Below are 144,179 nucleotides of genomic sequence, written 5' to 3'. Positions count from 1 at the left end.
TTATTGGTGTAGGCTTGACGGGCCGAATGGCCTCCTTCTGCACTGTAGGGATTCTATGATTTTAAAAAAAACAAACAACATTCATTCTCCTGCCTCACTTAAGAAGAGTAGCTATACCATTGAGAATCAAATCTAAATCCCTGTTAGAGGGAGGAAGGATATTGGTGTTCTGGGATGGATGGTGATCCTGAAGGAAGACATATTGAATGGTAGTCACTACATTTAAAACTAAAATTCTTCTTCTTTCCCATGTTTTTCCAGTCAGGCTGAAGCTGCCCAAGTAGATGTTGGAGCTTTGATTCCCATTTGGATCTCCTGACTTTCTGAAGTGCTGAAATCTTCAAGCTTGGTTACCTCAGCCAAATATCTCCAAGAGTTGGTATGACTGATCTCTATACTTGGTGGGTCTATCTTGTGCGCTCTGCGCTCCCAGGTGCTGAGGTGATCTCCAACACCTCCAGCACAGAGAGCCAGCCTTGTGTTATTCTCCAGTCCCGTGGAACTGAATTCCTGAACCTCTCTTTCCTCTGCCTTCTCCAGAAATCCTTCCTCCATCTCTCTTGCATTGAACCGGGTCCTTGCTAACTCGAGGCATGACCATCACCTACACGGCCAGAGTTGCTAATGTCCGCTTTTGCAGTTTCTCCAAACTGCTGGTTCTGTGGAAGGGGAGCATCTACAAACTCCTCTACAAAGAGTTCCTCGTCTTCTCCTTCATGTACGCAGTCCTCAGCGTGGCTTACAGGTCAGTGAATGTGGAGTTATGTGAACCTGCCACGTACATAACAGTGCTTGCAACCACCCCATCATAATATTAACCTCAATGACTGTTCTAAGCATCAAGTTTGGATCTTGGCCTCAGATGAGTGAGCAACACTCCCTCCTCCTCAGCACGCGATTCCCCTTCCCCCATGCCTAACTAAGGGGTGTTTAAATTCACCTGAAACCCCAGTGTCAGAGAGGGAAAGCCCAGAGGCAAAATCTTGACACTCCGATGCTATCTAGTGATATTTGGAAGTGTGTGTCTGAGATTTGAGATTGTTTGGTGGTGATAACCCCCTCATGTTCAAAGAAGATGGCCGAGTAGTATTATCGCTAGAACCTTAATCCAGAAACTCAGCTAATGTCTTGGGAGGCCTGGGTTCGAATCCCACCACGGCAGATGGTAGAATTTGAATTCAATAAAAAATATCTGGAATTAAGAATCTACTGGTGGCCATGAAACCGTTGTTGGAAAAACCCATCTATTTCATTAATTTCCTTTAGGGAAGGAAATCTGCCATCCTGACCCAGTCTGGCTTACATGTGACTCCAGAGCCACAGCAATGTGGATGACTTTCAATTGCCCTGTGAAATGGCCAAGTGAGACACTCAGTTTGAGGGCAACTAGGGATGGATAACAAATGCTGGCCAGCCAGCAATTCCCATGCAATCTTATAGAGATGTATAAGATAATGAAGGGGATGGATAGGGTAGAGGTAGAGAGATTCTTCCCGCTTAGAAAGGATAGCAGGACTAGAGGGCACAGCCTCAAGATAAGGGGGGGGGGACAGTTTACATTGGAGTTGAGGAGGAACTTCTTCACTCAAAGGGTGGTGAATCTCTGGAATTCTCTGCCCATTGAAGTGGTGGAGGCTGCCTCGCTAAATATATTTAAGTCACGGGTAGATAGGTTTCTGATAGACAAGGGAATTAAGGATTATGGGGAGAAAGCGGGAAAGTGGAACTGATCCACTTTAGATCAGCCATGATCTTATTGAATGGCGGGGCAGGCTCGAAGGGCTGGATGGCCTACTCCTGCTCCTATTTCTTATGTTCTTACGTTCTTATGTCAATGACAATAATCCCACCCAGGCCCTATACGTGTAACCCCACATATTTACCCTGCTAGTCCCCCGACACTAAGGGGTAATTTAGCACAGCCAATTAGCCTAACCCTTTGGACTGTGGGGTGAAACTGGAGCACCCGGAGAAAATCCTTGCAGACACGGAGAGAACGTGCAAACTCCACACAGACGGTGATCCAAGGCGTGAATCGAACCAGGTCTGTGTGCCAACCACTGTGCCACATGCTGCCCTAATGCCATAGCACCACTCTAATAATAAAGGACCCCACGCACGCTGGACATACTTCCTTTCACCTTCTTCCGTCAGGAAAAAAGATACAAAAGTCTAACTCCACATATTTACCCCACTAATCCCTCTAACCTACGCATCCTGGGATACTAAGGGGCAATTTACCATGGCCAATCCACCTAACCCGCGCATCTTTGGATTGTGGGAGGAAACCGGAGCGCCTGGAGGAAACCCACGCAGACACGGGGAGAATGTGCAAATTTTGGAATTGAATCCGGGTCCCTGGTGCTGTGAGGCAGCAATGCTAACCACTGTGTGGGGCAATGGGATTATTTTTGGATTGTTCCAGCAATGACGGGGCTGAAAACCATCCTATAAATGCCAACGTTCAGAGCCTGGTAACACAGTAAAGGGATCACAAATGGTCCGTTTGATTTAAGAATGTTGTGATTTTCATTTCTGTCGAAGGTTTGTACTGATGGAGGAGCAGAAGAGATACTTTGAGAAGCTGGCCTTGTATTGCAACCACTATGCCAACTTAATTCCCATGGCGTTTGTACTTGGTAGGTTTGGTTGATTTTCAGTGTTTATATTTCTGTCTGTTATATTCCCTCCTCCCCACTCCCCTTTTCCTAAGATTTCGGGATCCACAGGATTCTTTTAGCTCACCCCCTGGTCTTGCTGGCCCTGTGATTAAGTAGATTGGAGAGGAATCATTTTTCGGATCCATCTCCACTAGGTAGTGGTTTGATACCAGATTTCACCTTTCACCACCCCCCACACCCTTTCTCTCTCTGTCCTGGCTGAGACCAGAGTCTCGGGCCCACTGTGATCAAGCCTCAGTGGTTTATCACTCTGTGTGGGCAGCATGGTTGCACAGTGCTGTCCACAGCACAGAAGGAGGCCATTTGGCCACCTGTCCCAGTGCTGTCTCTTTGAAAGAGCACTTGTGCTTTATCCCAAATGGAGGTTTTTTCTATCCCTGTTGAGTGGGTGCTGTATCATAAATGTCCCGCCTGCTTCCCTCTTCCCAGGATTTTACGTCACCCTGGTTGTGAACCGTTGGTGGAGCCAGTACACCAGCATCCCGCTTCCCGATCGGCTCATGTGCGTCATCTCGGGGAATGTGCACGGCACCGATGAGAGGGGGCGCATGCTTCGCCGCACGATGATGAGGTATGCCAGCCTCTCCGCCCTCCTCATCCTCCGTTCCGTCAGCACGGCTGTCATCAAACGCTTCCCTACAATGGACCACGTGGTTGAGGCAGGTGAGGCAACCTTTTGGAGCTCGTTGGAGTTGGACAGGGAAGGTGCAAATATCGCTCTTGTTTTTTAAAGAAGGGAGGGAGAGAGATATCTACAAACTAATTTGGCTGAAGATAATTGGCAAAAGAACGGGAGATGACCCGAAGGAAAGATAAGGGTGGGACTGGCCAATATTGTGCACAGTTTTGGTCCCCTTATTTGATGAAAGATGTAGTGACATTGGAGGCAGTTCAGAGGAGGTTCACTAGATTGATTCCAGAGATGAGGGGTTTGTCGTATGAAGAGAGATTGAACAGTTTAGGCCAATGCTCTCTGGAATTTAGAAGAATGAGGGGAGATCAATTTGAGGTTTACAAGATGATAAAAGGTGTGGATAAAGTAGACATGGAATGGATGCTTCCTCTTGTGGAACATTCTAGGACGAGAAGTCACAGTCTTAGGATAAGGGGCAGCAAACTTGAAACAGAGAAACTACTTCTCCCAAAGGGCTGTGAATCTGTGGAATTCCTACCCCAAATGCTGGAACAGTGAGTAAAGGATTTTAGATAGATTTTTAATTGGTAATGGGGTGAAGGGTTATGGGGAGAAGGCAGGAAAATGGGATGAGGAGCATATCAGCCATGATTGAATGGCGGAGCGGACTCGATGGGCTGAATGGCCTAATTCTGCTCCTTTTTCTTATGAATTTATATATCCTCTGACCTCTCCAGCAGCTGGAATTCTCCAGTCCCGCTGGAGATTTGGTTGAACACCAAATTCTTCATTCTCACTTATTGGGCATGAAAATTGGAGAATTTCTACCAAAATTGTACACAGTGAGTTGTTGTGATCTGGAGGGTGCTGCCTGAAGCAGATTTTGGCCTCCTAGTCTGAGGAAGGACATTCTTGCTATTGAGAGGGTCCAGCGAAGGTTCACCAGACTGATTCCTGGAATGGCAGCACTGACATTGAAGAGAGATTGGGCTTGTACTCACTGGAATTTAGAAGAATGAGAGCGGGGTCTCATGGAAACATATAAAGCTCTGATGGGACTGGACAGGCTAGATGCAGGAAGAATGTTCCCAATGTTGGGGAAGTCCAGAAATAGGCAGAAACACAGTCCAAGAGTAAGGGGTAAGCCATTCAGGACAGAGATGAGGAAGAACTTCTTCACTCAGAGAGTTGTGAACCTGTGGAATTCTCTACCACAGAAAGATGTTGGGGCCAGTTTGTTAGCTATGGACAAGAGGGAGCTGGTCAAGGGGAATGGAGAGTAGGAGTGGGATACTGAAAGTGCATGATCAACCATGATCATATTGAATGTGGGGCAGGCTCAAAGGGCTGAGTGGCCTATTCTTGCACCTACTTTCCATATTTCTACAAATGGATGGTGGGATAGAGACCCAATCATACATTTCAAAAGGGAATTGGATAAATTCTTGAAGGCAAAGAAAAAATCTACAAAGTCATTGGGTAAAGACCTGGATTGATTAGCTAGTTCTTTCATTGGGCTATCACAGGTACAATGGACCGAATAGCCTTCTCCTATGCTGTTTCATTCTAGTCTTAAATTCTGGATTTACTGGAATTTATCATCAGGACTGACTTGGAAAAGTATGCATTGATTAACGTTGTGTATTTCCTGTCTAAATAATCTAGCTGGTTTTTGATTTGAGGTGGTGGATGTCTATGAATAAGCAATCTTCCAAAGAGCATCTGATATGGTTCTATACAAAAAAGACCATTGTCAAATAATGGTAACTCCTCTATTGGTCACCCAACCTGTCTATCTTCATGTTAACCACTTTCCCACATCAATTACAAAGCAAATAATCTCTTTATCTACCCTGTGGATTGGTACCTGATGTGGAGATGTCGGCGTTGGACTGGGGTAAACACAGTAAGAAGTCTCACAACACCAGGTTAGAGTCCAACCACTTATTTGGAACTTCCACACACCTGACAAAGGGACACTGTTTCTGAAAGCTTGTGAGATTACTATCAAATAAACTGGTTGGACCCTAACCTAGTGTTGTGAGACTTCTTACTGTGATTGGTACCTGACCCAGGGGACAAAATTGTCCTGCTGTCCAGTAAATCGATGTTTCATTTCACATTCACAGCAGTATTGAAGTGATGTCTTACATGGAATCATTGAATCCCTACAGTGCAGAAGAGGCCATTCATTCCATCGTGTGTCCACCAACCGTCTGAAAGAGCGCCTCGCCGAGGCCCAATCCCTCACCACAACCTGTAACCCCAGGGATTGAGCATGGCCAATCCCACATAACCTGATTATCTTAACCAAGGGGCAATGTACCATGGCCCATCCATGTAATCTACACATCTTTGGACACTAAAGGGTAATTTAGCATTGCCAATCTCCCAAAGCTACACATCTTTGGACACTAAGAGGGTAGTTTTACTGGCACATCTGCCCAATGTTCATATGATCTCATTTGAGGCCAATGGAGAAGCCCTATTCCTGTAGCCCCACGTATTTACCCTGCTAATCCCCCCGAAACTCAGGCGCAATGTAACGTGGCCAACAAATCTAACTCACACATACTTAAAGGGTGGGAGGAAGTCCACACAGACATGGGGAGAACATGCAAACTCCACACAGACAGTGACCGGATGCTGGAATTGAACCCAGATCCCTGGCACTGTGAGGCAGAAATGCTAACTACTGTGCCACCGTGCTGCCCTTAGCATGCAGATCCTCTTCCTTCTTCTGACCTCACTCAGGCTCCTGGTCTAGCAACACCTGGATTTTAAAATTCCCATTCTTGTTTTCAAGTCCGTCTCTCACTATCTCTGTATTCCCCGCCGACCCTCCCAGGATCTCTACACCCTCTAATTCTGGCCCCCTTGTGCGTACCCAATTTCAATCGCTCCATCACTGGTGGCCATGCCTTCAGTTGACAAGGCCCCAAGTGGCAGAATCTCTTCCCCTATACCCCTCCTCCTCTCTTTTAACACACCCACATGAGAATCTGCCCTCCTTACCTGGTCTGGCCTACACGTGACTCCAGACCCACAGCAATAAATGCTGGCCCAGCCAGGGACACCCACATCCCATGAATGAATGAAAATCTACAGAATCCCCACAGTGCAGAAGGAGGCCATTCGGCCCATCAACATATTCACAAGGGCTTCTTAGCCAGGCTTACCCCCTCAACACATCCCTGTAAGCCTGCGAATATTACCATTAAAAACCTTCCTCTTGGACCAAGCTTCTGGTCACCTGTCCAGTCTAATGTCACCTTATGAACTTGGTGTCAAATCCTTTGATGCACCTTGGGAAATTTGAATGGTGTCAAAGGCGTTAGGTAAGTACAAGTTGTTGTTGTCAGGGCAACGGAATTCCCTCCTCACTGCCGAGCTGCACCTTGAGATGGTAGAGTGTCCATTTCAATCCTCTCAAGCTGACAGAGAAGTCCTTGTTTAAAGGCCTCAGGATATTGGCAGAGGAACTCCCCAATGTTTGCAAGCTAATGGCACTCGGCTTGTTAACAGTGAAGGAACCACTTGTTGTCTTTGCAGGGTTCATGACCAGGGACGAACGAAAGAAATATGAAAGTCTTCACTCGCCCTACAACAAGTACTGGATTCCGTGTGTCTGGTTCACAAACCTGGCTGCCAAGGGACGCAAAGAGGGTCGGATTAGGGATGACAACGCACTCAAACTGTTAATGGAGGTATTGACCTTTGAATGTCGCCAAATCTCGACCGAGGTTGGGTGAGGCCCCCTCATGGTTCAAACCCTTTCCTGCCAGGTCCCATCTTCTGTTCTATAGTTTTGACATCTAGCTTGGGGAGGAGGGGAGAGGGGTGGAGGGAGGGGGGAGAGGGGAAGGGGAGAAGAAGGGTGAGGGAAAGGGGGAGGGAAAAGGGGAGGGGGAGAGCGGAAGAAGGGAGAGTGGAAGAGATGGGTTGAATGGCCACCTACTATACCATATCATTCTATCCATGTGGGAAGGAATGTAGAAAATTGGAGGAGGAGCAGGCCATTCAGCCCCTTGTCCCTGCTCCACCATTCAGTTAGTTCACGGCTCATCTCCTATTTTAATGTTATTTACCTCATTATCCCCCTATCCCTTGATATCCTTAGTATTGTTACACTGCAGAGGTTAATCCCCTTTACCTCGCTTCATTATCTCGTAAAAGTGTTTGGGAAGATGTTAACTGTTCTACATTAATGGTTAGAGGTTCATCACACTCGCTTTAAATGAATAATTAACAAGGTATTTTATTCAACCAACCAGGAACTTTAACTTAGGCAGTAACATTTTAATTAAAAAGGATTGTTTGATTGAAGTGCTGTTCAAATAAAGACAAGGACCATTCAGTACTAACACAGTAATAGCAGAATCTTAAATAAAACTATACACAACCAGATCTGATGGCATGGAAAAGGTTTGGAATTCTTCTACAGGTGTCCGCTATCTGGAAGCACTGTCTGATTTGGTACTTTTCACTGTTTGAATGGTGAGTTCTCTTAAGACATACCTGAAGCTAGCAGGGTTAAGAACTAACTGTTTCAGTCGATCTGGCTCTGTCTCTAGAATCCCTACAGTGCAGAAGGAGGCCATTTGGCCCATAGAGACTGCACCGACCACAATTCCACCCAGGCCCTATCTACATAAACCCCATGCGTTTACCCTAACTAGTCTCCTTGACACTGAAGGGCAATTTAGCGTGGCCAATCAACCTAACCTGCACATCTTTGGACAGTGGGAGGCAACCGGAGCACCCGGAGGAAACCCACACAGACACGGGGAGAATGTGCAAACTCCCCACAGACAGTGACCCAAACCGGGAATTGAACCCGGGTCCCTGGCACTTTGAGGCAGCAGTGCTAACCACCGTGCCACCCCAGAGACGATGTTCTCAGATAGCAGTTGCTTTGGCCTTTATACTTGTGATGACCTCGCAATTTTCTGACACCACGATTGGTCTGAGGTCGTCAACAACAGCAAATTCGAATCTGATAGGCTCTTAATAGCTGATTGCCTTTTTTAAACTGATAGGCTAACAAAGTGCAAACCTGATGCTTGGTCCTCGAAACAAATGTTGCAACTCAGAGTTTGTGTGTACTCTGCACCAAGCACTGAACTCAGAACCAACTTTTAAAGGGACCACGCACTCTCCCGCCACATTTTTACAATTCTTTACAAGCATTCTTCACAACTCAACTTCACGACTGTATCTAGGAACCTATCGATCTCTGTCAATGTCTGAGCCTTCACAGCCCTTTGAGGTAGAGAATTTCAAAGACGCACCTCTGAGTGGAGAAACTCCTCTTTACCTCAGTCCTAAATTGCCCACCTCCAACTGAGTCATAGGGACTGGGTTTAATTTCAGTTGAAGTTTAGAGCACTATACTTCATAGAATCTCTACAGTGAAGAAGGAGGCCATTCGGCCCATCAGGTCTGCACTGACAACCAGCCTCCCATCCATTGACTCTGTCTACACTTCCCGCTGCCTCAGCAAAGCAGCCACATAATTAAGGACCCCACGCACCCCCAACATTCTCTCTTCCACCTTCTTCCTTCGGGAAAAAGATACAGAAGTCTGAGGTCACGTACCAAACGACTCAAGAACAGCTTTTTCCCTGCTGCTGTCAGACTTTTGAATGGACCTACCTTGCATCAAGTTGATCTTTCTCTACACCCTAGTTATGACTGTAACACTACATTCCGCACTTTCTCCTTTCCTTCTCTATGACCGGTATGCTTTATCTGCATAGCATGCAAGAAACAATACTTTTCACTGTGTGTTAATACATGTGACAATAATAAATCAAATACAATCCCACACAGGCCCTATCCCCGCAGCCCCTCATATTCACCCTGTTAATCCCCCTGACACTAAGGGACAATTTAGCACAGCCAATCCACCTAACCCCCACACTTTTAGACTGTGGAGGAGATCGGACCACCCAGAGGAAACCCATGCAGACACGGGGAGAATGTGCAAACTCCACACAAACAGTGACCCAAGCCGGGAATCAAATGCAGTCCCTGTGAGGCAGCAGCGCTAACCACTGTGCCACCGTGCCCCCCTCAGTGCATTCAAGGCAATGAAAAAGAAAATTTGGCCAATGTTCCAGCTCCTCATAGTTAATGGGTGACCCTCTAAATGTGCAGAGTTACAGATAAAAAGGTGGGGGAGTGAGTGGATTAACTAAACTGATCTTGTAGAGATCAATTAAAGCTAAAGTTTATTTATTAGTGAGACAAGTAGACTTACATTAACACTGCAATAAAGTTACTGTGAAAATCCCCTAGTCGCCACACTCCGGCACCTGTTCGGGTACACAGAGGGAGAATTTAGTGCAGCCAATGTACCCTAACCAGCATGTTTTTGGACTGTGGGAGGAAACCGGAGCACCCGGGGGAAACCCACACAGACAGGGGGGAATGTGCAGACTCTGCACAGACAGTGATGCAAGCCAGGAATCGAACCTGGGTCCCTGGCGCTGTGAAGCAGTTGTGCTAACCACTGTGCCACTGTGCCACCCCCAGGAAGGACATGTTGGGCCAAATGACCTTCTGATCTATAATCATTCAGTGAGACTGGGAATCATAGAATCCCTACAGTACAGAAGGAGGCCATTCAGCTCATCGAGTCTGTACCAACCACAATCCCATCCAGACCCAACTCCTGTAACCCCACATACATACCCTGCTAATCTCCCTGACACTAAGGGGCAATTTAGCATGGCCAATCAACCTAACCTGCACATCTTTGAACTGTAGGAGGAGACCGGAGCACCTGTAGGAAACCCACGCAGACATGGGGAGAATGTGCAAACTCCACACAGATAGTGACCCGAGGCTGGAATTGAACCCAGGTCCCAGGCACTGTGAGGGAGCAGTGCTAATCACTGTGCCAACATGCCATCCCATCTAATGTGGGGAGGGGAGGGGGAGGGGAGAGGGAGCTGGGACTGAACTGGGTGATGATGTCCCCCCTGGACAAGGAAGAGAATGTGCCCCCCCCACCTCCCCTCACCTCATGTAGGGCATGAGGGCAACAGGTACAGAGTCCCAGCAACTCGACAGGAGGGGGGAAATGGTGGTTAGAGAGAGAGGGAGAAGTTGTTTTTGTTTGTCTCCCTCTCTCTCTCTCTCTCTCTAAATTCACTGAAGCAGCAATGTGACCACATTACTAAAGTACCAATTATTACTTCCTGCACAGTGACTCAGCTCCTTTCCATAAAAATTGCCTAGGTCAAGGAGGGCTTTTGAAACATGATGTAATGTATTTGGGGAAGGCTGACAAGGCAAAGTGAGACACAACAAACAGTTGGGTACTGAGAGATGTGGCAGAACAGGGGCCTCTTGGATCCACAGATCCTTCTCTTAAAGTTTACTTATTAGTGTCACAAGTAGGATTACACACTCATTCCCATGGCGTTACATAGGAATTAGGAGCAGTAGTTGGCAAATTCAGCCCTTCCAGCCTGCTCCGCCATTCAATCAGGTCATGGCTGATCACTCCCTGGTCTCCAATCCACCTCCCCACCCGTTCCCCAGCTGTAACTGCAATGAAGTTACTGTGAAAATCCCCTAGTCGCCACACTCTGTTCGGGTTACACTGAGGGAGAATTTAGCACGGCCGATGCACCCCAACCAGCGCGCCTTTCAGACTGTGGGAGGAAACGGGAACACCCAGAGGAAACCCACGCAGATACGGGGAGAACGTGCAGACTCCACCCAGACTGTGACCCAAGCCAGGAATCGAACCCAGGTCCCTGGCGCTGTGAGGCAGCAGTGTTAACCACTGTGCCACTGTGCCGCCCTTGAAGGCAGAGGGGAGGATACTTGCAGCTAGAGGTTGAGAGGCGGTAGATTTAAGACTGAGATGAGGAGGAAGTACTTCTCGCAGAGGGTGGTGAATTTGTGGAACTCGCTGCCCCAGAGCGTGGTGGAGTCTGAATCATTGATCGGGTTCAAGAAGGAGATGGATATATTTCTGATCATGAACAGGATAAGGGGATATGGAGAACAGGTGAGGAGGTGGATTTAAGACGAGGGAGAGATCAGCCATAATCTGAAGGGCTGAATTTGCCTACTTCTGCTCCTAATTCCTATGTAATGTCACGGGACATCCACTAGCCACCAAAGATTAATGTCAGCCATGATAATAATGGTTTAAAAACCTGCTGCTGATCTTCTGATTACAAATTGATACCTCCACTACAATTCTGTTCCCTGGGAGTGAAGCCAGTTGCTGCTGGCGTGTTTGTGTCTCCCCGTATCTCTGTAACACACTTGTCACCCTTTATTCCTCTGTGTTACACACTTAATGTGGGCGGTAGGTGCAAAATGGTTAGCACTGCTACCTCACAGCTCCGGGGACCCAGGTTCAATTCCTGGTTTGGGTCACTGTGCAGAGTCTGCATGTTCTCCCCGTGTCTGTGTGGGTTTCCTCTGGGTGCTCCGATTTCCTCCCACGTCTTTCGCTGGGAAAGACGTGCTGGTTAGGGTGCATTGGCTGTGCTAAATTCTCCCTCAGTGTCCCTGAACAGGCACCGGAGGGTGGCAACAAGGGGATTTTCACTATAAATTCATTGCAGTGTTACTGTAAGCCTACTTGTGGCGCTAATAAAACAAACCTTCCTACTCTGTGAAATATTATTGGGGGTTCTCTTTTAATGTTGTACTTTTTTGTTTCCTGTGTATCTTTGTTTCTCCTTCAGGAACTGAATACTTTCCGAGCCAAGTGTAGTCTCCTGTTCCATTATGACTGGATCAGTATCCCATTGGTGTACACACAGGTACAGCTTTACCTTTATATTGTGTTGGACATTTAGACCATCGCCCATCTGCCTTTTCCTCCACCCTCACCATGGGCAGCTTGGCAACAAGTGGCTGATCCTCCTAAACCAAAGGGGGGGAGAGGTTGCAGATCTGGCCGCCTTTACCATCCACTGGTTCTGTTGACCTTCGCTAGGGTGGCAGCAAAGACGCTGGAGTCCGGCTTCTGGTTCATGAATGAGAAATGGGTCTTAATCCCCATCTAGTGGCTAATATTGGAAGTGCATGTGTGTGTGTGCATGCATGTGTATGTGTGTCCATGTGTATGTGCTTGCATCCATTTGTGTGTGCATGCACGTGCATGTGTATGTGCGTGCATTTGTGTGTGCATGCACATGCAAGTGTGTGCATGTATATGTGTGTGTATGTGCATGTGTGTATGCATGTGTGTGTGTGTGCGCATGCATGTATGTGGGCTTGTGTCTATGTTTGTGTGTGTGTGCGCTCATATATATGCTTATGACCGATTGGGACTGATTTAGGTTTGGGTATGATGTTCTCTTTGGGTCAGAGATAGGTGACTGGGCCAGTGAGTGGGCTGCAAGATTGAAATGGGGCTTGATCATTAACTGTGATCCCGTGAATCAGATTAAATACATTTAATACACGCCAAATATTTCGTAATGAGTTGTGGAAAATGCTTCATAATTTATATATTAATAGAACTCTCATCAACTTCAAATGGTTAAAATCAGAAGAAATATTAATGTTTTGGACACAGATGGAGTGCACAGCTCTCACAGTCAATGTTGTGAGCAATCAGCACACACGCGCCCTTGCTTTACATGCAAATCGCTTCAGTCACACCCTTAGGAAAAAAACTACACGGAGGGGAATCAGTGGAATGTGGTGACCCTGTGCCTGGGGCAACAAAATGTCTCGTGGGGGCCGAACTCATAACTGGGTGCTCCGGTTTCCTCCCACAGTCAAAGATGTGCAGGTTAGGTGGATTGGCCGTGCTAAGTGCACAGGGTTGGTGGGATAGCACGGTTTAGAGGGTAAGATACTCTGTCAGAGACTAGATGGACCAAATGGCCTCTTTCTGCACTGTAGGGATTCTATAGACATGGAAAGGATGTCTCCTCTTGTGGGCGAGTCCGGAACCAGGGCAGTGTTTTAAAATTAGACGTCACCATTTTAGGACCGAGATGAGGAGAGTATTTTTCTTTGAGGGTTGTGCGAACCTTCTGGAACTCTCTGTCTCAGGAGGCTGAGACACTGAATATCTTTCAGACGGAGATAGATAGGTTCTCATTGGGCAAGGGGATCAAAGGTTATTGGGAGTCCTTGGGAATTCCAAACACAAATCAATCAGCCATGATATCAGAGCAGGATTGAGGGGCCGAATGGCCTACTTCTGCTCCCATTTCATACATGTTCATATTATTTAAGGTCAGCATTGTTTTTAAACCTCCTGTTCAATCTTTCCAACAGTTCATTTACTCTTTGTCCCTGGTGTAATCCATCCCAAATTGTCAGTGTCTTGCTCCTTCTCTCAGATACATGGGGCCGATGATGGAAAGAATCTTTCTAACCCATCTCCAAACTCTGGGGGTTTAATCCAGGCCACAATCCAACTGAAACTACCTCCCCTTCTGCTTGTAGGAGAAGCCTTATTCTTGTGAACGGTGGGTGCTAGCTGCTTTCTTTAAGAACCGATTTCTATTAGTAATTACATGTGTGACAGCTAGATTCATCACACTCACCGACTGCTACATCAACAGTGCGACCCCATCTCCTTCGCGTCGCAATCCCCTGACTCACAGTTCCCTTTTTTTTGAAGCTAACCAACATCAAACTCTGGACAGCGCGGTGGCACAGTGGTCAGCACTGCTGCCTCACAGAGCCAGGGGCACGGGTTCAATTCACAGCTTGGATCACTGTCTGTGTGGAGTCTGCGCGTTCTCCCCGTGTCTGTGTGGATTTCCTCCAGTGCTCTGGTTTCCTCCCACAGTCCGAAAGACAGGCTGGTTAGGGTGCATTGGCCGTGCTAAATTCTCCCTCAGTGTACCTGAACAGGTGCCGGAGTGTGGCGACTAGGAGATTATAGTTAAGAAAGCCCACCAATGCCTCTACTTTCTCAGAAGACTAAGGAAATTTGGCATGACAGCTATGGCTCTCACCAACTTTTACAGGTGTACCATAGAAAGCATTATTTCTGGTTGTATCACAGCTTGGTATGGGCTCCTGCTTGGCCCAAGACTGCAAGGAATTACAAAAGGTCGTGAATGTAGCCCAGTCCATCAGGCAAACCAGCCTCCCATCCACTGACTCTGTCTACACTTCCCGCTGCCTCGGCAAAGCAGCCAGCATAATCAAGGACCCCACGCACCCCGGACATTCTCTCTTCCACCTTCCTCTGTCGGGGAAAAGGTACAAAAGTCTGAGGTCACGTACCAACCGACTCAGGAACAGCTTCTTCCCTGCTGCCATCAGACTTTTGAATGGACCTACCTCACATTAAGTTGATCTTTCTCTCCAGCCTAGCTACGACTGTAACACTGCATTCTGCACTCTCTCCTTTCCTTCTCTATGAACGGTATGCTTTGTCTGTATAGTGCGCAAGAAACAATACTTTTCACTGTATGCTAATACATGTGACAATAATAAATCAAATCAAATTCATAGTAATTTCATTGCGGTGTTAATGTGAGCCTGCTTATGACATTAATAAATAAACTTTCTAACTTTGAAAGCTAACCAACCTCAGCCTCCTCCTGTGCCTCAGATCACAAGATCCCAGAATCCACTCCAAGGAAGAGTTACATTGGATTTGAAATGTTAATTCTGTTTCTCTCTCCACAGACACTGCCAGACCTGCCGAGTTTCTTTTCCAGCACTTTCTGTTTGATTTTTGATTTCCAGCGGTGTTGTCCTTTTATTATCCTGGAATCAGCTAGTGGAATTTAAATTCGATTCATAAAATCTAGATTTTAAAAAAAGCTTGTCTCAGTAATGGTGACCATAATAACTATCATCGATTGTCATTAAAAGCCCATCTGGTTTACTAATGCCCTTTATAAAATCCCTACAGTGCAGAAGGAGGCCATTTGGCCCATCGAGTCTGCACCGACAATGATCCCACCTACCCCGTAATCCCACATATTTGCTCCACTCACCCACCATCCTGAGACACAAAAAGGCAATTTAGCACGGTCAATGCACCCTGACCCGCACATCTTTGGACTGTGGGAGGAAACCGGAGCACCTGGAGGAAACCCGTGCAGACACAGGGAGAATGTGCAAACTCCTCACAGACAGTGTCTCAAGCCTAGAACAGGTCCTTGGAGCTGTGAGGCAGCAGAGCTAACCACTGTGCCATCATGCCACCGCTTTAGGGAAGGAAATCTGCCACCCATATCCAGTCTGGCCTACATATGACGGATGACTATTAACTGCCCTCTGAATTAGTCAAGCAAGCCATTCCGTTCAATGGCAATTAGGGAAGGACAAGTTCAGGCCCAGCCAATGATGTCCACATCTAATGTAAGAAGATTAAAATGCTGGATAGGGTTTTGAATATTTTTCCTGAATTGTTGACTGGTTTTCAGGAGGTAATAGGTATATTTCTAATTAAAAAGAATACGGGGAACAGGTGGATTTGAGACCAGGGAGAGATCAGCCATGATCTGATTGAATGGTGGAGCAGGCTGAAAGGGCTGGACTTTTGCTCCCTATTCCTATATTCCTCCCTCCTCGATCTTCATGATGGCGCAGGAGCGAGACAACTTGCGAGCTGTCCCCAGCATTGCCTCTATCTTTTAATCTCATTCCATACTTTTAAAACTGTATTCTAACTCTTTTAAACTCTTTAATAATGCTCTCTCTACACCCGAGCTATGACTGTGACACTATATTCTACACCCTTTCCTTTTCTTCTATGAACAATATGCTTTGTCTGTATAGTGTGCAAGAAACAATAAATACTTCTCAATGTTTCCCAATATATGTGAAATCAAATCAAGTACACGGCTATGAGGTATTGAGCACTGGCAATGTGATTCCCTCTAAGATGGTCTTACCTTCAGCGAGGAAGAGATAGAGTCATAGAATTGCTACAGTGCAAAAGGAGGCCACTTGGCCCATCAAGCCAAACAGTCCCACATATTTACCCTAGTTATCCCCCTGACACCAAGGGGCAATTTAACATGGCCAATCCACCCAACCTACACATCTTTGGACACCAAGGGGCAATTTAGCATGGCCAATCCACCCAACCTACACATCTTTAGATACTAAGAGGCAATTTAGCATGGCCAATCCACCTAATCTGCACATTGTGGATTGTGGGAGGAAACCGGAGCATCTGGAGGAAACCCACGCAGACATGGGGAGAACGAGCAAACACCACACAGAGGTTGGAATCAAACCCGGGTCCCTGGCACTGTGAGGCAGTAGTGCTATAACCACCATGCCACTATGCTGTCCGGTGCCTCGGATAATACCTCTACCGGGTTTTGGAGCAGTGTTAATGTTGCTCTGCATCTGGTCATTTGCTGCTCAGATGTTCAGATATGACCTGCAGCTAAAGGACAGGAGGATGCTGTTGAAAGTTTCCTCCAGGTGCTCTGGTTTCCTCCTAAGATGTGCAGGTTAGGTGGATTGGCCATGCTAAATTGCCCCTTAGTGCCCCAAGATGTGTTGAAAGGTGGGAGAGTCTTTTTAAGTGAGCGTGCTAATGTTATATCCCTCTCTACCTCCCCCCGCACCCAACACCCTTCTCCCTCTGCAGGTGGTCACCATCGCAGTGTACAGTTTCTTCATGACCTGCCTGATTGGACGACAGTTCCTTGACCCTGCCCAAGGCTACGCGGGACATGACATCGACCTGTACGTCCCTGTGTTCACCCTGCTACAGTTCTTCTTCTACGCTGGCTGGCTGAAGGTAAGGCCAGCAATGTGAAAAAACCTGCTGCCATTTTGATCTTTCTCTACACCCTAGCTATGGCTGTAACACTACATTGTGCACTCTCTCCTTTCCTTCTCTATGAACTGTATGCTTTGTCTGTATAGTGCACAAGGAACAATACTTTTCACTAATACACGTGATAATAATAAATCAAATCAAATCAAAATAATGAGTTTAATGTTTGTAATAATGAAAGTAATGAGTAAAATTATTCCAAAGGGCAAGGATAAGCTCAGAACTCCACTCCTAGTATCTTACCTCAGCTTTGGAAATCTTGCCAGGGAAGGTGTTTCCAATACTAGTCACATTTGTGTCAAGTTGTAAGCTACGTTACTTCACAGCTCAGTGCAACACACAGCACAAGATTCAAAAGTCTATGTCGGGGGAAATAAGAACTGCACGCAACCTAGAGAAATGTTGCTTGTAATTCAATGAGCTTGGAGATTTGCAAAGGCAAACAGAGGTTTAAGAACTGCTAGCAAACAGCAGTGACCAATACTACAGGATAGCTGCAGTACGCCTTTATATAACTCTTCAAGATCTCTGTTTGCTCCTTGCACGCTCGCTGTGTTACTGGCACAGCCACTCGGGTCAGCTGGCTTTTACAGAATCCTGTTCTTGGAGTTAGGTGGTTGTGAGAGTCCCAGTATCACAATGATCGAGGGACTGAATGGCCTACTCCTGTCTGAATGTTCGTACGTATGGACTTATCTTGTTCTTGGACTCTGAATTCTGCTCCCTTACAATCTCTCCGCAGTCTGGTCGTTTGAGCAGTGGTATCCATTCAGCTAAGGTTACATTCTGGATTTAGATGAGAAGCGATCTTGTTGAAACATACAAGATTCTGAAGGGGTTTTATAGGCTGAGAAATTGCTTCTGCTGGTCAGGGAATCTAGAAAAACCCATCTGGTTCACTAATGCCCCTCTAGGGAAGAAAATCTGCCGTCTTTACCTGGTCTGGCCTATATGTGACTCCAGAGCCTCAGCAATGTGGTTGACTCTCAACTGCCCTCCAAGGGTAATTATGAATGAGCAATAAATGCCAGCCAGCCAGCGACACCCATGTCCCACAAATGAGTTAAAAAGAAATTCTAGATAAGGGGTTGGTCATTTAGGACTGAGATGAGGTGATATATTTCAACTCAGTGGATTGTCAATCCTTCAAATTTTCTACCCAAAAGGCTTTTTCATTTTATTCATTCAAGAGATGACTGGTTAGGCCAGCATTTGATGTCCACTCTTAAATCACTCTCAAGAAGGTGGTGGTGAGCTGCCTTCTTGAATCGTTGCAGTTCATGTGGTGTAGGTACACCCACAGTTCTGTTAGGGAGAGAGTTCCAGGATTTTGACCCAGTGACAGTAAAGGAACGGCCGATACATTTCCAACTCAGGATGGTGAGTGGCTTGGAGGGAAACTTGCAGGCGGCGGTGTTCCTATGTATCTGCTGTGCTACTTGGTGGTAGAGGTCACAGGTTTGGAAGGTGCTGTCTAAGGATCTTTGCTGAGTTGCTGCAGTACATCCAGATGGTACACAATGCTGCTACTGAGCATTGGTGGTGGCAGGATTGAATGTTTAAGGAGGTGGATGAGGTGCCAATCAAGTGGGGCTGCTTTGTCTTGGAAGATGTTGAGCTTCTTGAGTGTTGTTGGAGCTGTGCCCATCCAGGCAACTGGGGAGTATTCCATCACACTCCTGACTTGTGCCTTGTAGATAATTATGCGGGAACGCACTTTTCAAAAAGGTGGCACGGTGGTTAGCAGTGCTGCCTCACAGTGCTAGGGTCCTGGGTTCAATTCCGGCCTTGGGTGACTGTCTGTGTGGAGTTTGCACCTTCTCCCTGTGTCTGTGTCAGTTTCCTCCAGGTGCTCTGGTTTCCTCCTAAGATGTGCAGGTTAGGTGGATTGGCCATGCTAAATTGCCCCTTAGTGCCCCAAGATGTGTCGGTTAGGTGGATTGGTCATGCTAAATTGCCCCTTAGTGCCCCAAGATGTGTCAGTTAGGTGGATTGGCCAATGCTAAATTGCCCCTTACTGCCCCAAGATGTGTAGGTTAAGGGGTTTTGCAGGGTGAATACATGAGGTGATGGAGATAGAGCCTGGGTAAGATGTTACCTTAGAGAGTTGGTGTAGACTTGATGGGCTGAATGGACTCCACCTGGACTATTGGGATTCTATGATAAAAATGCTGATTTCACTTCTTGGGTTTGGTTCAATGAAAGCTACAAGTTGTGGGCCCAGAACCGACTGTACGATTTAAGTCACTGTGTCTGATTACAGGTAGCTGAGCAGCTAATAAATCCCTTTGGAGAAGACGATGATGATTTTGAAACAAACCGATTGATTGATCGAAACTTTCAGGTAATGACCACTGCACACAGAGGGCGTTGGGTGGCACGGTGACAAGTGTTGGTGCTCCAGCAGCTGTCCCCTCTTCCAAAGTGCCTTGACAAGATACCAGAGCTTACACACTCAAACTCACTCCATTACTGTTTCTTTGATCCTGTCCCAGGAGGTACACTGTGGACGGATGCACTGTCCAGTTTGGTAGCCAGCCACACACATTTGTTGAGAGTTTATATGGTTACTTGATCTCTGACCAATTCTGCTTAGATGGAATGGGGAAGGTAGAGTTGGTTTTGAGTGTCCGAGGATCAGTACAGCACAGGAACAGGCCCCTTGGCCCACCAAACCTGTGCCAACACATGATGCCTTTCCAAACTAAATATCTTTAGCTTCTACACGATCTGTATCCCTCTATTCCCGTCTTATTCATGTATCTGTCAAAATACCTCTTAAATATTTCTATTGTATCTGCTTCTACCACTTCCTCTGGTAGTGCATTCCAGGCACTTACCACCCTCTGTGTAAAAAACTTGCCTCTCACATCTCCTTTAAACTTTCCCTCTTTTACCTTAAACCCTAACCTCCTCAGTAATTAACATTTCTACCCTGGGAAAAAGACTCCATTCTAACCTCTCATAATTTTGTAAATTTTTATTAGGTCTCCCCTCACGATGTTCAAGTGAAAATATATCAAGTTTGTCCAATCTCTCCTCATCACTAATACCCTCCAAACCAGGCACCATCCTGGTGAACCTTTTCTGTACCCTCTCCAAAGTCCATGCTAAATTGCCCCTTAGTGTCCCAAGATGTATAGGTTAGGAGTATTAGCAGGGTAAATACATGGAGTTAATTGGATAGGGCCTGGGTAAGATGCCCTGACAGAGAACTGATGTGGATTTGATGGGCCGAATGGCCTCCTTCTGCACTGTTGGGCCATTTGGCCCATCAAATCTGCTCCGCCATTCAATCATGGCTGATAAGTTTCTCAACCCCATTCTCCCACTCTTCCCTGTAACCTTTGATCTCCTTACCAATCAAGAACCTATCTATCTCTGTCTTAAATATAGTCAATGACCTGGCCTCCTCTGTGGCAATGGATTCACCACCCTCTGGCTGAAGAAACTCCTCCTCATCGCGGTTCTATTCTGTGTAGTTTGTTTATTATTATTGTCACAAATAGACGTAACACTGCAATTAAGTGTGGCATTGTGGCACTGCTGCCTCACAGCGCCAAGGACCCAGGTTCGATTCCGACCTTGGATCACTGTCTGTGTGGAGTTTGCATGTTCTCCCCGTGTCTGCGTGAGTTTCCTCCAGGTTCCTCCCACAGTCCAAAGATGTGCGGGTTAGGTTGATTGGCCATGATAAATTGACCCTAGCGTGGGGTTACGGAAATAGGGCTTGGGTGGGGATTGTGGTTGGTACAGTCTTGATGGGCCGAATGGCCTCCTGTGCTACAGAGATTCTATGATATTATGAAAATCCCTTAGTTGCCACACTCGGGTGCCTGTTCGGGTACACTGAGGGGGAACTTAGCACGACCCATGCACCCCTAACCAGCCCGTCGTTCAGAGTGTAGGAGGAAACTGGAGGGATGCAGAGGAAACCCATGCAGACACGGGGAGAACGTGCAGCCTCCACAGTGCAGTTACTGAAAAATTGCAAGACGGTGTCAAATGCCAGCATGAGTTCAGCCAATCAGGAGAGTAACAAAGAGGGTGGAGGGGAGGGAGGAAGGAAGGAAGGAATGGGGGGGGGGGCGTTAACAAGCTATTTTTTGAATGTATCACCTCTTCTCCCCCCCCCCACCACTCCACCCTCCCCCAAACCCCTCCTAAACCTTCCTGGACTGAGTTACTCTTGTTGAGTTGGCTGTCCCTTTTTTGCAGGGTTGCATTGACTGTAGTTGTGACTGTTGCATTCAGGTGTCAATGATGGCGGTTGATGATATGTACCAGGACTTGCCCCTCATGGAAAAGGATCGGTACTGGAACGAGTCCAACCCACGCCCCCCCTACACGGCTGCCACCGTGTTTGTGTTGCAGAAACCGTCCTTCCAGGGTTCCACCTTCGACATGACGTGAGTCCTTAACAACTTGACAACGTTGCCCGGGGAGGGGCTGGCGTGATGGAGGAAGGGCAAAGCTGAGCTTTCAAGCTCATCGTTGTATCTCTGTCTTAAAGACACTCAAAGGTTCTCGATTAATAAAGGGATCAGGGGTTATGGGGAAAAGGCAGGACAAAGAACAAAAAAAATTACAGCACAGGAACAGGCCCTTCGGCCCTCCAAGCTTGTACTGACCACGCTGCCCGACTGAACTAAAACCCGCCTACCCTTCCAGGGACCATATCCCTCTAAAGGAGAACGGGGATGAGAAAAATATCAGCCATGATTGAATGGCGGAGCGGACTCGATGGGCCGAGTGGCCTAATTCTGCTCCTATATCTTATGGTCTTATCATACAGGAGGCAGTGGTGCTGTCAGTGCACTAGTAACCCAGAGACCAGGGTCTTGGATTAATAAATTCCTACAGTGCAGGCCACTTGGTCTATCGAGTCTGTACCAACTCTCCGACACAGCATCTTATCCCCCTCCACCCAATCCCTGTAAGAAGTCTCATAACACCAGGTTAAAGTCCAACAGGTTTATTTGGAATCACGTATATAGACAGAGACACAATTGCAAGATAATGGCCTCAAGCCTGCCTTGAGACAATTCACTCCTCTTTAAGCGTGATTACCCCTCTCTTCACTCACATCGTCTGTACCTGTAAAGACTTGATTACCTGAAAAGACTCGCATTTTAATCTTGCAATTGTGTCTCTGTCTATATATGCCGTATTTGTGAAACCCGACTCTCCACTCACCTGATGAAAGAGCAGCGCTCTGAAAACTCACCATTCCAAATAAACCAGTTGGACTTTAACCTGGTGATTTGGGACTACTGACTGTGTATCTTTAACCCAGAGATAGATAGGTTCTTGATTAATAAGGGGAGCTTTAACTATGAGGCTGAGAGCTGAACTCTATCGTCCTTTAGGTGATGGAGGTTAAAATAAAAGTCACACAAGCGCAGGAGGGACTGGCTTCCAAAATGGGTGAAGGTTTATCACCAGAGAAATAAGAGTGAGCTTTGACTTTGTGTTTGGCCCATTCAGAGTCTGAGATCACTTACCAACTGACTCAAGAACAGCTTCTTCCCTGCTGCCATCAGACTTTTGAATGGACCTACCTTGCATTAAGTTGATCTTTCTCTACATCCTAGCTATGACTGTAGCTCTACATTCTGCACCCTCTCCTTTCCTTCTCTATGAACGGTATGCTTTGTCTGTATAGCATGCAAGAAACAATACTTTTCATTGTATGTTAATACATGTGACAATAATAAATCAAATCAAATTCTGCTGTTGCTACTTTAAGCATGGAACGCAAAATGTGGGACGGTGACTTGTTCCAACATCAAGTGAGGGGTTCCCCACTCATGGATGTGTATAAGCTGCTGCTTGTTCCTTAGGCACTTGGGAGTCAGAAGCTTGCTGCTCTGGGACTCAAAAAAAACTAGGCTGATCTTGATGTGCACTGCTGTTGGAGATGCCATCTTTCAGATAGGTTACCCTGCCTGTCTGTCCCCATAGGTGTATGGGAGAGGTTCCCTGTTGTCATTGTGGAGAAGGGGAGGCATCCTAGCTGACATTTTAATCAGTAAAGCAACATACTGTCAAATTGTTGTCTGTGGGCTCTTGCTGTGCACAAAGCTGCCTTTCCGATAACATTACTGATTTACGTCTCCCTTTTGAAAGAACTTAATTGTTTGCAAATTACTTTGAAACAACCAGTGGTGTGAGGGAACTTTATGAATGCAAGCCTTCTATTCAAAGGGACTTTGCCCAGTGATAAATTCATCTCCCTATCACTAACTGTCACTAAGGTGGCACAGTGGGTAGCACAGGTATCTCATATCATCAAGGACCCAAGTTCGATTCCTGGCTTAGGTCACTATCTGCGTGGAGTCTGCACATTCTCCCCGTGTTTGTGTGGGCTTCCTCCGGGTGCTCCGGTTTCCTCCCACAGTTCGAAAGACGTGCTGGTTAGGGTGCATTGGCTGTGCTAAATTCTCCCTCAGTGTACCTGAACAGGCGCTGGAGTGTGGCAGCTGGGGGATTTTCACAGTAACTTCACTGCAGTGTTAATGTACGCTTATTTGTGACACTAATAAATAAACCAAACAAGGATTGGTGCTTGTTCATCTAGGGTGATTGGCTGAGTAATGTCACTCTGTACTTCATTCCTCTCACCAGGATTTCTTTTGCAACTTCCAAAAATAAATTTTGGGATACGTACAAAGATGCTGTTTATAGTTCAATTTGCTATTCCTTTGTTATCTTTGCAAACTGTGGCTCGTGTTTTGGTGTTAGTTGTCTGTCAACTGTAAAGCTACAAGCCATTGGACAATTTCCTTCAAGTCTACTTCCCAAAAATTAGGTACTTATTTGATTCGAACGTGCTATTGTAAAGTTTTTATACACAGAGGGTGGTGGGTGCCTGGAACTTGTTGCCAGGGCGGGGTAGTGGAAGTAGCTACGATAGTGACTTTTAAAGGAGCGTCTTGACAAATACATGAATAGGATGGGAATGGAGGGATATGGTGCCTGGAAGGGTAGGGGGTTTTAGTTCAGTTGGGCAGCGTGGTCGGTGCAGGCTTGGAGAGCCTGTTCCTGTGCTGCAATTTTCTTTGTTCCATTGTATGCCAAAATCAAGGGCTTGTTTAGTTGGGGGACTGGTCTGTTCAGGGAGCTCTGCAGCCAGCATTCTGCCAAAATCTGTTTGTGGGATCTTGATATGGTTGGGTGAGAGGTCGTGGTTAAAGAATAACCTTACTGTACGCAGAGTGATGTGAAATACCAGACTCTCGACATTAATTCTCTTTTTTTCAAATTCCAGGATTTCGAAAGATGACATGCATTTTCAACCCATGGAAGAGATCGAGGAAAATATTGAAGAAGGCAATCGGTACCACGTCCCACTCTTCAGCCGCCTCCTGCCCACCGGCCCGTCGCCGGCAAGCTTCCGCAGCAACATTGCCCGCACCGCCCGGCCTTTCCACTTGCTGAAGCGGAGGAACAGCGCCTCCTCCGACGCCTCCATGTACAGCTGCCTGTGCCAGGACACCCAGTCCACTGTCTGCTCCTGCGGCACGTACACCGACCACAAGCCCCTCGCCAAGATCCACTTCCTCTCCGAGAACACCGAGCCAGAAAGGAAAGGCACCGAGGCTGAAATGAACAGCTTGAACCTGAGCGAGGAGAAAGTGCCAGTTCTGGATGGCCACGGTTTTGGTCGGGAAGCGGGCGGCAGCAAGGACGGGCTTACGGATACCCCTGCGCGGGTTGGCGATGCCACTTTGGAAGTTGGCCCTCCCAGTTCACCAACCGTCACTGGGCAGGGCATCCCGCACGGAGGGGACCTGATATTTTCCTATGATCCACAGGCCAACCAGTTTGAGTCTTACGAAGACCAGGACTGCAGAATCCAGTCCCCTTTAGTGACTCAACCTGGGCAGAAACCCCCCGATCACAGCTACCCAGCGACGGAAACGATTCCAGGAACTTTCTTGGCCAGAAGCCCCGGCTCACCCCTTCTCTCCCACAATAGCAGCGCCCCGCTCTCGGTGGATACCAGCTTTGTGGAGACCCGCCCCTACCGAGGGACGTACAGTCTGCAGCATCCGGTGGTTGGGGTGAAGACCGAGCCTCCGCTACTGCCCCTCTCTCCAGCTGAGGAGGAGCCCGGCGAGAAGTCCGAGTGGCCCAGGACCACTAAGCGCTCTCTGCGCGCGGACGGGACGGAGGACGAGAACGCGCCCTTGCACATCTCTGAGCCGCTACACGTTAATGGGAGGGAGGCCCTCCATTCCAAACCCCCCTCCCAGCTGTGAAGGAGAAAGGAGCAATCCCCAGATTTCGACAGAACTATTTTTTTTTACAAATCAAAAACTGTGAATGAAAGCCTACCTTAGTGGACTTTTGTGTCTGTAACGTGTCATCGTATTCAGCACCTCACTCTTCCTTCATTTGTGATGGATTCAACTGGAGAATGGATTATATCGTTCACTTGATTGTGAAACCAAAGAAGGTTCAAACTCTTGGCGCTTTGGCACAAACCAAAGAAAGGTGATGGCCTAGTGGTATTATCACTAGACTATTAATCCAGAAACTCAGCTAATGCTCTGGGGACCTGGGTTCAAATCCCGCCACGGCAATTGGTGGAATTTGAATTCAATAAAAAAAAACCTGGAATTAAGAATCTACTGATGACCCTGAAACCATTGTTGGAAAAAAACCCATCTGGTTCACAAATGCCCTTTAGGGAAGGTGTTATTACTGGACTATTAATCCAGAAACTCATCTAATGTTCTGGGGACCCGGCTTCGAATCCCACCACGGCAGATGGTGGAATTTGAATTCAATTAAAAAAAAAACTGGAATTAAGGATCTACTGACGACCATGAAACCATTGTTGGAAAAAACCCATCTGGTTCACTAATGTCCCTTTAGGGAAGGAAATCTGCTGTCCTTTCTCAGTCTGGCTTACATGTGACTCCAGAGCCACAGCAATGTGGTTGACTCTCAACTGCCTTTGGTGAACTAGGGATGGGCAATAAATGCTGGCCCAGCCAGCGATGCCCATGTCCCACAAATGAATAGGAAAAAACAGGTTTGAAAATCCATTCCCATGATTAGGAAGAGAAGGGATTTGCTTACCTACAATATTTAGGTCCGACCTTCCTGATTCTTTCCCTTTTATGGTTGCCAAGGGGCTACACAGTCGCTATAAGCTTTGTTAGTGCTGCTTGAACCCTCATTCAAAGCATCACTGACCCTGTCTTCTCCTCTTGGTGTTGAAGCCCACTTACGCACGTGTGTCGTATACGTCCTGGATGGTACAGGGACGACACTAAGATGCTGCAATGGGTACACCGATGGGCTTAACCCACTAAAGACACACCCAAAGAAGGAACCGCAAAGTCAAAAGCAGCTTGGATTTTGATCGTGAAGCTCACCGACTGAAATGAAATCTTTTTGAAATGATTGTACTGGCCTCTGGCCATGTGTTGAATGCTTTTCCCCCCCCACCTCTCCTAGGAATATTTCACCATGAGTTCTCTCCCACATAGCTGCTGAAGTCACTGAATTCATGACACATCCACACGTGAGCTGTTAAAACTCGCTGGAGAACTCGAATCACACCAATCGCTGCACCAAAGTGACAATTTACATACATTTCAGGAAGAGCTCTCGGTTGTGGGCATTTGTTTAGGGGGTGGGTGGAAAAACTGGACTCTGGCATGTTCCAGCCACAGACTGTCTGAGCTGGTAATGGAGGAGGAACGATTTCACACTACAGCATGGTGGCACAGTGGTTAGCGCTGCTGCCTCACAGTGCCAGAGACCCAGGTTCGATTCCCAGCTCAGGTCACTGTCTGTGTGGAATTAGCACATTCTCTCCGTGTCCGTGTGGGTTTCCTCTAGGTGCTCCGGTTTCCTCCCACAGTCCCAGAGATGTGAGGGTTGATTGGCTGTGCTAAATTGACCCGTGTTGAGGGGATTAGCAGGGTAAATATGTGGGGTGTGGGAATAGAGCCAGGGTGGGATTGTGGTCAGTGCAGACTTGATGGGCCAAATCATAAAATCCCTACAGTGTAGAAGGAGGCCATTTGGCCCATCAAGTCTGCACCAATAACACTCCCATCCAGGATCTATCCTTGTAACCCCACTAATCCTTCTAACCTACACATCCCGGAATACTAAGGGTCAATTACCCTAACCTGCACATCTTTGGAGAGTGGGAAGAAACCGGAGCACCCGGAGGAAACCCATGCAGACACAGGGAGAACATGCAGACTCCATACAGAAAATGACCCAAGCTGGGAATTGAATCCAGGTCCCTGGAGCGGTGAGGCCACAGTGCTAACCAGTGTGCCACCCATAATGGCATCCTTCTGCACAATGACTCTATGCTACCGCTCAGAGGTATATTGCAGAATAGTACATGCACTGTTTATGCTTTAAAAGGGGAATCTAGATGAGCACAAGGTTTGAATGGATAGGTTACACAGATAAAGTTAGACGAAGAGGGTTGGGGAAGGCTGGTGTGGATATAAATCAATTCAATGCATGAAATGGGAGCAGGAATAGATCATATGGCCCATCGAGCTTGGGCTGCAACTCTACTCTCCCACTCAATTCGCATATTCCCCGATTCTCTGAGACACCAAAAATCTGTCTCTCCCAAACCTTTAATATTTGTAACAATGGAGCACCCACAACCCTCTTGGGTACAGAATTCCAAAGATTCACAACCCTCAGAGAAGAAATTTCTCCTTACTTCGTGGTTAGCACTGCTGCCTCACTATGTCAGGGACCTGGGTTCAATTCTTGGTGTGGGTCACTAACTGTGTGGAGTTTGCACATTCTCCCCATGTTTGCGTGGGTTTCCTCCCGCAGTCCAACGATGTGCTGGTTAGGTTGATTGGCCTTGCTAAATTGACTCTTAGTGTCAGGAGGACTAGCTAGTTAGTGGACTGTAGGTTTCTATGATTCCAAGTGATCAGCCCTTGGTTGCAAAATTCTAAGGAAACCTCTTCAGATCTTTCTGGAATGCAGTTGCATCTTAAATAGTGTAGGTCAGTAGATACAAGAGTCCATTGTCTTCCATTTTTAAAAGAAATAATTTATGGGATGTAGGTGTTTCTGGCTAGGCCAACATTTATTACTGATCCTCAAAAATAAGGTGGCTGCTTTACTCCCATATCACAGCTGGGACAAGGCTTTGACACAACTGCAATTGACAACTAAATGAATGCTGGTGTGAAACAGCCAGGTTATGACAATCTGGAGGATTGCCAGCAGTGATGTGAACTTTGCTGGACAGTGGGATTGCTTTCTCTGGTAAAGGGCTCTCTTCTTCCTTGAGAGCTGGTGAGGTCATGGCTGTAAGTATTCCCTTAGATCATAGAATCCCTACAGTGCAGAAGAGACCATTCGGGCCACGGAGTCCACATCAACACTCTGATATAGTATCATACCCGGGCCGTCTCCTCCAGCCGATCCCCATAACCCCACACATTTCCCATGGCTAATCCATCTAATCTGCACACCTTTGGACACTAAGGGGCAATTTAACATGGCCAATCCATGTAACCTACACAGCTTTGGACACTAAGGGGCAATTTAGCATGGCCAATCCACCTAACCTGCACGTCTTTGGACACTAAGGGGCAATTTAGCATGGCCAATCCACCTAACCTGTATATCTTTGGACATTAAGGGGCAATTTAGCATGGCCAATCCACCTAACCTGCATGTCCTTGGACTGTCGGAGGAAACCAGATCATCTGAAGAATGTGCAAGCAGACACGGGGAGAATGTGCAAACTCCGCACAGACAGATGTTCCATTCCATTACAAGAAATGCTTAAACTACCGCCCAACCAATAGTTTGACGCCGTGGATCCCTTTTTTGTCATCTTGCCCATTTTAAACAATGTTTCTTTGGTGGACCTCTTGGACATGTCAAAAGGTCCTGTTACAATTTCTCCACAGTCTGTCGGCTGCTCTAAATGTTACGCTTAGCCTATGAACTCTAGTGGAGGAGCATTGAATTATAAAGAATAAACAAAACAGTCGTTTTAAAACTAACCTTTACAATAACTTGATAAAGCCCACAAATCCAACTCACCTAGAACAAGGAGAACGGGCATAGGGTAGCATCACCACCTTCAAGTCACCCCAACCTGGAGACATATCACTATTGCGTCATTGCCATTGCAGTTCCCTACCCAACCGCTCTGCATCTGCATCTATACAGGGCAGCACAGTGGCATGGTGGTTAGCACTGCTGCCTCACAAAGCCAAGGACTTAGGTTCGGTTCCTGTTTGGAGTTTGCACATTCTCCCTGTGTCTGTGTGGGTTTCCTCTGGGTGCTCTGGTTTCCTCCTACGGTCTAAAGGTACACAGGTTAGGTTGACTGGCTATGCTAAATTGCCCCTTAATGTCTAAAGGTGTGCAGGTTAGGTGGACTAACCATGCTAAGTTGCCCCTTAGTGGACAAAGGTATGTGGGTTAGGTGAATTGGCCATGCTAAATTGCCCTTTAGTGTTAGGAGGACTAGCTAGGGTAAATGTATGTGGTTATGGGATGGGGCCTGGGTGGGACTGTGGTTGTTGCAGATTCAATGGGCTGAATGGCCTCCTGCACTGTATGATTATATGGTACTTCTATGATACCACAAGGACTGCAGGGATTCAGCTTTCTGCATAAACTGGTTGAAAAACCAGTCGCAATGAGGTTGGGTTGCATAATTCCAGGACTACAGTTTAAGAAATAATTTTAAGGTTTAAGGGCCTAATTTGTGTTTCTCCCCCAGTAAAGTGAAGCGGCAAAATTAGCCCGAGTCGGGTAATGTAGACAACACGTAAATGAGTTCAGGACAAGGCATAAGGATCTTGTTGCTTATGGTTCATTCTCTCTGTTTCCTTGTACCTGGCCCTGGGGAATAAGAATAGCTGAACAGATAATGAATGAGCTACTGCTAATCGTACACTCCAACTTCTAACACCAGGTGGGTTTTGTAGATATTGTCTTCCTGGTCTGATCCACTCTTCCTGACATTTTTTTTTCGAACATCGGGTAGACAGAAAGAATCATTTATGTGAAGCCCAGCATTAGGAAGAACGTTCAATACACCAAAGTTCACCCTTCAAATAGGGTGGAGGGAAAGTAAATGTGGAACACAAACTATTTGTACAACATATTTCTGCACCACCAGATGGGCTTTAAAAAAGACATCAAATGTTTTAATTTAACGTACCTTTTAAGCAGTTAAGAAATGCGGTTCTGGTGAAGTGAAGGGGTTTTGTGTGTATAAATGACAGAGTTGGATTTTTAATGTGATTAAACACTAAAATCACTGGAATGTGCTGATATTTGGATGTGTAAGATGTTCCATCACTTACTGCTTGTGTTGAACTTATCAGTAATGTTCTTGAATTTGCAATAAAGGTAGATTACAATGCTTGGCTTTCCTTGACCAATTTGATTCCAAATTTTATAGAGTCAGAGGTTTATAGCAGGGTAACAGGCCCTTCGGCCCAACTTGTCCATGCCGCCCTTTCTTTTAAATCACTTAGCTAGTTCCAATTGTCTGCATTTATCCCATATCCTTATATACCAAAGTAACTGTCTAAATGCTGGGATAGCTTGATCTTGTGTTTGGACATAGCTCGGCACAACATCGAGGGCCGAAGGGCCTGTACTATGCTGTACTGTTCTATGCTTTTTAAAAGACAAAATTGTACCTGCCTCTAGCAGCTTGTTCCAGATACTCTCACCCTCTGTGAAAACATTGCCCCTCTGGAGCCTTTAGATCTTTCCCTGCTCACCTTAAAGCTATGGCCTCTAGTTTTAGAGTCCCCTATCTTTGGGAAAAGATGTTGACCATCTAACCGATCCAGGCCCCTGTTTATTTTATAGACCTCTATAAGATCAGCCCTAAGTCTCCTACATTCCAAGGGGAAAAGGTCTCAGTCTATCCAGCCTCTCCTTATAACACAAACCATCCAAGTCCCAGCAGCATCCTAGTAATCTCTTCTGCACTCGTTCTAGTTTAATAATATCCTTTCTATAACAGGGTGACAAGGAACTGTGCACAGTATTTCAAGTGTGGCCTTACCAATGTCTCGTACAACTTCAACAAGGCGTCCCAACTCCTGTACTCAATGTTCTGACCAATGAAAGCAAGCATGCTGAATGCCTTCTTCATCACTCTGCCCACCTGTGACTCCACTTTCAAGGAGCTATAAACCTGTATCGCTAGATCTCTTCGTTTTATAACTCTCCCCAGTGCCCTACCATTAACTGAATAAGTCTTGCCCTGGTTAGGTCATCTTGCATTTATCTAAATTAAACTCCATCTGCCATTCATCAGCCCACTGGCCCAGTTGATCAAGATCCCGTTGCAATCCCAGGTAACCAATCCTAGATAGTCTAATTAGATCTGTGGAATTGATGTTAAATAATTATGAAATAAATCTCTGTGCCTGGAGATGGCTTGGGTTCCTATTTTCCTGTCAGGTTGCCTGGCTTATTCATTGCTCAAAAAAAGGACAAATGTTTCATTGGATTTACAGATATTAATGGGTCAAAATACTTAAATGTATTCATGGTTCTACCCCCTTCCCATCTCCTCAGGAGTCCCCACACCCAAAATCTCAGTTCCTCTGACTCTGGCATCTTGCCCATTCCACCTCCCCATATCCCACCCCACTTCCCCCTCTCCACTCCCAACTATGTGCCTTAAGTTGCATAACATAGAAAGCAGGAGCACGAGGAGGCCATTCGGTCCTTCAAGCCTGCTCCACCATTGATTATGATCATGGTTGATCATCCAACTCAATAGTTAAAACCCACTTCCTCCCATATCCTTTGATCCCCTTCTCCCCAAGTGTTATATCTAACTGCTTTTTGAAAACATTCAATGTTTTGGCCTCAACTACATTCTCTGGTAGTGAATTCCACATGCTCACCGCTTTCTCCTAATCTCTGTCCGAAACAGTCTACCCTGTATTCTCAGACTGTGACCCCTGGTTCTGGACACTCTCACCATTGGGAACATCCTTCTTGCATCTACCCTGTCTAGTCCTGTTAGAATTTTATTCATTAATGTCACAAGTAGGCTTACATTAACACTGCAATGAAGCTACTGCGAAAATTCCCGAGTCAACACAGTCTGATGCCTGTTTGGGTACACTGAGGGAGAATTTAGCATGGCCAATGCACTTATTATAAGTTTCTATGAGATTCCCCTTTATTTTTCTGAACACCAGCGAATACAATCCTAACCAACTCAATCGCTCCTCGTGTGCAAATTCTGCCATCCCAAGAATCAACCTTCGCTGCACTCCCCCTACACCAAGAACATCCTTCCTCAGATAAGAAGACCAAAATTGCACACAGTATTCCAGGTGTGGTCTCACCAAGTCGCTGTATAATTGCAGCAAGACATCCCTGATCCTGCACTCAAATCCTCTCACTATGAAAGCCAACATATCTTTTGCCCTTTCTTACTGCCTGTTGCGCCTGCATACCTGCAAGTCTAGTGCAGGCACGAAATTCTCTAAAACCTCTTCTTAAAACAGACTTACCTCTTTGAGCAAGCCTTCGGCTGCTCTCCTTCCAACATCACCTTCAGCCTGGTGGCCATTTTTATCATCTGATTCCAACTTGGGGCAGTTGGCTAAGTTGTTGATGGGGAATTTGGGTTGGGAGCACTGTTGACAGTCAGAGTAGTGCAAACCAGTTTGCCATGACCCATTTGTCAACTATCCGTTCATCCAATTCCAATTAAGTAGAAAGTTGTTTAGCTTTGGGAGAGAAGAAAATTAAATGGATTAACTTCCAGCCCAGTTAGCTTGTCTGATATTGAAAGACAACTTTTGTCCGTGATGGTGCTGGATATTCCGAGTGGAAGCAAGTCCAACTATTCTAGTCAAAGCTAGCATTGAACTTGTTTTGAGTGTTGCAGTGGTTAGCCTGGGGAGGCAATGGCCTTGTGGTATTATTGCTAGACTATTAATCCAGAAACTCAGCTAATGCTCTGGAATCTGGTTCGAATCCCGCCATGGCAGATGGTGGAACTTGAATTCAATAAAAAATATCTGGAATTAAGAATCTGATCACCGTGAAACTATTGTTGATTGTCCGAAAAATCCATCTGGGTCACTAATGCCCTCTGGGGAATGAAATTTGCTGTCTCTACCAGTGCCACCTTAGTGTCCAAAGATGTGCAGATTAGGTGGATTGGCCATGCTAATTGGCCCCTTATTGTCACAGGAACTAGCAACGTAAATATGTGAGGCTATGGGAAGTCCTTGGGTGGGATTGTTATCGGTGGGCTTGATGGGCTGAATGGCTTCCTTCTGCACCATAGGGATTTTATGGTATGATGTAGCTTTCCAAGATTTGAAGTTTTGTTTTTATGGCTAATTAGGAGTTGAACCTTTTCATTTCATTGAAACGCATTCTTTGGGCATTCCAACCCTTCATCTTAATTCTTGATCACACTTTCTGTTCAACATCAATATACGTACCAGCTAACAAAATTTACCTACCTGTGTGATCATTCATTCCTCACTGTGATTCCACAGTCTGGTATGATTTTCTTTTTGGACACTACTAAGACACTTTGTTCTTTCATTTTACAATTTACACTCAGTCTTTTCTCACTTTCACTCGCTACTTAACATTTGCAGTTTCTCTTCAGAGTCGGCAGTAAGAACGATGACATTGGACGTTACTGAAGTTGTAACCTCCAATGAATAGTCCAAGAAGGTCTTCAGTCTCTCCAAGAATATTTTCAGTGTGTTCACTGAATAAATCTGGGAATAAAACACTCCTCCCCAGTCTGATTCTTCTTTCTATATTCACAAAATCATTAAGATTCCCTCCCACAGTCCAAAGATGTGCAGGTTAGGTGGATTGGCTATGCCAAATTGGCCCTTAATGTCAGGGAGACTAGCAGGGTATCTAAGCGGGGATACGGGGAGAGTTACAAAAGGGTTCAGAGGGGCAATGTTTTCACACAGAGGGTGGTGAGTGTCTGGAATGAGTTGTCAGAGGTAGTAGTAGAGGCAAGTACAATTTTGTCTTTTGAAGAGCATTTAGACGGTTACATGGGTAAGATGGGTACAGAGGGATATGGGCCAAACGCAGACAATAAGGACTGGCTTAGGGGTTAAAAAAAGGATGGCATGGACAAGTTGAGCCGAGGGCCAGTTTCTACGCTGTAAACCACTTATGACTCTATGACAGGGGTAGGGGTTGGATGAGATTATGGTTGGTACAGACTTGATGGGTCGAATGGCCTCCCTCTGTAGGGTTCTGATTGTTCTCAACATTGATTCCTGCACTTTGTTCCCAATAAACAGTTGTGATCAGTTTCAGCTCTTGCCATTTAGGTCAAGAGACTAACAGCAGCCAGTCTAAAGACCCTGGACATTCTCTCTTCAACCATCTTCCACTGAGGAAAAAGATACAAAAGCCTGAAGTCACGTACCAACTGACTCAAGAACAGTTTCTTCCTTGCTGCCTTTATTATTTATTAGTCACAAGTAGGCTCACATTAACACTGCAATGAAGTAACTGTGAAAATCCGTTAGTCACCACATTCCGGAGCCTGTTCGGGCACACTGAGGGAGAATTTAGCACAGCCAATGCAACTAGCCAGCACGTCTTTTGGACTGTGGGATGAAACCGGAGCACCCGGAGGAAATCCACACAGACACGGGGAGACGCACAAACTCTGCACAGACAGTGACCCAAGCCGGGAATCGAACCTGGGTTCCTGGAGCTCTGAGGCAACAGTGCTAACCACTGTGCTGCCCCTAACATCAGACTTTTGAATGGACCTACCTTACATTAGGTTGATCTTTCTCTACACCCTAACTATGACTGTAACACTACATTCTGCACGCTCACCTTTCCTTCTTCCCTATGTACTCTATGCTTTGTCTGTATAGCGTGCAGAAATAATGCTTTTTGCTGTACCTCAGTACGTGACAATAACAAATCAAATCAAAACATGTTCATCAGCTTCCTCATCATCAAATGCCTTAAAACACATCAGTACATTTTTTTTTTCCATCTCTTATAGTTCTTCCTGATAGGAAACTTACCTTAAAGATAGCATTTCTCATTCCTCGTGTTCCAAATAAACCTTACTAAGGAGCTGAAATTTCTGCCTTTGTCTTGCTCCTGGCCTTATTTGCCAGTACCTGCAGAAGGATCTTAGTAAATGAGACTCACCAGACTGTTGGTGCAATGGAGTTCACATTAAAATGCTCTGGATTTTTTGGGAGAGCGATAAATAATGAGTTACTTAAGGCTGCTGAGATTTTTCCTGAGTTGTAAACTTCATTAAGAGAGTCTAAAATCTTATTAAAGATGTGATTAGTGTAGCAATAAAGATTTTTTTTACTGCAATTGTATAGGACACACCTGGAGTATTGAGTGCAATTTTGTTACCCTTACCTGAGGAAGGATGTCCCTTCTATAGAGCGAAGGTTTGCCAGACTGATTACTGGGATGGCAGGTCTTTATATGAGGAGAAACTAAGTCGGTTAGGATTATGTTCACCAGAGTTTAGAAGAGTGAGAGGGGATCTCATAGAAACTTATAAAATTCTAACAGGGTTAGACAGGGTAAATTCAGAAAGAAAGAATGTTCCCGATGGTGGGGGCATCCAGAACTTGGGGGTGGGGGGGGGGGTCATAGTTTGAGGATAAGAACTGAGGTAAGGAGAAATTTCTTCACCCAGAGGGTGGTGAATGTGTGGAATTCACTCCCACATAAAGTGGTTGAGGCCAAAACGTTGTGTGATTTCAAGAAGAAATTAAATATCACTCTTGGGGCTAAAGGGATCAAGGGATATGGCGGGGGGGGTGAGGATATTGAACTTGATGATCAGCCGTGATCAAAATGAATGACGGAGCAGGATTGAAGGGCCGAATGGCCACCTCCTGCTTCTAGTTTCTTTTAAAAGAAATTGCAAGCAGTCAGCTACATATACATATATAAAGGACACAATCTTTATTTAAGTTAACAAAATGTAGGACAACCTATAGCATCTAGACTCCATAATCTAGGTGCTGTGTTGAGTACAGCAATGATTCATTTTAAATACAAACTAAAGTATTTTCTTTTAAAAAAAATTCAGTTTAGCTAATGATTTCTGATCATTTCACAGCCTGACTCTCCAGAGTCCTTCCACACCAGCAAGAAAATCATAGAACTTAAATTAGCCACAAATCTAGCAAAATTCGGCTCACCTAAATCATCCAGAGATGGAGAGAATCAAACCTAAAAGAAAAGTTTCACTTCCTCAGAAATAGAAGAGATGCAGAAATCACGGCATCGTTCGGCGGGGGTGGGGGGAACCACATCCCACTGTCTTCACTGGGGTGGGCACAGTGAGGAATCTCGCAACAGCAGATCGAAGTCCCACAGGTTTATCTGGAATCACGAGCTTTCAGGTCTGCTCGTTCATCAGGTGACTGGAAAGGCAGGTTCACAAATACAGCATATGTAGGCAAAGACACCTCCCTCTACCTCTCCACTCACCTGATGAAAGAGCAGTGCTCCGAAAGCTCGTGATTCCAGATAATCCTGTTGGACTTTAACCTGGTGTTGTGAGACTTCTTACCGTGCCCACCCCAGTCCAATGCTGGCATCTCCACTTTGCTGGGATCCACCTGCCCCCACTTCGATGCAAGCTCTTGAGCTATTCAACTTAACCAGAATCAATTAGCTACCAGTTACTAGTAAAGTGCAAGTACCTTGGTTATAAACCATGTCAGTAATCTTCTGAAATAAAGCAGCCTGGCGTTGCCAGTCAGAACGACAACTGCTTCCGTAGAGTAACTGAATGGGAGTCGGACACTCAGATCTGAAGGACGGCTCTTAAAGAGGGAACAGCAACAGTGGAAGAAATTATTATCGTACTGTCGGTCATTAGTGTTATTGCAAGAGGAAGGTCCACGCAGGGCGACCCCCATCCAGAAGCAGGACCCCGACAGCTTCTGGTCAACCTCTGGGTATGCCTGGATTTGGGATAAAATAAGATCTAAGTTTGAACACTGAGTGCCGATTGGGCTGGGGGGAGGTGTACAAAGAGGGAGTGGTAAACAAAAGGGAGAGAGAGAGAACCAACCAGGAATATTGGAGAACGATGTGGGGGGGAAATAAATCAGCACAGCTTAGGGTCATGGGCAGCCCTGGATTTAATCCGATTTTCTTGTAGGGTCGAAGCCTGCGGCCCTTACTCGCTCTCCCCAGTGGGGTCTTTGACATTTGGTATCGCTCTAAAAAAAAGCTTTCGCTGGTGAACCAAAACCTTGTAACTGATTTTTTACAAGATGATTAGAGAAGGATGACGTTAGAAATCCTTCTGCAGGACAAGTTAAAAACCTCATGGTCGGAGGGAGGTGGTGGTGGGGGGGAAGGAAAGGAAATGGTGAATGCAGTAACCTTTTGGAAAGAATAGCAGTTGTGTGTGGGTTTTTTTTGGGGGTTTGCAGTTGCATTGAGGTACTTGAATTGGTCTTGACATTCCCGCGCTGGATTGAAAATTTATCTGGTCACGGACTGGTGCAGCCGGTTTGGATGTATGCGACGCGCGTTGGTGGCTTGCCTCTGTTGAGCCAGGAACGACTGGGCTTGACCATGTCCGTGGCCCCGGCCCCGGGACCTTTCTTCCGTGACCTTTTGGTGCAGAGCCATTCCCTGTGGGGAGAGCGAAGCAGAAATGATGCCAACCCAACACACTAATAAGTCAACATAGAACAGAATCGTAGTGTCACAGAAGGCCATCGGTCCATCAAGTTGACTCTCTGACAGAGTATCTTACCCAGGCCCTCTCCCCCAAATCCCACACATCCATATGGCCAATCCCCCTGATTTACACACCGTGGCAGTACAGGGCAATTTAATATGGCCAATCCACCTAACCTGCACATCTTAGGACACTTGGGGCAATTTAGAATGACCAATCCACCTAACTTGCACATCTTTAGGCACTAAGGGGCAATTTAGCAAGGCCTATTCCCCTAACCTGCACATCTCTGGACTGTGCGAGGAAACCAGAGCACCCGGAGGAAACCCACACAGACACAGAACATGCAAACTCCACACAGACAGTTACCCAAGCCAGGAATTGAACCCAGGTCTCTGGCACTGAGAGGCTGCAGTGCTAACCACTATGCCACTGTTTTGTGGCCTCGCCTCACCACCTCTCTAATCTTCTCCAGCCCTGCAAACCTCTGAAATGTGCAATCCTTGGAAATTCTGGATTGAGATAATATATTTCTTGTAACGATATCTGAGCCCAGGTAACTAAAGCGAAGGATCAGCCCTAGTTGCCAAATCTAACATCAGAAAATGTACCATCATCACCACCTAATGGCAGGTATGGGTAATGTGTAAGACTACTACACCTGATAGACTCAGTTGCAAATTCTGGACTGGGGATACTCAAAGTGTGGGAAAAAATGTTGTACTTACGTCCTCATATTTCTCTAGTTTCTTCTTGTCACCTATAGATCTGCCAGACTACCCTCATCCCCACAACTCAACTGCTGTGGTAAGGAGCTATATAAGCAAAAAAATATGATCTGGAGGAGGGAACCGAGTGTATGGTGTTGAAATTTGCTGATGACACCAAGATTGGTGGAACAGCAAATTGCGCGGAGGGTGTGGAGAGGTTGCAGAAGGATCTAGATAGGCTGGGCGAATGGGCCAGGAAATGGCAAATGGAATTCAAGGGGATGGGGATATGGCTAAGGTCTTGAATAACTTTTTTGTTTCTGTCTTCACGGAGGAGGACGTGAATAATTTGCCGGGTGTTAGAGATGGAAAGGTGGTAGGAATGGAGGGTCTTAATGACATTACTGTTACTAGAGAGGTGGTGCTCGACAGACTGGAGGGGCTGATTGTGGACAAGTCCCCAGGACCGGATGGAATGCATCCGAGGGTTCTGAAAGAAATGGCGGAGGTTATAGTGGATGCCTTGGTGGTTATTTTCCAGACGTCGCTGGATTCCGGGGAAGTGCCGGAAGATTGGAAAACGGCTAATGTTACGCCGTTGTTTAAGAAGGGTGCCAGGCAAAAGGCGGGGAATTATAGGCCGGTTAGTTTAACGTCTGTGGTAGGTAAAATGTTAGAATCCGTCATTAAGGAGGAAATTGCGAGGCATCTTGAAGGGAATTGCTTGATAGGGCGGACGCAACACGGTTTCATTAAAGGGAAGTCGTGTCTGACAAATTTACTGGAGTTCTATGAGGATGTGTCTAGGGCAGTGGATAGAGGAGAGCCGGTGGATGTGGTCTTTCTGGATTTTCAGAAGGCGTTTGACAAGGTACCTCACAAGAGGTTATTGCAGAAGGTCAGGGGACATGGAGTTGGGGGTAGGGTGTTAGCGTGGATAGAGGATTGGTTGTCAAATAGGAGGCAGAGAGTGGGGGTCAATGGGTGCTATTCGGATTGGCGGTTGGTGACTAGTGGGGTGCCCCAGGGGTCGGTGCTGGGGCCTCAGCTATTTACCATTTATATAGATGATCTGGAGGAGGGAACCGAGTGCAGGGTGTCGAAATTTGCTGATGACACCAAGATTGGGGGAAAGGCAAATTGTGCGGAGGGTGTGGAGAGTCTGCAGAAGGATCTAGATAGGCTGGGCGAATGGGCCAGGAAATGGCAAATGGAATTTAATGTTGGCAAGTGTGAGGTGGTCCACTTTGGTAGGAAGAATGGTAGGAAGGACTATTACTTACGTGGCGAAAAACTGCAGCAGGCGACGGTGCAGAGGGACCTCGGGGTCCTTGTGCATGAGTCGCAAAAACCCAGCTTGCAGGTGCAGCAGGTGGTCAGGAAGGCGAATGGGATGCTGGCCTTCATAGCGAGGGGGATTGAATATAAAAGTAGGGAGGTCTTGCTGCAGCTGTATAGGGCATTGGTGAGGCCGCAGCTGGAGTACTGTGTGCAGTTTTGGGCGCCGCACCTGCGCAAGGATATTTTGGCCCTGGAGGGAGTGCAGAGGAGGTTTACTAGGCTGATACCGGAGTTGAGGGGATTGAGCTATGAGGAGAGGCTGAATAAACTAGGCTTGTACTCGTTAGAGTTTAGAAGAATGAGGGGAGATCTCATTGAGACGTATAAGATGATGAATGGGATGGATAGGATAGAGGTGGAGAGACTCTTCCCGCTCAAAAAAGACAGTAGGACTAGGGGGCACAGCCTCAAGATAAAGGGGAGGCGGTTTAGAACGGAGTTGAGGAGGAACTTCTTCACTCAAAGGGTGGTGAATCTCTGGAATTCTCTGCCCGTTGAAGTGGTGGAGGCTGCCTCGCTAAATATTTTTAAGAAGCGGGTTGATGGGTTTTTGATAAGCGAGGGGATTAAGGGTTGTGGGGAGAGGGCGGGAATGTGGAACTGAGCCATGACAGATCAGCCATGATCTTAGTGAATGACGGGGCAGGCTCGAAGGGCTGGATGGCCTACTCCTGCTCCTATTTCTTATGTTCTTATGTCTAAAAAACATCTTAAAAAAAATGACCTTCCATGATTTTACTTGGAGGAAGATTAAAGCAGGCATTTATCTGGGTATATTTCTGGACTTACCATGTTGTACCAGGCACTGATGATCAATTTCTCTTCTTGGTCTCTTTGGGACTTGTTTTTTTCAAAGTCATTCTAACAAGGAACATAAAGTAATTTTTAAAAAAAATCATCTAACAGTGTCTGCAAGTCACTGGAATAAGCGTCTGGACCTCTCCCTGGGATTTATCCATTGTCAAACAATGGCCTTGTGTTTCATAGAATCCTTACAGTGCGGAAGGTGGCCATTTGGCCCATTGAGTCTACACCGACCACAATTCCACCCAGACCTTATTCCTGTAACCCTACATATTTCCCCTGCTAACCCCGCTGACGTTAGGGTAAATTTAGCATGGCCAATCTGCCTAACCTGCACAGTGTGGGAAGAAACCGGAGCACCCAGGGGAAACCTATGGAGACATGGGGAGAATGGGCAAACTCCATACAGAGAGTGACCTGAGGCCGGAATTGAACCTGGGTCCCTGGCACTGTGAGGCAGCAGCGATTACAGGCAGAATACAGACACAACCAATGACCGATACAGGGCATTCCACGTAGCCCAAGGAAAGGGAGGGGGAGCACTAACAACGAGGTGCCCTAACGTGTTCCCTTAATAAAAATCGTACTTGCTTGGTTACAAGGCATTCTACATTGAACCAGCAATTCCTGTAAAGTGGTATGTTATTACGGCTAAAGAATCAAATGCTAATCTCTATGCTTAGGGCTGCCTCGAGGGGCTGAATTTGCCTACTTCTGCTCCCAATTCCTATGTTCCTAAAAAAAAGGTCATTTGATGAGAACCAAGGCTCCCCCATATGATATGGTTACTTATAGAGCTTTCCTTTATTAAGATTCACTGACTTGTTCAGTCTCAAAGTTCTCCTCCCACCCAACCCAGTGCCCCATCAGTCCCCTATTTCTATGTGAGAAAAGTCATACCCATCACCTGTTCCTCTTAATTGTAACAGAGTAACTGACATGACATTAATAACAATGTCCTCGCCACTGCAGGATATCAACCGATAACTTATTTCGCTCCGTGAATTATTTTTTGATTCAAACTCCGAATTTTGGAGGGAAACGTTTCTGGGACATACAGAAATGCTATTACCACAAACTCTTCTGCATACCATCTATCAGATCATAATCAACTTAATAAGGAGAACATTAAAGTTTATTTATTAAGCACAAGTAGGCTTACATTAACACTGCAATGAACTTACTGTGAAAATCCCCTAGTTACCACACTTGGGCACCTGTTTGGGTACACTGAGGGAGAATTTAGCACAGCCAATGCACCCTAACCAGCACATCTTTCAGACTGTGGGAGGAAACTGGAGCACCCAGAGGAAACCCACACAGACATGGGGAGAGTGCGCAGACTCCACACCCAAGCTGGGAATTGAATCCGGGTCCCTAGCATTGTGAGGCAGCAGTGCTAACCACTGTGCCACCGATTAAAGTTAATGGGGTGGGGGGTGGTGGGACTGCTTAAAGCTTCGAAAGGTTTTTTGAGAACTTGGGAAGAAAAGGATGGCATAGTTTGTTCAGTTGGTAAAGATTTTTGTACAAAGCAAAATAAATCATTTGTATTCTCTCCTTCGCTCTGAACATCCCAACTGTGCAATCAGCTATCAATCAACTAGAAAATTAAAGGACCGCAAAGACAATCAAACCAAGAAATTACTGTTATTCTGAATACAAAGGCATCTTGCACACCCTACATAGCTTGGTATGGCTCTTGTTCTGACCAAGACTGCAAGAAGGTTGTGAATGTAGCCCAATCCATCACACAAACCAGCCTCCCATCCACTGACTCCAACTACACTTCGGAAAGGGAGCCAGCATGATCAAGGACCTCACGTACCCCGAACATCTTCTCTTCCACCTTCTTCCATCGGGAAGAAGACACAAGAGTCTAAGGTCACGTAGCAACCGAATCAAGAACAGCTTCTTTCCTGCTGCCAACAGACTTTTAAATGACCTACCATATATTAAGCTTCTCTAAACCCTAGCTATGACTGTAACACTACATTCTGCATTCTCTCCTTTCCTTCTCCTCATGTACTCTTTGAATGATATGTTCTGACTGTATAGCGTGCAACAAATACTTTTCACTGTATTTCAATATGTGTGACAATAATAAATCAAATGAAAGTGTTATTCTAGGGAACCTATGTATTGTTATATACATGGTTGTTCGTAAAATAGTTAGACAGTCGTAAATAAAAAACTAACTTTAAATGCCTGAGATTCTGTGAGAATTTCTATCAAACAAGGGTTATTTCAAAGAACATACGAAATAGGAGCAGGAGTAGGCCATCTAGCCCTTCGAGCCTGCCCCGCCATTCAATAAGATCATGGCTGATCTGAAGTGGATCAGTTCCACTTTCCCGCTTTCTCCCCATAACCCTTAATTCCCTTGTCTGTCAAAAACCTATCTACCCGTGACTTAAATATATTCAGCGAGGCAGCCTCCACCACTTCAACGGGCAGAGAATTCCAGAGATTCACCACCCTTTGAGTGAAGAAGTTCCTCCTCAACTCTGTTCTAAACTGCCCGCCCCTCATCTTGAGGCTGTGCCCTCTAGTCCTGCCGTCCTTTCTGAGCAGGAAGAATCTCTCTACCTCGATTGAGTAGTTTGTTCTTCTCTTCATGTCCAGGCAACAGGGGGAAATTGTACTGGCAGAAGGGTCGATCGTCAGAGGGCACATTTAAAAAAAAAGCAAGATGCTATAATGATTCAGGTGTGCTACATGAAAGAAGCACATTAGAATAACAGATTCCCTACAGTGCAGAAGGAGGCCATTCAGCCCGTCAAGTCTTGCCAACTCTCTGGAACAGCATCCTACCCAGACCCTCTCCCCTGCTCTATTCCTGTAACCCCACACATTTACCATGGATAATCCTAACCTACATACCTTTGGACATTAAGGGGAATTTAGCACGGCCGATCCACCTAATCTGCACATCTTTGGGCTGTGGGAGGAAACCGGAGTACCTGCAGTACAAGGAAAGAACGTGCGAACTCCACACAGACAGTGACCCAACCCGGGAATCAAACCTGGGTCCTTGGTGCTAACCACTGTGCTGCCCACTTTCAATTGCAATTTTATAAAGGGAATTTAATAAATACTTGAAGAGGAAAAAATCTGCAGGAAGGAAGAGAGTAAGCGACACTAATTAGATTGTTCATTTTAAATCAGCTCTTCAAGCCAGGTTAATCAAAGGCCTCACCTCCAACAGTTGAATCTTAGTCTCTTTTTCATGCAGTTGATTTTTCAGGGCTTGGACTTCAGGCGCTGTTGTTGGAATTTGTTTTGGGTCAAGTGTTCGGATCACCTAGGAAAGAGAAAGGGGATAAAAATATAAACACTCTGGATAAGTTGGGCAAACTATTTTGTGCTGGGGAAATGCTTGGTTCGTTTCACTTTTGAAATTTAAATGCCACCCTTACCCGGGATAATCTGAATCCGTCCAAAGTTAACTTGAAAAAATTTAGCAATGGAACAGATTCCCAAAATTCTTTTCAAATTAACTGCGTCCCAAAGTCTCTTAATCAGACCACACACGTTGCAGGGATGAAGAATTCTTAGTAGTTACCAGGGACTTTTTCCTTTTTAATTCTGGGTTTGATCTTAAAAATAATTCCTTTCTACTATGTATGGCATGTTGGCCTTTATTGCGAGAGGTTTCGAGTACAGGAGCAGGGATGTGTTGTTGCAATTATACAGGGCCATGGTGCGGCCACACCCAGAGTATTGTGTGCAGTTTTGGTCTTCTCTACTGAGGAAGGATGTTCTTGCTCCCGAGGGAGTGCAGCGAAGGTTTACCAGGCTGATTCCGGGGATGGTGGGACTGATGTATGAGGAGAGATTGATTAGGTTAGGATTGTTTTCACTGGAGTTCAGAGGAATGGTGGGGGAGGGATCTCATAAAATTCTAACAGGACTAGACAGAATAGATGCAGGGAGGATGTTCCCAATGGTGGGGGTGTCCAGAAACCAGGGTCACAGTCTGAGGATTCAAGGTAGACCATTTAGGACGGAAATGAGGAGACATTTCTTCACTCAAAGAGTGGTGAGCCTGTGACATTTTATTTCTGATGTGGGTATGCCGGCGTTGGACTGGCGTAAACACAGTAAAAAGTCTGACAACACCAGGTTTTAGTCCAACCTATTTATTTGATAATATACTCACAAGCTTTCGAGGGACACCCTCTTCGTCAGGTGAATGGAGAGTTCTGGCCTCAGACAGAGCATATAAAGCACAGACATCTCTAAACTGTCTGTGCTTTATATGCTCTGTCTGAGGCCAGAACTCTCCATTCACCTGACGAAGAGGGTGTCCCTCGAAAGCTTGTGAGTATATTATCAAATAAATAGGTTGGACTAAAACCTGGTGTTGTCAGACTTTTTACCACATTTTATTTCCACAGAATGCTAAAACATTGAATATGTTCAAGAGGCGGCTGGATATATCACTCGGAGCAAATGGGATCAAAGGTTATGGGGAGAAAGCAGGATTAGGCTATTGAGTTGGACAATCAGCCATGATCGTGATGAATGGCGGAGCAGGCTCGAAGGGCCGAATAGCCTCCTCCTATCTTCTACGTTATGCTTAAGCATATGATGCCACCCTGCAGTGACCAAAGGACGTACCGTCTGTGCTTTCTCCAGGTACTTCTTGTATCTTTCCTCCATTGCTCTCATGTCTTCATCTTTCTTCTTCAAAACCTCTTGCAGCTCATCAATCTTTCGGGCTGCTACAAATTTAGAAGACGTGAATTGCACAATGAGAGAGCTATGCTTACAATCTAAAGGTGCATTTCATTCAAACAACAATTCGCTGCCTTTAAAAAAGGGATCCCTGACTTTCCAAAGCAAGTAGTCTCACAACACCGGGTTGAAGTCCAACAGGTTCATTTGGTAGCTTACACTCCGAAAGCTCGTGCCACCAAATAAATCTTGTTGGACTTTAACCTGGCGTTGCGAGACTACTTGCTGTGCCAACCCTTGTCCAACGTTGGCAACTCCACATCATGACTTTCCAAACATTGCGGCAATCTGGTGGCAAGTCAGGCTTCGTATTTCAAAGAGGGTGAGTAAGCTACGCTTCTGCATCTTTTTTTTCTCCCTCTCCCAACGACATCCACTGAGCTGCTCTGGGTCAATTAGCTTAGTCAGCTGAACGGCTAGAGTGTGATGCAAAATGACACCAACGGCAAAGGACCAAAACCATTAGCAGTTGTCATAAAAACACTACAGTGCAGGAGGATGACATTTGGCCCATCAAGTCTGCACCGAACACAATCCCACCGAGGCCCTGTCCCCATATCCCTACATATTGACCCGCTAATCCTTCTAACCTATGCATCTCGGGACTCTAAGGGGCAATTTTTTTTTAGCGTGGCCAATTAACCTAACCTGCACATCTTTGGACCGTGGGAGGAAACCAGGGCACCAGAAGGAAACCCACACAGACATAAGGAGAATGTGTAAACTCCACACAGACAGCAACCCAAGCCGGGAATCGAACTCAGGTCCCTGGAGCTGTGAAGCAGCAGTGCTAACCACTGTGCTACCGTGCCGCCCTTTGCGGTAGTTCATGGAGACTTGCCCTCTTCACCTTGCTTCATGTCCGCTGAGTGCTGTTCCTCAAGCCAAACATAACTAATTGTCTCTCTCTCTCTCTCTAATGGACGAGGGGTGATAGCACAGTGGCACACTGATTAGCACTGCTGCCTCACAGCGCTGGGAATCCGGGTTTGATTCCCAGCTTGGGTCACTGTCTGTGCGGAGTTTGCATGTCCTCCCTGTGTCTGTGTGGGTTTCCTCTGGTTTCTTTCCATAGTTCAAAAAATGTTTGGATTAGCTATATTGGCTGTGCTAAATTCTCCCTCAGTGTACTGGAACAGGTGCTGGAGTGTGGCCACTAGGGGATTTTTCACAGTAACTTCATTGCAGTGTTAATGTAAGCCTACTTGTGACACTAATAAATAAACTTTAAAAAAGAGATGACTATGATCTTTTGCACTCTATGGCTACTTCGTGTCAGCCCTCATTCCAACAACTAACAAAAGCCATGACTTGAACTGCGGATTGTCTATTTAATTTCTGATCTGGCAACAGAGCCACAACAGAATATGGCTGCACTCAGTCCGATTCTGGCGCAGTGATGCACTGACAGAAGTGAACAAGAGGTTAAATTGAATTGCCACTGGATCCCATTTGAAAAAGAACAGAAAATACTCCCGTGTGTCCCAGCAAACAACGTGGCTCTCCCAATTAACACCACCAAACTGAACGGATTAACTGCTCATTCCTCTCGTTGCTGCATGTGGATCATTATTAGTGTAGAACGGCTGCTGTATTTGACCATAGGACAATCAGCATATTCCTAGCATCACAAAATCCTACAGTGCAGAAGGAGGCTATTCAGCCCATTGAGTCTGCACTGACCACAATGCCACTCAGACCCCATGCCCATAACCCCATGCATTTACCTTAGCTAGTCCCCTTCACACTAAGGGCAATCTAACATGTCCAATCCACCTAACCTGCACATCTTTGGACTGCAGGAGAAGGCCAGAGGAAACCCACGCAGACATGGGGAGAATGTGCAAACTCTACACAGACAGTGACCAAAGGCTGGGAATTGAACCCAGGTCTTTGGCCCTGTGAGGCAGCAATGCTATCCACTGTGCCAAGACTGAAGAGTGTGAAATGGGTCAAGATGCATTAGAGTACAGCTACAAACATTTTTTTTCTGACCAAAGGCCCTCCGGCTTCCACTACTTACTGTGGATGTCAACAGTTGGTTCTAGGTCATCAATGTACTCTCTTTTCTTCTGGAGCTCAGTGTGGGCCTCATGCAGCTTCTCTCTGCAACAAGATACAAGGACTCAATGTGGGCTGGCAGCACCTTCCTCGAGGAGTCGGACACATTACAAGCTGGGGGAAATTGGCAGCTGGCATATTCAAGAGGCAATTTTAACAAGACATTTGCCAAAATAAACTGAACTTCCAGCACAAATCCAATAAACATTACATTATTTCACTGAGGGTGAAAATCAGTTGTCAAATAATGCACCACTTTCTTTATAGTGATTAGAACAAGAGGGGCAAATGCTTTCATCACAGCTTAGATTTCAGGTGGACCCACTGCACTGAGGCAGCTAGAGGCAATTTAGACTTAAGCTGATGAACTAAACCCACAGTTTGAAAAACGGACAACCCTTATTTGTCCCCTCTCCAGTGTTCCCTGTCCTCTACCCTGGTATTAGTTGAGTCCCGTTCACACTGAGGGAACTGAACAGGAACTGGACCTGAAGCAGGTTTCCTCGTCCCCTGAACTTTGGATAGGGGATATACTTAAAACAAAACGCTATAATGGAACCAATGATTAAATCAGAAAATGTGCAGCGATGGGAATAACAAGCAGGCTGAGGAAAAGTCCCCATTCTATGACCACTTTATGCACTTTCAGCTAGTGACCTCATGGTGCCAGGGATCCGGGTTCGATTCCCAGCTTGGGCCACTGTCTGTGCAGAGTCTGCACGTTCTCCCCATGTCTGCATGGGTTTCCTCCGGGTGCTCCGGTTTCCTCCCACAATCCAAAAGATGTGCTGGTTAGGGGCACTGGCCATGCTAAATTCTCCCTCAGTGTACCGAACAGGCATCGGACTGTGACAATAAAGGGATTTTCACAGTAACTTCATTGCAGTGTTAACGTAAGCCAAATCGTGTCACTAATAAATGAACTTTTAAAAACTTTAAAACTATTTTGTCTGAGGTCCCTGAGCTGATTGCCTGCAATCCTTCTGGAAGGAAAGATCGGGTTTGTCATACGAGGAGTCTGGGTTGGCACTCGATGGAGTTTAGAAGGATGGGGGTGTGGATCTAATTGAAACTTACAGAATACTGAGAGGGCTAGACAGAGTGAATGTGGAGATCATGTGTGTGTGAGAGACTAGAACTTGAGGGCACAACTTCAGAATGAAGGGACATTCTTTTAAAACAGAGATGAGGAGAAATTTCTTTAGTTAAGGCAAAGTCAGAGCTTTACAGCATGGAAACAGGTCCTTGGGCCCAACTTGTCTATGCTGCCCTTTTTAAAAAATCCCTAAGTTAGTTCCAATTGCCTGCATTTGGCCCATATCCCTCTGCACCCGTTTTAACCATGTAACTGTCTAAATGTTTTTTAAAAGACAAAATTGTATCTGCCTCTACTACTAACTTAGGTGGAATCTGTGGAACTCATTGCCACAGAGGGCTGTGGAGGCCAGGTCATTGACTATCTTTAAGACAGGGATGGATAGGTTCTTGATGAATAAAGGGATCAAGTGTTACGAGGAGAAGATAGGAGAATGGGGATGAGAATCATATCAGCCATGATTGAATGGTGGAGCAGACTCAATGGGCTAAATGGCTCAATTCTTCTCCTATATCTTATGGTCCATAAAATATTATTTATCTTGAACTGTTAACTCATTATTAATCAGGGTTCACCTCATGATGGTGACAATGTTAAGGACTGACACGAGTCATTGAAGAAGCAGAATAAAGTCTCCCAAGATTGTGTTAACTACTAGCAACAACTCCAGCCAGTGGGATCTCTGCTCACGTCGGTGGGACTGGAAGATCCTGCTGACGTGAAGGGCAAAAAATTCCATTTTCAAATTTCACCGTGCAAGAGCAAACCCATGAGGGAGTTTCTTTTTTACTTACAAATGTTCATCCAACTTCCGTTTCAGCAGGTTAGACTGCAAGGAGAGAAAACAGAAAAGAAAGAGGGGTAGAGGAAGGTTCAGTTGAGTATAGAGCACACAGAAACACAACAATTGTTCTTTTCATCACAGGCCCACTGAAGTGATTCTGATTTTTCCATAAATGAATTAACACGGGGCAAGGGTGGGGGAAGGATTGAGCATGATTGAGCGCAAAGGACACAAATATAGCAGATAATCTGAAGGGGCTCCCTGTCCCAGGTCACAACCCTTTCACTTGACCATCAAGTTTATCGCATTCCTTACATCCTTCTTAGCAATCTCAAACCAGCAGGGCTCATTCCAAGGCCACTGTGGATCAATCAAATTGGAGTTGCAGCTGGTTTGCTGTTTCTAAAGTAGACATAATCCAATAAGAGGTAGACAAAAATGTTACTCCTCCTCCACCACCACCACTTCAACTCAACAGCCCCCACTACGTCATGCTTTACATCCACTCTAACTCCTTCCGAGGCCTCCAAAATGCTTTGCCCTTTTTGTTTTTAACTTCCTACAGATTCCTATATTTGCAACACAAGTTTAATTTCCCACACACACCATTTCTTCCAAGTGCTGTCGATATCCTGCCTTTCAGGCTTTGGGCCTTCACCTTGATTTTCAAATCAAACAGATGCAGAAAAGGCAGCGTTGACTGAACAGCAGTCACAGGGTACCTAATGTGGCACAGTGGTTAGCACTGCTGAATCTGTGGAACTCTTTGCCGCAAAAGATTGTGGAGGCCAGGTCATTAAGTGTCTTTAAGACGGAGATAGATAGGTTGTTGATTAATAAGGGGGTCAGGGGTTATGGGGAAAAGGCAGGAGAATGGGGGCAAGAAAAATATCAGCTATGATTGAATGGTGGAGCAGACTCGATGGGCCGAGTGGCTTAATTCTGCTCCTATTCTTATGATCTTATGGATTCGATCCCTGGCTTGGGTCACTGTCTGTGTGGAGTTTGCACATTCTCCTCGTGTCTGCGTGGGTTTCCTCCAGGTGCTCTGGTTTCCTCCAACAGTCCAAAGATGTGCAGGTTAGGTGGATTGGCCATGCTAAATTGTCACTTAGTGTCAATGGGATTAGGAGCGTAAATAAATGAGGGGGACTGACAGGATAAATACATGGGCTTACAGGGATAGGGTCTGGGTGGGATTATTATCGGTGCAGGCTTGACGGGCCGAAAGGCCTCATTTTGCACTGTAGGAATTATATGATTCAAAATGTTTGAGAGGCCCTGCCTAACTATGATTTCTGAAGACTCCTGAACAGGAATTACCACATTGAAAGGGGAGGCAATGGCCCAAGCAAAACAACTAGGCTTGCAATATTGGAAATAAAGGACCATCACTCGTGACATTTAGATGTTCATGTAATGTCATTAAACTCTTGAGATGGATTTAAGAATTCGAGGCTGGAATTTCCTGACCGTTCGCTCAGACAGGATCTTCTGGTGCCGCTGATGGCACACCCTCACTGTGGATTTCCTGACAGCGAGGGGTAAATTCAACGGGAAACCCCGTTGATAATGGTGGGGCCACAACATACCGTTGCCGGCCCACGACGGGCCTCCAGCCCAGGCCAATGGTGGGGTCTCTGGACGAGGCCTGGGACGGGCAGCAAGGGAAATTCGGCTCTTTGGTTTATATTTGCCTCAAGGATTGACTTGTTGCTAAACCTATCGTGTGTTATCAATGGTTAATTTTGTCTCGCATCTCAATTACACCCTTTCATATACTTTCTCATTCAAGTATTGGGTGGAAGTGTGGGCGAATTAAATTCTTGGCAATTTGAAAGAAAATTTGTAACGTTAACAAATAAAATCAGAGGATGCCAGAATTGCTCAGCAGCTCAGGCCGCGTCCATGGAGAGAGAAACAGAGTTAACGTGGGACTCTGAGTTTTCAAACTGTAACCTAAAAGGCTGTCGAGGAAGATCCGTAGATTTCTGCATTTTGTGACTTATTTTTATGGTACTTGGGCTGTCTTTATATCAATTAACCATTTGCTGGAATTCAAACATGTATTCTTAGGAGCAGCAAGCATTGCCTTTAGCAAGTTCGGGTTTGAATTTCCTGAGTGTGACAGGATTAGCACGTTGTCCTCATTCACACACATGCACACAAGCAAGCGCACACACAAGCACGCATACAAGCACTCCACTGAAATGGAGAAGCTCAAATAGTTTGACATACAGATGGAAGATTCTGTCTCAATGAAAAGATGTCTTCCATGTCTACATTACAACAGCGACGAAATTCAAGATTGGCTGTAATTCACTTTGGGATGTCCAGACCTTGAGACAGGCAATCTTACAAATTCAAGTTTTCATGAGGGACCTGAACTGATTTGATTTATCCACACGGGTAGAGGAAATCCCAGCTCCAGTCATGCAGTGAAGAGGAGGATATTATGGTCAAAATACTGCATTATGTCCACAGCAATCCAGCGAATTTAGAAATTCTAATTGATGCAAAGCAATCCAAACATTTGATCAAGATTTGATGGAACACAAAGGACCAGTGAAAGAGTTAGGTGACCATTTTATTTCCATGATAGTCAGCAATGAATTCTATCTACAGCAGTCAACCCTTTGAAAAGTCTCAGGTGTCACACATTTGCACTTCCAGAGTTATTCTCTATAAATTTCCAATTAGGTGCGAGTAAAGCTTTCCAGGAAGTGATAATTCTATCGTAACTGAGGGTGCTCAGTACAGAAGCGGCATGAACTTTTACCCAGTAATCAATAACAGGGAGACAGGATTGTATAGTGCTGGAAAAGACAGTGCTCCATCCTGCCAGTAACAACAAGCTTGGGATTTTAAAAGCCTGTAGACTGTAGGAGAAAGGCCTGGGAAACTCTTCTGCTTTAAGGTCTTGGTGAAGGATAGTTGGAAATAATAGTACAACAAAATGAGTGGCACAGTGGTTAGCACTGCTGTCTTACAGCACCAGGGACCAGAGTTCAATTCTGGCTTCGGGTGACTGCCTGCATGAAATTTGCACATTCTCCCTGTGTCTGCGTGGGTTTCTTCCAGGTGCTCCAGCTTCCTCCCACACTCCAAAGATGTGCGGGTTAGGTGCATTGGCCATGATAAATTGCCCCTTAGTGTCGGGGGAGGATTAGCTGGGTAAATATGTGGAGTTACGAGGATACAGCTTTGGTGGGATTGTTGTCAGTGCATGCTCAATGGGTCAAACTGCCTTCATCTGCATCGTAGGGGTTCTATTTCTATGATTCTATAAGACCGCTTTAACCAATCCATGAATTAACATAGGAGCTCAAGGGATATCTGTTTATTGATCTAGTGATATTATCAGGCCACCTCCAACAATCACTCATCTGTCATCTTCAAAGGGTTAAAACTACACCCAAACCATAAATCAAGAGAAAATAAGCACTTTAGATGTGAAAGCCGACCCTTGGAAGGTTTCAAAATTAAGCGGTGATTTAACAGTAGCCAGTAAAGCGGTGCACAAGGGCAACCAGTCTGTGCAATTTTTCCATTGATTTGTGCTTTTTCTGTACACTAATTCTGGATGAATTTCTAATGCTGATATACTTACAATGGCCTATTGCAGATGAGAACACACAAAAGGGAAAAGAAAGAAATACATTAGACATTTATAAAGCAAAGGTTATTGCATATTAGTCAGTGCCATGTTGTACATATTAACCTCTCCTCATTAACGAAGATGTGGTTCTGGTAATATTTTACACAAATGCCCAGTCAAGCAAGAACGCCAAAGACTTATCTGTACAAAAGTGATGTTTGCATTCCGAAAATTCTCTCTACACTTGATTGCGTGGATGATTCGGATTTTTTTCAAATTTATCCCTCCCACCCTATAACAACTCTGACATAATGCGGATCTACTGAGTGTCCCCAATTTAAATTGCTCCATCAGTGGAGCCTTTGGGTGCCTGAACCCCAAGATTTGGAATTGCCTCCTCAAATACCTCCATCTCTGTCTACTCTTTCCTTTAAGACGTTCCTTAAGGCCTCCGATTTTAATCAAGACTTTGGTCAACTGCCCTAATATTGCCGAATGTGTCTAACTTTGCTTCAGAACTGAGAGGCATCTTGAAACATGTGATTAGATTTTATTCCTTTGTCGGACATGGGCATCGCTGGCTGGCCAGCATTCATTGCCCATCCTGTGATGACTTCAGCCAGGCAAATGAGGTTGGCTTGCTAGAGTACATCCTAATTGTAGGCGTAATCAGGGAACCTTGTGTTCCATACTTAAAGCAGGTGTGTCAGTCTCTCTGCCTGCTGAAGTGGCGAGCACACACAGAGCACTCTGTTGTTTGGTATGTCTTGTAAAAAAAAAAGGAACTTTTGGTGACGGGACCATCGCCTCTGTGGATTTATTACACATCCATATTTGCCCCTGGAGGGCAGTTGAGAGTCAGCCATGTTGCTGTGGCTGTGGAGTTGCATGTAGGCCAGGCCGGGTTAGGACAGCAGATCTTGTTCTTTAAAGGACATTAAGTGAACTGGACTGGTTTTTTTGACAATGGTTTCATGGTCATCAGCAGATTCTTAATTCTAGATTTTTAAACAATTGAATTCAAATTCCACCATCTGCCGTGGCGGGATTCGAATCTGGGTCTCCAGAACATTAGCTGAGTTTCTGGATTAATAGTCTAGCAATAGTAACACGAGGCCATCACCTCCCCCATTACTGTGGGTTTGGAGTCATATGTAGGCCAGACTGGGTAAGGACAGCAGATTTCCTTCCCTAAAGGACATCAGTGAACCAGATAGCTCGTTAGATGAAAGGTGCAATATTAATACAAGCTGTTTGTCACAACGGATCTTTCTTTAAATGCCAGTAGAACGGAGGAGAAAAATGATATAATATGCAATAATTCTTGTTTGCGTCTGGACAAACATCAGCAAACCGCTCCAACAACATTCCTCAGCTACAGTCAATCACAGGGGGGCAAATCTGACTGCTTTCATCATCCGCGCGGGATATCAAATAACATCCAACTCTGCAGGCAAAATTACTGCAATGGATCCGGGCCCTTGAACTTACCTCAGGCTAAACTTCACTTAGGGTGTGGCGCAAACACAAAGAGGAGTGTTTATGGAGCAAGCAACAGCCAAACAGACATACACAGAGGGAAGGAGGGGTTGGGGGGCTACTTCAAGGAATTTAAGATGTCACTTAAATCGGCTTGTTTCCCTCCAGTATTTCAAAAGACCAAATATATTTTTACTTCCTTCCTTAAAGATCCACTTTCTACAAGCCCAGGCCAGACAATTACCCACCACTCGTACTCACATCTTCAGCCTTGCTTCCCTGCTCCTGTAGAGCCCTTTGGAGTTGTTCCACTTGCAGGCGTAACTCAGTGATCTGTTGCCGGTTTAACCTGTTGGTTGCCAGGGTTAAAAATGCAGGCATTAACATTAAGCTTCCCAAAAAAAATGCTGATGTGGTTTCGGTGACTCCTGCTTTTAAGGAAAGGTTATAGCATTGACAACAAAAAGGTCACGAGCTTTACTTTGGAACATAGGAACAAGATGAAGGCAATAAACACACAAAGCTTGTTCTGCCAGTTAGATGACCATTGTCTCAACTTTATTTACGTGACACGGTCCTGCTCTCCAATATCCTCACTCAACTAATCAATCTTAGATCTTACATTTTTAATTAAAGCCTCACAGCTTTTTGGGGGGCAGAGTTCCGGATTTCCATTAATCTTTGTGTGGGAAGTGCTTCTGACATTGGCCCCAAATGGCCTCATTCTAATTTTATTACGCTCCTTGCTCCGGACTTCCTATTAGAGGAAACTGTTTCGCTGCCTACCCTGTTCCTACTACAAGTAGATCAACCCTTAAGCTTCTGTATTCATTAGAATAAATAAAATGTTCATGGGATGTGGTGTCACTGGCTAGGCCAGCATTTGTTGCCCATCTATAAGCACCTCTTGGGAAGGTGGCACTGTCCCTGTGGTGTAGGTACACCCACAGTGTTGTTAGGGAGTGAGTTCCAGGATTTTATCCAGCGACAGTAAAGAAACAGCAATTTCCAAGTCAGGATGGTAAGTGGATTTGAAGGTGAACTTGCAGGTGGGGTTGTGCCCATGTGGCACAGAGGTTAGCATTGCTGGCTCACAGAGCAAGGGATCCGGGTTTGATTCCCGGCTTGGGTCACCGTCTGTGCGGAGTTTGCGCATTCTCGCTGTGTCTGCGTAGGTTTCCTCCGGGTGCTCCGATTTCCTCCCACGGCCCAAAGGTGTTCTTGCTACACTTGTGCAAAGCCTGAATTGCAGACACTTTCCATTTGGCAAGTACTAATGTGTTGTAATGTATGTTTATATTCTGCACACATATATATTATACGTTCACAGACACAAAACATTATTTGCTCCAGTGAGGCTTACAGAACCTATACAGATCTCTTCATGTAATGGAGCAAATCCACTCCTGTAACAGTAAATCACAGGGCTTAATTCTATACAGCCAGCCTCATAGAAAATAGAAGCAGGAGTAGGCCATTTGGCCCTTCCAGTCTGCATTTCGATCATGGCATATCATCAAATTCAATTTCCTGATCCCATCTTTTACCCCATATCCCTCAGCCCTGAGAGCCATATCTACAGAAGCAGGGTTCAACCATGTGCTTGTGTAACTCGAACATAAACAGGGAAGAGTACTGGTACGGTCTTATTGGGTGTAACCGCTCCGTCCAACCCCCTCAGGCAGGAACACAGTTCCACCTCACTGCTGACCTGTTCTCATTCTCCAGTTTCTGTTTGTTCCTGTTGGCATCATCCAGCACACTCTGGAACTCTGTTATCCGATTGTTGTATGCCTCCTCTTGTTGGACACGCAGCATTTGGTTCTCATGTTGAAGCTGAATGATCTTCTCCCTGAAAGCATTACAAAGTACAAGTCAGCATCAATACCAAGGTACTTTGAATGGTACTTTTTTTAAGAAGATACCAACGGTCTGAACTCTTCAGAAAAAAGAAACATTCATTCATGTAGCGTTCTTCACGATACCAAGATCCCCCAAACAACGGACTGGAGTCATAGACTCAGACTGAAACGTGGAAAATAGGAGTGGAAGTAGGCCATTCAGCCCCTCAAGTCTGCTCTGCCATTCATTCTGATCACTGTTGATCATCCAATTCAGTAACCTGATCCCACCTCCCCCCTTCCCCACCCCCAATAAATTTGATCCCATTAGTCCCAAGCGCTATATCTAATTCCTTCTTGAAAACATACAATGTTTTGGCCTCAACTGCTTTCTGTGGTAGAGAATTCCACAAGCTCATCACTCACTAAGTGCAAAATTTCTCCTTATCTCAGTTCTAAATGGTTTACCCCTTAAACCGTGACTTCTGGTTTCAGGGAGGAGAAAGCTAAGACACAGGTGCAGGATGCCATCCAAACTTTGACAGGCTTTGAAACCAGCAACAATATATACTCCTGCAGTAGCTAATATTAACTTCTGGATCACTTTTAACAGCCTAGTAATATCCTCTTTTGCCAGGACTGAGTCATAAGGAGAGGGTGGTGCAGATATGGAATGAGCTGCCAGAGAAAGTGGTTGAGGCAGGTTCAATAGTAACATTTAAAGAGCATTTGGATAAGTACATGGATGGGAAAGGATTAGAGGGATTTGGGCCAAACATGGGGAATTGGGACCAGCTGGGAGGGCATCATGGTTGGCATGGACCAGTTGGGCCGAAGGGCCTGTTTCCGTGATGTATTGCTCTATGACTCTTGTGGTAGAAATGGAAACTTCACTTCCCATTTTCACACAAAATACATTACATCGCTATGTTGCCTTAAAGCGCGAACTGAGAATATTATTTGTATTTCTTCAAGTTGAGTGGGGCAATTTTTCGCAAAAAAAACTAAAATGTCCAACGGACGGGAAAGCCCTATTTTTCGGTGAAGGTAGGGTTGGTCTTATGAGGAAAGGTTGAGGGAGCTGGGGTTTTTCTCTTCAGAGCGGAGGAGGATGAGAGGCGACTTAATAGAAATTTATAAGACGATGAGGGAGATAGATAGAGTGGGCGTGCAGAGACTATTTCCTCAGGTGGATGTAGATGTTACCAGGGGGCATAACTATAAGGCTTATGGTGGGAGATATAGGAGGGATGTCCAAGGTAGGTTCTTTACTCAGAGGGTGGTTGGGGTGTGGAATTCACTGCCTGCTGTGATAGTGCAGTCGGACACTTGAGGAACTGTCAAGTGGTTATTGGATAGGCACATGGAGCACACCAGAATGATAGAGAGCGGGATAGTTTGACCCTTGGGTTCGGACATAGCTCAGCACAACATCGAGGGCCGAAGGGTCTGTACTGTTCTATGTTCTATTCCAACATCTGCAGTAATTCGCCTTTAACTCAGTGGGGGAAAGAAGTCAAACATAGAAATGTTAGGGGCGAGTATGGAACACTTGAACATCAACAGTGCCAACTAAAGCAGCTCAGACAAGATTAGCAGAATATTCTAGTTTTTTTTCACGTTTTTGTTTAAGTTTAACCCATATAGCATCATACAGCTCAGAGGGAGTCCATTTGGGCCATCGAGTCAGTACTGACCACATTTGTTATCTTACCCAGGCCTGTAAACCCACTAAACCCCCTAATCTGCACATCTTTGGACACTAAGGGCAATTTAACATTGCCAATCCACCTAACCTGCACACCTTTGGTCACTGAAGGACAATTTAGCATGGCGCATCCATCTAACCTACATATCTTTGAATTGTGTGGAGAAACTGGAGCACCCGCAGGAAACCCACGCAGACAGTGACCCAAACTGGGAATCAAACTGGGTCCCTTGTGTTGTGAGGCAGCAGTATTAATCACCTTGCTGCTCATGCAGTCACAATATTTTTACTTGCAGCGTTTGAGGCAATGTTTTGTTACTTTGGTAGTTATACGATTCCTATTGTTTTCAATGCTCCATAGCTTTCAGTTCCCAGGCCTGCCCATTGCCACCATATAACTGTGCTGCTCAGCTGGAACATTGGTGAGAGGTGCACTGTGACATTTATAAGGGGAGCTCCATCAACTGATGGAATCTGCACACTGACAAGGCAACAACTAATTAACACAAGCTAGTACAAACATGAACACTGGCAAGAGGAACTGGGCAAGGACACTTGAACATTAAGGGGCTGAGGGAGGAAATGTTTGATAGGAGGTAGGTGTCTCTGGCAAGGCCAGCAATTGCTCGCTCGCAGGGTAGTGAAGAGTCAACTACTTTGGTGTGGGTTTGCAGTCACGTGGGGCAACATGGTGGCACAGTGGTTAGCACTGCTGCCTCACAGCGCCAGGGACCTGGGCTTGATTTCCAGCTTGGGTCACTGTGTGTATGGAGTCTGCACGTTCTCCCTGTGTCTATGTGGGTTTCCTCCAGATGCTCCAGTTTCTCCCACAGTCCAAAGATGTGCAGGCTATGTGAATTGGCCATGTTAAATTGCCCCTTAGTGTCAGGGGAAACAGTAGGGTAAATTCATGAGATTATGGGGACAGGGCTTGGGTGGGATTGTGGTCGGTACAGACTCGATGGGCCAAATGGCCTCCTTCTGCACTGTAGGATTCTATATAGGCTAGACTGGGTAAGGATAGCAAATTTCCTTCTGTAAAGTATGTTACTGAAGAAGATGGGCAATGATTTTATATTCCAGAATTATTAATTGAATTTAAATTCCACCAGCTGCCATGGTGGGATCTGAACTCACGTCCCAGATTATTAGCCTGGGCCTCTGGATTAATAGTCCCGTGACATTGCCGTCTCCCCACCATACAGTCAAACACAAACTTACTGGAGTTCCGCAGGCACCATCTCGGCTGCAAGGTTGCCTACTGATAAATCTTCGTCAAACGCTGTATCTGAGTATAAAACACAGACCGACAAAGTTACATGCACTGGATGTGTATTGTGAGGTAAGCTACTGATGTTTCTCTACATTTGCAGGGTGCAGAGTCAGCGATACTAAAATCATAGATTTCCTACAGTGCAGAAGGAGGCCATTCAGCCCATCTGGTCTGCACCAACCACAATCCCACCCAGCTCCTATCCACGTAACCCCACATATTTACCCTGCTAATCCCCCGACACAAGGGGCAATTTAGCATGGCCAATCAACCTAACCCGCACATCTTTGGACTGTGGGTGGAAACTGGAGGAAATCCACGCAGATACAGAGAGAACATGCAAACTCCACACAGACAGTGACCCAAGTTGGGAATCGAACCCAGGTCCCTGGTGCTGTGAAGCAGCAGTGCTAACCACTGTGCCATCGTGCTGAGCAGTATGCATGCTCTTGGCGGTTTAAAGAGTCCAAAGGTAAAAGCTTCCTGAAACAGGATCAATATACACAAGTGGTATTTTAATTAAATCGTTGGTTTGAGAGACACTGAAAGCTACACTACAGAAAACAGCAAAGTTGAAAAGTAGTATTGTGAACTGAATGGATAAGTTCCACGTACATATGCAATGCACGTGGGAAACAACACAGAAAATGGGATGAAACCTAGTCATTGATACCAGCAGGACAACAATAATTACTGTAAAATGCAAGGTGTGTACATAATTCTTCTTCCAGTTAGTGTACTTGCAAAAAAAAGGACATTCATAATATTTGTTTTTACAAGAAATGTGAATATGCAGTGATATCCAAGCTTCCAGTTTTAATGGCAGCGCCCTATGGTGGACTATTTTAAAGATTAATTAAGAACCTCTCACATTGCCATTGGTATGGAGCCAGATCAGGTCACAACAGCAGGTGTTCTCCCTTAAAAGGAGACAACTGAACCAGTCAGTTTCTTACGAACAATTCAGTACTAAGTGTTCACTATTACTGGTTTTAATTCCAGATTAATTTAATTGAATTGAAATTATCCAGCAGCCATCATGGGATTTGAACTCACACCTCATGATCATTAGTCCAGGCCTCCGGATTAGTAGTCCAGCAACAGAACCACTAGGCTTCCAAATGCCACCACCACCACCACTGCCACCAACCACATGCTCCACCCCCCCCACCCCTCCACCCACAGACACAGACACAGACACCTGGTGTACCTGGTTTGTTCAGGAATTTCTGTTGCATTTGCGCACATCTAAGTTCTTCATTGGTCTCCCGGAGGGCATCTCGTTCCATTATTAGCCGCTGCAAAACACAAATGTATTTGCGTGGAATCAGCTTCTGTTTTGTGGTTACAATTAAATGTGCAATTTAACTGCTTGAAGTGTGGAACACTGCACTGCATTGCATTACAGCAGGAATTTTCCAGGGTATCCTTTGTTTCATGGCTGCAGCAGCTCCCGGGTGTATCCCATGATATGACAAGGTGGCAATTTGGTTAACAAAATTCCTCGCCTTGAAAGACTGATAAAATTCCCTGCTCCTATTTCAGGCACTGCTCCTCCTCCTCCTATATAAAAAGTGGTTCCACCAACCTTTGTTCAGTCCTCTCCCTCATTGGCGGATGAAACCTAAAACAAAAACTGACGACGAGAGCAGAACTCACTGATCTGCCCTCATTCCAAATTCAAGCAGGCACATAAGCGTAAAAGGAAATCCTGGAACGTCAAATAAGACATGTGGGAAAACACATTCTTCCCCGCAGTCTCACTTCTAGTCCACCTGAACTAGTGTTCTTGCTGGAGGGTCGGTGCAGCCTTAGACCATAAGATATAGGAGCAGAATTAGGCATCTTGGCCCATCAAGTCTGCTCCACCATTCAATCACGGCTGATGTTTTTCACATCCCCATTCTCCTGCCTTTTCCCCATAACCCCGATCCCCTTATTAATCAAGAAACCTATCTATTTTGATGGGCTGAATGGCCATCTTCTACAATGCAGGGAGACTACGATCTGATTGTAGAGGAAGTTACTGTATTAGTCACTGCTTGGCATAATCGCATCAAATTTATTATGCGATCAGTTCAAGTCCTTCATACCCAAGGTACATTGAACTCTTGGCCCCTTACCCACAAAAACAAACCCCCTCTCAAGATCCTACTACACAAACAAAATGCTGCAGAGGAAGGACGTCTGAAATGATCACAGTATGTGCTGGAATTATCAGGTCAGGCAGCATCTGCAGAGTTCAAAGTTTCAGGTCAAGATCATCCTGCACAGTTAACAGAAACTACCTGACCTGCTGAGCATGGAGCTGGCACAGGCATGATGGGCTGAATGGCCTCTTTCTGTGCTGTCAGGATTTTCTGTTTCTGAACATCCTGATGTGATCGCTCGAAACACTGGTCTTTCGCACGCTGATTCTGTACATTTCTGAGTGTATCTTGTTATCCTGCGCTTACCTCTTTCTCTTTCATCAGTGCGTCGTGCTTCTCCTGTAGGTGCTTGAACTCAAACTGCCACTTTTCTGTTTTCATCGACTCCTCTGACTGTTTGTTGTGAAGCTCGTGAACCTTCAGATTTAAAAACAAAGGGGGAAATGAACAAAAACAGTCAGTGTATTTAAGTTTTTTTTAATGAGTGTCACAAGTAGAATCACATTAACATTGCAATGAAGTTACAGTGAAAATCCCCGAGTCGCCACACTCCGGTGCCAGTTCGGGCACATAGAGGGAGAATTTAGCATGGCCAATGCACCTTAACCAGCACGTCTTTGGACTGCGGGAGGAAACCGGAGCACCTGGAGGAAACCATGCAGACACGGGGAGAACGTGCAGGCTCCACACAGACAGTGACCCCAAGCCAGGAACCAGCTCCAGCTCGACAGGGAAATTCGCCCAAATTAGTGTCCAACAAGCTCAAAGTGATGGCCTAGTGGTATTATCACTAGATTATTAATCCAGAAACTCAGCTTATGTCCTGGGGACCCAGGTTCGAGTCCTGTCATGCAGGTGGTGGAATCTGAATTCAATAAAAAATATCTGGAATTAAGAATCTACTGATGACCATGAAACCATTGTCGATTGTTGAAAAAACCCATTCACTAACGTCCTTTAGGGAAGGAAATCTGCCAACCTTACCCGGTCTGGCCAACATGCGATTCCAGAGCCACAGCAACGTGGCTGATTCTCAACTGTTCTCTCAAATGGGCAAGCGAGAGGCTCAGTTCAAGGTTAACAAGGGATGGGCAAGAAATGCTGGCCAGCCAGTGATGCTCATGTCCCGCGAATGAATAAACAGATCCTTTGTGAAATTACCTTAGATTGTCACAATATAATAAGGATGGGCCAACATGTGACGTAACATCTAGTTACGCAACAACGAGAGGGTTAATGTGAAAATGGAAATGGAAATACCACCTGTCAGGCGAATGAAGTGCTGCTGAGTGGGGTGTTGGGGAAGAATATTGTGGTGCCTGTGGGGTTGGTTCAAAATCAGAAGCAATGAGCCCAGGTTAATCAGCTCGTTTCACATTACCTGCCTCTTGTAAGCCTCCAGCTGACTGCGCACTGAGTTGGCTTTCTTCAACTCCTCCTCCAGGTCAAAGGTCTTCTGCATGTACACGGTGTTCCTCTCCTCCAGGAGCTTGACTTGTCTACGCAGGTCCCCCAAGTCCTCAAGTTTCCTCTTGTAAGCCTCCACAGTAGCCTCCAGCTTATTGACTTTGTCGGAAGAGTGCCTGTCAACAACGTCCGCAAAATCTTTATTAGTCTGACTCCTTTAGTACTTAAAAAAAAATCACCTGCTGCTACAACAACTTGTGTGCTCAGAGGGTAACAACTCCTTGTATTGACTGGGAAGGAGAAAGTATATGCTTATTGCAGCAGTTCTTTTTTTTATTCATTTGTGGGACATGGGCATCGCTGGCTGGCCAGCTTTTATTGTCTATGCCTAGTTACGCAAGGACAGTTGAGAATCAACCACATTGCTGTGGTTTTGTAGTCACATGTAGGCCAGACCACGTAAGGAAGGCAGATTTCCTTCTCTAAAGGACTTTTGTGAACCAGATGGGTTTTTCCGACAATGGTTTCATGGTCATCAATAGATTCTTAATTTCAGATTTTTAAAAATTGAATTCAAATGATGGCATACATAGGGGCGGCATGGTGACATTGAATATATTTATATGAAACACTGAATATATTTAACAGGTGGCTGGATATAGCACTTTGGGCAAAAGGGATCAAAGGTAATGGGGGGAAAGCAGGATTAGGCTATTGAGTTGGATGATCAGTCATGATTGTGATGAATGGTGGAGCAGGCTCGATGGACCAAATGGCCTCCTCCTGCTCCTATCTTCTATGTTTCTATGTAACAGGAATGCCAAAAGCAACCCTCTATTCAGGCACCATTTGCGAATTGGCTGAGGTGAATGGAAGGCCCCTCAGCTAGGGGTGTTTCTGTTAATGCTGGTTGGGGTTCAGTTCTTTTGTTACTTGTGCTACAACACACTTAAACCAAGCCTACGTACAAGATTTTGCGACCATGTAACTTACGTTGGCGAATTAATGAGCAGGGGCTGTAACCGTACCTCAAAATGTCCATTTCGTCTTTGAGAGACTGGGACTCCTCTGCCAGGCTGGTGAGCTCATCATTCCTGTGTTGTAAATCATACACCTCCTTTTCCATCACCTCACACCGGATACGGAAATCATCCTTGATTCCTTCCAACCTGGAGGAGGGGGGACAAAACACGGAAGGGTTTCACTTACGAAGGAGGAAGGTGGGGCATTATAGTTTTATAGCTCATTTATTTATTAGTCACAAGTAGGCTCACATTAACACTGCAATGAAGTTACTGTGAAAATCCCCTAGTCACCACACTTCGGCGCCTGTTCGGGTACACTGAGGGAGAATTTAACATTGCCAATGCACTTAACCAGCACACCTTTGGACCGAGAGAGGAAGCTGGAGCACTCGCAGGAAACCCATGCAGACACAGGAAGAATGTGCAGACTCCACACAGACAGTGACCTAAGCCGGGAATCGAACCAGGGTCCCTGGAGCTGTGAGGCAGCAGTGCTGATCACTGTGCCGCCGTGCCGGAACATCGGCTGTCTCTTTGCACCCAGAATTTTCCAAACAACAAGTCTGTTGTCCTGCTGTCCTTGAGAGATGGCATTGTTGGATTTCTGTGTCCACCTGGACCGGTGCACACGCACATTCGGGTAGCTGCGACCATTGTGCGTTGGCAGGAGACACAAGGTGGGATTCTACTCAATCTGAGACTGAAAAATCCTACCCGAAAGGTCAACGGACCTTCCCATTGTCCGCCCCCTCGCTCGCTCTGACTCCCGGGTGGGTGGTAGAATTCCGGCCATAATGTTTAAGATAATCAGTAGAGATTGTAAGGTGGCTCATTATACACTCGCTAGAAGCAATATTCATTCATTTGTAAAAACCCATCCTCTGCAAACAAAAGGGATATGGCCAAGCTTTGCAGCTTTTTGAAATTACTCAGGAGCTTGGGGATCCTCACTGCTTTCTCCATAGCAATGCTTCAGCCAGTCAGTGTCGACTTGTCAACCAATCAGCACTTAATACTGTATTATATATATTGTGACTGTTTGAAAATTTTGGCACTTTTGTTTTTGTCCATTAAGTACAAGGTGAAAAACTCTGGCAACATATTTTCAGCAATATTTCAATAACTTTCTGTGGCACAACAGTTAACACTGCTGCCTCACAGCACCATGGATCAATTCCAGCCTTGGATCTGTGTGGAGTTGCACATTCTCCCAGCGTCGGTGTGGGTTTCCTCCTATTTCCTTCCACGGTCCAAAGATGTGCAGGTTGATTGGCAATGGTAAATTTCCCCTTAGTGTCAGGGGGATTAGGAGGATAAATACGTGGGGTAATGGGGATAGGGCCTGGGTGGAATTGTCATTGGTGCAGCTTGATGGGCTGAATGGCCTCCTTCTGCACTGCAGGGATTCTGTGATTGCTGCATTTGAAATGCAAATTTGTCCAAGCATGTTCAAAAATTTAATAAAAAAAACTTCAATAAATTTAAGAAAAGTAGGCAAGCTACCTGAAGTTCTCCTCCTGTAACTGCTCCAGTTGGCTCTGCAGTAGAAGGAGCTTCTTGTTGGTGATCGTGGTCGATTCCTCGAAGGAGTCTGAACGGTTCATCTTTTCACGCAGCACTTTGTTCTCAGCTATCAAACTGCTCTTTTCATCCAGCAGACTTGCAACCTGTTGGGATAAATCTAAGAGTCAAAGCCTTGGGTGGAGTGGAGAGGAAAGTCCTTGGCACCAGAAGGAGTTGGTTGTTTGGTGCGTTTTGTCTCCTGTGCTCTAAACCTTTTTGTTAAAACCCATCATATGGTGACCATCTCCTGGAGGAGAAATAAAAATACTTTCTTCCCACTAGGTTTACTTCCAGAGTGAAGAGAAAATGAGACAATGTGCCTGGTCTTAAGGATGAAGAATCAGCTACGGCTCTCACCAACATTTACAGATGCACCACAGAAAGGATTCTTTCTGGTTGTATCACAGCTTGGTCTGGCTCCTGCTTTGCCCAAGGCCACAAGGAAATACAAAAGGTTGTGAATGTAGCCCAGTCCATCACGCAAACCAGCCTCCCATCTACTGACTCTCTCTACACTTCCTGCTGCCTCGGCAAAGCAGCTAGCATAATTAAGGATCCCAATGCACCCCGGACATTCTCCCTTCCATCGGGAGAAAGTTAAAAAAATCTGAGGTCATGTACCAACCGACTCAAGAACACCTTCTCTCCTGTTCCGTCAGACTTTTGAATGGACCAACTTCGCATTAAGTTGATCCTTCTCTATGCCCTAGCTATGACTGTAACACTATGTTCTGCACTCTCTCCTTTCCTCTTCTATGTACAGTATGTTTTGTCTGTACAGCATGCAAGAAACAATACTTTTCACTGTATGCTAATACATGTGACAATAATAAATCAAATCAAACGTGGATGTATATGATGGATTAATGCACTCATTTAAACAGACTGTGGTGCTGTTAAAAAGGACCTGTATCTGGGCAGGATTTTGGTCATCATCCAGACACATTATAATAAAGACTGTTCTTGCATCTGCTTTCCAATCCCCAGGTTCACCTTGATGCAGGACAGCACAACATAGGTGTCAGGTATCTCCACAATGTAACTGCAGCAGCAGAAAACCTCCCTTTCCTTCACTCGCCTCCTTCTATGCCAAGGTCTCGCTTGGCACGGACGGTGAGGCTCCAAATTGAAATGTCACTTGTCCAATGCTCTGAATAAATGAGACAACTGCAGGCAATAGCGTACACAGCACATGACAGGGAACAGAAACATGCTGTGATGGTATTTCATGACTTATAAATATTAACAAAACAATATGCATGCTTGAGAAGCAGCAATTAGGGCAAATAATCATGCACAGCCATTCTAATACAAACTAAAAGCTGAAGTCAACTTTGATTCCTTGCCGATCAGTTGGTTCCTCTTTAGCCAAGATGGGCACAGACTGCCCTGCAGCATTAGCCTGGGCCTCTGGATTACCAGTCGAGTGACATTACCATTATATCCCTGTCTCCCCTCGCCAAGGGTTGAATAGAGCCACCTTAATGCCCTGCATTTCTATTAGAGGGGCAGTGAGGGCAGGACAATTGCTGAGCTTGAGGATGACGAGCTGGGAAGGGAGAAAAGAGAAGAAACTGAGGTGCTTGGTCCTGAAGTGAACCAAGCACGAAAATGTCATTCTCAGTCTTTTGGTTAAGATCAAGTGTTGGATCAAGCACAAGATGGCCTTATCTTGTCAGCTTGGATCTTGTTTGTCTGTCTTGTGGGGAACACGAATTGGGTGCAATTGGAATTTGATTTCTGGAGCAAGCAAGGAATGGGTTTGGGTTTGCCTGGTCCATTCTGAGCATTGGCCTTGTAATGTTAAGGATGGAGTAAAGAAAAAGGTGCACCTGTAATACCGCAGTATGCGAACAGGCATTGGGCAGCATGGTGGCACAGTGGTTAGCACTGCTGCCTCACAGCACCAGGGATCCGGGTTCAATTCCGGCCTCGGGTCACAGTCTGTGTGGAGTTTGCATGTTCTCCCCATGTCTACGTGGGTTTCCTCCAAGGGCTTCGCTTTCCTCCCAAACTCCAAAGAGTTTGGTTAAGTTGACTGGCCATGCTAAATGGACCTAGTATCGGGGGTTTGGCAAGGTAAATTTGTGGGGTTACAGGAAGAGGGCCAAGGTGGGATTGTGGTCAGTGAAGACTTGATGGGCCAAATGGCCTCCTTCTGTAGTGTAGGGATTCTATAATTGCAACAAATTGGATCGGGGGCGGGGGAGGGAGGGAGGGAGGGATATCTTACCAGAATTTGGAAGTGTGTGGGTTTGAGGAAGAAAAACAGCACAGGTAGGTTTTCTCTCCAGAACTGGCCAGGCCATCACTAGCATTGTCAGCTCCCACATCTGCCCCTAGCTACTGCCACATACAACTGAATCCTCCCCCTCCCATTATGCTCCCACCAACATCCTCTTCAACACAGGTTGGCACTGCTGGTTGGCATGATGCCACTGCCTGACCATGCTCGTCTCCCACAGGAGCTATACTGATCTTTATGCCCCTGGGGTGGGGGGGGGGTGGGGGGGGGGGGGGTCCCCAAAACTGGTTCACATCTAGGTCAGAATGTAACCAGTAACAAATTTGTATTGGATGTAATGTGACCAATAGGAGCAAGATGTAAGGGTCAGCTGACCCAGTAATCACAGAGTGATGTAATAGTCAGCTGACCAACTGATTCACTATAAATAAGGAACTACGTAGAATTGTGGAGAGCTTGGAGTGGCCTAGGGCGAGGCCTCAAGTTTGGAGTAATGAAGTTTCTTTATTAAACACTTTCTTTGATTTAAGTTGGAGTAAGTTTTGTTGTTTCATTAGCTGCATTTTGAAGAGTTCATTCTGAAGAAACACTGACATGATATCACTTCAGTGCACTGGGAATATATAGTGGGGAGTCAATGTCTGGCTGGAGGTTGGGGTGGTTAATGATATTAAGATTTATTAAAGTGTATTTAAATCAGGTTCACGCCATCGTGGGCCTGAACCTAATTACATCACAGGTGAGATCCACGATCTCCAGGTTTCACACCTTGAGCCCATGTCAGCAATCTTGGGGACAGCAAATTTGGGTACAAGGTCCCACTCCAAATTATAACATATTCTGCAGATAACTGATATCATTGCAAAAAGAAAATTTAAGTCACTATCACAAAAGCCATGCTCAGGTAACATTTGGGTTACAATGTTAATAAGAGGTATGCTCATGCAGAACTCTGACTCCAATCCACATAGGTTAATATACTTGTACAGCAGTGTAAGGTACCGTTGTTAAAACTTTATATTTTTAAAAAGTACTCTACTGTTTTTAAAACCTTACCTTAACCTGGCTCCCTTAGTGAGTTTTTTTTGCCATTTATTCTTTTGCCTTTATGAAGCAAATGTATTAGACAAATTACTGAACTGAATAATGTAACTTTCCTTTGAATGGTACATCATAGAATCCCATAGAAATCAGAATCCCAACAGTGCAGGAAGAGGGCATTTGCCCATTGAGTCTGCACCGACAACAATCCCACCCAGACCTGATCCCCATCAACTCTTTACCTCACTAATTCCTCTAATTTAACACATCTTGGAAGACTAAGGGGCAACTTAGCATGGCCAATCCACCTAACCCGCACATCTTTGGAGTGTGGGAGGAAACTGGAGCACCCAGAAGAAACCTATGCAGACACAAGGAGAATGTGCAAACTCTGCACAGGCAGTGACCCAAGCTGGGAATTGAACCCAGGTCCCTGGAGTTGTGAGGCAGCACTGTGCCATCCATCTGTGACGTATTCACAAATATTCAAAATCCAGATATGTCGATCTCTCTCTTGACTACCCAGCGAGTGGCTCTGGGCAATTCTGAAACAAATTTAGCATGGCCAATGGGGCGGGGGGAAGAAATCATGCAGACATGAGGAGAAGGTGAAAAGTCCGCACAGGCAGTGACCTAAGTCAGGAATCGAACCCAGGTCCTTGGCGCTGTGAGGCAGCAGTGCCGCTGTGCCGCCCTGTAGTGTGGTGACAGAATGATTATCTCTTTCTAGAATCATTAACCTTTCACATGGATGGTTCAAATTCAGGATTGGATTTTTTTTTAAAAGTGATCGTTCGATATGGTTTGATTTGATTTGTTGTCTCATGTTGTCTCATACAGTGAAAAGTGGGCACTTCTGGCCAGGCCGGCATTTGTTACCCATCCCTCCCTAACTAACCTCAAGGTGGTGGTGGTGAGTTACCCAGTGAACCGCTGCAGTCCACGTGATGTATCGGAACACTTGGTCCATTTTGTATACTTAGTCTGATGAGTTCTGTACTTTGCCCCTAAGGTTCTGCACTAAGAGCCAAATAGATGTTGCACAAACAAATCCTCAAGGGCATTTAGAACAATAAACACTGGTTTCTTTGGCTTTTAGAGCGCATCACTAAAAAGCTTCACGGTGCGAATCTCTCATCCTTTTATGGAAGACAAGTGCTGTGTAAACAGTTGAAATCTTGACAGAGGTCATGTATGTGTTATCATGTCTTACAATATTGACTAGGGAAAATAATAACCCTGTCCCTTGTAGGAATCTAACCTGCTGCCCGATCTCTACAACCTTGATTTAAACGAACGTCATTTTTTCAATGTTGTAAAGGAATTTCCGTCATGTCTGTGCTATATTCCTTGCACGAGCAAGTCTGCCCATGTTACAGCATGAACTAATCACTATCATTGTGTATGCTCTGTCAGAAGGCAGATCATAGTCTTCTCCATGTTGGTTTGAGCTGTGCCAATCTTTTCTTTATTGAATAAAATAAAAGTTTATTTATTTATTAGTCACAAGTAGGCTTACATTAACACTGCAACGAAGTTACTGTGACAATTCTCCAGCCACCACACTCAAGATGCCTGTTCGGGTACACTGAGGGATAATTTAACATGGCCAATGCACCCTAACCAACACGTCTTTCGAACTGTGGGAGGAAACTGGAGTGCCCAGAGGAAATCCACGCAGACATGGGGAGAACATGCAGATTCTGCACAGACAGTGACCCAAGCCGGGAATCGAACCCGGATCCCAGGCGCTGTGAGGCAGCAGGGCTAACCACTGTGCCACAAATAAAGAGCTAGGGACATGGAGTTTATAACTGGAATAAACACAAATTACCTGCGCTTGTTTTATCAATGCAAGTCTACTTGTAAGTGGACACTGATTTAGGCTTCTGCTGTTTTATTCTCTCCACCCCAATGTCTTATCTTGATAAGAGCAAATTACTGTGGATGCTAGAATCTGAAACCAAAAGAGAAAACACAGGAAAATCTCAGCAGGTCTGGACTCAAAATGTCAGCTCTTTTCTCTCCTTACAGATACTGCCAGACTCGCTGAGATTTTCCAGCATTTTCCCTTTTGGTCTTTTTAATCTTACTTCTTTTCTTAAAGGGTGCTGCCATTTCACCTCGGAAAGTGATTCCTTTAGTGATTTTAACTAACTTCCTAGCATTCAAAGACAAAGGCCATTTGGCGACATGAGTATCATGGGAGCCTGTAGTTTTAAAATCAGCAGAATGGCCACATTAGAAGCTTCAGAATAAAGACAGCTAAAAATGTCCCTGCTTTTAAATAGTTAAGTAAAAGGTCAGACTTTGGAATAGCATCAACAGAGCTGGCAGAGTTTAGTTCTAATATTATTAGACGTCCGGTGGCAACAGTGCATTTGCAAAGGAGCCAAGCTTTCCACATGGCGTGCCTTCCCAGCTCCCCAAATTAATAAAACAAGCCATTTCCGCAGGAACAATAATTAGATTCGTCAATCAGAAAATCAGTTCACAATTACCAGAGGCGTACCAGCAATCGTATTATTCTGCTAGTTGAAGGAATGCAATGTCATTGTACGCATGGCTTCACAGGTTAAATAAATCACTGATGCAGCCACTACAACTACAAGCTGAATAAAGTTTCTCAGAGACGTTACTTTGTACAGGCTTACCGATGCCATGCCACATTCATGTTCCAGTAAAACATTTTTTTTTCAGCAAGTTCTTCTTTGCTTCAAATGATATTATATATAAACCTCAGTCATATGAGGAACGGTTGAGGACACTTGGGTCTGTACTTGTTGGAGATTAGAAGGATGAGGAGGGATCTTATTGAAACTTACAGGATATTGCGAGGCCTGGTTAGAGTGGACGTGGAGAGGATGTTTCCACTGGTGGGAAAAACTAGAACCAGAGGGCACAACCTCAGGCTAAAGGGACAATCCTTTAAAACAGAGATTAGGAGGAATTTCTTCCGTCAGAGAGTGGTGAATCTGTGGACTCTTTGCCACAGAAGACTGTGGAGGCCAGGTCATTGAGCGTCTTTAAGACAGAGATAGATAGGTTCCTGATTAATAAGGGGATCAGGGGTTATGGGGAAAAGGCAGGAGAATGGGGATGAGAAAAACATCAGCCATGATCGAATGGCAGAGCAGTTTCAATGGGCCGAGTGGCCTAATTCTGCTCCTATGCCTTATGGTCTTAGTCTCAAGTAAGACATGGTCAGAACTGCAGTTGTTTGCAAAATACCAGAGAAACCAGAGTCACTATGTAGGTGTACATCAATACTTTTGGTGGGACAATCCTCCATTTAAAAGAGGACCCTTTCAACTACTTACTATTTTGGAAAAAGGACTGCAAGCCTAATGTAAGTGTTTACCAATTTCATTTTTCAAGTGGGCAGTGGAGAGGAGAGCAAAAACCTTTTCAAATTATTCGTTCGTGGGACATGGGTGTCACTGGTTGGGCATCTGAGTTGCCCAAGGGCAGTTGACAGTCAGCCACATTGCTGTGGCTCTGGAGTCACATGTAGGCCAGGCAAGGATGGCAGATTTCCTTCCCTAAAGGACAAAGGTTTTTCTGACAATTGACAATGGTTTCATGATCATCAGCAGATTCGTAATTCCAGATTATTCTTCTATTGAATTCAAATTCCAACATCTGCCGTGGTGGGATTCGAACCTGCATTCACAGAACATTAGCTGAGTTTCTGGATTAATAATCTAGTGATAATACTGCGAGGTCATTGCCTTCCCAAAACTGAACATAAACTTGGCTTTTATCCTGCGAGATAGGGGATAAGTAACTTGATGTGATTACGTCGGCTGTTGTTGAACCAAAACCGCTGGCTGCAGAATTTATTCCAACCCAGGAAGCCCAGCTTGGGATCTAATTTGCAACCAGGGCAGTGCTGTGCAACAGGCTTCACAAGCTCTGCAGGGCACTCTTCCTCCAGCTAATTCTCTATGGTTCTGTACGGGTTACAGCATTGTGAAAACATAACAATGTACAAGTCTATGTGTGCAGAGAGTTTTCCAAGGGACACCATCTACCCACCCCCACCAGAGCGTATTTAAAATCTGATTTAGTTTTAAGAAGTTAGTATTCTCTAAGGACATCACTGGCTTTCATTAAAAATAACAATTCAAGTTTGTGCGCAAAGGTTCAACAGGAGTGTTGCAACATCAGGCAGACTGACAGCACACGCAACGTCAGATCTTTGCAGACCCCAGAAAAGACGACAGTAGGGGTTGGGTCCGGAACAAAAAAGAAAATCGGTATTAGTATTGCAATCTTATATTGGAAGAAGGAACTTCTGAGACATTGTATACAAGGTGAAATGTTTTGTTAACAAGGAAATAATGTCTAGAGGAGTATTTTGTCGCTTACTCTCAAATAACACGCATTTACATATCATCTTTAATAGAGTAGAACGTTCAATGTATTTCGGGAAAAGGGATTGAAGCTCAATCTCCCTCCACACAAGGCTGCCACTGATAGTGTAGCTAGTTTCTTAAAGTTTATTTATTAATGCCACAAGTAGGCTTACATTAATGCTCAATGGGCAGCACAGTGGTTGGCATTGCTACCTCATAGCACCAGGATTTGGGTTCCATTCCCAGCTTGGGTCACTCGCTGTCTGTGTGGATTTTGCACATTTTCCCCATGTCTGCATGGGTTTCCTCCAGACACTCTGGTTTCTTCCACACTCCAAAGATTGGCCACGCTAAATTCTCTGTATATCCGAACAGGGACCAGATTGTGGCAACTATGGGATCTTCACAGTAACTTAATAGCAGTATTATTGTAAGCCTACTTGTGATTAATAAATAAATATTAAGTTACCGTGAAAATCTCCTAGCCACCACACTCAACGCCTTTTCAGGTACGCTGAGGGAGAATTTAGCAAGGCCAATCTTTGGGCCGTGGTAGGAAACCGGAGCACCCGGAGGAAACCCACGCAGACACGGGGAGAATGCACAGGCTCTGTACAAGACAGTGACCTGAGCCAGGAATGGAATCTGGGTCGGTGGCGCTGAGAGGCAACAGTACTAACCACTGTGCCGCCCAGGGTGAGTGTGGTGGGTGGTTGAGAGAGAAAAAAAAACCAGCTAGTCATAAAGCTAAACAAATCAGGGTTAGATCAGTTATTGGCCCCTTTCAAATATCTCAAGTTCTACTGAGACACGTTAAAAATCCAACTCATTTTTAAGCACACACCTGCAGATCCAGATCACGACAACGCTGAGAGAGCTCGTCCTTCGGTTCCACCTCGTCACACAAACTGAATTTCTTCAACTGGAAGGAAAAGATTACTTCAATTTGCTAATCTCAACATATCACCTTATTCACTTTTCAGTATACAGAGTGGCTGTGTAGCAAACCTGACAGCTACGTTGGGATCTGTGAAGTAAATGGTCCACTGACCTCCACTGTAAATGCCAACCAGTATTTGCTGTTTCATACACGAAACAATTCCCAAATGTGGAGTCGCACGAGACAGGGGCATCTGCTTTCGTAGCTGGAACAAGTCACCAGCCTGTCATTAGAAGGTAGACACTCTAATCGGGAGACACTCCTGCCATAGATGCACCAAAAGGATGAACAGGCTGATAAAAGCAACCACTTTATGGACGCAGCTTCTGTGGTCATCAAGTTGACTTGAATCAGGAACTTCTGGTTCAGAGGTAGGACGCTACCCACTGTGCCACAAGGCCTCCAATGCATAACACTGCCAACTTCTAACGGATTAGTATGAATCACAGAATCCGTACAGTGCAGAAAGAGGCCATTTGGCCCATTGAGCCTGCACCAACAACAGTCCTACTCACGTCCTATTCCCATAACCCCACGTATTTACCCTGCTAATCTCTCTAACACTAAAGGGCAATTGAGCATGGCCGATCAACCTGACCAACACATCATTGGACTGTGGGAGGAAACCGGAGCACCTGGAGGAAACCCGCACATACACGGGGAGAACACGCAAACTCCATTTCCTGAGGCTGGAATCGAACCCAGATCCCTGGTGCGGTGAGGCAGCAGTGTTAACCACTGTGCCGAGCAACAGCTAAATTCAAAAGTTGGTTACCTGGCAATCCACATCACTATAGCTGTCGCTATGCATTGATTCACATGGGTCCCTGGTCAAAAGCTGGAACAAAAAGAAAAGTTATTAATAACAGTGAAGTAATGAATGCCAGTGGATAGTAGCGGAAATGGGTGGTAACCAGAGAGATGGACTGATCAAGAGATTTATAATCTGTAGTAGAGCTTCAAAAGATAAAATTGGATATTTTTAATTGAATTATTTTGCCTTTAGAAAATATCCCATTTTCAGTTCCACAACTGCACAATGAATTCAACAGAGAGGCACCACCATAAAACAGGACAGTGGGTATAAAGAGCCCTGGTGCACAGGAAGATTACTAGAATCTCACAAGTAATGTAAATGTCCTCTGTTCATCACTGAGCTTCTATCAAATGTAGGGTTCCTAATTAGAAAGCATAAATGCTACTAGTCGAACTAAGAATCAACTCGCCTCAAAGTCTAAAGGTCTCTTATTTCCACCCTGAACATGCAGACTTGGTTCCCGTTTTACTTCAAAGAAAGCCTTGACCAGGGCAGCACGATGACACAGTGGTGAACCCCACTGGGATCTGAACCCCACTCAAGATTGAACACACAAAATGGTTGACACTCAGATTTCGTGCTACACTTTTGGTCGGTTAAAGTTAATTTATCAGCTTCACAAGTTGGCTTACATTAACACTGCAAAGAAGTTACTGTGAAAATCCCCTAGTAGCCACACTCTGGCGCTTGTTCGGGTAACACTGAGGAAGCATTTAGCATGGACAATGCACCTGACCAGCACATCTTTTGGGCTGTGGGAGGAAACCCGCAGAGACATGGGGAGACCGTGCAGATTCTACGCAGACAGTGACCCAAGCCAGGAATCGAATCCAGGTCCCTGGCACTGTGAGGCAGCAGTGCCAAGGTGTGACCGTGCTGCCCTAGTCAGGCTTTCTTTTGGAGTAAGTCACTAAAACGGGAATCAAGTCTGCGTGTTCAGGATGGAAATAAGAGGCTTGGTGGCATTATTCGCCACTGGGCACTTCAAGCAACCCAAAAAGAAACGGAATAACTGACCATTCACTCATTCTTTACCATACCCTGCTGAGTACATTGCTTGTTGCACTTCTGTACAAAACAACTGTGAGTATGCTTAAAAAAAAGGTGTTGATTGTAAAACACATTTGGGATATCCCAAGAACAACAATGCTTTTTAAATTCCATTTCTTTCTTTCATGACTGCCCCCATCTTATTTTTATCCCCGTTGGTTTATTTTTATCTAAAAGTGGGGTTTAAACATGCATTTCAGCAGAAACATTTTAAAAAGGGCTTGAAATTAAACAAGCCTTTGAAGTGAAACTTGTCCAAATTCTAGAGATTATAATTGAATTATTCATCTTTAACACTTTAGTAATTTTACTAATTTCATTTCTAATTATCAATTCATTAAAGATACCAGACAGAAGACAAGAAAATATTTATTCAGAGCACATTCTTTTTCTAGTTAATGGAAGCAGCAGTGTCTATTGTCTCCGGTGTTAATTCATTATAATGTTAGAAAATTATTAACGTTTTATAAATGCCCACAGCTACATCGTGCTTACCTCCTGGATGGCCGTCATGACAACATGTTGAACGGACTCCTCCAGCGTCATGATACGCTGGATGTATTCTGAAAGGGAAAAGTGCTTCAGCCATCGAACGGTATCACATTTGCCGCGTTAAAAAAAAAATGCATTGTATAAATGGCTCTGAAGTAATCGCCGGGACCTGAACCCCGGTTAAGCGGAGAACTTACAGAAGAAACCCGAGCTAACAAGTGCTGCGTTAGAGCCTAAAAGTCCCCCTCCTCAAGGGCAGAGTTCTAATTCTAGCCTGCAGTGCCATTTGAACTCGGCACTCTCCCCGTGCTGGATTTTGCCACTGAGCAGCTGGGTAGTTTCATGGAATGCCACATGCCAACGCAGCATTCCATTTGTGGGCCGGGTTAGAGGCAGAAAAAGAAAGGACTTTGCAAATGAAAAAAACAACTGGCTTAATAGCAGATACAGAGCGATCCACGCCCCGGAAAGTGGCACAGCTCTTTGGGGAAAGAGGGCAGCAATGAACAATTTATATGTGAGATTTGTTGCCTTTTCTGAGCTTTCCTGGGGCAGCTTGGTCTTGGCCCCCCCTCATTCCTCGCCCTACTGCCCAAAATTGAGTTTCAAATTCCCTAGAAGTATCAAATTTCAAATCCGATTAATTACATTTTTGTGCATTTTTTTTAAGGTCTTCAGCAAATAGCTGCTGCTTAATGCAGAAACAATTTCTATTATCGGAACCTGTTGTGACCGCATCAAGCATTCTCAGATCACGTAAAGTGCGACTCGATGCAGAGTAAACGGCTGTGTTACTCTGCTCCCTATTTACATGTGAATGTTCTTGAAGTTGGTGATACTTTCGGCTGATTGTCACTGTGTGTTATTATTGGTGCCCAACGAAGAGCAGTTTTGCACCGAGAACTTGCTCACAATCGCACAGTCCAATTCATCTTATGGGGAGTTGGTGGCATAGTGGTAACGTCACTGGATTAGTAATACAGGGCAGCATGGTGGCACAGTGGTTAGTGCTGTTGCTTCATAGTACCAGGGACCTGGGTTCTATTCCCAGCTTGGGTCATCGACTGTGTGTACCTGCACCTTCTCCCCGTGTGGGTTTCTCCAGGTGCTTCGGTTTCCTCCCACAGTCTGAAAGACGGGCCGGTTAGGTGGATTGGCCATGCTAAATTATCCCTCAGTGTCCAAAGATTTGCAGGTTAGGTGGAGCATCCCTGTTCCTCAGTTTGTAATGTTATGGTAATTGCACAGCAGCAAGTTAGGAGGTACTGCATGGCCCACTATACCAGCTGGCACCTTACCCTGTTTCTTCTCACAGCTGACGGCGCAGCCAAGCACAAGCTGCAGCATTCGGCCGAGCTCTGCTGCATCTGAGTGTTCTCCTATTAGATTAACCTCTGGCAGACTGTACTCGGAAATCTGGTGACCGAGAACCTGAAGAGTAAAACAATTGAAATAAAGTTAACGTGAAGCACTCATCAATAATTCCCTACTTTCAGGGCAACAGACTGCGTGTCAAAATCCAAAATTTAACATTTGGAGAACACATTAACATGTAGGTTTTGTTTCAAAGGTGTGTTTTAGAAGTTGCACTGTTCAGTATCAATATACACAGCTAATGGGGATTGCTAGGTCTAGTGTTACAGGATATGTGAGAACTGATGCTTCTAGTCTTTAGTTTTGAAGGTTTACTGCTGCCTTTTTTGACCATTTTCCTCACCTAATCTATCCAGCCAATGCAGAGAGCGCAGGTCAGTCTATTACAATTTTCTTTCAGTATTTTTTTTTCCTTTTCCTTTCCAAAAGATCCGATGGGTGCAATTCTACACAGGCTTGGGTTCACCTTTGCATAAGTGGCTTTTTAAGACCTCATAGCAAGAATTGTTAAGTTGTTTAATATAGTAACCAAAAGGCTACACATTTGTACATTTTCCAGTAGCCACCAGGCAGTAAATCAGGAACTCCGGATGGTTCACCTTTCCTGGCTTGGGGATAACGCAGTGGTCCAGTTGGGACCCTATATACAGACAGTCAACCCAAGATAAAGCAGACTCCGAACTGCAGAGCTTCGCCCAGTGATCAGTACTGCTGCCTCACAGCACCAGGGACCTGGGTTCGATTCTCAACTTGGGTCACTGCTCGCAGAACTTCTCAGTGACCCAAGCCAGGAATTGAACACGGGTCCCTGGCACCATGAGGCAGCAATGCTCACCACTGTGCCACCCTGCTGCCTCACAGCACCAGGGACCCGGGCTCAATTCCAGCCTCAGGTGACTGTGCGTGTGGAGTTTGCACATACTTCCTGTGTCTGCGTGGGTTTCTTCCTGGCACTCTGGTTTCCTCCCACAGCCCAAAGTTGTGAGTGTTAGGTGGATTAGCCATGCTAAATTGTCCCTTAGTGTCAGAGGGATTGGCAGGGTAAATACATGGAATTATGGGGATAGGGGCTGGGTGGGATTGCTGTTAGTGCAGGTGATGGGCTGAATGGCCTCTTTCTGCACTGTAGGGATTCTGTAATTCTTCATGGCTAAGTAACTACAAGTGATGCTCTCAGTCAAAGAAGATGCAGCTTTCAATATAATGAAAAGTAAATATCCAGACTTGCACACACTGAAGGATAGCATTTTGTAATTTGCGGTACAGGCATCCATGAAAACGTAAGTCTAATGAAGATGGGAAAAATGTTACCACAAAAGCCACAAGGATATTAATGCCATCCAAGTCAGAAGCTGTGATTACACCAAACTTTACAACAAGTGTCTTTTTGTATCCTCTTGCCCATTAAAAACTTTGAATATTAACAGTTGGTGTTGAAATAACTTTGACACTTATTGAAGACATGAAAGATGCACCAACGATGGCTTTTTTTTTAATAGAACACATGCACCTTTAGAATACAAGAGGAGGGATGTAATTCTGAGGCTGTATAAGGCTCTGGTCAGATCCTATTTGGAGCACTGTGAGCAGTTTTGGGGCCCGTATCTAAGGAAGGATGTGCTGGCCTTGGAAATGGGTCCAGAGGAGGTTCACAAGAATGATCCCTGGAATGAAGAGTTTGTCATATGAGCAACGGTTGAGTACTGTGGGTCTGTACTCGTTGGAGTTTAGAAGGGTGAGGGGGGATCTTATTGAAACTTACTGGATACTGCGAGTCCTGGATAGAGTGGACATGGAGAGGGGGATGTTTCCACTAGTAGGAAAAATTAGAACCAGAGGGCACAACCTCAGGCTAAAGGGGCGATCCTTTAAAACAGAGATGAGGAGGAATTTCTTCAGCCAGAGAATGGTGAATCTATTGAACTCTTTGCTGCAGAAGGCTGTGGAGGCCAGATCATCGAGTGTCTTTAAGACAGAAATTGATAGGTTCTTGATTAATAAGGGGATAAGGGGTTATGGGGAAAAGGTAGGAGAATGGGGATGAGAAAAATATCAGTCATGATTGAATGGCAGAGTGCCTAATTCTGCTGCAATGTCTTGTGGTCTCATGGAGACAAACCACACTGCAGAACATTACACCGTTCGCTGTACTTGACCCAGAGTCTTTCTGAATGAAAAATGGCATATTCAAGTTCCCAAAATATAGTCAGCATTGTCCCACTCCTAGGGTGGAATTTCCCTTCCTGCAGGCGGGACAGGTACCATGCAAAGGTCCGTTGACCTCAGGCTTGATTTTCCGGTCTTGGGGCGAATTCATTCAGAAAATCCTGCCCTTAGTGTTTCGAACAGGCTCACAACTATGGTTTATTGCCACGTATGGCGACTTTTGCAAATTTCCCATGGCTGACATACTCTGAAAACAATCCAGTGTGCTGCTGATTTATGAATACTTACATCATGATAATACTCCAACATTCTCTGAAGGATTTTCTTCAGGTTGCTTACCTGTATTACAAGAAATTTAAACAGTCAGAATCTATCAGGCAAACGCAGGGGAAGACAATAGTCAGGATTTTGGTTCATCCCAAGATCACGATTTGCAAACTCAAAATATCAGTACAGTTCAAACTTTTTTTTAATATTCATTTAACGGGAAGTGGGCTTCTCTGGCTGGGCTCAGCATTTCTTGCCCATCCCTAATCTCCCTTCAATTCAGAGGGCATTTGAGAGTCAACCATGTTGCTGAGGGTCTGGAGTCACACATAGGCCAGACCAGGTAAGGGTGGCAGATTTCCTTCCCTAAAGAACATTAGTGACCCAGATGGCTTTTTACAACAATTGACAATGGTTTCACGGTCACCATTAGGCTTCTAATTCCAGATTTTTACTGAATTCAGATTTCACCATCTGCCATGGTGGGATTTGAAACCAGGTCTCCAGAGCATTACCCTGGATCTCCGGATTCTAGTCTAGTGACACTAACACTACACCACCACCTTCCCTATGACCACATTTCAACGACAGTATGGAAAAATCATTTGATATTGCACTGTCATATGTAATTTAAAGTTTGCTCACATACCCCCGTAATAGTGTGATTTCAAACTTTTAGCACATCAGTGGGACATTTCAAGTTATTAACAACCGCATGCCACCATTTTACCAGCAGTTAACATTACTGCCTCAGTGCCAGGGACCTGGGTTCGATTCCCGGCTTAGGTAACTGTCTGTGTGGAGTCTGCACATTCTTCCCATGTCTGAGTGGGTTTCCTCTAGGTGCTCCAGTTTCCTCCCACAGTCCGAAATACATGCTAGTTAGGCGCATTGGCCATGCTAAATTCTCCCTCAGTGTAACCAAACAGGTGCTAGAGTGTGGCAACTAGGGGATTTTCACAGCAACTTCATTGCAGTGTTAATATAAGCCTTACTTGTGACCACTAAATAAATTTTACTTAATCCTCTTGCCATAGCAAGAAAGTTATTTTTGAGTACAAAATACACTATTAACACGGATTTGTTTTTCTCTTTTGGATGTTATTAATGGAGGAAACATTTATTCAAATATTATACAGAGTTTAGGTTTATTTTGTTAGTAACTGATATTTTTAAAAACCAAGGTTTCATTTCAACAGAAGGTTAAAGGTCATTCATACTTGTCCCTGCTGATAATCAACAGGATTAGTCTCAATTCTCGACTTCTTTTTATAGCCACAGGCACAAATGTGGAGGACATCCTGTAGATTACCACTTGCAGTATCTAAGTCTATTGGATAATTCAGGTTTATGTTTAATGATGGATTCAAAAGACATCTTTAGCAGGCACAATCCAACAAGTACACTTCAAGATACCGTACGAAATAGTATATTGATTCAGCTTCTCCAAATTCAATTTTACTGTAATACTTGCAGCTGTTCATTTAATGTACATGATGTGGGTATGCCGGCGTTGGACTGGCGTAAACACTGTCAGACTTTTTACTGCATTTAATGTACCACAGGGCAGCACAGTGGTTAGAACTGCTATGTCACAGCACCAGGGACCTGGGTTCAATTCCTGGCTTGGCTCACTGTCCATGTGGAATTATAGAAACCCTACAGCACAAAAGGAGGCCATTTGGCCCATTAAATCTGTATTGACTACAATCCCGCCCAGGCCCTATTCCCGTAACTCCATACATATACCCTACTAATCCCCCCTGACACTAGGGTCAATTTACAATGGCCAATCCACCTAACCTGTACATCTTTGGACTGAGAGAGGAAACTGGAGCACCCGGAGGAAACCCACGCAGATACGGGAAGAACGTGCAAACTCCATACAGACAATGACCTGAGGCTGGAATTGAATCTGGGTCCCTGGCACTGTGAGGCAGCAGTGCCAACCACTGTGCCACCATGCTGCCCAAGTTTGCACATTCTCGCTGTGTTTGCGTGGGTTTCCTCTCAGTCCAAAGACTTGTGGGTTAGATGGATTGGCCACGCTAAATTGCCCCATAGTGTCAGGGGGACCAGCTAGTGTAAATGCATAAGGTTATGTAGATAGGTAAGAATGTGGTTGGTGCAGATGCGATGGGCTGAATGTCCTCCTTCTGCTCTGCATGATTCTACAGATGTCAGTCTCAAAAATTTCTCCAAAATGGGGGTTGACTTTTGCACCGAGATTAGCAGCCGTGGCTTGGTTTGTAACAACGTTGCCTCAAGTCCGAAGATTGTGGGTTCAAGAATCTGAGCTCCAAAATCAAGGTTCACACTCAATTGCTGTCCTGAGGGAGAGCTGCAATGTTGGAAGTGCTGTCTTTTAAATTATTTCACTCAAAGGGTAGTGAATCTGTGGAATTCTCTAGCCCAGGGTACTGTGGATGTCAGAACAGTAAACAAATTTGAGGAGGTAGATTTTTTATATCAGTAGTGGGAAGAAGGGTTATTGGGAACGGGTAGAGAAGTGGAGGGGAGGCTGAGATGAGATCAGCCACGATCGTACTGAATGGTAGAGCAGGCTCGAGGGGCTGAACAGCCTATCCTGTTGCTTCTCCTTACGAGTACAATTTAAAAATAACTGAAAAACTTGAGGTTGAGCATTGTCAGGCTGCATTACAAGGTCAAGGTTTTATAAGACACATTAACCTCTCCGTGTCTGCGTGGGTTTCCTCCAGGTGCTCTAGTTTCCTCCCACAGTCTGAAAGATGGTGCTAGTTACGCGCTAGATTGGCCATGCTAAATTCTCCCTCAGTGTACCCGAACAGAAGTCAGAGTGTGGCAACGAGGGGATTTTCACAGTAACTTCATTGCAGTGTTGATGTGAGCCTACTTGTGACACTAATAAATAAATTTTAATGCAAGAAGATCGTACCTAAAAAGGGGGTGTCAACTTGTATTCCAAATATATGCAAAAACATGATCTTTGGGGCTGGAAAAAATGCAGTCGCCTGATAGCCCTGATTTACAATAGCCAAGGATGAAACTCTTCCCCTTTTCTCCTTGGAGTTTTAGGTTCCTGCTAGGATCTGGGCTGACAAATATGGTTGGGTCTCCTCGATGTCGCCCACTCTTCATGCTTGGGGACAAAGAGTGAATATTAGTCGATCATCTGATTGTGTGAGGCACAGGTCATGAGAAATAAATAGAAAGGAGAAAAACAAAATATCAACTAGATTTCCAGACACTGAAGGTAGGCATGGAATGCGAGTCAGATGAATTGCATTGTTTGTAATTAGAAAATAGTTGCCTGTGTTACAAATTTCTTGAGAGAGAAAAAAAATCTATTGGTAAACCGTGGTTGAACAGATGGTTGGATTCTAAAGGCTGGGAAAGAAAACCTTGGCCATGTTATAACAAGTCCTTATTTCAAAGGACTGCACTTTGTTGAGACCTGTCCAACAAAAAGAGCATTATGCCTATTATTTGAACACTATGAGATTAAAGTGATGTGGAGATGGTGCAGGAAGCGGAATTGAGATAGAAGTTCAGCCTTAATCCAAACGGCCACTGATACAGTTCACAGAATCCTTACAGTGCAGAAGGAGGCCATTTGGCCCTTCGAAGTTGCACTAACCACAATCCCACCCAGGGATCTATCCCCATAACCCCACATATTTACCCTAGCTAGCTGAATTGACACTAGGGTCAATTTAGCATGGCCAATCAACCTAACCCGCACATCTTTAGACTATGGGTGGAAACCCATGCAGACATGGGGAGAATGTGCAAACTCCACACAGACAGTGAGGCTGGAATCGAACCCGGGTCCCTAGCGCTGTGAGGCAGCAGCACTAACCACTGTGTTACTATGCCACCCCGATTAAAGACATAACATGAGTAAGAACATAACATTGTACATCTTTAATTGGGGTGGCACGGTAACACAGTGGTTAGCACTGCTGCCTCACAGCTCCAGGGACCTGGGTTCGATTCCCAGCTTGGGTCACTATCTGCGTGGAGTTTGCACATTCTCCCCGTGTCTGCGTGGGTTTCCTCCAGGTGCTCTGGTTTCCTCCCACAGTCTGAAAGAGGTGCTGGTTAGGTGCATTGACCTGAACAACCACCGGAGTGTAGCAACTAGAGGAATTTCACAGCAACTTCATTGTAGTGTTAATGTAAGCCTTATTTGTGACTAATAAATAAACTTTAGACTTTAATTTTGCTTTGCTCCAAGTTCTTATCTACTGAATCTACTTTCACTGTGACACCGCATGTACAAACTTCCAATAAAAGTCAATGAATGATGATTAGGTGTTGGACCCCTTTCTCTACCAGAAACTGTAAGTAGGTATTGTTGACTCAATTGAGATCAACTAACTCACTTCATTCTTAGTTGGTGCGTTCATCCAGTGAACTAATAAGTTTCTTGTTAAAGGTTTCGAGGCTTCATGCCTGGCAACATCAGTACAAAGCGATCGTCGTGTACTGCAGTCCCTCAGGGTGTACAATGCCATCTCTCACTTAAATCTCAGCAGATGTACAGAACAAACCCATCAATCAATCAATCCTTTGTCGCCAGTTTACTTTTATCTTTCAGCAACTTTATGAATCACTGATACAAATCACAGTCCATCACATTATGTAACTTTATACCAAAACGGATTTTCTTGAGAATTGACCTGTTGCACAGCTGTGGTACTGGGAAGACAGCTGGGATCAAAAGTGCTTCTAGTGATAGCTGAGAGGGAAAACAAGATCCAAACAAGCTTCACAGTGGGCGAACACATTCACAGTACAAAAAAAACACACTACTTCTTTGACACTCTTATCAGATAGGTTACAGGCTGCCAAGTCATTGCGGGTAGCAGAGTGGTTAGCATTGCTGCCTCACAGTGCCAGGGACCCAGGTTCGAATTCTGGTTTGGGTTTCCGTCTGTGTGGAGTTTGCACATTCTCCTTGTATCTGCATGTGTTTCCTCCAGGTGCTCCAATTTCCTCCCACAGTTCGAAAGACGTGCTGGGTTAGGTGCAATGACCATGCTAAATTCTCCCTCAGTGTACCCGAATAGGCGCCGGAGTGTGGTGACAAGGGGATTTTCACAGTAATTTCATTGCAGTGATAATGCAAGCTTACTTGTCACACTAAATAAAATAAAATGCTGGCAAGGCATAAAATTTCAAGGAGGACTCTTTTGCTGCTGCCACCTCAGTTACTGTTCTACGATCACCACACCTCAGGTGAGGTTGAGAAGGCAGGGTCTTCATGAATGACCTCAGCTGGTACAGGAATTGACCCTGCACTTTGGAGTCGTTCTGCAACACTAACCAGCCATCCCGCCAACTGAGCTTTACCTACTTTACCAGTGCACTTTCCAAATAGCTGCCTTCCTAGACAAACTTTGAATGGGTATTACAGCCAAGCGGGACCCTCTGTGATGTGAGCACCTTACAGCAGGTGACTGCAGATAATGATCTAATGTGGAACCATAGACAGCTGTTTCCCTCGCTTGCTGAAAGGATATTGTGACCTAGTGCCCCCATTTCAGCAGTAATTAAAGCTGCTATCTACATCAGTGGAGAGTACTAGAATTATACATTATATTGAATATTTTGGTCATTCTGTACAATTCAGGGTCCAGCAACAGACTAGGCTTTAACACTAATCAGAGTACAAAACCTATGCTTGTTTAAGTTGACCTTTTTTGAAGCAAGTAAAAATAGTCATAATCTATCACCGTACCTTCAGCCTCCAATCACTGATATCTTCCCGAATGCGCCCTAACCAGGCCTCATCAAACCAGGAAGGATCACTGTTCAAAAATAAAGAAACAGAGGATAACGGAAACTCGTTCCAGGAAACAATACAGAAAAGCGTATGAGTCTTTCAACACAATTGAGAGCAACAGATGACGTGACCCCGGAAAATGGAGAGCGAGTTGTGTTTTGGGTACTCTGAAAGACTTAACTTGGCATATTCCATACAGGGAACTGTAATGGCGAGGTCCACGAGGTTGGCCTCTTAAGAGTACAAGCTCCCTGATTTCTGATAGGCAAGGGAATTAAGGGTTATGGGGAGAAAGCAGGAAAGTGGAACTGATCCACTTCACATCAGCCATGATCTTATTGAATGGCGGGCAGGCTTGAAGGGCTAGATGGCCTACTCCTGCTCCTATTTCTTATGTTCTTATGATTGATCCATTATTGACGCTCAATCAGGGAGTGAAAAGGAAATGTTTTTAATTGGTTAATAAGGTACATAAGGGAATATGTTTAGACAAAAGCAAATTACTGTGGATGCTGGAATCTGAAACCAAAAGAGAAAATGCTGGAAAAGTACTGGGGTGTTCGCTTTGCTGAGCAGCTTCGGTCTGTGTGCAATCGGGACCCTGACCTACTGGTTGCTTGCCATTTTAACACATAATTTTGCTCCCATGCCCTTTTGTCCTTGGCCTGCTGCAATGTTCCAGTGAAGCTCAATGCAAACTCCAGGAATAGCATCTCATCTTTCAGCCAGGCACATTACAGCACTGAATTCAACAACTTCAGATGATTTGCTCTACCTCACCTACAACCCTTCGCTTTCATTCTATTTTATTTAATTTTTTTTTTACTGTTCTCTACTTTTTATTTATTTATTGTCTTTCTTCAATTTTCTTCCCACTCTTTTCCCCTACTTTATGCCCCTTCCCTCAACTTTTCTTCCCCTTTGCTTCTCCTTTTCTAAATCTTACCTCTGTCCCATCCATATTCCTCCCCCCCACCACCTCCCCCAACATCTTCATTTTAGCTTCTCTGCCGTTTGGCAATTCACACCTTTTATTTTCTCTGTGGACTGCCATTAGCAGCCTTTTCCCCTGGTTTCTGTGCCTAGGGCTCATCTTTCATTCCTTCACTCTGCATAAAAATATTTCCCACTTCTCTATGCCTTTTAGCTTTGACAAAGAGTTGTCTGGACTTGAAACGTCAGTTCTTTTCTCTCTTTACAGAAGCTGCCAGACCTGCTGAGATTTTCCAGCATTTTTTCTTTTGGTTTCAAAATACATTTAAACATTGAAAAGATTAGCAATAAAGTTAAATGATCCTTGAAACAAACTTAGTAAGCCAATGAGACTTACAGTTTATATATATGTGAATGCAGTAAGAAAATTGAACAAATCATTATGACTTTAAAGCATATATATTGATATTTTTAAATGAATGAATCATTGCTCAGCTGAAAGCCGGTTACCGTAAGGGGTGATGGTAAAGGCGAAGAGTTTGCAGCTAAAGGCATAGGAACCCTGTAGTTAGCGAAATACATATCAAAGTTTCTGGTGAGGGAACATATCTTACAAAATTATGAATAGGGATTTTCATTGTCTAGACATTGAGTAAATATGTACCTGGACGCAGGATCACATGTCCATCCAATTTGCCAATGAACCAAGGGGAATGTTCACTCTGACCTCTATGATGTGCGTCAGAAGTGACTTTAGTCAAGATGGGAGTTAGTATCTGGATTAAATGGACGAATGAGACATGATTATGCTGGATGCTGAAATGCAATTGGATGAGGTGCATGTCAGGAATTATTACTGATATATGTTTATTGAATGGAACTGATTTTAAACTAATATGAGGCAAGCATAATTGATAAGAAAATGTATAATTGATCTGTTTATGATTGTAAACTAGGCTTGTACTCGTTAGAGTTTAGAAGAATGAGAGGAGATCTCATTGAGACATATAAGATGATGAATGGGATGGATAGGATAAAGGCGGAGAGACTCTTCCCGCTCAGAAAGGACAGTAGGACTAGGGGGCACAGCCTCAAGATAAAGGGGGGGGCGGATTAGAACGGAGTTGAGGAGGAACTTCTTCACTCAAAGGGTGGTGAATCTCTGGAATTCTCTGCCCGTTGAGGTGGTGGAGGCTGCCTCGCTAAGTATTTTTAAGACGCGGGTTGATGGGTTTTTGATAAGCGAGGGGATTAAGGGTTATGGGGAGAGGATGGGAACGTGGAACTGAGCCACGACAGATCAGCCATGATCTTATTGAATGGCGGGGCAGGCTCAAAGGGCTAGATGGCCTACTCCTGCTCCTATTTCTTATGTTCTTATGTAAAGGACAGATTCATCGAAGAGGCTCTGTTGCCCTATCACAGGGCTGCTTAATTGTTTTCATGATCTCCGAGCAGTTGCTTGTTGTGTTTTTGTTAAATAGTTGTTACATTTTTATACAGAGATATCTGCTTCTTGGGTTTGTATTGTCTGTAGTTAAAGACAGGACCAGCCATCTCAATTTATTCCACAAAAGGGACTCTCTCCTCTATATAAATATGGGAGCGTCAGGTCTACTGGCACTCCGGATTCTGACTTTGTGCCTGAAGCACACTTGGAAGTGGAATTGAGTTTGTAAATAAATGAAATCTGGTGAAGGGACGCCAGCCTCTGAAGAGTTACTGCAGGAACAATAGCACAGTGGTTATATTACGGGTTTTGTAATCAAGAGGCCTGGATCAGTGCTCCAGAGACAGAATTTCAAATGGCAGCTGGGGAGTTTAAAATCAATTGAGAAAAAATAAAGTGAATAAAAATGTCAGTGACAGTACTCACAAAACTATCAATTGTCATTTCAAATCCACCTTGTTCATTAATGCCGTTTAGGGGAGTCTAAAACTAGAGGGCATAGGGTTAAAGTGAGAGGGGAGAGATGCAAAAGGGTCTAGGGGGGCAATTTTTTTCACACAGACTGTGGTGAGCATCTGGAATGAGCTGCCAGAGGTGTAGTAGAGCTGGATACACTTTTGTGTTTTAAAAAGCATTTAGACAGTTACATGGGTAAAATGGGTATAGAGTGATATGGGCCAAATGCTTGCAATTGGGTCTAGCTTAATGGTTAAAAACTGGGCGTCATGGACAAGTTGGGCTGAAGAGCCCATTCCATGCTATAAACACCTTGGCCGGAATTTTACCGCCTTGTCTGCACCGGAATCAGGGTGGGCGAGGCTCGCAGAATGGAATTCTCTGTAGACCTCGGGCAGGATTTTATGAGCCTCGCCCAAGCAAGGTCGTAAAATCCCATCCAATGACTCATGCGGCTCACTCACTAGCCTAAGTTGCCCATTACTGCTCTACAGCATCAATTAAACAGGCCATTTGACCCAACTAGTTCATGTTCGTATTTATGCTCCACAAGATCTTCATCCATCCCTATCAGTATCACCTCATTCCTCCCTCATGCGTTTATTCAGTCCCCCCCCCCCCCCACCCCAATACCTCTACGCAGCTCACATCAGCAGCTCCATGTGGTAGCACATCCCACATGTGTAGGATGTGCCTCACAGTGCCAGGGACCCGGGTTTGATTCCCAGCTTGGTCACTGTCTGTGTGGAGTTTGCGCATTCTCTCCAGGTGAGTGAGGGTGGTAAATGTCTGGAACAAGCTGCCAGAGGTAGCAGTAGAGGAGGGTACAATTTTGTCTTTTAAAAAGCATTTAAACAGCTAAGTTTAAGTTCATTTATTAGTGTCACAAATAGGCTTACATTCACACTGCAATGAAGTTACCAAGAAAATCCCCCAGTGGCCACATTCCAGTGCCTGTTCAGGTACACTGAGGGAGAATTTAGCATGGCCAATTCACCTAACTTGCAGGAAACCGGAGCACCCGGAAGAAACCCATGCAGACATGGGAAGAACGTGCAAACTCCACACAGACAGTGACCCAAGCCGGGAATCAAACCCCGGTCCCTGGCACTGTGAGTCAGCAGTGCTAACCACTGTACCACCATGTTGACCTACGCATGTGGGATGTGAGGCAGAAGTGCTAACCGCTGTGCCACCAGACCGCCCTACACAGTAAGATGGGTATAGAGGTATATGGGCCAAACTTGGGTAATTGGGACTAGCTTAATGGTTAATAAAAGGACGGCATGGACAAGTTGGGCTGAACAGCCTATTTCCATGTTGTAAACCTCAATGGCTCTATTTGCCATTTTTACCCAGTCTGGCCTACACATGACTTCAGACCCACAGAAAAGTGCTGTCTTAACTGCCCTTCTGAATGGTATTCAAGAAGACTGTCACCCCAATCTTCCCAAAGGCAATTAAAAATGGTCAATAAATACCAGTGACAATTTTATCCCATGAATGGAGAGATTGAAGAAAACTTTCAGATAGTGCAATGAAAAACATTAATCCACTTATTGCAATGCAAAGGAATACCAACCCCCCATTTTCACATTATAAACAGATAAAACATTTATTTTTAGGATGTTAGCATCACTGGTTAGGGCTGCATTTACGGCCCATCCCTAATTGCCCTTCAACTGAAGGGCTTTCTGGGCCAATTTAGAGGACATTTAAGAATCAACGACATTGCTGGAGTCACACATAGGCCAGACCAGGTAAGGACAGCAGATTTCCTTCCCTAAAGGACATTGGTGAACCAGACGAGTTTTTACAACAATCGACAATGGGTTCACGGTTACTGAGGCGGGCTTTAAATTCCAGATTTTGATTGAATTTAAATTCCACCAGCTGCCTTAGTGGAATTTGACTCCAGTCCCCAGTGCATTGCTCTAAGTCTCTGGATTACTAGTCCAGTGATAATATCACTAAGCCACTGCCTCCCCCAAATTTAAAATCAGCACTTTTCAAACTTCCACCTGCGGCACCACAGACTGCAAATACAGTTTCACATGATCCAAATTCAGTTTATATTATGGAGTAAACTCGGGATAGAAAATAACTGAATATGCTGGAGATAATGTTGCTCATTTGTTTGAGGTGGCTTAGGACATTCACTCTGTCAGACGGAAGAGGGAGAGTTTTAGACTAATGCTCCTTAGAATAATGTGCTCTTGGATAAGTGCGCTTAAGAGTTTAACCTATACCCACTCCTTCCAGAACAGGTGATAGCTTCAAATGGGAGGGACCACTGGCAATTGGAATACCACCACTTGCAAGTTCCCTCCAAGCGATACACACTATCCTGGCTTGGAACGATATTGCTATTCATTCATAGGTCAAAATCCTGGAACTCCCTCCCTAGCATGGGTTTCCTCCCACACGTCAGCTGTGATTAGCAGGTGAATACAAAGGGATCTTGGGGATAGGGTGAGATTGTTGGTGTGAGCTCAAAGGGCCAAATGGCCTCCTTCTGCACTGTAGGTGTATCATGGACTGCAGAGGTTCAAGATGACAGCTTGCTTAACCAACCAGCCCACCCCCCTTAAGGGCAATTGGGGTTGGGCAATAAGAATGCTGACCTACCCAATGGCACCCACGTGTCGTGAAATAATAAACTTGCTTTTCCCACTGGCAGCAATCCGAGGCCAGAACTCTCCATTCACCTGACGAAGGGGCAAACCCTGAAAGCTTGTGAGTTTACTATCAAATAAATTGGTTGGACGTTAACCTGGTGTTGTGAGACTTCTTACAGCAATCTGCCCTCCAGAGACAGGTGAGAAACAATTCCATGATGTGGTAATGTGTCTTGGAAATAATGAAGAGGATCCTGTTTCGATTATATTACTGCCTCCTAAAAACCTTAAGTGCACATTTCCTGTCAACAGCTTCCATCATCAATTCCTGTGTGCATATTTAATACGGACTGTGTAAAATTGCAACTACACTTGCCTGGCAGTGGAAATACTGCAGTATGACAAGTTTACATTGGATAGTTGTATTTAAAACGTAGGGTGAAGAATTTATAACGGAAGTAATATGAAGTATAAGGATACTAAGGTGACACAGTAGTCAGCCCTACTGCCTCACAGCACCAGGGACTCAGGTTCAATCCTAGTCTCGGGTGACTGTCTGTGTGGGTTTCTTCCGTGGCTGTGTGGGTTTCTTCCGGATGCTCCTGTTTCTTCCACAGTCTGAAGAGGTGCGGGTTAGGCTGATTAGCCGTGCTAAATTGCCCCTTAGTCAGAGGACACATAGAACAGTACAGTGCAGTACAGGCCCTTCAGCCCTTGATGTTGCGCCCACCTGTGAAACCAATCTAAAGCCTATCTAACCTACACTATTCCAAGATCATCCAAATTGTGCGGAGGGTGTGGAGAGTCTGCAGAAGGATCTAGATAGGCTGGGCGAATGGGCCAGGAAATGGCAAATGGAATTTAATGTTGGCAAGTGTGAGGTGGTCCACTTTGGTAGGAAGAATGGTAGGAAGGACTATTACTTACGGGGCGAAAAACTGCAGCAGGCGACGGTGCAGAGGGACCTCGGGGTCCTTGTGCATGAGTCGCAAAAACCCAGCTTGCAGGTGCAGCAGGTGGTCAGGAAGGCGAATGGGATGCTGGCCTTCATAGCGAAGGGGATTGAATATAAAAGTAGGGAGGTCTTGCTGCAGCTGTATAGGGCATTGGTGAGGCCGCAGCTGGAGTACTGTGTGCAGTTTTGGGCGCCGCACCTGCGCAAAGATATTTTGGCCTTGGAGGGAGTGCAGAGGAGGTTTACTAGGCTGATACCGAAGTTGAGGGGGTTGAGCTATGAGGAGAGGCTGAATAAACTGGGCTTGTACTCGTTAGAGTTTAGAAGAATGAGAGGAGATCTCACTGAGACGTATAAGATGATGAATGGGATGGATAGGATAGAGGTGGAAAGACTCTTTCCGCTCAAAAAAGACAATAGGACTAGGGGGCACAGCCTCAAGATAAAAGGGGGGCGGTTTAGAACGGAGTTGAGGAGGAACTTCTTCACTCAAAGGGTGGTGAATCTCTGGAATTCTCTGCCCGTTGAAGTGGTGGAGGCTGCCTCGCTAAATATTTTTAAGACGCGGGTTGATGGGTTTTTGATAGGAGAGGGGATTAAGGGTTATGGGGAGAGGGCGGGAAAGTGGAACTGAGCAGCGACAGATCAGCCATGATCTTATTGAATGGCGGGGCAGGCTCGAAGGGCTGGATGGCCTACTCCTGCTCCTATTTCTTATGTTCTTAAGTTCTTATATGTTTATCAAATGACCATTTAAATGCCCTTATTGTTGGCGAGTTCACTACTATTGCAGGCAGGGCATTGTTACGGGGATAGTGCCTGGGTGAGATTGTTGTTGGTGTAGGCTCGACGGACTGAAAGGCCTCCTTCTGCACTATAGGCTTCTATGATCTCTATATTTTATTTCAAATTAATCATTCTCTAACTCTACATTACCTAAACACTGCATAAATTTTATTGCATATAGTTAGAATCCCACAACCAGAAGACCTCTTATTGTGCCCACCTCAGTCCAATGCCAGCATCCGCACATCCTTACTGCCTATGTGCAAGGTGCGCAAGATCCAATTGAACAAAGAACAGTACAACGCATGTACAGGTCCTTCGGCCCATCATGCCTGTATCGATCACGTTGTCCTATCTTGACCAACCATCTATATTCCTGTATACCCTGCCTGTTCATGTGTCTATCCAGATAAGTCTTAAATGTCACCAACATGTCTGCCTCAACCACCGCACTTGGCAGTGCATTCAAGGCCCCCACCACCCTCTGTGTAAAAACACTCCCCTCCACACATCTCCATTGAACCTTTCCCCCCTTATCTTGAACGCACGCTCCCCTTGTAATTGTCATTTCTGCCCTGGGAATAAGCTTCCAGCTGTTCACCCTATCCAAACCTCTCATAATTTTATAAACTTCTATCAGGTCGCCCCCTCAGCCTCCGTCTTTCCAGGGAGAGCAAGCCCAGTTTATCCAATTTCTCCTCACAGCTAATACTCTCCATACCAGGCAACATGCTGCAAACCTTTTCCGTACTCTCTCCAAAGTCTCCACATCCTTCTGGTAGTGTGGTGACCAGAATGGGACACAGCATTCCAAATGTGGCCTAACCAATGTTTTATATAACTGTAACATAATTTGCCAATTTTTATACTCAATGCCCCGGCCGATGAAGGCAAACGTGCAATATGCTTTCTTCCCCACCTGTGCTGCCACTTTTAAGGATCTGTGGACCTGTACTCCCAGATCACTATGTCTATGCTCCTGACGGTTCTGTCATTTATTTTATAGCTCCCACCTGAATTGGATCTACCAAAATGCATCACCTCGCATTTGTCTGGATTAAATTCCAATTGCCATTTCTCTGCCCAATTTTCCAGCCTATCTATATCCTGCTATATGCTCTGACAATCTTCATCACTATGTGCAACTCCAGCAAGCTTAGTATCACTCGTAAACGTGCTAATCACATGCTAATCCTTTTCACATTTATTTATTACAAATAACAGAGATCCCAGCACAGATCCCTGTGGAACACCACAAGTTACAGACCTCCATTTAGAAAAACACTCTTCCACCACAACTGTCTGTGTTCTATGGCCAAGCGAGCTCTGAATCCATCCAGCAAGTTCACCCTTGATCATGTGTGATTTAACCTTTTGCACCAACTTGCCATGAGCACCTTGTCAAGTGCTTTACTAAAGTCCATACAGACAACATCCATGGCTCTTCCCTCGTCAATCATTTTTGCCACCTCCTCAAAAAATTCAATCAAATTAGTGAGACACGTCCTCGTTCGTACAAAACCATACCGTCTGTCACTAATGAGGCCAATCAGTTTCAAATGTGCAAAGATACTATTCCCAGGTATCTTCTCCAACCATTTCACTATCACTGACGTCAAACTCACTGGTCTATCATTCCCCGAGTTATGGTACCCTTTTTGCTACCCTTCTTAAGTAACAGGACAACATTGGCTATCCGCCAATCCTCTGGGACCTCAGCTGTGGCCAATGAGGAAATAAATATTTCTATTAAAGGCCCAGCAGTTTCACCTCTTGTCTTCCTCAGTATCTGGGATAGATGTCATCTGGCCCTGGGGATTTGTCTACTTTGATGCTTTTTAAATACACTTATCACTTCCTCCCTCGTAATGATGACTCGCTCTAGAGGGTTTACATATCCCTCCAAGACACCAATCAACACGCCCCTCTCCTTTGTGAATACAAAGTGTTTATTAAGGATCTCACCCACTTCTTTTGATTCTATGCATAATCTCCCTCCTTTGTCCTTTGTGTGGACCAACTCTTTCTTAAGCTTTCCTCTTGCTCCTAATGGCTTGGGATTCTCCTTAATCCTGCCTGCCAAGGACATTTTGTGACCCTTTTTGCCCTCCTGTTTGAGCTATTTTCTACTTCCCCTATACTCTTCAAGTGCTTCATCTGTTTTTAGTTGCAAAAACCTTATGTTTATATCCTTTTCCTTTTTAACTAGACTCTCAATTTCCCTGGTCATCCATGGTTCCTGAATCCTGCCTTTCCTGCCCTTCCTTTTCACAAGCACTTGCCTGTCCTGCACTCCAATCAGCTACTCTTAAAAAAACTCCCATGTGCCAGATGTGGGTTAATCCTCAAACAGCCTCTCCCAAACAATAACCTCCAAATCCTGCGTAATCTGGTTGTAGTTATCCTTTCCCCAAATTAGCACCTTAATCCTAGGACAACACTTATCCTTTTCCATGAGTATTCAAAAAGTTACAGAACTATGGTCACTGTTTGCCACATGTTCCTCCACTGCAATTCTGATGACCTGGCTGGGTTCATTCCCTAGTACCAGGTCCAGTAATAGCATGCTTTCTAGTCAGACTATCTACATATTGTCCCAAAAAACCTTCCTGGACACACTTAAATTCCAGACCCCTAGCCCCAAAGGATTTCCAGTCAATAAGAGGAAAATTAAAGTCTCACACTATAACAGCCCTATTACTTCTACACGTGTCCAGAATCTGCTTACATATCCGCTCCTCAACTTCCTGTGGGCTGTTAGAAGGCCTGTGGTATACCCTTATCATAGTGACTGCTTCTTTCCTGTTTCTGAGCTCTACCCACTGTGTCTATTACATGATTCTTCCAAGGTGTCCTTCCTCTGAACAGCTGTAATATGGTCCCTAACCAGTATTACAACTCCCCCACTTCTTTCGCCTTTCCCTCTGTCTCATCTAGAACATAGAACACTACAGCACAAACAGGCCCTTCGGCCCACAAGTTGCACTGATCACATCTATACCTACTAAGCCATAGACCTATCTATAACCCCCAATCCCATTAGATCCCATATACTCATCCAGATGTCTTTTAAAAGACCCCAGCGAGTTTGCCTCCACCACCACCGACAGCAGCCAATTCCATTCACTCACCACCCTCTGAGTGAAAAACTTACCCCTAACATCTCCTCTGTACTTGCTTCCCTGCACCTTAAATCTGTGTCCTCTGGTAAATGCACACGTCCCCAACCAGAAAATTTAGCTGCCAGTTCTGTCCCTCTTTTAGCCAAGTCTCTGTTACCGCAACCACATCCAAGTTCCGCGCAGGAATCAAAGCTCTAAGTTCATCTGTCTTAGCAATGCACTCCAGGCCCACTGAGTTTGACCTGCCCCAGCCTGCTCTTCCTATGAGCTAGCCTGGCCTTGGTCCCATACTCATTCCCAGTCTCTACACTTGCTGACCCATTGTTCTGATTCCCACCCTCCTGCCTAGTTTAAATTGCTTCAAAGTCGATAGTCCTGTTCGGATCCCACTATCTAAACTTGGCTTACAACCATTTTCAAATAATTATATAACATTACATATTAGCATTCTTTCCTTTTACTCTTTCATGGGATGTGGGCATCGTTGTTAGGTCAGTGTTTTCTGCCTATCCCAAATTGCCCTCAAGAAGATGGTGGTGAAAGACTTTCTTGAACTGCTGCAGTCCATAATTTGTAAGTTCCCCGTCAATAATATGTTTAGGAAGGGAGTTCCAGGATTTTGACTCGGCCACACTGAAGGAACAGCAATATATTTCCCAAGTCAGGATGATGAGTGGCTTGGAATGGAACCTGCAGGCGGTGGCATTCCCATGTATCTGCTGCTCTAGTCCTAGGTGTAGAGGTTGCCAGTTTGGAAGGTGCTGTCAACAAAGGCTTGGTGAGTCACTGAAGTGCAACTTGTAGATGGTTCACACTGGGCATTGATGGTGGAGAAAGTGGATGTTGAAGATGGTGGACGAGGTGCCAATCAAGCGGGGCTGGTTGGTCCTGGATAGTGTTAAGCTTCTTGAGTATTATCGGGGCTGTACTCACCTAGGCAAGTGGAGAGTATTCCACCACATTCCTAAGGCGTGTCTTTGAGATGCTGGGCAGGCTTTGGGGAGTCAGGGGCGAGTTACCCTTTTCCCTAGTCTTGTAGCCACAGTATTTGTATGGCTGGTCCTGTTCAGTTTTGGGGCAATTGTAACCCCCAGGACATTGATAGTGGGGAAAATTGAAGAACATTTCACACCAGCAACTCTCACTTCCAAAATGTTAACTTTGAAATATGACCAAAACATCTTTTACAACTTACATGTGATTAAGGACCTGAGCGATTGCAACTCCACTGGTCAGCTGCTGTTTGGTAGTGCAGGGTGATGGCACATGGAATGTCTGGAGCTAAGAAGTGAAAGGTACAAATGTTAAACCAAAGGCAAGACAACAGTAGGAAACCTTTCTTAACACTGTTATTGAGGCACTTGCATTAAAACTTAAAACTAGGATAGAGTCATACAATCTACAGTGCAGAAGGAGGCCGTTTAGCCTATCGACCTGATAACAATTACACTCAGGTCCTATCCCCCTAACCCACATATTTACCTTCTTTATCCTCCTGATGCTAACGGTCAGCTTAGCACGGCCAATCGCCCTAACCATCTTTCGGACTGAGAGGGGAAACTGGAGCACCTGGAGGAAACCCACAGACACGGGGAGAACGTGCAAACTCCCCACAGACAGTGACCCAAGCCAGGAATAGAACGTCAGTCCCTGGCACTGTGAGGCAGCACCCTAACCACTGTGCCACCATGCCGTCCCATGGCATATACCCGAGTATAAAAATGGAGGCTGACATTCAAGTGCAGTAGTGCTGGCTGCAAGTGCTGCCCTTTTGACAGGGTGCCATCCAACAGTTCCTTCTGTAAGTTTTCTGGTTTGAACAGTGATGTCAATGATTGTACAACATTATCCAAATTTCAGCAGGCAGTTCTCCTGGTGTAGGTTAAAATGTAGCCAGGGCCCCATCAGTAGACTTCTCCCGCAGACTGAGTAGCAAAGCAAATAGATGAGGGGATTCAAATTAAAAGTTGCCAGTACAAACATTCAGTGGGCACAGGCCAAAGTTAAAGAAATAAACAACAACAGAAGACAGGAAAGAATAATCATTTTAAGTGTTCGGTGTGGATATATATGTGTTCATTTCATAGAATCCTACAGTGCAGAAGAAGGCCATTCGGCCCATCAAATCTGCACCAACCGCAATCCCAGCAGGCCCTATCCCCACAACCCCATGCGTTTACCCTGGCTAGTCCCCCTGACACTAAGGGGTAATTTAGCACGGCCAATCCACCTAACCCACACATCTTTGGGTTGTGGGAGGAAACCGGAGCACCCGGAGGAAACCTATGCAGACATTGACCCAAGCTAGGAATCGAACCCGGATAACTGGCGCTATGAGGCAGCAGTGGTAACCACTGTGCCAGCCTAACAATGGTGATTTTTATAAAACTATTTCTGAATTTGATGGTTAAATCATTCAATCGTCACTGCTTAAAAAGGTAAAATGCAGCAGCTGTATCGCAGCTCAGCACACCCTGAATGCATCATAACCAATCACTGAAGTGAAGTAACTGCTACCTGGGCTAGTATGACAGACAAATTGCAAATGTTAATAGCCCATAGGAGCTACTTGTAGGAGGAGGATGTTGGCCAGAATATCTGAAGAACTCCATGCTCTGATCCTACAAATAGTGATAGGATCTTAAACGTTCTCAGAACAAGCACAGTGGTTAGCATTGCTGCCTCACAGTGCCGGGGACCCAGATTTGATTCCTGGCTTGGGTCACTGTCTGTGTGGAGTCTGCACGTTCTCCTCATGTCTGTGTGGGTTTCCTCCAGGTGTTCTGGTTTCCTCTCACAAGAGACATGCTGGTTAGGTGCACTGGCCATGTTAAATTCTTCCTCAGTGTACCCGAACAGGCGCCAGAATGTGGCAATAGGGGATCTTCACAGTAACTTCATTGCAGTGTTAATGTAAGCCTATTTTTGGCACGAAAACAGCACTCCTCCCTCAATGCTGAAGTCACTTGTCAGCATAGACCATGAGCTCAGGTTCTGTTCCCTGCTGCCATCAGGCTTTTGAATGGCCCTACTTTATATTAAGTTGATCTTTCTCTACACCCTGGCTATGACTGTAACACTACATTCTGCATCCTCTCCTTTCCTTCTCTATGAACAGTATGCGTTGTTTGTATAGCAGGAAAGAAACAGTACTTTTCACTGTATCCCAATACGTGTGATAATAATAAGTTTATTAATCACAAGTAAGGCTTACATTAACACTGCAATGAAGTTACTCTGAAATTCCCCTAGTCACCACACTCAGGTGCCCGTTCAGGTCATTGCACCTAACCAGCACATCTTTCGCACTGTGGGAGGAAGCCGGAGCACCCGGTGGAAACCCACACAGACATGGGGAGAATGTGCAGTCTCCACATACACACTCAGTGACCCTAGCTGGGAATCGAACCCGGGTCCCTGGTGCTGTGAGGCAGCAGGGCTAACCACAGTGCCGCCCTCCCTAAATCAAATAATAAAACTGAAATCATACGAGGCATGAATCAGCGGCTGATTCAGAGGTAAAAGTGCAAACAGCACCAGGCTGACACTTCAAAAGATTAGATAGCCACGTCGTTCAAGCCCAACAGATCTGTAACCGTGTTGGTGCTCCTCATATCTTACTTTAAAACCCCTTCTATTCCTTACGCTCTCTTGTACTTGCCTAATTTTCTATCTGCCTCAACTACTCAGATTGAGAGCATTTAAGTTAACCAAGTTTAACATTCTTTATCAGTGTTTCCCATGGAGGCACAATGCTCTGCAGTGCTGTTTCCCCACAAGACAAAGAATCATTTGTTCTTCCCTTGTGGACATTATTTAAAGGAATGAACACTGGCTAAAAGGCTGGGAGAGCGCACTTCCCCCTCTTCACAGAGTACAATGCGCAGCCATAACGCACAGTTAACCCAGGACAGGCAGTTAAAGCCCTGGTTTAAGCATTTCAGCTGAAGGTTTGCAACTGCGATGATGCAGCAGCAGAGCAGCAGCACCCTGACGTGTCAGCTCAGATTATACTCATGAACGCCTGGGCTCCTCAGTAACTTTTGCCACATCACTGGTTTCCAGTTTTACATCAGGAACCTCAACAATGCTCAACACCAGAATTTGTTTAAATTGAAGACTTGCTTCTAAGTTGTAAATTCTGTGGGTAAAATTTAACTTGAATTGATTGACCCCTCTCAAAATCGCACGCTTAGATCATAAAATATTTATACTGTTCTCTTCAAACAAATGCTTGTGTTGTAGAATCAGTGAACATCACAGTCAGGAATCAGGTTTGGTACATAAAAACATGCATAAATCATAGAATCACAAAATCCCCATAGTGCAGAAAGAAGCCATTCAACCCATCGAGTTTGCACCGACCACAATCCCACCCAGCCCTGTAACCTACACATTTACCCTGTTAATCTCAATGACACTAAGGGGCAATTTAGCAAGGCCAATTAACCTAACCCACACATCTCTGGACTGTGGGAGGAAACCAGAGTAGCTGGAGGAAACCCACGCAGACACGGGCAGCAAAGGCAAACTCCACACAGACAGTGACCCAAGCTGGGAATCAAACCCAGGTCCCTGGCACTGTGATGCAGCAGTGCTAAACACTGTGCTACTGTTTCTCTATGCTGCACACTAATGATAGAACTGGAGTTAAGTTACAGTTCAGGAGAGACCATTCAGCCCATCAGGTCTGCACCAGCCAAAAGAGAGAAAAAATGAAATCAGTGTTCATTTTAATCCTAATTTTCAGCCCTAGGATCCATAAGTGCAGAAAGAGGCCATCTGGCCCATCAAATCTGCATCAATTCTCAAACAGAACATTCTATCTAGGCCCACCAGATTAGACACAAAAGATCCCATGGCCACTATTTTGAAAATCAGGAATTTTATCCGCAGTCTCCTGTCCAATATTTATCAGAATGTGTGAACAGCAGGACAGAGATGCAGGCTGTTAAGGGACTGCAGGTGCAGCAGGTGGTCAGGAAGGCTAATGGGATGCTGGCCTTCATAGCGAGGGGGATTGAATATAAAAGTAGGGAGGTCTTGCTGCAGCTGTATAGGGCATTGGTGAGGCCGCAGCTGGAGTACTGTGTGCAGTTTTGGTCGCCGCACTTACGCAAGGATATTTTGACCTTGGAGGGAGTGCAGAGGAGGTTTACTAGGCTGATACCGGAGTTGAGGGGGTTGAGCTATGAGGGGCAGCTGAATAAACTAGGCTTGTACTCGTTAGAGTTTAGAAGAATGAGGGGAGATCTCATTGAGACGTATAAGATGGTGAATGGGATGGATAGGATAGAGGTGGAGAGGCTCTTCCCGCTCAGAAAGGACAGTAGGACTAGGGGGCACAGCCTCAAGATAAAGGGGGGGCGGTTTAGAACGGAGTTGAGGAGGAACTTCTTCACTCAAAGGGTGGTGAATCTCTGGAATTCTCTGCCCGTTGAAGTGGGGGAGGCTGCCTTGCTAAATATTTTTAAGACGCAGGTTGATGGGTTTTTGATAAGCGAGGGGATTAAGGGTTATGGGGAGAGGGCGGGAATGTGGAACTGAGCCACGACAGATCAGCCATGATCTTATTGAATGGCAGGGCAGGCTCGAAGGGCTAGATGGCCTACTCCTGCTTCTATTTCTTATGTTCTTACGTTCTTACCTGAGGAAAATGGCAGTTGTCCTGAAGATGGACAACTCCACCAACTCCATCATGATGCCATGACTCAGCACATCTTCCCTTACCCCAGTCAGCATTCCACAGGGACTGTTCTCTCCAGAATACCCTGGTCCATTCCTCCATCACACCCAACACCTCACCCCCACCCATGGCATCTTCCCATGCAGTAAAAAGTCTGACAACACCAGGTTTTAGTCCAACCTATTTATTTGATAATATACTCACAAGCTTTCGGGGTTAGTCCCTTCGTCAGGTGAATGGAGAGTTCTGGCCTCAGACAGAGCATATAGAGCACAGACAGTTTAGAGATTACTGATTAGTAATCTCTAATCAGTAATCTCTAAACTGTCTGTGCTTTATATGCTCTGTCTGAGGCCAGAACTCTCCATTCACCTGACGAAGGGACTAACCCCGAAAGCTTGTGAGTATATTATCAAATAAATAGATTGGACTAAAACCTGGTGTTGTCAGACTTTTTACTGTGTTTACGCCAGTCCAACGCCGGCATACCCACATCTTCCCATGCAACAGAAGGTGCAACACCTGCCCCTTTACCTCCTCCCTGCTTACCATCCTAGGGCCCAAAGCTACTGGTCTATTGCTCCCAATGCAGTCTACTCTATATCGGAGAGTCCAAATGCAGACTGGGTGACACTCCGCAAACAGGACCTAGACCTTCCTGTTGCCTGCCATCTCAACACAGCACTTTGCTCTCCTGTCCACATGCATTTCCTTGGCCTTTTGCAATGTTCTACCAAACCCCGTTGAAAACTGGAAGAACAGCACCTCATCTTCCAATCGGGCACTTTACAGCCTTCCAGAGTGAGTTCAACAACTTCAGAGTATGAACCCTCCCCTCCACCTTCATCCCATTTCCATTTATTTTGTTTCATTTCTTCTTTGCATCTCATTCATCCATTTTTATCACCCTTCATTTTTCCACTTCTCCATTCTTGCTCTCCAACTTGTCTCTGCCCTCCCCCTGCCTCCTTTGGGACAACTGCCACATTCCTCAGGTAGTTCCCTAACAACCTGTACCTTTGTTCTGCCATTCACAGATTTTGATTACTTAATGGATCCTTTTAGCAACTTTCTCAGTCTTCTTCATCATCACCGCAAGAAACCAAAAGAAAAGTTGTGAGTGTAGCCCAATCCATCACTCAATCCAGCCTCCCAGCCTCCCATCCACTGACTCTGCCTCGGTAAAGCAGGCAACATAAGTAAGCACCCAACGCATTCCTAAACATTCTCTCTTCCACCTTTTTTTGCCAGGAAAAAAATACAGAAGTCTGAGGTCACGTACCAACCAACTCAAGAACAGCTTCTTCCCTGCTGCCATCAGACTTTTGAATGGATTTACCTCACACTAAGCTGATCTTTTGCTACACCCTAGCTATGACTGTAACACTACATTCTGCACTCTCTCATTTCCTTCTCTATGAACAGTATGCTTTGTCCGTATAGGACGCAAGAAATAATACTTTTTACTGCATGCTAATACATGACAATAATAAATCAAATCATTTACATTTCCTTCATCCAATTACACCCTCCCAACCCTTGTAGTATAAATCTCGTCTGATTCTCTTTGCTCTTAGCTCTGACGAAGGGTCATCTACACTCAAAAGGTTGGTTTTATTCTCTCTTCACACATGCTGTCAGGCCTGCTGAGATTTTCCAGCATTTTCAGTTTTAGTTTCAGATTCCAGCAGTATTTTGCCTTTAGTATCACACTGTTTGTCAGAGCTTGTTGTGTGTAAATATGGTGCTTGGTTGTTGTCCATAACAGGGACTACACTTTAAAGGTGCTGCTGCATTGGCTGTGAAGCACTTTGGGATATCCAGAGGCGGTGCAGGGCGCTATATAAATGCAGGTCGTTGATGTTTTCATCCTCTGGGCCCCTGTGTGTTGTCTCCCACTTTTCCCTTCATCCTGTGTAACCAGCTCCTGGTTTTCACTCAAGTCTCCCTGCACCTGACACCGGTGATATCTTCCAGCTCTGGGGAAAGGCACCTGAAAATAAACATTAACTTACATCCTCCTGGCTTGGGGCTGCCAACTGAAGCATTAGCTGCAACTTGGCAGTTGTTGACTCTTTAAAAAGCTACAGGCAGGTGGAAAGGTGGGGGGGAGGGGGAAACGGCTTATCAATCTCACCCATAGCAAGAGGCTGTCGCACAGCTCGGCTTTGTCCAAGCTCATCTTTTTCTTTTTTCAAAGCGGGGCTATTTTAACGACGACGCCACTGAATCCTCCTCGCTGGCAGCTCTCTCTCGCTCCTGTCCCTCACGCTTCGTTTCGCCTTCGCGCAATCCGTCCCCACCGGCTTCCGTACCAACAGCCACCAGCCAGCCTCCCCCCCCTGCCCGTGCGCCTGCGTTAACCTGCCAGCCAACCCCTGTTAATGCGCCTGCGTCAACCTGCCAGCCAACCTCGTTAATGCGCCTGCGTCAACCCCGTTAATGCGCCTGCGTCAATCTACCGGTCTGCCCTATACTCCTGATAATACGCTTGCGTCAATTTGTGGAGATGCCGGCGTTGGATTGGGGTTTCACATAGTAAGCAGTCTCACAACACCAGGTTAAAGTCTAACAGGTTTATTTGCTATCAAAAGCAGCTTTTGCTAGCAAATAAACCTGTTAGACTTTAACCTGGTGTTGTGAGACTGCTTACTCTGTGCGTCAACTACCAGCCAACGCCGCAATTGCGCCTGCGTCAACCACCTAATCTCGCTAATGCGCCTGCGTCAACTACCAGCCAACCTTCGCTATTGCGCCTGCGTCAATCTACCAGCCAAGCCCCGCTAGTGCGCCTGCGTCAATCTACCAGCCAACGTCGTTAGTGCGCCTGTGTCAATTTACGAGCAAATCCCCGCTATTGCGCCTGCGTCAACTACCAGCCAATCCCGCTAATGCGCCTGCGTCAATTTACCAACCGCTCCCTCATGCGCCTGCGTTGACTTTCCGCTTTTTAGTTGCCCTCGCCGATCGCCTGTTCCGGCTTGGTGTGGCTGGAGGAGGAGGCAGAGGTGGCTGGAGGCAGCAGTGAGCCGCGGCCTTGCTGCTTCCCCAGCCCAGAGGGACTGGAATTACTTAATGAGAAGCTCCCCTGATATTTGAGGGGATGAAGAGGGTGGTGGTGGTTGGGGGGAGGGAGTGCTGAGCTAAGTCTGACCCAGAGCCGCACAGGTAAGATGTTTCCAGAACCCTCTCCCTTCCTGATTGTTATTATTCCCCCAAAACACTGTCCGCCTCTATCCAGTTAGGGAGCAGAAAGCATATCTCAGCAGCACAGCTTTGCAAATGTGTCTCCATGCTGCTTTTAAACAAAAGGCCTTTTCTTTAAACCTCAGGCTGTGCTTCTCCACAGAAAAAGCAGCAGATTTTCTACGTTTCTTTTATCCAAAGTGCAATCTGAGGAAGAGCAACATGATTGTCATGTTATTCCACCCCCCCCCCCCCTCCGTCTCCTCTCTCTGTACCTCTACCTCCCCCCATTCAACTTTCTACATAATTATTCCATTCCTCTGAATTGGCACCTCTTCCACACCCCCCCCCCCCCATTTTTATAAAATTGAATTTTGAATCTCTTCACAGCAATGAGATAGTCATTGGGTGTTGCAGGCCCTTCGGCCCAATCTGTCCATGACGACCAGGTTTCCAAAACTGAGCTAGTCCCATATGCCTGCGTTTGGGCCATATCTCTCAATCTTTCCTGTCCATGTACCTGTCCAAATGTCTTTCAAATGCTGTCATTATACCTACCACCACCTCTGGCAGCCCATTCTACACCCTCTCTTGTCATATGAGGAACAGTTGAAGACTCTGGGTCTGTACTTGTTGGAGATTAGAAAGATGGAGGGGGGGGGGAGTCTTGAAACTTACAGGATACTGCAAGGCCTGGATAGAGTGGATGTAGAGAGGATGTTTCCACTAGTAGGAAAAATTAGAACCAGAGGGCACAACGTCAGGCTAAAGGGGCGAACCTTTAAAACAGAGATGAGGAGGAATCTCTTCAATCAGAGTGTGGTGAATCTGTGGAACTCTTTGCCGCAAAAGGCTGTGAAGGCCAAGTCATTGAGTGTCTTTAAGACAGAGATAAGTTCTTGATTATTAAGGGGATCAGGGGTTATGGGGATGAGAAAAATATCAGCTGCGATTGAATGGTGGAGCAGATTCGATGGGCTGAGAGGCCTAATTATGCTCCTATGTCTTATGGTCTGTGTGGAAAAAGTCACTCCTTGGGTCCCTTTTAAATCTTCTCCTCTCACTTTAAAACTATGTCCTCTAGTTTTGGACAGATTGGCAAATGTGTGCTGATGTTATACGTCATATCTTTTATCTAATTCCAAATTTTTTTTATCGTATTGTCATAAGTGTGTCATTTCTCCACTTAAATCTAAATGGTGATAATTAGATCAAGGTGTAACAGTAGCCAAATGCACGTATAGGTCTGAAGTTGTCTTAATGTGGTGATCAACACTTCAGGTAGGTTAATAATGTTGAATCATTTAAGAAATGGTTGCATGATGTGAGCACCTTTCTGCTTTTCCTTCACCATGGGTTGCACGGTGACACAGTGGTTAGCATTGCTGCCTCACAGCGTCAGGGCGCCAGGTTCAATTCCAGCCTCAGATTACTGTCTGAGTTTGTATATTCTCCTTGCGTCTGCATGGGTTTCCTCCGGGTGCTCTGGTTTCCTTCCGCAGTCCAAAGGTGTGTGGGTTAGGTTGATTGGCTATGCTAAATTGCCCTTGGTGTCAGGGAGGGTTAGCAAGGTAAATATGTTCGGTTGTGTGAATAGGGCTTGGGTGGGATTGTGGTTGTGGACTGACTCGATAGGCTGACTGGCCTCCTGTGCAGTATGGATTCTGTGACCTGTACCCCATGATAATGTTTCCCCCTTTCATGAGGTTTTTTATTTGCGGGAGAATTTTTCTGTAAAATCTGGAATGTGCCTGCAGTTTTTATTTTTAATCCCAAATCCCATTCTTAACAATTTGAGTTGTGGTCTTTAATTGGAAAGAAGTGTTTCCAAGTTTTAACTTGTCGGTATTTATACAAAGAATGGTGGCACAGTGATTAGCACTGCTGCCTCACAGCACCGGGGTCCTGGGTCCAGTACTGGCCTTGGGTGACTGTGTGGAGTTTGCAGTTTCTCCCCCTGTCTGTGTGGGTTTTCTGCGGGCACTCTGGTTTCCTTTTCGTCCAGAGATTTGTGGGATAGGTGAATTGACCGTGGTAAATGAATAGGGTTACAGGGATAGGGTGGGGATTGGGCATGGATGAGGCGGTTTTTCGGAGTTGGTGTAGACTTGATGGGCTGAATGGCCTCCACTGTAGGAATTCTGTGTCATTCATGAGTTGCTTAATTTTAGAGTAATTAGTGGACAAGCTTCAGATTGCTACACATTTTAGCTGGATGCATTTTGTACAGCTATTTGATCAGATGGAAAATGTGAACTGAGTTTGATTCTGCCCTTGTAGCATCTGCTTAGTGATTAACGATTAAAGCCACTGCTAAATTATTGTCCTCACCTTCAATTGTATTGTGGTCCCAGCTAAGATCCGTTGATTTAGCACAAATCGAGTTAAAGTTGGGCCTCAGTCATTTTGAAGTTGAGGATGCAGTGATGTTTCTGTCTTCTGTTGGGAATTCCACATGTTACAAAAATGGTTTTAAAATGAAACGTTGGGGTGCAGCGAGTTGGGGTGAATCTACTTGCACTATTTTTTCTGGGATGTTAACCTGTTGATTTTCAGGATGTTGACTCGGTATTGACTCAGTAACACCTTGGGGGAGGTGGTGATGCAGTGCTAGTACTAGACTGGTAATTTATTTATTATTGTCACGTGTATTGAGGTACAGTGAAAAGTATTGTTTCTTGTGCGCTATAGACAAAGCATACCATTCATAGAGAGGGAAATGAGAGAATGCAGAATGTAGTGTTGCAGACATAGGGCTTTGAGAAAGATCAACTTAATGCAAGGTAGGTCCAATCAAAAATCTGACGGCAGCAGGGAAGAAGCTGTTCTTGAATCGGTTGGTATGTGATCTCAGACTTTGGTATCTTTTTCTTGACGGAAGAGAGAATGTCCGGGGTGTGTGGGGTCCTTAATTATGTTGGCTGCTTTGCCGAGGCAGCGGGAAGTGTAGACTGAGTCAATGGATGGGAGGCTGGTTTGTGTGATGAACTGGGCTACGTTCACAGCCTTTTGTGGTTTCTTGCGGCCTTGGGCAGACAGGAGCCATACCAAGCTGTGATACAACCAAAAAGAATGCTTTCTTTGGATCCGTAAAAGTTGGTGAGAGTCGTAGCTGAAATGCCAAATTTCCTTAGTCTTCTGAGAAAGTAGAGGTGTTGGTGGGCTTTCCTAATGATAGAAGTTCAAACCAATGCTCTGGTGACCTGGGTTAAAACCCACCCCAGTGGCTGAAATCAAAAGCTATTCTCAGTGATGGTGACAGCTATTAACAGTTGTAAAAATCCATCTGGTTCATTAATATCATTTAGGGGAAGGAAATCTACTGTCCTTACCCGGTCTGGCCTACTTGAGTCCAGAGCCACAACAACATGGTTGACTCTTGACTGCCCTGTCACTTGAGGGCAGTTAGAAATGTGCGACAATTGCTGTCCTTGCCAGCAATGCTCAGATCCCGTGAAACAATAAAGTATATGTATATTGTGTAACATCATGTCATGGACCTGAATAGGAATTTGGATGTGTTGGGAGCCTTACGGCACATATATTGCTGGCAGCAGAAATTATGGGCAGGATTTTATGGCCTTGCTCATTTTGGTGGCATGGTGGCACAGTGATTAGCACTGCTACCTCACAATGCCAGGGACCTGGGTTCAATTCTGGCTTGGGTGATGGTGCGGCGTCTGCATGTTCTCTCCATGTCTGCGTGGCTTTCCTCGGTGCAGTTTCCTTCCATGTGCCAGAGGTGTGCGGGTTAGTTTTATTGGCCACAATAAATTGCCCCTTAGTGTCAGGGGATTGGCAGGATAAGTATTTGGGGCTACGGGAATAGAACCCAGGTGGAATTGTGGTTGGTGCAGACTTGATAGGCTGATTAGCCTTCTGCTGCACTCTAGGGTTTCTATGATTTTATGATCCTGAAACTGTAAAATTTTGCCTGAGGTCGATGAACCTTTCCATGCTCTGTCCCTCGCCCACTACGATTCCTGTGGTGGGTGGGGTGGGAAAGTTACCCTGCTAATGTCTCTTGAGTTGCTGGTGAAATGAGTTCTCCCCTAGAAATTGTCTTAAAAGATTATTTTGTATTGCCTGATTTGTCAGAATTAGCCAGGCAATGGTGTCTGATGTAGGGATGAATTGATGTCAAATGGTCAAAATTGGGGGAGTTTTACCCAACTCAGAATTATGGCCCTCATTCACAGCCAACACTTTTTAAATTGTCTTCCTCCTTAATGTTTGCTGAGTGTAATGAGCTCCTCACTTGACATGAAAAGCCGTTATGAAATGTGATCCACCACATCTCTGTGTGACCAGACTGTTGCTAACACTGCAAAAGAGGACACTGATTCTCTCTCTAGTATCTGTTTTTCCCCCTCTTGCTGACTCTTCTGTCCAGGTGCCAAGGTTGCTTTGACGCTTGGACAAGTTGCCGTGTGAATCTAGACAGTGAGTGTTAGACTATTCAACTGCAGTGGTATCACAGTTGAGCATAATGTTGCTCTTGCTTGGAACCCACGTGTACTTTTCAACAAGGGCTGTTGCATATTGACCTGGAGCTCTGATCGCTTCTTTCTCCCCCACCCCTCCGAATAACCGAAAAGCACTTTGATGTTGCTGACTCAAACAAGATGGGCAACTCGGTAAAAGTAGGAAGGAAGCCTAGAATTTAGTCTGTAATTTTTATTTATTAATTCAGAAGTAGGCTTAAATCAGCACTGTAATGAAGTTGCTGTAAATTCCCCTAGTCACCACACTCTGAGGCCTGTTCGGGGATGCTGAGGGAGAATTTAGCATGGCCAATGCACCTAACCAACACGTTTCAGACTGTGGCACCTGGAGGAAACCTACACAGACACGGGGAGAATGTGCTGACTCCGCACAGACAGTAACCCAAACAGGGAATTGAACCTGGGTCTCTGGCACCAGTGAGGCAGCAGTGCTAACCAGTGTGCCACCCGTGGTTTGCATTATAACTTCTGTCTGTTGCCTACCATAAGTCCCATTTACAAAGCATCTCTTGGCAATATTGTCTGGCAGCACAAAGCCATTTCTGCATTTACAAGGAGACCTGGTTTCACCCGAACCCCTTATGTCTCACTTGTCCTTAGTGAGCGATTGGAAATCTCTTTCCCATTCAATTTTGGAAAAGTTGAAGCCGTTATCTTTGGTCATGCTTTGGAAACTCCATTCACTAATCCTTAATCCTGCAACCGTCTGAGACTGAACCAGACTGCTTACGGCCTTGATGATTCTGACATGAGTTTCTTTTATTCATTCCTGGGACATGGGTATCTCTGGCTGGCCAGCATCTATTGCCCATTCCTAGTTGCCCGAGGGCAGTTGAGTGTCAACTACATTCCTGTGGCTCTGGAGTCATGTGGAGGCCAGACCAGATAAGGACAGCAGATTTCCTTCCCTAAAGGATATTAATGAACCAGATGGGTTTTCTGACAAATCGACAATGGTTTCATGGTCATCAGTCAATTCTTAATTCACAATGGTTAGTGCTGCTGCCTCGCAGCTCCAGGGACCTGGGTTTGATTCCCAGCCTGAATCATTATCTGTGTGGCGCCTGCACATTCTCCCTATGTCTCCATGAGTTTCTTCCAGGTGCTCCCCTTTCCTCCCTCAGTCCAAAGTGTGCAGGTTAGGTGCATTGACCATGCTAAATTGCCCCTTAGCATCCCGGGATGCATAGATTAGAGGATTGGTGGGGTAGATATGTGGGGGTTACAGGGATAGGTGGGGTTGTTGTAGGTGTGGACTCAATGGGCCGAATGGCCACCTTCTGCAGTGTAAGTTTCAATGATTTCCTTTCTATGATATCCATGTTGTTTCTAGGTGTGACCATTCACTTGATTGGCAACAGAGATTTGGATGAGGCCAATATCCCAACTCTCTCCAATTCCTCTTCACCCATCACCCCAGAGCTCACTGACCTACATGTTCCCATCCTTGTTTTCAAATCCTTCCATTGCTTTGCCCCTCCGTATTTTGTAGCCTCTTACAATGCTCCTGAGATTTCCACTGGTCCTGGCTACCTAAGCATCCCTGATTTTAATCAGTCCAACACGGGAAGTCATAGCCTGAGCTGCTAAGCTCTGAAATTCCATTCCATTCCGAAAGTTCCATGCTCTCTTCCCCTCTCTAGCTTCCTTTAGGAAGTTCCTGCAAACGAATCTCTAACGAAGCTATTGACCACTGACAAGCCTATGAAGCTCCTTGGGCAATTTATTATTAAAAGCAGACGGTGTGTATCCTGCGTTTTTGTGGAATGCGCTGCCAGGGAGGGTGGTGGAGGTGGGATGCCTCACATCTTTTAAAAAGTACCTGGATGAGCACTTGGCATGCCATAAATATTCAAGGCAATGCAGCAGGTGCTGGCAAGTGGGATTAGGTGGGCAGAATGGGGCATTTCATGCGTCAGTGCAGACTCGATGGGCCAAAGGGCCTCTTCTGCACTGTCATATTCTGTGATATGACGCTTCATAACCTCAATGTCCCAAAGATCTTCACAAACCAATGTTGGAACTTTCGGAAGTGCAGTCACTGTTGGACTATTTTACAAGGGCAAATTTTGGTCCAGTTTGTCATCCAAAGGCGTCAACCTGAGCAGGAATTGCCCCTCTTGAAGAGCTAACGTACAGGTTTATAACACTTCTGTTGCAACTTAATGTTTTATTTCAGCCTGGAAACACTTGTGTTGTAACATTGAAGGGTTTTTCTTTGTAGAGACAGGATTATCCCTGAAGAATTATGAATGAACTGTCTTCGAATGGGCATCCTTTTCTTTGTGGTAAGACTTCAAAATTCTCTCAACTAGTCACTGTTTTAAATCGGCAAAGACATAGAAATAATTGAGCCCATATTGGTGCAATGTGAAAAGACCTTTGATTTTTCCCTGCATTTAGCAACAGGGTTAAGTTTAACTTTATTTATTAGTGTCACAAGCAGGCTTACATTAACAATGTAGTGAAGTTACTGTAAAAATCCCCCAATCTGTGGGCAGCATGATGAAACAGTGGTTAGCACTGCTGTCTCACAGCGCCAGGAACCCGGTTCAATTCTGGCCTCGGATGAACTGCCTGTGTGGAGTCTGCACGTTCTCCCAGTGTCTGCGTGGGTTTCCTCTGGGTGCTCTGGTTTCCTCCCACAGTCCGAAGATGTGCAGGTTATGTTGATTAGCCATGCTAAATTGCCCCTTAGTGTCAGGGGCATTAGGAGGGTGAATGCATATGGGGTTGCAGGGATGGGATTTTTGTTGGTTCAGCCTCAATGGGCCAAATGGCCTCTTTCTGCACTATAGATTCTATGATAGTCGTCACCCTCCAGCGCCTGTTCGGGTACACTGAGGGAGAATTTAGCACGGCCAGTGTGCCAGACCAGCATGTCTTTCGAACTGTGGTTGGGAGAGCATGCAGACTCTGCACAGACAGCGACCCAAGCCAGGAATTGAACCTGGGTCCCTGGTACTGTGAGGCAACAGTGCCAACCACCGTGCTGCCGATTATTTGTAAATGCAGAAATATCCAAAAGACTGTGCTAGCTACCCAAAGGAAATCGTGCTATTGTGAAAGCAAATTTTTGAGTTAATAAATACAGAATTCTCGACACATTGGCCGGAATTTTACTGGCACGCCTACCCTGTTTCCAGGGGGGCTGGGTGAGGCTCAGAGAACAGCATTCTACGTTGGCCTCGAGTGGGATTGTGCGAACCTCGGGTGGACATGCTGGTAAAATTCCACCCACTGGGTTCGCAGTGCACATTTTGCTTAACACTAACAGGGTAAAAGACGTTTTGTTTTGGAAAATTAATTGTGCGCAGCTATTTTTACCTGATGAATGTGGCCAAATAAAAATGGAATATTTGAAGTGACAATGAGGCTTTGGCCCCAGAAAACTGATTTTGGAGCGAGGAAAAAGAACAATAAAAAAAGGTATTATTTTATTAATGAGAGACTAGTAACAATACTTAAAACAAACAAAAAATACAAAAATTTAGAGTTATTGATTCAAATTTTTATACACCTCTTTTAAAAAGATTATTTGTGCTGTTTTGTATTGAAGGAATTTTATTTGGTGCTTTTCAAGTTGATTAAAGCAAGAATGAAGGGCAGGAAGATCTCCTGTTTAGTTTAAAGTTTTGATTATTTATTAGTGTTGCAAGTAGGCTTGTATTCACACTACAATGAAGTTACTGTGAAAATCCCCTAGTTGCCGCACTCCGGCACCTGGTCGGGTACATTGAGGGAAAATTTAGCGCGGCCAGTGCACCTCGCCAGCATGTCTTTCGGACTGCAGGAGGAAACCAGAGGAAACCCACGCAGACACGGGGGAAAATGTGCAGACTCCGTGCACACTGACCCAAGTCAAGAATTGGACCCGAGTTCCTGGCACTGTGAGGAAGCAGTGCTGACCACTGCCGCCAAGTTTCTTTGCTGCCGAAACCTGAGATGTGACAGTTGTTCCTGGCACCGGGAATCAGGAAGTGGGAAAGGCAGCCAGGGTTCCCACTTTGGATTTCCACAAAGTGATGCCTACTAGAAGTGCGAGTGTGTATACTTGGAGATTGACTCTGATGCTCACTGCAGTCAAATAACCTGCTGACGCTCGCTGAAATTTCATCCATGGCAAATGGCCATTTGGGTTTTACAGGAAATGTTACCTTTTGGGATCTTTCCCTAGCAAGAATCATAAAATGGTTACAGCACAGAAAGAGGCCATTTGGGCTATTGTGTCTGCTGGCTACAGGAGAGGAAAGTGGGAAAGAATATTAAGGAATAGGGGAGGGACTGCTTGGTAATTACATTGCAATGCTTTGAAAATTAGCTAATTGGATTAAATCAAGAAACTGCACATTCGTGGAATTCTACTAATGGAGGAAATGTGTTGGAAACAAGACAGTTACCTCAAAAAAAATTGTGAGAATAAAGGTTAGAAATGAGTTGCAATCAACTTTTGGGATTTGATATCTTAGCACATGAACCTCAGTGGTAGAAATCACTGGTTTTAGATACCTGGCAGTTTTTTATTCTTTGTACTACATCAACTGGTGTTTTTCTGTCGCTGAAATGTTCAGGCTTCATTGTAGCTCCACTAAATTTTACACAGCCCTTCATTTTCTTCGTTGTGTTAATACTGAGCTGCATTTGTAGTAAAGTTTATTTATTAGTCATAGGTAAGGTTTACAGTAACACTGCAATGAAGCTACTGCAAAATTCCCCTAGTCACCTCTGACCGGCGCCTGTTTGGGTCAATGCACCTAACCAGCATGTCTTTCAGACTGTGGGAGGAAACCGGAGCACCCGGAGGAAACCCACGTAGACATGGGGAGAATGTGCAAACGCCCCACAGACAGTGACCCAAGCCAGGAATCGAACCTGGGTCCCTGGCGATGTGAAGCAGCAGTGCTAACCACTGTGTTAATCCAGGTCAGAGGTTGGTACATGGGAAGAGGATACAAAGCCTGAGGTTTGGGAGCAGTAGACATTGGCAGCTGTGTGGGAGACGATGCTAAATGATACATGTCATGTGTTTTTTTTTCTTAAACATTGTCCCCTCAATTTTTCTCCCTGCCTTTCCTGTAGGTGATGACTCCTGCTGGGGTGTGGCTCCGCAACTGCCTGTGGCTCTTCAGTGCTTCACCCAAGGTACAGAACACCAGGCAGGACAGGGTTTAACTGTGACGCTTCCTGTGGCCGAGCAGCCCACTGACTATCTAGGCTCGCCATGAAGAATGAATAACCATTTGGGTGGAGTATTGGAGAACTACTAGCAACCATAGAACCATACCCAGCAAGAGCTGGGGGCAGGGCCACTATTTCTAAAAGAAATGTGCCAGGTTTTGATTTGGCGGGAAGTCCAGTAACATTTGAGTTTCAGGAGGACAACCAGATTAGAATCAGAATTCTATACACTCAGATGAATTATTATAATTTTCCATTTCTGTCTTAATGTAAATGAGCCGGTTTACAAATCAGCGATTGCAAAGAATGAGGAATCTTTTGACATTTTGTTCCTCCATATAAACAAAGAACTGTACAGCAGAGGACCAGGCCCTTTGGCCCTCCGAGCCTGCGCCGATCTCATTCATAGAATCTCTACAGAGCAAAAGGAGGCCATTCTGCCCATCGAGCCTGCACCGACCACAATCCCACCCAGGCCCTATTCCAGTAACACCATGTATTTACCCTAGTTAATCCCATTAACATTAGGGTCAATTTATCATGGTCAGTTAATCTAACCCTCACACCTTTGGACTATGGGAGGAAACCCATGCAGACACGGGGAGAATGTGCAAACTCCACACAGACAGTGACCCAAGCTGGGAATCAAACTCTTATCCCTCTAATCCCCACCTGTTCATGTGTCCATCCAGATAATCCTTAAATGTCACTAACATATCTGCCTCAGCCACATTGCTTGGCAGTGCATTCCAGCCTCCCCGCTATCCTCTTTAAAACAAAATTCCCCTGCACATCTCCACTGAACCTTGCTGCCACGAAACAACCCCCCCCCCCCCCCACTCCAACTTGTGCAAAATTAATAGACTTCATGGAATCCTACAGTGCAGGAGGAGGACATTCGGCCCATCGATTCTGCACTGACCACAATCTCACCCAGGTCCGATCCTCGTAACACCATGCATTTACCTTAGCTAGTACCCCTGACACCAAGGGGCAATTTAGCATGGCCAATCGACCTAACCTACACATCGCTGGACTGGGAGGAAACTGGAGCGCCTGGAGGAAACCCACGCAGATACGTGGAGAATGTGCAAACTCCACACAGGCAGTGACCCAAGACCGGGAATCGAACCCGGGTCCCTGGCTCTGTGAGGCAGCAGTGCTAACCACTGTGCCACCATTCCATCCGTACAAGAGTGCTAAATTTTCCTATCTCTGGACTAATCCTTTCGCAGTCGACCTTGGCTACTGCTTTGAGGCTGACAATGTTATCAGTGCTCACTGCTGCAGAAAGCAGAAGGGTATCATCAGGCTCACCACTGTTCAAGCAATAATGAGAATCCTTCAGGGTGCCTTGCAGTAAAGTTCTTTTCAGTTATATCTCTGCTACTTCCCCTGAAAACTGTAAACATTAATTTCCTCTTTAGAAATTTGGCAACTGTATTCACAAGAGTTGTGCTATTGTTTTTACATGTTTGTAGATTGGGATAACCTCAGGAGGACTATGACTGAGCTGTCTTTGAAAGGTCTTCCAATTCTGCATGGTAAGTTGCTTCTGTGTCTGGTAGAGTTTAAATTGCAAAATTATCTGTAATAATTTTAAGAATCAGAACCCCTTTTTTTTTCAGTTTGTATTGTTATGTTGCTTTGAAATCTGTGTGTAACACCACCAGCTTATTATTCTGGTCCCTCTCAATTTTTTTAAAGTGACGTTCCCCGTTCTTACCCCGCTCCAAAGCCAGTGCTGTAACCCTGCTAAATAGGATTGCCCAGACGTGATTAAACATATTCCTGCAGGCATGTTCCAGTCGTTAGTCAGCTGACACATTCATGCTTGTGACACACAACTTTCCTACACCAATTGGCTGATACCAAATAGTAGTTTTTCCAACCTTTTTCCCCCCCCTTAGTAATTTTATATCTAGCAAAGAGAAAAGCTTGAAGAAAGTGCCGATGTTGTCCCACTGATATTTTTCCAAGGATTGAGCACATCAGTGTCCTAGAGATTGATGTTCAATTCCTAGAGGCTCCAGGCCAATCCTAGAAGGTTGGCAACCCTATCTCGATCCCTGTTGCAATGTAAAATGCACACAGTTTTAGAATAGAATAGAATCTCTACAGTACAGAAGGAGGCCATTTGGCCCATCAAGACTACACCGACAACATCCCACTCTATCTCCAAAACCCTGCATGTTTACTCTGCCAATCCCTCTGACACTATGACCATGCTAAAATTAACCCATCAACCGAACCGGCACATCTTTGGACTGTGGGAGGAAACCAGAGCACCTGGAGGAAACCCACACCGACACGGGGAGAAGGTGCAAACTCAACATAGACAGTGATCCGAGGCCAGAATTGCACCTGGGACCCTGGCGCTGTGAGGCAGCAGTGCTAACCACTGTGTCGCCATGCTGCCTGTTTTGTACTTGTTTTACACAAGTACAGATCACTGCAAGCACAGACAAGTGAGATTGCTTTGTAATTAACTAAAAATCTGATCTCTGGCATGTACTTGTGTCAGCATCAAAGTTGTCTGCTTGTTGAATCATTGGATTGTCAACCACAATGTGGTCCATTGTGTCTGTGCAGGCTCGTTTGAAGGGTGTCTCCAAGTAGTCCCCTCCCCCTGCTCTTTCTCCATAGCACTCTTTTGCATTACATAACCAGCATCCCTCTTAAGACACTCTTTAAAACTAACTCTTTGACCAAAGCTGGCACGATGTTTAGCACTGTTGCCTCACAGCACAAGGAATCCGAGTTTCATTCGTGTGTAATTGGATTTTCACAGTAACTTCATTGTACTGTTAATCTACGCCTACCTGTGACGCAAATAAACTATAAACTTAAGCTTTTGATGTGCGTGTTTTGACTGTCCCCTCCTTTACTTTAATTTTTCACCTTTCCTTGCTGATTCGGGATAAATTGACCTGACGGCAGTATCAGAATTGCTTCCTATCGTTCCAGAGCACCCTGTATTAAAAAGGAAGGAAGTTTGCTGGGCAGCTAAGACTTTGTTTGCACTATGTAAACTTGCCAAATCTTGCACCAGCTGGAAATGTTTTTTTAATTTTCCTTCCACTTTTACTCTTGAAAGTTTCAACTCTTGCTTGCATCTGAGCACCATTTACGTTCCGTCGCTTTGTCCACCAGGCCACTCTTTGCAACAACAATGAGTGTTGGAAGGCCATTTGACTGGGGGCACATTGCAGCCGAGTCTGAGCCTTGTTTTCACCTGATGCCCACAACTTTGTCTTGACTCCACAAAAGAGACTTTCCCGCTCTCCGTTCCCTCCCAGTTCCCCTTCTTGGCTGTGGACACTCTTGCCATCTGTAGCTCCCTGCTGTGATCTGCTAACTATCACAGGCTAGCAACAGGTCCTCTAGTCTGGAGAAGTGGCTAACATGCCTGGCAGTCCCTTTTATTTAAGATATTAGAGAGGAAAACTTTTGGGTGCCACAGTGGTTAGCACTGCTGCCTGACAGTGCCAGGAACCAGGGTTTGATTTCTGGCTTGGGTCACTGTCTGTGTGGAGTCTGCACGTTCTCCCCATGTCTGCGTGGGTTTCGTCTGGTTGCTCCAGTTTTCCCCCTCAGTCCAAAGATGTGCGTGTTAGTGGATTGGCTGTGCTAAATTGCCCCTAGTGTCAGGGGGATTGGCAGGGTAAATATGCGGGGTTTTGGGGATAGGGTTATATCTTGTTAGTGCAGACTTGATGGACCAAATAGCTGCCTCCTGCACTATAGGGATCCTATGACCTTCATTGCAGTGTTAATGCAAGCCAACTTGTGACACTAATAAAAAAAAAGTTATAAAAAATAACTAACTGAAATCTTAAGTAGACCAATTGAATCCTGAAAAGGAAATAAATTGCGCCCTTTCTGTGTAGGTGTGATAGTTGTGTAGTAAAGAACTGGAACAGACCTCAAAACGCTCAGAATCCTCGGGGGAAAATAGAGAAGGAATCAAGGGATTGAAGTTGGGGAATAAACAACAAGTTACTACAAACATTGCTTTTGAGCTTGAAGCTGGAAAGTAAGTCAGCTCGTCATTAACTGGAACTTTCCAGCCCTGCCTGCTTTGCATTGCTTTAATAAATATCAGCACATATTTTGTGCCTCCCACTCCTTTCTAAAACCCATTGTATTTCTTTGTACGTAGCCTGCCTGTATGAAGGGACAGGGGAGGAAATGACATCTTGCTGAATCAGTGTAAGTGCTGCTATCAGAGTCTGCAATCTGTTCTGACAGCGGAAGTGAAGGCCTACAACCTGTTTTTTTTTGTTTTTGCTAGTGGTTCCGGAGGCAATCCTAGTTTTGGTATGTAAGGAACCTGGCCCCCGGTGTTTTGTGGCGCAGGTTGGCCACTGACAAATCGGACGGTGTTAGAAAATTGAGTACCAAATAGCAATGAACTGCAGATCCTCCTTCATTGAAATGTTGTGTTAATTTGCCGTTGAGGTTTGGGTGTGGAGCTCTGTGCTCTCCCCTTTTGCTTGCCCCCCCCCCGCCCCCCGCTAATGTTAAGGTGGTGTCTTCAGAATGTACCGCTGTTCCCTGCTTCACTTTTCCTCTTCGAATCTCCAGTCGTCCAACAATAGGAACTTGCATCACAACAGTAGCATGTGCTTAACACCCTGAGTTCACAGAGTACTACAATGCAGAAGAGGCCCTTCAAGTCTGCACACTGACACATGAAAGGCCCTGACCTGCCCACCGAATGCCACTTGCTAGCACTTGGCCCATAGCCTTGAATGTTACAATGTACCAAGTACTCACCCAGGTACTTTTTAAAGGATGTGAGGCATCCCACCTCCTCCACCCGCCCAGGCAGTGCATTCCAGACCATTACCTATTTGGAACAAAGTTTTTCCTCAAATCTCCCACCTCTCACTTTTAACTGTGTCTCTTGTAACTGACCCTTCAAGTAAGGGGAACAGCAGCTCCCTATCCTCCTGTCCGTGCCCCTCATAGTCTTGAACACCTCAATCAGATCGCCTCTTAGTTTACTCTGCTCCAGAGAAAACAACCCAAGCCAACCCAACTTCTCTTTATAACTTAAATGTTCCAGCCCAGGCAGCATCCTGGTGAATCTCCTCTGCACTGCTTGCAGAGTTGCTGCAGATTCCAATGTGCTGTATAATCTCATTGAACTGCTACATGGGCACAAGAATAACATTAAAACATCACAAGCAAAGAAAAATGTAACAAAACTGCACATCTTTGGACACTAAGGGGCAATTTAGCATGGCCAATCCACCTAACCCACACATCTTCTGTCCCCTAAGTCCAAAGATGTGCAGGTTAGGTTGATTGGCCATGCTAAAATTGCCCCATAGTGTCCTGAGATGCGTAGGTTAGAGGGATTAATGGGTAAATGTGTAGCGATATGGGGTAGGGGCTTGGTGGTCAGTGCAGACCAATGGGCCAAATGGCCTCTTTCTGCAGTGTAGGGTTTCTATGATTCTATGATCTTTGGACACCAAAGGGTAATTTACCATGGCCAATCCACCTAACCCGCACATCTTTGGACATGTGGAGATGCTGGCATTGGATTGGGGTGGGCACAGTAAGAAGTCTGAACACCAGTTTAAAGTCCAACAGTTTTATTTGGTATCACGAGCTTTGCTCCTTCACCTGACCAGCTGAATCACCTGATGAAGCAGCAGCGCTCCGAAAGCTCATGCTACCAAATAAACCTGCTGGATTTTAACCTGATGTTGTGAGACTTACTGCAGCTTTGGACACTAAGAGGCAACTTAGCATGGCCAATCCACCTAACCTGCACATCTTTGGACACTAAGGGGCAATTTGGCCCAGGTACATGACAGTTTGAGCAGTTTCTGAAAGTAATGTTAAGTTAATGTTTCAAGTGTCAACTTTTTCAATTAATTAGAACAATAGGTAAAAAAGAGATCTAATGATAATGTGAGACATTGAGAGGTTTAATTAAGGTATCAAACCGGGGAGGTGATGGCCTAGTGGTATTATCGCTAGTCTGTTAACCCAGAAACTCAGTTCATTTTCTGGGGACCCGGGTTCGACATTGACTTTTGAATTCAAATTTTTAAAAAAAAGTTTGGAATTAAGAATCTACTGATGACCATGAAACCATGGTTGGAAAAACCCATCTGGTTCACTGATGTCCTTCAGGGAAGGAAGTCTGCTGTTCCTATCTGGCCTGGCCTACGTGTGACTCCAGAAACACAGCAACGTGGTTAACTCTTGACTGTCGTCTAAGTGCGACTAGGGATGGGCAATTAATGCTGGCCAGTCAGCGACGCCCATGTCCCACAAATGAATAATAAAAAAAAAGGTGCCCCCAGTAATGGTTGAGGACGTAATGAGGGCATAAAGTAAAGATTATCACCAACAGAATGAAGGGAGCGTTCAGGAAAACATTGTTGCTGTGATTAATAACTGTGGGATGCCCTAATGGACATAGTAGAAGAGACATGATATCTACTTCCCTTTTAGGAGCTAGCGATTTGAAAATAAAAATCTTAAAGCATTTGGGGAAAGTGAAGTGAAATTGGATTAGATGGCCAGCTGTTTGCGAGCTGGCACAGGTGTTTTAGGCAAAAGTGGCCCTTTTTTGCGTTGGTTCCGAATGTTTTCTCTCTCATGCTGTTCAATGTTACATTACTGATGTGCAATTTTTAATTTCAACTTTTTCCTATTTGATTTCTTTGACATTTTGTGATGCAGTTTCTCAAAGTAGTGTAAAAATAACTTGTGTGGTTATGATCGTTTCCCCAGTATGTTCTTTCTCTCTCCCTCTCTCTCTTTTCCCATGACAAAAGAACGTTATTTAAAAAGCTTAATGATTGACTTTCAAAATCCTTTTTGGTTTCTCCTGCACGGGTTGGCCTCGTTGGCCAGGTCTATAAACTCCAGCTGAGGGAGGGGGCTGAAATGATGTCAATACATAAATAGTCAAACTCCTTCAAGAGGTAAAAGCGACACTGCGCAGATGCTGGAAATCTGGAATAAAAACAGAAAATGCTGAAAAATCTCAGCAGGTCTGGCAGCATCTGTCAAGAGAGAAACAAAAGTCAACATTTTGATTTTGTCTCCCTTACGGCGATGTGCGAGTTAGGAGGATTGGCCATGCTAAATTGCCCCTTGGTGTCCAAAAATATGTAGGTTAGATGGATTGCTGTGCTAAATTGCCCCTTAGGTAGTCCAAAGATGTGTTGATCAGGGGAAAGCATGATGTAAGTGCATGGGTTTATGGGGATGCTCTATTGGAGAGTCGGTGCAGACTCGATGGGCCGAATTGCCTCCTTCTGCTCTGCAGTTCTTTCAAACATACACGTGATGATTCAGCTTCCCTGTATGTTTAGGGGTCAGTAATCTCCAATCTATTACCCTGAGGTTTTAGACAAGTATCATTTAGATGAATGATAGAATGGGGAAAGAAATTGCTTTCTTCAACTTTCTCTTGCTGTTTATGCTCTGTTCAAATTTTTATCTGCATCATCCATTGCTTCCACAAAGACCTCCTGGCTGCAAAGACAAGCTTGGAGAGGGAGGATCCAGAGACCCAGAGCAATGCTCTAGGGACCCGGGTTTGAATCCCGTCACAGCAGATGGTGAAATTTGAATTCCATAAAAATGTAGAATTAAAAGTCTAATGATGATCATGAAACCATTGTCACAAAAACCCATCAGCTTCACTAATATCACTTAGGGAAGGAAATCTGCTGTCCTTACCTGGTGTGGCGTAAATGTCACTCCAGGGCCACAGCAATGTGGTTGACCCTCAACAGCCCTCAGGTATGTGCAATAAATGCTGGTCCAGCCCAGCCCATCCCACTACTTCATGAATGAATTAAAGAAAAAAAGGCCCCCTGGTCCAGTCCAGATAATATGCGTAGTATTAATCTTTCCAATTTCTTGTTTGAAATGTCTGTTGCTAGATAATTTGTGTTTAAACCAGCAAAGGACAGGATTATTTTGCAAATTGAAAACATGAACATGGGGTGACGGGGTGGCACGATGGCACAGTGGTTAGCACTACTGCCTCACAGCGCCAAGGACCCAGGTTTGATTCCTGGTTTGGGTCACCGCATATGTGGAGTCTGCATGTTCTCCTCACGTCTGTGTGGGTTTTCTCCAGGTGCTCCGGTTTCCTCCCACAGTCTGAAAGACGTGCTGGTTAGGGTGTATTGACCCGAACAGGCGCCTTGGGTAATTTCGCAGTAACTTCATTGCAGTGTTGATGTAAACCTAACTTGTGACTAATAAACTAAACCTTTTAGACTTTTTCAATGTTGGTCTCAAATCTAGGTGCTGTCTCAATTCTAAATGCCCTTAGCTCTGTCTGTCTGTCTTTTTAAAGATCCAGTGATTGGAGAGCTGTTAGCTGAGAAACAGGCCGTGGACTCGAAGAAAGAAGAGAAGCTGAGGAAGAACAGAGAAGCCATGAAAAAGCACCGGGAAGATGAGACGGCGGAGCAGAGGGAGGATAGACTGCGTAAAAATCGGGAAGCCATGAGAGTCCGCCGTCAGATGGAATCCGAGGAGCAGCGAGACGACAGACTGCGCAAGAACCGCGAGGCTATGAAACGGTTCCGCGAGAGGGAAACAGAAGCGCAGAGAGACGAGCGCCTGCGCAAAAATAGGGAGTCCATCAAAAACCGGCGGCAGCAGGAGTCGCAGGAGCAGCGGGAGGAGAGACTGCGGAAAAACTGGGAACTGACCAAAGTCCGCCGACAGGAGGAGACCGAGGAAGAGCGGGAGCAGAGGCTGCGTCGCAACTGGGACGGTATCAAGAGGCGCCGTGAGCAGGAGACCGAGGAGCAGCGGCAGAAGCGGCTGCGCAAAAATTGGGAGGGAATCAAGAACCGGCGGCAGCAGAAGAACGAGGGTGAAAAGGAAGACATGTTATGCCGGATTTGGGAGGCGATGAGACAGTTCACCCAGCAGGAGATGCAGGACGACAGAGACAAGAGATGCCACTTGCTTTTTGACAGGGGACTCATGGAAGGAACGCAAGAGGGGAAGGATGAAAGACTGCAGAGCAGAGAGCCCCCGAGGTGCTCGTTCCAACAGGACGTGGAACAGAGGAAATGAAGGGAAAGGCACTCCAATTTTGAATTCTGTTACGCTCCAGTGCCATTCTTCCTCCAACATCCCCTAAAATTGAAGCTTTTGACCAAGTATACTCTCCCGTTTTAGCTTACTGAGCAATGCTGGTTACTAGGAAACAATATTACGCCGTAGAATGTATTGAGCTGTGTCAGTGATGGATAAAATCACCTTCCTTCATGGCAGGCAATAGTTCACTGAACTTAAAATGTATGGTCACTAAGGAAGGTTGCACGCGCTGTCATTCTGATGTACGAGCAACATTGTTAGTTTTCTTTGGTCAGTTGCAACTGAGTGATTGCTTTTCCTTTTTACAGAAAGGAATGGAGGGAATGTTTCACGATGTGTTGTACATTACAGATGATTGTGTCGGTGATGGACATTTTGTGGTTCCTTTCGGTTAGAATCCAATTGCGTTCGTTCTTGAAGAAATTCTCGTGTTGATTCGAGGCCTGAGGTCGATAGTTTTTTTTTTGATAGGCAAAGGAAAGGATTATGAGGGGCTGACAGGGTGGGTGAAGTGGACTGGCGGCCCCAATCATATTGGCCCATGATTTTAGACGTGAAGGGCTGAATGGCCTGCTCTTGCAAGCCCACCAACCAAGTACTCCTTGGGTTCCTGTGTAGACGGTGCCATTTGCCTGACAGATGCAATTTGCATGAGAAGGAAATGAAATAAACTGATTCAGCTCTGCTCCTGAATATCAGTGACGAAACCAGATAAATTGCCAGCCCCCTATCTTACAGGTACAGTAAGAGTCTCAACACCAGGTTAAAGTCCAATTGAACTTTAACCTGGTGTTGTGAGACTTCTTACTGTGCCCACCCCACTCCACTCCAACGCCGGCATTTCCACATCCTCTTAAAGGTGCAAGTGACTCTCTTAAAGGATGTGAGTGGCGATTAAGGCTGGCCGCGTCCCTGCAATGGTCGGCGCCGAAATATAGAATCATAGAATCCCTACAGTGTAGAAGGAGACCATTCGGCCCATTTGAGTCTGCACCCAACACAATACCAGTCAGGCGTTATTCCCACATATTTACCCTGCTAATCCCCCTGACACTAGGGTCAATTTAGCATGGCCAATCAACCTAACCCACTCATCTTTGGACTGTGGGAGGAAACCCACTCAGACATGGGGAGAATGCACAGACAGTGACCCAAAGCTGGAATCAAACCTGGGTCCCTGGTGCTGTGAGGCAGCAGTGCTAACCACTCTGTCACCGTACCACCCTAGCCGCAGTGCTTGTTGCTAGCGGTGGTTTCTACTGTGTGTGCGTGTGTGTATGTGTTTTTAAAAATATAATGTCTGTTTCAATGCACAGCTGGCGTACCTGTTATCGCGGAGAGTTTTTACTGGAAATGTCACTATGTACAATATCTTTTAATCCAATAACAACTCCCATCTACCCACAAGATCCTGCTAGTGAATGCTGAGCTCCCCTCCCCAAATGTGAAGATTGAGTTTTTATAATGTGTGAAGTTTTGTTCGGGGGTGGTGGGGTGTGCAGGACACTGATTTTCGTGGGAATCCGTAGGTTGGAATCCTGTGCCGTGTTCAATCTTGTTCTTCGGTAAGCAAATGGAAGTAGAGATTTTTTTAATTCTAATTTTGATGAAAATCACTAATCATGGTATTCATCGTGGACCCACATTGCAATGCTCTTTGTAATAAACTGCTTGCATATTCGATAAGTTATATTGCTGAATTACATTTGCGATTAACATGCTAAAAGAAAGAACTTTGATTTATAGTTTATTTATTAATAGTGTCACAATTAGGCTTATATTAACACTGCAATGAAGTTATTCCTGTTCGGGTACACTGAGGGAGAATTTAGCATGGCCAATCCACCTCACCAGCGTGTCTTTCGGGCTGTGGGAGGAAAGCGGAACACCCGGAGGAAACACATGCAGAACACGGAAGAACGTGTAGATTTCGCACAAACAGTGATCCAAACCAGGAATCAAACCCAGATCCCACGTGTTGTGAGCCAGCAATACTAACTGCTGTGCTACCCTCGATCAAAGAGTTAGTTTTGTGGCGCTGGTTTGGGTAGACTGGGAGAAAACCAGAGCACCCAGAGGAAACACTCTCTCAGGCATGGGGAAGAATGTGCATACTCCGTACAGACAGTGACGCAAGCCAGGAATCTAACCCAGATCCCTGGCAGTGTGAGGGCTAACCACTGTGCTGCCCCACATATGAACACATTATCATGTACTGAGATTGCCCTGAAGGTGCTTTACAACCAGTGTATCTCTTTGAAGTGTAGTCATCGTAATTATGTTGGTAGGCATATGTGGGAGCCAGTGTGCAGACTTCTAAGGTCACATAAACCACAAATAAATGAACTAACTGACTAGGTAAAGTGTGGTTGGCTGAAGGAGAAATATTAGCTAGGATAGCAGGGGAACTCAACCCTTTTGTTGTATTGGGATCCACCCAAATAGAGACTCAGGTTTTTGGCTTACCATCTCATTTGGGTGGCATGGTGGTTAGCACTGCTGCCTCACAGCGCCAGGGTCTCGGGTTTGATTCTGGTCTTGGGTCACTGCCTGTGTGGAGTTTGCACGTTCTCCCCGTGTCTGCGTGGGTTTCCTCTGGGTGCTCCAATTTCCTCCCACGTCCCACAGATTTGCGGGATAAGTCGATTGGCCATGCTAAATGGACTCTTAATTCCCCCTGACATCAGGATAAATATGTGGGGTTACAGAGATATATAGGGCCTGGAAGGGATTGTTGTTGGTGCAGGCTCAATGGGCTGAATGGCCTCTTCACACTGTAGCAATTCTGATTCAATGAAAGGACAAGGAAGCAAGTCGTTGAGAGTCCAAACTGGCATTGTTTCAGTAAAAAGGAACAAGAGAGATGCTGGTAGGTACAGTTCTGTATTTGGAAGGAATACAAGTGCCAGTATGTATTATATATAACATCTCTATTTTTGAAGAATCCAGAAAAAGTAAAATTCTAACCAGGGGCCTAAGTTTCACAGCAGGGACCGTTTTGCCATTGCTTTTCTGAAACTGGCAGCAACTTTTGGAAATCACGTGCAGTTAAATCCCAAAGTTGCTGTCAGTGTGTTACTGATGTGCTGTTGAACTGGTCCCAGTAAGAAGTCTTACAACACCAGATTAATTGGCATACTAGAACTGGTCCCAGTATGCAAATGTGTAGGAATCACAGGACTTGCCCTTTTACGGTGTTCATCTCTGTAAAAACTTTTGGAAAAATGTGCCCTTGTTGATTTTTGATTTATTATTACATATATTGGATTATAGAGAAAAGTATTGTTTCTTGCACACTATACAAAGAGAAGGAAAGAGTGCAGAATGTTGTGTTACAGTCATAGCTAGAGAATGATCAGCTTAACGTAAGACAGGTCCATTCAGAAGCCTGATGGCAGCAGGGAGGAAGCAGTTCTTGAGTCGGTTGCTACGTGACCTCAGACTTCTGTATTTTTTTTCCCAATGGAAGAAGGTGGAAGAGAGAATGTCCGGGATCCTTAATTATGCTGGCTGCTTCGCTGAGGCGGTGGGAAGTGTAGCCAGAATCAGTGGATGGGAGGCTGGTTTGCAAGCTGGATTGTTGAATAAGGTGTAACTGGGACTTTCAATGGTGTACTAACCTAATCGTTACTGAACAGCTTAATCTTGTATTTGTAGAATGTTTCCATTTCAATTCATATTTTTAATTTTGTTTGATTTTGTTTCCGGCTTAGTCCCAAGTCAAAAGTTATTTTGCATTCTGTAAAATGTTAATTTTGCAAATGGAAGAATTTTACTCCCTGATGTGCTGTCTAGGAGGTTACTTAGCTGTGATTGGCTGCTTACTCTATTTGATTACACCATTATTGCTGTACACTAGGAGACCTCATTGACTTGGAACCAGAGTCTCACACAGGCCAGACTGGGTAAGGACAGCAGATTTCCCTCCCTAAAGGGACATTAGTGAACCAGATGGGTTTTTTCTGACAATGGTTTCATGGTCATCAGTAGATTCTTAATTCAGATATCTTTTAATGAATTAAAATTCACCACCTGCCATGATGGGATTTGAACAAGGGATGGGCAATAAATGCTAGCCAGACAGTGATGCCCATATCCCACAAATGAATTTAAAAACTGACTTAAATTCTGTCCAGAATGTTTTAAGGAACTGTCCATTCTTTGGGAAAGGGGAAGTATCTGCCACAGAAATCAAAAGTTTATTTATTAGTCACAAGTAAGGCTTACATTTACACTGCAGTGAAGTTACTGTGAAAATCCCTTAATCACCACACTCCTGTCCCCGTGCATCTAACTAGCACGTCTTTCAGATAGTCTGAGGAAACCCACACAGACACCGAGAGAACGTGCAGACTCCACACAGACAGTGACTTGAGCCAGGAATCGAACCTGGGTCCCTGGTGCTGAGGCAATAGTGTTAACACTGCCACCCGTAACCTGATCTTTTGTGGACAGCTTTCATCATGTCAATTATTGTTTCAGTACTGACTTAGAAATAGAAGAAGATAGGCCTAGTGATATTATTGCTGGACTATTAATTCAGAAACTCAGCCAATGTTTTGGGGACACAGGTTCGAATCCCATCACGGCAGATAATGGAATTTGGATTTGATAAAAAAAAACCTGGAATTACTACTATTACTTACGTGGCGAAAACTATTACTTACGTGGCGAAAAACTGCAGCAGGCGACGGTGCAGAGGGACCTCGGGGTCCTTGTGCATGAGTCACAAAAACCCAGCTTGCAGGTGCAGCAGATGGTCAGGAAGGCGAATGGGATGCTGGCCTTCATAGCGAAGGGGATTGAATATAAAAGTAGGGAGGTCTTGCTGCAGCTGTATAGGGCATTGGTGAGGCCGCAGCTGGAGTACTGTGTGCAGTTTTGGGCGCCGCACCTGCGCAATGATATTTTGGCCTTGGAGGGAGTGCAGAGGAGGTTTACTAGGCTGATACCGGAGTTGAGGGGGTTGAGCTATGAGGAGAGGCTGAATAAACTAGGCTTGTACTTGTTAGAGTTTAGAAGAATGAGGGGAGATCTCATTGAGACGTATAAGATGATGAATGGGATGGATAGGATAGAGGTGGAGAGACTCTTCCCGCTCAAAAAAGACAGTAGGACTAGGGGGCACAGCCTCAAGATAAAGGGGGGGCATTTTAGAACGGAGTTGAGGAGGAACTTCTTCACTCAAAGGGTGGTGAATCTCTGGAATTCTCTACCTGTTGAAGTGGTGGAGGCTGCCTCGCTAAATATTTTCAAGAAGCGGGTTGATGGGTTTTTGATGAGAGGGGATTAAGGGTTATGGGGAGAGGGCGGGAAAGTGGAACTGAGCCACGACAGATCAGCCATGATCTTATTGAATGGCGGGGCAGGCTCGAAGGGCCAGATGGCCTACTCCTGCTCCTATTTCTTATGTTCTTATGTTCTTATGAATTAAGAATCTACTGATGACCATGAAACCATTGTCAATTGTCAGAAAACCCCAACTGGTTCACTAATGTCCCTTTAGGGAAGGAAATCTGCCGTCCATACTGGGTCTGGCCAACATGGTCTGTCCAGAGCCACAGCAATGTGGTTGACTCTCAACTGCCCTTGGGCATCTAGGGTTGGGCAACATATGCTGGCTCTGCCATCACTGCCCATGTCCCATGAATGAATTAAAAAAACTGACTCAAATTCTGTCCAGAATTTTTAAGGAACCATCCATTCTACGCTTATATTAGGATTAATCATTCTGTGCATCAGCTGGTTCATTGAGATTAGGCCAATTCTTTGTGTAAAATGACTCTGTACATCACCTTGTTTTGAGTTAGCATTGCATACAGCTGAGTTTTGTATGAATGGCATCAAATTGAGGCAATGGTATCAAATGATAGGCGTAATAGTGACTGTTTGTAATTTGAAGAAAGATCCTAGGCTGTACAGCTGTCACTAACTTTCCAGACAAAAGCATAATAGCTCAAATTTTGGTTAAACAAATAGCACATTCAGAAACCTATTGACTTGCTTCACCTCATAAAATCTGGTGTGAAAGAAATACTCATATATGTTTGAGTTGACTGAAATTTTATTCCGATTTTACTTGGATGTTGCAGAATCTGAGTTACAGCACAGAAGGAGGCCTTTCGGTCCATCTTGTCTGAATCTCATAGAATCATAGAGTCCGACAGTGCAGAAGGAGGTCATTCGGCCCATCAATTATGCACTGGCCACAATCCCACCCAGGCCCTATCCCCATAACCCCTTGCATTTACTCTAGCTATTCCCTGGGACCATAAGACCCGTCAAAGTGAGTGTCACTGGGACCGTAAGACCCTGCCACCATGAATGGCAGCAAGATTTTGGTGCTACTTCCTCTCGGGAATCGCTACTGGGTGATTCTGCCCACCAGCTTCCTCTGTGATTGGAGTATCTGTGGTCTCAGATCGAGAGCATGAGGTACACGGGTGACTACTTCAAGCACTGGGCATCCCAGAGGTAATGCATCTCTATCCCTCTCTCTCTCTTTCTCGCACATACACAGGCACACAGAAACATCCTGATTTTTAGAATGAACATCCTTTGGTTCAAGCTGGTCCTGTCCAAGTTGATTGATTAGTGGTGTTTCCTGGATTGAATTATAGACTTGTGTTTATTGATGTTGAGTTGCCGGCATTGGACTGGGGTAGGCACAGTAAGAAGTCTCACAACACCAGGTTAATTTGGTATCATGAGCTTTCGGAGTGACTGACCTGACGAAGGAGCAGTGCTCTGAAAGCTTGTGATACCAAATAAACCTGTTGGACTTTAACCTGGTGTTGTGAGACTTACTGTTTTTTATTGATGACACTGGGACCACCAGGTAGTCAAAATGGGGCATAGAAAAAATGAATCAAGTTGATGAGCTGTTCTTTTTTAAAAAAAATCCGATATCTTGGGCTTTATAAGAGTGCAAAAGAATAATGTTAAACCTTAAATCATCTGACCAAGGGTCATTCCATCTCGAAACGTTGGCTCTATTCTCTCTCCACAGATGCCGTCAGACCTGCTGAGATTTTCCAGCATTTTTCTGTTTTTGTTTCAGATTCCAGCATCTGCAGTACTTTACTTTTACCTTAATGAATAATTGGTTAGATTTCAGCTGCAGTTTGTGCCCAATCCCACCACCAGCGTGTCCTATGAATGGTTAAGTTAAACATCCCTCAGCGCTAGGGGACCCGGGTCCGATATCTGGCTTGGGTGATGAGTGTGTCGAGTTTGCATGTTCTCCTGGGTTTCCTCCCACAGTCCAAGATAGAGGTTTGCAGCATGGAAACAGGCCCTTCGGCCCAACTTCTCCATGCTGCCCTTTTATAAACCCCAAAACTAATTCTAATTGCCCACATTTGGCCCATATCCCTCTATTACCATTTTACCCATACAAAATTGTACCTGCCTCTACTACTACTTCTGGCAGCTTGTTCCAGACATTCACCATCCTCTGCACGTTTTTGTACCTCTCCCCTCTCATCTTAAACCTAATGCCCTCTACTTTTGGGAAAAGATATTGACTATCTAGCTGATCTGTGCCACTCATTTTATAGACCTCTATATAAGATCACCCCTCAGCCTTCTACGCTCCAGAGAAAGAAGTCCCAGTCTATCCAGCCTCTCCTTATAACTCATGCCACCAAGTCCCAATAGAATCCTAGTAAAGCCTTTCTGCACTCTTTCTAGTTTAATAATATCCTTTCTATAATATGGTGACCAGAACTGTACACAGTATTCCAAGTGTGGCCGTACCAATGTCTTGTACAACTTCAACAAGACATCCCAACTCCTGTATTCAGTGTTCTGACCAATGAAACCAAGCATGCTGAATGCCTTCTTCACCACTCTGTCCACCTGTGACTCCACTTTCAAGGAGCTATGAAATGTACCTTTTAGATCTCTTTTTGTCCTATAACTCTTTCCAATGCCCTACCATTAACTGAGTAAGTCCTGCCCTGGTCCGATCTACCAAAATGCATCACTTCACATTTATCTAAATTAAACTCCATCTACCATTCGTCAGCCCACTGGGCCAAGATGAGTAGGTTAGATGGATTGGCCATCCCAAATTGCCCCTTAATGTTGGGGGACTGGCAGGGTGATTGGATATGATTATGGGGATAGTGCCTGGCTGGGATTGTGATTGGCGCAGATTCAATAGGCCAAATGCCTTCCTTCTGCACTGTGTAGGGATTCTATTCTATGATTCTTTCACACTTGCAATGCCATCAACTTCTAACAGAAAAGTAAGCAAAGTTTTTCAGGCTAATGAAACAACGTCCACTCCTTCCCGAATATTATCCAAAGAAGATTATCTTGGGGAATTGGGTTCTGCATTAACTAATTGATCACTAAGGTTGTTCAGCCAACTGGAGACAGACCTTGATGTCCGTGAGAGTTTAAAAAGCAGGAAGCGTGGAGAATGTCAACTTGAATTACCGATAGCGCCAAATTTTTATTGCACCATCAAGGCTGTACGATAAGTTTTTTAAGGATAGTGTCACAAATAAACTGATATTAACATTGCAATGAAGTTACTGTGAAAATCCCCTAGTCACCACACTCCGGTGCCTGTTCAGGTACACTGAGGGAGAATTTAGCATGGCCCATGCACCCTAACCACGTAGGCCCCTACAGTGCAGAAAGAGGCCCTTCAGTCCATTGAGTCTGCACCGAACACAATCCCACTCAGGCCCTACCCCCATATCCCACCCACTAATCCCTCTAACCTACGCATCCCTGGACACTAAGGGGCAATTTCTTAACAAGGCCAATTAACCTAACCCGCACATCTTTGGACTGTGGGAGGAAACCAGAGCACCCAGAGGAAACCCATGCAGACACGAGGAGAATGTGCAAACTCCACACAGGCTGTGACCCAAGCTGAGAATCGAACCCAGGACCCTGGAGCTGTGAAGCAGCAGTGCTAACCCATTGTGCTACCGTGCCGCCCCTGATTCTGGGAGGAAACTGGAGCACCTGGAGGAACTCTCAGACATGAGGCGGTTAATGTGTCTTACCAAATCTTGCACTTGTAGACAAATAGACATTTAAGCTATAGTTGGAAGATGAAAAGTTATAAGAATGAGGTGGAATTGGTGATATACTTCCTTGGCCAAGCCTGTTTTATGTGATTACGTTCCATGAAAGCAACCGTTTGGCAGTTACTGCCGCACCATTGTGGTAACCCACTGAGAATTTAATTCTGAAAATGGATAATAATTACCTAATACTTCAAAAGAAACAAAACACTTTCTGATGATGATCGTGGGATGGGCGGCTTTGCTTATGAGCAAGAATCAGAGTTTATGCTCTCAGGTTAACTCGAAGACTGAAAATGTAACTACTTTTGAGCCGCCCCTGTATTTTTTTTCCATCATTTGCAAGAGATTATTAAAGTTTCTTCTTGGAGGCTTGTAGGGACGAAGGGTTAGGAAGTGAGATTAGACTCAAAACCTTTTGACCAGCACAATTGATGGGCCGAATGCCCTTCTTGTGTCCTGTAAATCTTTCTATCTTCACATCAGGCCATAGGGCGTTGCATCGTGTGCTGGCTTCTCGTCTCAGTTTATCACTAGGCAGTTTTCAAATTTGACCAGGTATGTTAATGCTGTTTATTACCACAGAGTCCTTATCGTAGTGCAACAGAAACTTTAAAGAGGTGCAGGTTAGGTGGATTGGCTGTATAAAATTGTTCTTCAGTGTTGGGGTTGGGGGGGTGCGGGTGAGCAAGCTCAATATATGGGATTACAGGGATGGGGCCTGGGTGGGATTGTTGTCGGTGCAGGCTCGATGGGCCGACTGGCCCACTTCTGCATTGTAGGAATTCTATGAAACCTCTTCCACAATCTCATTGCTTCATTCATCAGCCTAGTGGCGCAGTGGTTAGCACTGCTGCCTCTCAGCACCAGAGACCCGGGTTCGATCCCAGCCTCGGGTGACTGTCTTTATGGAGTTTGCACATTTTCCCCGTGTCTGCATGGGTATCCTCTGAATGCTCTGCTTGCCCCCACCCCCCGTGCGAACGACATCTGGTGAGGTGCATTGGCCACACTTATTTGTCCCTTAAGCGTCCAAAGATTTATAGGTTAGGTGGATTAGCCATAGAAAATGTATGTCTGTGCGGATGGGTGGGTGAGATACTCTTTCGGAAATTTGGTGCAGACTCGATGGGCTGGATGGCCTTTTTCTGAACAATAGGGATTCTTGAGATTCCAAGTCATCTCCATGAATTGTTGCTGATTGTTTATCAGGGATTCTTAACTTGTAGGACACCTTCCCACTGTGGGCCAGGAACAAGTGCACCTGGTAACAAAGCAGGGCCATTTATTTTATACAGATTCTGTCTGATTCTTAAATATTGCTGCTTTTAACTCTCTCACTTGCAGTTTTAATTTTTTGAAATAGTGGCTTGACGATATTGAGTTTTGTGATTGCTTTCATTATTATTATTATTAGTTGTAGCGCAACAAGAGCTGGCATGCAGCTGTTAGATTCCACTAACTTGCTTTTTATCAACCGTTATTAACTTGTAGGTGTGTTGAAAGTGTACTATCCCTGCTTCTTTCCCCCACCCCCACCTGTACGAACAAAGAAAATTCAGCTATCATCCATCTCGGATTTCATTTCTTGCCTGGCCCTGCCCTTGCTCCACACCCCCCACCCCCCGACTCAGTTTTTACAGATCGGCTCCCAAAGGTGCAAGAGCCTATAGATTAAAATGTGCGGCACAGTGGTTAGCAAGGGACATGGTTTCAATTCCAGCCTTGGGTCACTGTGCGGAGTCTGCAGGTTCTCCCTGTGTCTGTGTGGGTATCCTCTGGGTGCTCCAGTGTCCTCCCACGGTTTGAAAGACGAGCTGGTTAGGGTGGATTAGCCATGCTAAACTTCCCCTTAGTATCCAAAGATGTGAAGGTTAGGTGGATTAGCCATACTAAATTGACCATTGGTGTCAGGAGGATTAGTAGGGTAAATACATCGGGTTACAAGGATAAGGTCTGGGTGGGATTGTTGTGGGTGCAGACTCGATGGGTCAAATGGTCTCCTTCTGCACTGTTGGAAATGTATGAAAAATGTTCATTTTGTGCACTCCCACAAGTTATTTGACCTGATCCAAAATGGGCAAATAATTTTGAGGCAGCACGGTGGTTAGCACTGTTGCCTCGCAGCGCTCAGGACTCGAGGTTTCATACCCAGTTTGGGTTGCTGTGGAGTCTGCAAGTTCTCCCCGTGTCTGCATGGGTTTCCTCTAGGTGCTCCGGTTTCCTCCCACACTCCAAAGATGTGTGGGTTAGGTGGATTGGCCATGCTAAATTGGCCGTTAGTGTCGGGGGGGGGTGGGAACTAGCTAGGGTAATTGCCTGGGATTGTGGGGATAGGGCCTGGGTGGGATTGTGGTCGGTGCAGACTCGATGGGCTGAATGGCTTCCTTTCTGCACTGTCTGAAATGTATGAAAAATGTTCTCCTTTTTGCGCCCTCCCACATGAGTGTGTTTGACCTGATCCAAAATGAAAATCCAAATAAATCATGCTTCAAGAACATGTTTACCACCATGCGGCTAATCTGTCCTTTGTCTCCAGATTTCTGCCAGTGTAGAAAGTCAGAATTAATAAAGTGGGTGGCAGAGTGGTTAGCACTGTTGTCTCTCAGCACCAGAGATCTGGGTTCGATTTCCCAGCTTGGGTCACTGTGTGTGGTCTGCATGTTCTCCCCATGTCTGCGTGGGTTTCCTCCCACAGTCCGAAAGGCGTGCGGATTAGGTGCATTGGCCATGCTGGATTGCCCTGTTAGTGTCCCAGGTTGTGTAGGTTAGAGGATTACTCAGGTAAATGTGTGGAGTTGTGGGGATAGGGACCTGGAGTGGGATTGTTGTCAGTGTAGACTCAATGGGCCGAATGGCCGCCTCCTGCATTGTGGAGTTTCCATAATCTAATCAGCAATGGCGGTGGGGGGGGAAGAGAGTTATGAATGGCAACTCTATACATAACTGAAGTTAGCTTCTGGTGAAGGGAGCTTTGAGACCTTTTAAAAATTCCTTGATTTCACTTCCCTTCAACTTCCTTTCACCTTGTTTCTGAGACACTTTTGTGTCTCTGCTCTCCTTGATGTGGATCACCGTTATGTCAGGCTCTCAGTTCTGCTTTCCCCTTCTCTGCTTTTCTACTTGGTTCTCCCGCACACAGCTGGAAGCAGAACAGATGAATCCGGTGACCGTTACAACACCCAGAGTACAATCCAGCCTCCCTGGCACTGAGACGCCAGCTTAGGTGTACCTGAATGGCTGAAGAAATTTTTATTTGCCATCATTTACATTCCAGTGGGGGAACAGGGTGAAGTTTTGATTCTGGGCAGAATGGAAATGGTTGGATAATTCTCCAATCGGCCAGACCGAGTAACTCCTGTAAGTGCTTTTATTCATCTAATTGATTTGTAGCTATCCTCCACTCACTCTATCTCACTGGAGAAATATTCTTGCTTTAAACGGGAGAGGTAGCTGCCATTTCGATTGCAGTAGTTTGTGGAATTTCTTTTGAAGTAGGCTGACACGGTGGCACAGTGGTTAGCACTGCTGCCTGGCAGCACCAGGGACCCGGGTTCGATTCCCGGCTTTGGGTCACTGTCTTTGTGGTGTCTCCCCCACTGTCTGTGTGGTGTCTGCATGGGTTTCCTCCATGTATGAAAAATATTCATACATGTTCCAACAGTGCAGAAGGAGACTATTCGACCCATCGAGCCTGCACCAACAACAATCCCACCCAGACCTTATCCTTGTAACCCAATGTATTTACCCTACTAATCCTCCTGACACCAATGGTTTCCTCCCACACTCTGAAGATGGGTGGATTGGCCGTGATAAATTGCCTCTTAATGTCAGGGGGACTAGCTAGGCTAAATGCATGGGGTTATGGGGATTGGGGCAGGGTGAGATGGTGGGCGGTGCAGACTTGATGGGCTGAATGGCCTCCTGCACTGTAAAGATTCTATGAAACTACTGTAGTACACTGTTTCAGCCCCATTTGTAAGATAGACTTTAGTTTCTAGTCCTCTACTGGTGTCAATGTGGAATCTTATCTGCTTTATTGGGGTAGGCTTTCCATTTAAAGCATTTGTGCTGTAGTGTCTCCATTCTCGTTGCTACGAAAATTTCACGGGTGAATTTGACATTGAATTCCTTTATTTTTGTCATATGTATTGGGATACAGTGAAAAGTATTGTTTCTTGCACGTTATACCACAAAGCATACCATTCATTGTGTACATAGGGGAGAAGGAAAGGAGGGACTGCAGAATATAGTGCTACAGTTATAGCTAGGGCATAGAGAAACATCAACTTAATGCAAAGGAGAAGAAACTTCTTGAGTCAGTTAGTTTGTGACCTCAGTCTTTTGCATCTTTTTTCCTGATGGCAGAAGGTGGAAGAGAGAATGTCCAGGGTGCGTTGGGTCCTTAATTATGCTGGCTGCTTCGCTGAGGCAGCGGGAAGTCAATAGATGAGAGGTTGGTTTGCTTGTTGGACTGGGCTATGTTCACAACCCTTTGTGGTTTCTTGTGACCTTGGTCAGAGCAGGAGCCTGTACCAAGCTGTGATAAATCAGCAAAGGATGCTTTCTATAGTGCATCTGTAAATATCGGTGAGAGTTGTAGCGGATATGCCAAATTTTGTAAAGATTATTTATTAGTACAAATAAGCTTACGTTAGCACTGCAATGAAGTTATTGTGAAAATCCCCTAGATGCCAGGGTTCAGGTACTCAGAGAATTTAGCACGGCCAATGCACCTACCCAGCACCTTTGTCAGACTGTGGGAGGAAACTGGAGGAATCCCAAGCAGACACAGGGAGAAAGTGGAGACTCCGCACAGACAATGATCCAAGCTGGGAATTGAACTCGGGTCCCTGGCGCTAAGACGCAGCAGCGCTAACCACTGTGCCACCTTGTCACCCCATATTTACTGAAAGAATTGAGTAATAGAATTTCCTTAACCTTCTGATACGGTTGTTGTAGAACCAGTTTTGAAGAGCAACGCTGATGAGGTGTGTATGGTTGTTTTGAATTTGTGGCATTGGCTGTGCTGCTAAAGGCTCCTCAAGGAGGAAGCCCCCGAGGGAGGGAGGGAATATCTTGCTGCTGTGTCAGCACAAGTGGAGCAAGTCTCTAATCCTGCTGCAACAAGAGGGCATTCAGCAGCAAGAGTTCTGTGTTTGTCTGGTGTGGGGCTGGTTTTGGCCTCAACCGAGCCTGCAGGAATCACTTACTTTCCAGGGTCTTGCTGCCAAGAGCCAATGTTAAATAATGCTGGAAATGGTAAATGCTCTATTTAACTGGAGAGATATTAAAGCACTTAATGAGTAATTTTAAGTAGTTGTTTCACTGGTGTGTTTTCTGTGTTAATATGAAACGAGGCTTAACTGTGAATGAAAAGGCACTAAAATTATCCTGTACGTTCCTTTGTATGTAACAAATAATATACCAAAGCTTGTAAGGTGGGATATGAAATGTGAAGCACTTAATGTGGAATCCAATCACTGTGTTCTGCAGTACGATTTTAAATGTTCACATGACTTGGGTGACAATGTATTGAGGCTCTAGCAGCAATAGTGGAATTATAGCTGCTCCATCACGTGGGGAAGGGGGGCGGTGGGGGACTAGGAGTAGGTCACTTGACCCCTTGAATCTGCTCCACCATTCAAATAAGATCGAGGCCAATCTGATTGTTTGAAGTTTATTTATTAGTCACAAGTAAGGCTTGCATTAACACTACAATGAAGTTACTGCAAAATTCCCCTAGTTGCCACACTCCAGCGCCTGTTAGGGTCAATACATCCTAACCAGCACATCTTTCAGAATGTGGGAGGAAACCGGAGCACCCGGAGGAAACCCATGCAGACGCGGGGAGAATGTGCAGACTCCACACAGACAGTGACCCAAGCCGGGAACCGAGCCTGGGTCCCTGGCGTTGTGAGGCAGCAGTGCTAAACACTCCGCCACCATTGCTGCCCATGTAACCTCTACTTCATATTTGCATCTGCCCCCCCCCAATAATCTCTCACCCTGTTGCTCAAGAATCTACTTACCTCTGCCTTAAAAATATTTAAATGACACCCCCCCTCCCCCCACTCCCCCTCCTTTTGAGAGAGGGAGTAAGCAGAAATTCACAACTAGGCCACAGACAAGATGCAGACTGTACGCAACCAGCGTTGGACTCAAAAGTGGTGTCCAACGTTAGATGTGATTCTGCGATTGGGCAATCTTTGCTAAATGTTCTTCCGTGCTAAGCATTATGCTGATAACCAGTTGAAGATTCAGCTGGTCTTCAGTGAAGCATGTTGGAACATGGTGGAAGCGACATCTATTAATACACAGGGCCCTGTTCTTTGCAGGCAGAAAGGACAGGTACGCATATTGCGTCTGCTTCAGCTAAGCAAAAGTGTTGGCCGTTCTCTGGTCCATTCCCCTGGGCAATGCCTTGATTGTTCAAGCTGGATAGTAAGTTGGGAGTGTTGTTCAGCTATGCATACACATCATTTGGCTAATTTATAACGCATAGTCTAGTGGCGCCTAATCTGGCTATTAACTTTGTGACTTACTTCAGGATTGACCATAACCAAGGGAGTTGACCTCTAACTTCTTAGAGAAAGGGTTGACGGTAACTGATTGTGAAGCTCAATGTTGATCAAATGTGGAATATCCCGGCAGGTACAAATGACCAGGTAGCTGTGTTAGTGGTCTGGAGACACACCCTTAATTTTTTTTTCTATTCATTCATGGGACATGGGCTTTGCTGGCTAGGCCTGCATTTATTGCCCATCCCTAGTTGCCTGTGAGGAAGTGGTGGTGACCTGTCGTCTTGAAACATTGCAGTCTATGTTCTGTGGGTTGACCCACAATGCCGTCAGGGAGGGAATTCTAGGATTTTGACCAAGGGACTGTGAAGGAATGGCCGATTATATTTCCAAGTCAGGATGGTGAGTGGCTTGGAGGGGGACTTGCAGGTGGTGGCGTTCCAATGTATCTGCTGCCCTTGTCCTTCTAGATGGAAGTGGCCGTGGGCTTGGAAGGTGCTGCCTAAGGAGCTTTGGTGAATATGCTGCAGTGCATCTTGTAGACAGTCCACAACAATTTTTCTAATCTGCATTCCCACTTTTATTTAATTCATAGAATCCCTACAGTGCAAAGGAGGGCATTTGGCCCATCAAGTCAGCACCGACAACAACCCCACCCAGGCCCTATGCCCGTAACTCCACATATTTACCTTGCTAATCCCCTAACACCAGGGTCAATTTAGCATAGCCAATCAACCTAATCTGCACATCTTTGGACTGTGGGAGGAAACCAGAGCACCCAGAGAAAACACACACAGACACGAATCGAACCCAGGTCCCTAGAGCTGTGAGGCAACAGTGCTAACCACTGTGTCACTGTGCCACCCTAAGGCTGGGATTATTTGCATCAACACAGAGAAAGCAGAGTAAATATAAAGAAAATTCCAAACATGCACCCATCACCCAGAATAACAGCTAAAGGTGCTGTCAAAACAAAATGCCAAACCCCATTTCAGGTGTTAGCTTTTGTCTTTACCTGCGCTGGAAAGATACGATACCGTTGTCTTGTGCACATCCGATCCTCGGGTATGGGACTTTGTTCCAGGCTGGGCTTGTTTCAACAATTGTTGAATCGCTTATCTCTGATGATTTTGTAAGTGTCAGAGAGATTGTTCGTCTTGACCCAAGCTGGTCAAAAGGCTTGTACTTTTGAATTCTTAAGAAACGTGGGGCAGCACAGTGGTTAGCACTGCTGCTTCACAGCTCCAGGGACCTGGGTTTGATTCCCGGTTTGGGTCACTGTATGGAGTTTGCACATTCTCCTCATGTCTGCGTGGATTTCCTCCACGTGCTCTGGTTTCTTCCCATAGTCCAAATATGTGTGGAGTAGGTTGATTGGCCATGCTAAAATTCCCCCTTAGTGTCCTGAGATGCTTAGGTTAGAGGGATTAGTGGGTAAAATATATAGGGATAGGGGGCTGGGGTGGGATTGTGGTTGGTGCACACTCAATGGGCCGAATGGCCCCTTTCGGTACTGTAGGGTTTTTGTGATGAATGCCGGGGACCCAAGTGCGATTTCCGGCTTGGGTCACTATCTGTGTGTCTGCGTGGGTTTCCTCCGGGTGCTCTGGCCTCCTTCCACAGTCCGAAAGACAGGCTGGTTAGGATGCATTGGACATGCTAAATTCTCCCTCAGTGTAACCTGAACAGGCGCCGCAGTGTGGCGACTACGGGAATTTTTACAGTAACTTCATTGCAGTGTTAATGTAAGCTTTACTTGCGACACTAAATAGACTTTAAAATGCTTGAGACCATTGTTCATTTTCAGCCACTTCCCACAAGCTTCCCTTAAAAAAAATTCCAAAGAAATTAGTGGATGCAGGTTAGATCTCAGAACAAAGAAAATTACAGCACAGGAACAGGCCCTTTGGTCCTCCAAACCTGCATTGACCATGCTGCCTGACTGAACTAAAACCCCCTCCCCTTCTGCGGACCATATCCCTCTATTCCCATCCTATTCATGTATTTGTCCAGATGCCCCTTGTCTTTCTCATTGATATTTTCCCTGCTTCTGGGCCCAGGCTTTCTCTAACGAGTTGTTAATGTCTTCATACCATATTGTTCCGTCTGCTGCTTTCACTTCTTCATCTTTCACCAGCCCCAGAACACGCTTCCAAAGTGTCCCATCCTTAGCAAAGACTGTTGATTCAAGGTAGGATTTCCAGCCAGATTAGCGGCAAACTGTTACAAATGGATCCAAAATGTTATTTCGCCATTCTCTTGTCACCTTTTAATGAATGGACAAATAAACAAACTTTAACTTTTTATTAGTCACAAGTAAGGCTTACAGTAAGACTGCAATGCAGTTACTGTGAAAAATCCCTAGGTGCCACAGTCCGGCACCTCTGGTCAACTCACCTAACCAGCACGTCTTTCAGACTGTGGGAGGAAACCAGAGCACCTGGAAGAAACCCATGCAGACACAGGGAGAATGTGCAAACTCCATTCAGTGACCCAAGCCGGGAATCGAACCCAGGTCCCTAGCACTGAGACAGCAGCACTAACCACTGTGCCACCGTAACAATCGGTTTAGGATTTGCTGTTGGGCTGATGTCTGTCCTGCACTGAGAGTCCAAGAGGTCATTGGGATTATCCTTGTCTTGGGCGTTTCTCTAGTTCCCAGGCCATCCTCAATTTTTCTGAGCACTTCAAGTCCTCCTGAGATTCAATTGCTGCTATGTTAATTCCACTGTATTCAAAGGTGGCTCGAATAAAAGCATCTGGTGACCACTCCAGCAATTCCAGTTTCTGGCTGATAGCTAGATTTCTGCTTTCGGGAAGTCCAGTCCTTTATTCTTGTCGCCGCTGTAACAACTACTGAGGGGAGGCGATGACCTAGTGGTATTATTGCTAGACTATTAATTCAGAAACTCAGCTAATGCTCTGGGGACCCGGGTTCGAATCCCGCCACGGCAGATAGTGGAACTTGAATTCAATTTAAAAAAAATCTGGAATTCAGAATCTACTGATGACTGTGAAACCATTGTTGATTGTCAGGGAAAATCCCATTTGGTTCACCTAAAGTCCTTTAGGGAAGGAAATTGTTGTTCTTTGTTCTTTGAAATCTGCCATCCCTACTTGGTGTGGCCTGCATGTGACTCCAGAGCCACAGCAATATGGTTGACTCCCAGCTGCTCTTGGGCAACTAAGGATGGGCAATAAATGCTGGCCCAGCCAGCGACACCCATGTCCCATGAATGGATTAAAACAGGATTGTTTTCTACAATGTCTTGCGGGAGACAGATATTCCAAATTTGATCAACGTTGAGATTCGTGATCAGTTACCGTTAACTCCCTGTCTAAAAGGTTAGAACTCAGTTCCACTGTCTGCGGTCAGTTCCGGAAGAGACAACATACTAATACTTGGATTAGGTACCACTAAACTGTGCGTTATGAATTAGCCAAATGTCCTGCCATCCAAATACTGATGCGCATATATGGCTGAACAGCACTTCCACTATCTCTACTTACTGTCCAGCTGGATTCTAGTCCAGGCATTTCTTTAACTGCGTACTACCATAAATTCCTCAGTTGACCATTCCAGCGTTTGGAGATACCGGGCAGGGGCTACTGCCATTCACTACTACTCTCCAATCCACTGGTACCTCTCCCATGGCTAAAGGGGATACAAAGATTTTGACCAAGGCCTCAGCAATTTCTTCCCTTGCCCCTCTCTGTATTCTGGGATAGACCCTAACTGGCCCTGGGAACTTGTCCACCTTAATGTATTTCAAAACCCCCAATACCTCCTCCATTTTTATCTCAGCATGTCAACATCCTCCTCTCCACACTCCCCACCCACTACATCCTTCTCCTTTGTGAATACTGATGCAAGATACTCGTTAAGGACCTCACCAACCTCATCTGGCTCTACACACACTTTCCCTCCTCTGTCCTTGAGTGGACCTACCCTTTCCTTAGCTACCCTCTTCCTCCTTGGGATTTTCCTTAATCCTGCGTTCCAAGGACATCTTATGGCCCTTTTTAGCCGCCTTAAGTCCCTGTTTAAGCTCTTTCCTGCTATCTTTAGCCCTCAAAAGCCTTATCCATTTTCAATTTCCTGAAATTTATGTATTCCTCCTTCTTCACCAAACTCTCAATCTCTCTTATTACCCAGGGTTCCCGAAACTTGCCATCATAACATCTTTGCTGTTATCTGTGCACCTAGCTGCTAAGTGAATGAACATGCAGCATGGTGGAACAGTGGTTAGTTGGGACCCTATATGAATACAATTAACCCAACGTGAAGCAGACTGTGAACCTCAGGCCTTCGCATGGTGGCACAATGGTCAGCACGGCTTCCTCACAGCACCAGGGACCCAGGTTCAATTCCTGGTTTGGGTCACTGTCTGTATGGAGTTTGCACGTGTTCCACGCGTCTGTGTGGGTTTCTTTTGGGTGCTCCAGTTTCCTCCCACAGTCCAAAGATATGCAGGTTAGGGTACATTGGCCTTGCTAAATTCTCCCTCAGTGTATGCTGGGATGTGGTGACTAGGAGATTTTCACAGTAACTTCATTGCTGTGTTAATATAAGCCTACTTGTGACACAAATAAATAAACTTTAACCATTGGGTAACATTGCGATACTGTCGATCGACATTAGATGAAGTTGTTTTTTTACCCCCGAACCTCATGTTTTCTATTCCTTAGGCAATCTTACCTCTCCTTTCTGAAGTTACCGATCTATTTTAGCCATAGAATCGTACAA

At 45.3% G+C, this 144,179-nt stretch overlaps 3 protein-coding genes across 5 annotated transcripts; 2 read left to right on the top strand and 1 right to left on the bottom strand.

Moving 5' to 3' along the window:
* Positions 1-579: 579 nt before the first annotated feature.
* On the top strand, positions 580-25,647 carry best2 (bestrophin 2). The gene is made up of 9 exons (XM_080216755.1): positions 580-745; positions 2,545-2,639; positions 3,111-3,344; positions 6,868-7,022; positions 12,033-12,110; positions 16,883-17,035; positions 19,338-19,418; positions 21,329-21,483; positions 24,345-25,647. The coding sequence occupies exons 1-9, from the start codon at positions 594-596 to the stop codon at positions 25,336-25,338; spliced, it is 2,097 nt and encodes a 698-aa protein (XP_080072881.1). The 5' UTR covers positions 580-593; the 3' UTR covers positions 25,339-25,647.
* A 10,378-nt stretch (positions 25,648-36,025) lies between these two features.
* On the bottom strand, positions 36,026-104,248 carry hook2 (hook microtubule-tethering protein 2). Of its 2 annotated transcripts, XM_080216763.1 has the most exons (22): positions 104,031-104,248; positions 97,403-97,488; positions 85,843-85,912; positions 80,139-80,189; positions 77,609-77,741; positions 76,314-76,381; positions 74,727-74,789; positions 73,856-73,933; positions 65,308-65,471; positions 63,808-63,948; positions 62,754-62,955; positions 61,679-61,789; positions 60,433-60,520; positions 59,171-59,237; positions 56,112-56,252; positions 54,662-54,749; positions 49,334-49,368; positions 47,406-47,488; positions 45,266-45,369; positions 43,842-43,946; positions 40,628-40,699; positions 36,026-37,738 (listed from the first exon to the last, which is right to left on the bottom strand). In XM_080216763.1, the coding sequence occupies exons 1-22, from the start codon at positions 104,073-104,075 to the stop codon at positions 37,586-37,588; spliced, it is 2,148 nt and encodes a 715-aa protein (XP_080072889.1). In that variant the 5' UTR covers positions 104,076-104,248; the 3' UTR covers positions 36,026-37,585. The 2 variants fall into 2 exon arrangements, with proteins under 2 accessions (XP_080072889.1, XP_080072890.1); XM_080216764.1 differs by lacking the exons at positions 77,609-77,741; positions 80,139-80,189; positions 85,843-85,912; positions 97,403-97,488; positions 104,031-104,248 and adding an exon at positions 76,508-76,606.
* A 612-nt stretch (positions 104,249-104,860) lies between these two features.
* Positions 104,861-125,597, top strand: LOC145360982 (uncharacterized). 2 transcript variants are annotated; one of them, XM_080216493.1, is made up of 5 exons: positions 104,861-105,061; positions 111,809-111,872; positions 114,664-114,726; positions 116,244-116,306; positions 123,107-125,597. In XM_080216493.1, the coding sequence occupies exons 2-5, from the start codon at positions 111,833-111,835 to the stop codon at positions 123,838-123,840; spliced, it is 900 nt and encodes a 299-aa protein (XP_080072619.1). In that variant the 5' UTR covers positions 104,861-105,061; positions 111,809-111,832; the 3' UTR covers positions 123,841-125,597. The 2 variants fall into 2 exon arrangements, with proteins under 2 accessions (XP_080072619.1, XP_080072620.1); XM_080216494.1 differs by lacking the exon at positions 114,664-114,726.
* The last annotated feature ends 18,582 nt before the right edge of the window (positions 125,598-144,179 follow it).

This window comes from Carcharhinus amblyrhynchos, chromosome 33 (assembly GCF_965287045.1).
Source record: "Carcharhinus amblyrhynchos chromosome 33, sCarAmb.v2.hapA, whole genome shotgun sequence".
Taxonomy (NCBI): Eukaryota; Metazoa; Chordata; class Chondrichthyes; order Carcharhiniformes; family Carcharhinidae; genus Carcharhinus; species Carcharhinus amblyrhynchos.
Note: the sequence above shows the minus strand (reverse complement) of the source record. Positions and strands in the feature narration are given on the sequence as shown.

Bases quoted from the DNA above. Each gene is read 5' to 3' on its own strand.
- best2 (XM_080216755.1), top strand. From the start codon at position 594: ATGACCATCACCTACACGGCCAGAGTTGCTAATGTCCGCTTTTGCAGT. The intron at 17,036-19,337 runs GTAAGGCCAGCA...GTCTGATTACAG, and splicing joins TCTACGCTGGCTGGCTGAAG to GTAGCTGAGCAGCTAATAAA. The intron at 19,419-21,328 runs GTAATGACCACT...TGTTGCATTCAG, and splicing joins TGATTGATCGAAACTTTCAG to GTGTCAATGATGGCGGTTGA.
- hook2 (XM_080216763.1), bottom strand. From the start codon at position 104,075: ATGAGCTTGGACAAAGCCGAGCTGTGCGACAGCCTCTTGCTATGG. The intron at 45,370-47,405 runs GTAAGTAGTGGA...CTAAATTTGTAG, and splicing joins ACCAACTGTTGACATCCACA to CAGCCCGAAAGATTGATGAG. The intron at 40,700-43,841 runs GTGAGGCCTTTG...GTTCCTTGTTAG, and splicing joins CTAAGATTCAACTGTTGGAG to AATGACTTTGAAAAAAACAA.
- LOC145360982 (XM_080216493.1), top strand. From the start codon at position 111,833: ATGAATGAACTGTCTTCGAATGGGCATCCTTTTCTTTGTG. The intron at 111,873-114,663 runs GTAAGACTTCAA...CCTTTCCTGTAG, and splicing joins TGGGCATCCTTTTCTTTGTG to GTGATGACTCCTGCTGGGGT. The intron at 114,727-116,243 runs GTACAGAACACC...ACATGTTTGTAG, and splicing joins TCTTCAGTGCTTCACCCAAG to ATTGGGATAACCTCAGGAGG.